The sequence below is a fragment of the Mesoplodon bidens genome (assembly GCF_964165515.1).
Source record: "Mesoplodon bidens genome assembly, chromosome: 20".
NCBI lineage: Eukaryota > Metazoa > Chordata > Mammalia > Artiodactyla > Ziphiidae > Mesoplodon > Mesoplodon bidens.
The window spans coordinates 9,495,693-9,639,871 of record NC_138181.1 but is presented as its reverse complement, the minus strand read 5'-3'; the positions used below and the strand labels follow the sequence as shown (position 1 = coordinate 9,639,871).

The following is a 144,179-nucleotide window of genomic DNA, read 5'->3' as shown; positions in this document are numbered from 1 at the left end:
ATTTTCTGTTCCTTGAAAGTTTGCAAGAACTCACCCTTCTGAAGCATTAACAGATTTATACTTCTACCAGCCCGTCTCCATGCACTGCCCCAACTCTGAATATTGTGATTTTTAATCATTATCAACTAGGGGGCAAAAATAATGGTAATCACAATTTTATTTCTTATTTTATCCGACAACATTCATTCAACAAATATAGAAAGCTACAGAGGCATTATGCTACATTTGGGGGGATAAAATGATCATCAGAATTGGTCTGGTACCTGCTTTTATGGATCATGCTGTCTGATGGCCTTTGTATGATTTTAAAAGTTATGACATTTTCTTCATAAGTTTCTAGGCTCTTCATTGCATTTTGTTTCTTGGAGAAGCATTTCCATTTTTTTTTTACATACATACACATAGGAAATTCATGCATATAAGAACCGTGTTCTCACTTCGATATGTTGCCATGGAACCTTAGATGATTTTACAAAATTAGGAAAATAATACACGCTAGTTTTCCTTGACCGTTCCCTGGCTCCCTCCCCCAACTTCTCAGCATCTTGTATCCCATTCTCTGTATGCCCCAGATAAGCCAAGTACAAAAACTTACGGGTATTCTTCCATATTTCTCTCTATAATCAAATAATCCTACACACACACACACACACACACACACACACACACACACACTCCCACAAGCACATACATACATGCAGGACTTTTAACTGGTATCATTTGTTTATATGCACTTTTCTCCATCTTGCATTACTCACTCAGAAATTTCCTCAGGGAAATCACTCCAAGTCATCTGGTGTGGCTCTCTCTCTCTCTTTTTTTTTAATGGTTGCACAATATTTCATGGTGTGGGTATATCATTGTTTACTCAACCATTTTCCTATTGACAAGGAATTCACATTTTTTTCCAATTCTTGGCCACTACAAACAATGCTGCAATAAACATGTATGTGCTCATAAATTGTGTCCATTTGTTTTCATGCAATAAATTCCTGGAAGCATAATGCTGATTCTCAAAGGGTATAAGATATTTTAAATTTTAATAGTTGTTCCCAGTTGCTTTCCAAAAAAGATGTAACACTTCGAATTTTATAAGCATGAGTGTCTTTCACACACACCCCTGAGAACAGGAAGTTTGAGTTCGTTTTAATTTTGCTAGTCTAATAGGTGTTAACTGATACTTTATTGTTGCTTTACTTTGCATTTCCCTGATTAGTAATGAATCAAAGCATCTTTTCATACAGGCTTTTACTGTTTGTTTTGTAAATTGTCTATTCAAATATACTGCCTGGTTTTCTCTTGTTTGGTATGTCTTTCATCAATTTGTCAGAGTTCTTTGTATGTTATAGAAACTAACTCTTTGACATCTGCATTACAAATATTATTAACCTATGGACTTTGTATAGGGAAGTGTGTTCTATATAAAAACTTTAAATTATTATGTAGCCAAATAAGTCTTATTTTATTACTTCTGGGTTTCCAATCTTGGTTGTAGAATCTCCCTAAATCCTGTAGTCTATGTTTTTTTTTGCAAAATTTAAATTTGTTCTTTTACATTTGTCTTACATTTGTTTTTAATCCATCTGGAATTATTTTTGTGTTTGATACAAGAACGGGGTCCATTTTTTTCTTCCAAATGGATATCCAGTTGTGCCAGCACCATCTATTAAAGAGCCCATTATTTTCCCTCTGAATTGAACCAGCACCAAACTTATCTTATGTTAAATTGTCATTTATTCTGACGTCTAATTCTGAATTGTTAATTCTGTTCCAATGACCCACTTGTCTATCCCTATATATACACCATATTGGTTTATTACAGAGGTTTTATTGTGTATGTTGCACATGAAGCAAGTTCTCATTGGTCTCCTTTCTCATAATATTCTTAGTTATTCTTGAACATTCTACCACGTGAAATTTAAAATTTTTTCATCCAGTTCTAAAAAAAATCAAAAATTGAAATTGCAATAATTAACATATCAATTTGGGAGAATTATCATTTTCATTATAGTATCCTCATATCCAAGAACATAATGTGCTTATTCAGATCTAATGTCTTTTAGTAAGAAATTTTTACATAGACTCTGGGTTTTACTGTTAAATAAATTTGTCACTATTTTAAAGTATATAATCTTTCTACTTTCATTACTGTGTGCTTATTGTTAAGTAATGAAAAATCTAGTTCTTCATAAAGTTACTTTTCACCCAAATTCACTTATTAAATCCAGTAGGTTTTTACCCAATATTCCTTGGATTTTCACAGTATAAAATTTTATTAGTAGCAAGAAGAGATGGTTTTATCTATTCTTTTCTAATACTTGTGCCTGTTATTTAATTTTCTTGCCTTATTACATTTGCTAAAATCTCCAAAATAACATTAAATAATAATACTGATTGAAGACATCCTTCTCTCTAGTTTTTTATTGTTCTTGAAATTGTCTTAGTGTCTTCACTTTAGGGTAATATTTACTGTTGGATTTTAGTAGTCTTAAGATTTAAGAGTTTCCTCTTAAATAGGAATACTATTTTTATTAATAATGATGGATAAATTTAATCCAATACCTTTTTGGCATTTAGTGATATATTCAGATGGTTTTTGGCTTTTAATTTGATATGAGTTAATTTGCTGTTCTGCCTTTTTTGTTGTTAGTTTTCTGTTTTAGTATTTCTCCTTTTCTTTGTTTCTAGATAGTAATTTCTTTTTAAATTTTCTCTTTGATCCTGGTGTTATCTAGGACTGTTTCTTATTTCCAAATAGTTAACATTCGTTAGTCTCCTTTAACTTGTTTATTTCTAATTTTATGGGCTTGTGACTAGAAAATAAAAGTGTCCTATAGGGGAGCACCGTTCTACTTTCTAGTTGGGATGCTACCCTACTCATGAATTGTTAATAAAGCCAATTAGATCTTCAAAAGTTCTACTGTTTTTATTTTGGTGAATTTTTATGTAGGTTTTTTTTTTTTTTTTTTTTTTTTTTTTTTTTCTTTTTGTGGTATGCGGGCCTCTCACTGTTGTGGCCTCTCCCGTTGCGGAGCACAGGCTCCGGACGCGCAGGCCCAGCGGCCACGGCTCACGGGCCCAGCCGCTCCGCGGCATATGGGATCCTCCCAGACCGGGGCACGAACCCGTATCCCCTGCATCGGCAGGCGGACTCTCAACCACTGCGCCACCAGGGAGGCCCTATGTAGGTTTTATGACATGTAAAAAGTAATGTATGGGAAACAACATGTGTCCATTGATGGATGTATAGATAAAGAATAAATATATATGTATAATAGAATATTATTCAGCCATAGAAATGGAAATCCTGCCATGTACCACAACATGAATGGACCTGGAAGGCATTATGGTAAGTGGAATAAGCCAGATGGATAAAGATAAATACTATATGATCTCACTTATAGAATCTAAAAAAGAAAAATCAAACTCATAAAGAACAGATTGGTGGTTGCCAGGTATGAGTGGTGAGGAATGCCCAAAATGGGTGAAGGAAGTCAAAAGATACAAACATCCAGTTATAAAAGAAATAAGTCTTGAGCTTCCCTGGTGGCGCAGTGGTTGAGAGTCCGCCTGCCGATGCAGGGGACACGGGTTCGTGCCCCAGTCTGGGAGGATCCCACATGCCATGGAACAGCTGGGCCCATGAGCCATGGCCGCTGAGCCTGCGCGTCCGGAGCCTGGTCTCCACAATGGGAGAGGCCACAACAGTGAGAGGCCCACATACTGCAAAAAAAAAAAAAAAAAAAAAAAAAGAAATACGTCCTGGGAATATAATGTACAGCATACTTTCTATAGTTAATACTGTATTGTATATTTGAAACTTACTAAGAGAGTAAATCTTAAAGTTCTCATCACAGGAAAAAAATTGTAACTATGTGTGTTGATGGATACTAACTAGACTTACTGTCGTGATCATTTCACTGTATATATGTATATCAGATCATTACGTGTACACCTGAAACTGTTGTATGTCATTATATCTGAGTAAAAAATATTGCAGCAACATGATGGACCAAGAGATTATTATATTAAGTGAAGTAAGTCATACAGAGAAAGATAAATATCATATAATATCACATATGTGGAATCTAAAAAAAAATGATACAAATGAAATTATTTACAAAATAGAGACAGACTCACAGACATAGAAAACAAACTTAGGTTACCAAAGTGAAAAAGAGGGGGGAGGGATAAATCAGGAGTTAAGGATTAACAGATACACACTACTATGTATAAAATAGGTAAGCAACAAGGACCTACTGTATAGCACAGGGAACTATATTCAATATTGTAATAACCTATAATGGAAAAGAATCTGAAAAAGGATATGTATCTATATATGAATTACTTTTCTGTACACCTGAAACTAACACAACATTGTAAATCTACTCCACTTCAATTTAAAAAAATATATATATATATATAATGTATGTTCTTTATTTTAAAAATTCAAGGTTCTGTGTTGATCGTATCAAGGTGATTGACGTTATTATTCAGTTTCTCTATGTTCTTTTAAAATCTACTACTTAGATTTGAATTCATGAGAGACAAATATGGATGCCCTGCAGGCTCATTTTCTTCTCCCTCAAAAGGGCTGCCTCAACTGGGCTGAGCCAGTCTGCTGAGAGACAGGTGGCTGTCATCATTCCTGGCAGGAGAGACTGTGACCAGAGCCCTCCCTGTGTAGATCCCTAACACTGATCTCCGTCCCAGAAGATCCCTAGATGCAGTTCTAGTTACTTGGAAAAACCAGGTTCCCTAGCCTCTCTTCAACCAACCCATAAATATATAATGTGGTATGAAGGTGTGCTTGTTCTTTCCTGGAGTGCTCTGGGATGGCCCACTGATGAAGCTGCACCAGATATCTGGACCCAGCCTATGCTGTGGAATAATGAGAATTCAGGGCAGCCCTCTCTCTGCTACTTTCCAGCTTGTGAGTTTTTTCCCAGTTAACACTACGTTATCTGCAGCATGTGGCACTGGTGATGTGGGCTCACGTCTTGAGCTGGTCCAGCTGCATTGTTGCAATGGCTCTCTAAAGCATAGACCTGAGTATGGTCAAGGGGACAGAAATGCTGGGACTGCCTTGGCAGAATATTGAGGATAGAGCCAGAAGGTCCGTGGAGATGGCATGTTAGGATGGATTTCTTACGTGACACCAAAGAACTTACCTCTTGACTGCATTCCCTGGGAAGACCCAGAGGATACTCTCTTTCTAAGAAAATGTTCAATTAAATAACATTTCTTCAGTTAAAAAAAAATCACTGGTGAGGGCTTCCCTGGTGGTGCAGTGGTTAAGAATCTGCCTGCCAATGCAGGGGACATGGGTTCAAGCCCTGGTCCAGGAAGATCCCACATGCCGCAGAGCAACTAAGTCCGTGTGCCACAACTACAGAGCATGTGCTCTAGAGCCCACAAGCCACAACTACTGAGCCCACGCACCACATCACTGAAGCCCCTGTGCTCTAGAGCCTGTGTCCCGCAGCAAGAGAAGCCACCACAGTGAGAAGCCCATGCACCACAATGAAGACCTAACACAGCTAAAAATAATAAATAAATAAAAATTAAATTAAATTAAAAAAAACATCACTGGTGAAAGAACAATGGCCTCTTTTGTAGACCTAGATCCACTGTAGATAATGTCACCATGGAACTAGGGTCCTTGGTCAAAATAGAGATGGTGGGATCCTGGAATGACAGAGGCCAGATGGTGGACATGATGGTCAACAAGGCTGGAGTGGCAGCCAGGTGGCTTGACCCAAAGGAATCTATGGCAAAAGCAAAGAGACCGTGGTATTCCTGGGGCAAGAAATATGAGTAGTCAACTTGAGTGTTGCTTGACTTCTATAAGCAAGCAAACAAACAAACAGACAGACAAACAAAAACCAAGGAGTTGACACCAGCTGCCACAGTGTAAAAATTCAATCCCATACCAGTTCTCATATCCAAGCCAGTTAATTGACACAGAGACCACTGAGTCAAGGAAGTACCTGCTGTGGCATCCCAAGCATATATGCTATGCATTTCCCCAATATCTACTCCCAAGGACCTGTGGCCACTTATGAGAGTATCTGGATATTGAGGAAAAGAGGATAACCAAATCTTTAGAGGGCAAGTAAACAGCATCTGAGCCAACTCTGACACCAGGGACCAAAAATACCGTCATGGCCTCCCATTTAGAATGTGAGCTTCTGAAGGTCGGATGATAAAGGGAACCCTAACCTGGGGTCATATCACAGGGACTCATGGTTATTTCCTCAGCCGCTGAGGGCATAAATGGGAAGAGTTTATTCAATGCTGCCAAGGCCCTCGCGCTCCTTATGTCTCCAGTGGTATAAGAGCCATTTTGATAAGAAGGGCCAAGGAGAAGTTCCTGAAACTGCTCCCATTCCCACCAGGAATGTAAATCAGAGGCAGAAGTTGCAGAGACTGGCATCACCACCAAAGACTTCTGCAGAAAGGTGGTTGTCATCCTGCTCTGTTTCATTTACTCATATGGCCTCTAAGGAAATCAGATGGGGACTTCCCTGGTGGCACAGTGGTTAAGAATCCACCTGCCAATGCCGGGGACACAGGTTCGATCCCTGGTCTGGGAAGATCCCACATGCCGCAGAGCAACTAAGCCCGTGAGCCACAACTACTGAGCTCGTGTGCCACAAGTACTGAAGCCCATGCTCCTAGAGCCCATGCTCTGCAACAAGAGAAGCCACCACAATGAGAAGCCCGCACACCGCAACGAAGAGTAGCCCCTGCTCGATGCAACTAGAGAAAGCCCGCGCGCAGCAACGAAGACACGGTGTAGCCAAAAAAAGAAAGAAACAGAGAAATCAGATGGATTAAGGCAGATGACAAAGCACTGCTGTAAACTTAATCAAGTAATAGACTCAACTAAACCTTCCGGTGTGGTATCTTTATTGGAACGGATTAATACAACCTCTGGCACTTGACTTAGCAAATGCAATCTTTTAAACCCTAGCGGTAAAACAGATCAAAAGCGATTTGCTTGCACATCCAGACAGTGGCAACATCGTTGCTATCATTGCCCAAAGCATCACAAACTCTGTGGCTTTTGGTCATAGTAATGTTCCAGAGCAAGCCAGAATGAGCTTCCATAGGAGACAACGTTTTGTCCTAAAGCATCCCTCAGGAAAGAGGAGGTTGCCTTGCATTCAGCTCCTTATAAATTCCCAAATATTACCTGGTGTGTCTCAGTGACTTTATTTTGAATAACAAAATACTGCTTAGGGACGGCACGTGAGCCAGAAGAGACCCATTAATGCTGGGTTTGGATGTCTAGAGGTCAACTGATAGGATCAGTTAGAAAGAAAGAAACAAAAAAAAATTAGCACCCTTTTAGTAATTATAATTACATTATAATAATTATATACACGTGTGTGTTTGTTCTGTCATTCTTCACTCAAATATAAGCTCCAAGAAGACAGGACATTTGATCACCTGCATATCCCTGCACTTAGAACAGTGCCTGGCACATAGAAAATTAAAAGTATTTATGGGATAAATAAATAAATTCCGGGGACTTCCCTGGTGGTGCAGTGGTTGAGAATCTGCCTGCTAATGCAGGGGACACGGGTTCGTGCCCCGGTCTGGGAAGATCCCACATGCCGCGGAGCAGCTGGGCCCGTAAGCCATGGCCGCTGAGCCTGTGCGTCCAGAGCCTGTGCTCCGCAACAAGAGAGGCCGCAATAGTGAGAGGTCCGCGCACCACGATGAAGAGTGGCCCCCACTTGCCACAACTAGAGATAGCCCTCGCACAGAAACGAAGAGCCAACACAGCCATAAATAAATAAATAAATAAATTCCTGGGACATGAACTCACAGTTGTAAATTTTGGAAGTTGATGAGCTTCTAAAGATCAGGTTTAAACCGAGAGAAATAGAAACTTTTTTTAGACAAAAACTGTTCATGGATGTTCATAGGAGATTTATTTATAAAAGCTAAAAATGAGAAACCCAGATGTCCTACAATGTGTGAATGGCTAAATGAACTGTGATTAATCCATACTACAGAATACAGCTCAACAGTAAAAAGGCATAAACTACGGATACAGATAATAACTTGAATGAATTGAAAAGGAATTATGCTGAGTGAAAAAAATGCCAATCCCAAAAGCTTACATACTGTATGATTCCATTTGTATAACGTTCTGGGAATGACCAAATTATAGAAATAGAGACCAGGTGAATGGTTGCCAAAGCTAGGGACAGACGATGGTGGGATGAGTGGTGGATGTGGCTCTGAAGGGGCGACAGAAGAGACACGTGTGTGATTCAACTGTTCTGTAGCTTGACTGTGATGATGGACACACAAACCTACATATGAAATAAAATTGCACAGAGCTAAACACACACATACACGTATGAGTACATGAAAAACTGTGGAGGTCAGAATAATATCAGTAGATGTATCAGTGTCGATTTTCTGATTGTAATACTGTTGTACTTTTGCAAAATGCTACCCTTGGAGGAAACTGGGTAAAGGGACATAGGATCCCTATCACTTTTTTTTTTTTTTTTTTGCATTACACGGGCCTCTCACTGTTGTGGCCTTTCCTGTTGCGGAGCACAGGCTCCAGACGCGCAGGCTCAGCGGCCATGGCTCACAGGCCCAGCCGCTCCACGGCATGTGGGATCCTCCCGGACCGGGGCACGAACCCGTGTCCCCCGCATTGGCAGGCGGACTCGCAACCACTGCGCCACCAGGGAAGCCACCCTATCACTTCTTAAAACTTCATGTGACTGTACAATTATCTCAAATTTTTAAAATTTAATACAAAAAAATATAACGAATAGTTAGGCGGTGGTGATCACAAATATATGTGTCAGGACATCTGCTATACAATTTTTTAAACATCTTTATTGGAGTATAATTGCTTTATAATGGTGTATTAGTTTCCGCTTTATAACAAAGTGAATCAACTATACATATTCATATGTCCCCATATTCCCTCCCTCTTGCGTCTCCCTCTCACCCTCCGTATCCCACCCCTCTAGGTGGTCACAAAGCACCGAGCTGATCTCCCTGTGCTGTGTGGCTGCTTCCCACTAGCTATCTATTTTACATTTGGTAGTGTATATATGTCAATGCCACTCTCTCACTTCATCCCAGCTTACCCTTCCCCCTCCCTGTGTTCCTCAAGTCCATTTTCTACATCTGCATCTTTATTCCCATCCTGCCCCAAGGTTCTTCAGAACCTTTTTTTTTTTTAGATTCCATATATATGTGTTAGCATACAGTATTTGTTTTTCTCTTTCTGACTTATTTCACTCTGTGTGACAGTCTCTGGGTCCATCCACCTCACTACAAATAACTCAATTTCATTTCTTTTTATGGCTGAGTAATATTCCACTGTTTATATGTGCCACATCTTCTTTATCCATTCATCTGTCAATGGACACTTAGGTTGCTTCCATGTCCTAGCTATTGTAAACAGAGTTTCAGTGAACATTGTGGTACACATCTGCTATACTATTATGTGAATGGAAAAACTGTAGCCTGGATAAAATTTCCAGGAACAGCTTCAAACAAAGGTACACTATCTCAAACAACATAATGAAAGTAAGGTGACATACTCCTAAAAACTGTGTTATATAACACAGAAAATCACTCTGGTTGATGACAATGCCATTAAATTAAATATACTTGTTAAACTTTATAAAATTATTTCTTACAATGTGAAAATTGAGTAAGGTACTACTTTTGAATTAATATGTTATATAATATGTAAGATTGCAAATGTGTAAAACTAAATAAACTGTTACAGGTAGACATGTGACTATTTCATTTACTCCTAACATATTCAAGTGTTTCGAGATCTTTTTATTGGTCAAATGAGAATATTGCCTTCTGTTCCAGATAGCCTATATATTTAAATATATAGAATCTTGTTGCTGTGAAAAATTAGGTTCAGAGGAATTGTGTTTAATACCACAAGGTATTATAGTGGCAAAGCCAGGACTGGAACCCAGATCAGCTTGACTCTAGACATGGAAGGATTCTTATGGGCCTTTAAGTTCTAAACCTCCAAAACCTGATCATGACACTCCCTCAGTGACATCATCCCTCAGTGACATCATCCCTCAATGACATCATCCCTCAGTGACATCATCCTTCAGTGACATCATCCCTCAAGAACATCATCCCTCAGACCTCATCCCTCAGTGACAACCCAGACTCACTACCTCCTCTTCATTTATTGACCAACAATACAGTCAGATTTCAATTTTCTTAGTGTATTATGTGGGATTGTGAGCTGCTTTTCTGTAGTGTCAAACGTAACTCTTTCATGTTTCCATGCATACTTCATAGTAGGCTACAAGACCTTTGAATATAGGTAGAAGTTTTGAAATATATGTGAATTGTATATATATCAACCACATATAAGAATCTGAACAGTCATTAGTGTCTGGCTGGACTCAAAGCCAAACCAAACCCTAACTGAAGACCCTCCCCAGAGTCTCCCCCTAGAGTCACAATGAAGAATTTGAAGTTTTGGTTTCTCTGAGCAAAGATAAGGTGTGACATAGGAAAAGAGTCCACAACTTCTCTGTACCTGGTCAGATAATAAATATCTTAGGATCTTTGGGCCATACAATCTCTGTCATGATTACTCAGCTCTGCCACGGCAGCACAAAAGCAGCTGTAGACAACACATAAGTGAACAAGTGTAGCTGTGTCCCAATAAGACTTTATTTATGGATGCTGAAATTTAAATTCCATATACTTTTGACATGCCATGAAATATTACTCTGATTCTGATTTTTTTCTCATCACTTAAAAATGTAAAAACCATTTTTAGCTCACAGGCCATACAAAGACAAGTGGCAAAGCAAATTGGCCTCTGACCATAGTTTATTGACCCTTAATATAGGAAAAAGAGCACTGGGTTTAGAGTCAGAAGCCCTGAGCTGGGGAACTGCTGTTTTCACTTGCATGGTGTGAGACATCAGGCAAATCAAATGAGTTCAGATAAACTCTCAGAAGCTTGACTGACTAATCTATAAAATAAAAGCACTGGATTAGATTAAACTCAAAAGTCTTTTCAACTCTAAAAACCCTATAGTGCCTTCTGTTTCTGCTGTATGGTAGACTAGATGAACTAACAATGCCTCCTAATGCAAAAATACATAAAAATACTGGATAAAATAAAATATTTTTTTAAATTATGGTTGGGCTAGCAAGAGCATAACAGAATTCCTTAGAGGTCAAAAATGACCCAAAGGAGCAAAAATCCAAAGAGACTTCAAAAAATGCTCAAACTCAATGTTTTCCTAGGGACACCTGTCAATCTCTGCATCCCTAGAAGTTCGAATGTAATAGGTCTTACATGGAGGCAGGAATCAGGGTCTGTACCAAATGGCAAGTTAAACATGAGACCTTCATACAAAGCAAGAAGCCTAAAGTTCAGCTTTGAGCACCAATGAGCAGGGAAAAGAACCCAACCATTAGAAAACTGGGTGGGAATGGAAGGGAACTTCCTCAAACCTATAAAGGACACACGTGAAAAACCTACAGCTAACATTATGCCTAATGAGAGAACACTAAATGTTTTGTCCCTAAGATCATATATAAGATGAGGACACTCATTCTTGCCACCTTTATTTGACATTGTACCTGAGACCCTGGCCAGTGCAGTAAGCCAAGAAAAAGGAGGTGGTGACATTAGCTAGATGGTGGAGGAATAGGAAGTCCCAGCCCTTGTCCCCCCACAGAAACACTGATATAACAACACATAAGAAATAAAAAGACCTTTATAAGAAGTCCAGAATCCAGTAAAGAAGTTGAGGCAGGGCTTCCCTGGTGGCGCAGTGGTTGAGAGTCCGCCTGCCGATGCAGGGGACATGGGTTCGTGCCCCGGTCCGGGAAGATCCCACATGCCGTGGAGCAGCTGGGTCCGTGAGCCATGGTCGCTGCGCCTGCGCATCCGGAGCCTGTGCTCCGCAATGGGAGAGGCCACAACAGTGAGAGGCCCGCATACCACCAAAAAAAAAAAAAAAAAAAAAGTAGAGGCACCCAGATGTGCAAAAATCGAAATTAGCCATGCCGACGCTGGTAAGCAGAGCAATTTCACCCCAGGTTAGCCCCTCTCCCAAGCCAGTACAGCTTGGCACCAAGAGAGAACACACTCCTTCCTTGGAAGGGCTAAGAGAGAGTAGGGTGAACGTCCAAGGACCCCAGCCTTCCAATGTACTCCCTGACTTTCAGTGCACTCCCCAAGAGCCAGTTTCTATCTCACCTCACATGAGAGCTGAAAGAACTGTCATAGTGCAGACACCTGGGGCTGCTAGGACCAGATGGCTTCACTGGTGAATTCTATCAAACACTTAAAGAAGGGTTAATGCTAATATTTCTTCAACTCTTCCAAAATTTGAAGATTAATTTTACAAGGTCAGCATCACCCTGACATGAAAGTCAGACAGCCGCTCCAAGAAAAGAAAACTATAGGCCAATATCTCTGATAAATATAGATGCAAAAATCTTCAACAAAATAGTAGCATACCAAAATCAGCTTATTAAAAGGATCATACACCATGACCAAGTTAGATTTATCTCTGGCCTGCAAGAATAGTTGAACATACAAAACTCAGTTACATTTCTATACAATAACAATGAACTATCTAAAAAGGAAATTAAGGAAACAATGTGATTTTCAGTAGTGTCAAAAAGAATAAAATATTTAGGAATAAACTTAACCAAAGAAGTGAAAGACTTGTACACTAAAACTATAAGATTTTAATGAAAGGAATTAAAGAGACACAAATGAAAAGACATCTCATGTTTGAGGTTTAGAAGACTTTATACTGAAGGCGATCTACAGATTTAATACTATCCCCATCAAAATCCCAGTGATATTTTCTACAGAAGTAGGAAAAGCAATCCTAAAATTCATATGGACGTACAAATGGTAGAGAATAGCCAAAGTGATCTTGAGAAAGAAGAACAAATCTGGAGACTTCCTGATCTCAAAATATATTACAAAGCTACAGTATTTAAAATAGTATGGTACTCTTATAAAGATGGACACATAGACTGATGGCACAGAACAGAGAGCCCAGATAAACCCACACATATACAGTCGACTGATCTTCAACAAGGGAGCAAAGAATACTCAGTGGAGAAAAGATAGTCCTTTCAACAAATGGTTTTGGGAAAACTGAATATCTACAGGCAAAGAAAATGAAATTGGACCCCTATCTTATAGCATACACAAAAAAACCTTAAAATGGATTAAAGGCTTAAATGTAAAAGCCTATACTGTAAAACTCCTAGAAGAAAACAGGGAAAAATCTTCCTAACATTGTTCTTGGCAGTGATTTATTGGATACAACACCAAAAACACAAAAGTAGACAAAAGCAAAAATAAACAAGTAGGACTACATCAAATGCAAAGGAAGCCCTCAACAGAATGAAAAGGCAAACTATGGAACAGGAGAAAACATTTTCAAACCATATATCTGATAAAGGGTTAAAATACAAAATATATAAAGAACTCCTACAACTCAATAGCAAAAAAACAAATAACCTGATTTTAAAATACACAAAGGATTTGAATAGGCATTTCTCCAAAGATGGCGCACAGAAGGCCAACCTTATATGAAAAGATGCTGGACAGCACTAATCATCAGGGAAATTCAAATCAAAACTGGTGCAAGATATCACCTCACACCAGGTAGGAAGGCTACTATCAAAAAACTGAAAGAGGCGCTTCCCTGGCGGCGCAGTGGTTGAGAGTCCGTCTGCCGATGCAGGGGACATGGGTTTGTGCCCCGGTCCGGGAAGATCCCACATGCCGCGGAGTGGCTGGGCCCGTGAGCCATGGCCGCTGAGCCTGCCCGTCCGGAGCCTGTGCTCCGCAAGGGGAGAGGCCACAACAGTGAGAGGCCCATGTACCACACACACACAAAAAAACAAAAACCCGAAAGATAACAAATGTTAGCCAGGATGTGGAGAAATTGGGACACTTCTAACTGTTGGTGAGAATGTAAAACTATGCAGCCACTATGGAAAACAGCATGGAGGTTCCTCAAGAAATTAAAAATGGAGTTACCATATAATCCAGCAAGTTCACTTCTGGGTATATACATACACACACATGTATACACCAGACACAAGGAAACCTTTGGAAGTGATGGAGCTCTATTACCTTGATTATGGTGATGGGTGTATGCATATGTCCAAACTCATCCAGCTGTATACATTAAATATGTACAGATTTTTGTACATCAATTCTACCTCAATAAAGCTGTTTAACAAAAACATACGGATTAGAAAGGAAGAAGTAAGATTGTCTTTATTTGCAGATGAAATGATTGTTTATGTAGAAAATCCTAAGAATCTATAAAAGAAAAGCTACTAGAACTAATAAGTGAATTTAGTAATATCATAGTGTGCCTATTATCAATTTATTGCCTCTGAGCTCCAAATGTATCCTTTTAGCCTGCTCTGTGAAAATAGATCTGGGCCTGCTAAAATATTTTTTTCTAGCAACAATTGGTACTGAAGTTTTGTCAGTAGAGGGCGCTAGAGAGACATTACAAGAGAAACTTTTGCTTCCTGCTTCCAGCAGGCTTGCTCCTCGGGCTCTTGGCTGGAGGGCAGCTTCTCCAGAGCCAGGCTTCTGATGCACTCACACCTTGTCTCGTGCCTTCCCCCTGCAGTGCACAGCAGCCAGCAGCTTCCTCTGCAACTCCATTCCCACCCCCTTTTGACAGATTGTAGCAAAATGCCTCTAGCTCCTGCAGTGCTCACAGCTTCTCCAGAGCCCCTGGTGGCTTCTCATGTTTTGCATGGTTTCTGGTGTTTTGCGGACAGCTTTCCTGGCTCCCTAGACAGTGGATTTCCAGCAAGTCTTTCCAGCACTACACCTCAGCAACTTCTCTGCCCTCCAGTGAGCTGCAGCTGTGCCCTATCTCGCAAGTTCTGTACCTCTGCCTGGAGTGGGAGGGTCTCTTCTATGGGTGTTTTGTATCCAACTGAGGATCAGTGACTGCATCTTATAACTTCTTTTTTTTTAATTAATTAATTAATTTATTTATTTATTTTTGGCTGCATTGGGTCTTCGTTGCTGCATGTGGGCTTTTCTCTAGTTGTGGCGAGCCGGGGCTACTCTACTCTTCATGGCGGTGTGCGGGCTTCTCATTGCAGTGGCTTCTCTTGTTGCGGAGCACGGGCTCTAGGCGCACGGGCTCAGTAGTTGTGGCGAGCAGGCTCAGTAGTTGTGGCACATGGGCTTAGTTGCTCCGCCGCATGTGGGATCTTCCCGGACCAGGGCTCGAACCCATGTCCCCTGCATTGGCAGGCAGATTCCCAACCACTGGGCCACCAGGGAAACTCCATCTTATAACTCTTATTTCTATATTCTTCAGAATTCTTTTCACTTCTTACTAGCCAATCCCTCATCATTCAAACCCCTTGTTAATGATCCTTAATATTAAACTTTCCTTATTCAAATTAGTGTGTGGTTACTTTCTCCTGTTTGGACCCAGACTTATATACTCTGGATATACTTTTATATTATGCTGACTAACAATTATATTATTTTACTAGCATCAGTCAGTGGGAAACTTTTTAAATTTTAAATTCCATTTACACCCACACCAAGAAACATAAAATATTCAGGAATAAATTTAACAAAAGATGAGCAAGACCTCTTCATTGAAAACTATACATTGCTGAGAGAAATTAAAGACTTAAATAAATGAAGAAATATGCTGCATTTATAGATTAGAAAATCCAATACTTTGAGATGTCAATTTTCTCCAAATGTATCCATATATTTAATGCAAGTCTAATCATAATTCCAGCAAGAGTTTTTTTTAGAAGTTAACAAGATAAAACATAAATTTATATGGAAATACAGATGTCTAGAATAGCCAGAGCAATCTTTAAAAAAAAAAAAAAAAAAGGTCTTACACAGCCTGACTTCAAGACTTTAATTATAGAGTTACAATAATCAAGACAGGGTAGGGACTTCCCTGGTGGCACAGTGGTTAAGAATCCACCTGCCAATGCGGGTTCAGCCTGTTCCACCCCTGCCACGTGCCCGAGAAGCCACCTCTTTCCCCCCCTGCCCCAAGGTCTGCCCAGCGAGCTCCTGTCTGTCCACCCCAGCAAGGTAGCATTCCCTTCCCCAGGAGCATTATTTTCATGAGACCCTGGAGGGACCCAGCAGTCTCTGCAACCCAGGGAATCTCCAGGGACTCTCTCTCCCCCATCCAGGCATCTCTCTGAGTTCTCTCCTCTGTGACGGGAGCCAGCTGGTCCCTGCTTTCTCTCCCTCACGGCCTCTGCCACTCACACCATCGCTGGACGCTGCCTCCCCACCACTGCTTCTGGGTGGGACACAGTCTCTCACCTTCCTCGCCATCTGTGAATGTGAGCACTTATGGACCATATGCTGGTCATCGCTGGGGAACAGAGAATAGCAAAAGTCACGACGGGGAGATGGGATCCTAAACATTTCAGAGCTGTACCGCTGTTCTCACACCTGTAGCCCCGATCTTCATTTTTCCATCACAGAGTGAAGACAGATGAGCTGTTCCTAGCCTGAAGCTTGATTTGCTTTGTTTCACTCATCTATAAGTTTCTTTAAGTAGTTGCAGGATCTAGAAAGTGAGAGATTGCACATTAAAAAAATCTGAATTTCAATCTTCTCTTGAGAAACGGTAAACTCTGGCCAGGCTAGGCCCTCATTTCCACGCAGCAGTGATTAGCAGGGGAAGCAGCTCTCCCCTTTGGAAATGGAAGTGTCACTCTGAGACAGGTTGGGATCTGGGACCTGGGACCCTTTGCTGCAGGGCTTGCACCTGGACAAACCTCTCCTTGAGCAACAAAAGACAAAGAAACTCTAAGGGAGTAAAAATAACTGTGTACATGCAGCTGGGACAAATTATGGACAACAAGATGCAAAAAGATCAAAAACCCAGCTGCCACTTCTGAGGAAGCAGGAGCAAAAGCAGGGTCCTGCGCATGCCCCCTGCTCTCAACACCACCTAAGGGGTGGGCAGACCACCTAAGCCCCCCTTCTGGCCTGACCCCTGGACCCGTCCCTACCCTCACCCCATGTAAAAAACAAGCTCTCGGGGCTTCCCTGGTGGCGCAGTGGTTAAGAATCCGCCTGCCAATGCAGGGGACACGGGTTCGAGCCCTGGTCCGGGAAGATCCCATATGCCATGGAGCAACTAAGCCCATGTGCCACAACTACTGAGCCCACGTGCTGCAACTACTGAAGCCCGTGCGCCTAGAGCCCATGCTCTGCAACAAGAGAAGCCACCGCAACGAGAAGCCCGCGCACCGCAACGAAGAGTAGCCCCCGCGCGCCACAGCCAGAGAAAGCCTGCACGCAGCAACAAAGACCCAACGCAGCCAAAATAAATAAATAAATAAATTTATTTAAAAAAAAAAAGAACAAGCTCTCCCCAGCTTGAGGAGTGAAAAAGGGAAACTGTTATTTGTTCTTGCTCCCCTTTGCTGCATCGGGGGCCCCAGTAAAGCCTTGCCTGAATTTCTTGTCTGGCCTCTGATCAATTCCTATTGATTAAGGAGGCCAAGAACCCTGGTTGGTGACTGAGTGACAGATTACTGAGGTTCTCCAGCCGTCAGGGCAGAGCCCAGAGCCTGGGAGCAGGACAGACCTCAACCCCACCCTAGAAAGAGGATTTGGATGACCACGGAGGCCTGCAGGAAAGTGAATTCTTTTCTCAGCAGAGATTTCCAGGCTCAGGGCGGGTGTTACTAAGTCCCTTCTGACTTCGAAGTGTCCATTGCCATCAGACAAATGCTCCAGGAGACAGAGACATCACCGAGGGCTGGAAGACCCCACAGAGTGGGGAGGACCCCTTCCGGGTCTACAGTAGCCGGTGATAGTTTCTATTTGATTGTGGAATCGACTAAGGAAGGGTTTGGTTTAACTGAATTTTCGCAGCCAGCGTGCTCCCCTAACTCACTCTGCTAATGCCAAGTCAGTGCTGCCCAGGGAGGGGGGACCCAGCTCTCTCAGTACCCCCAACAACCCCCATCCTCCTCGGAGCAGTAAATCTAGAGTTAACTCCCTTCCTCCCCCACCCCCCTACAACCGAAGAGCTGGAGGTGCCCTTTGCAAACAGCAGAATCAAAGTGGAAAAAATTACAAGGCAACTTTCCTGGTTTCAACTCGTCCCCTACAGAAAGGAAATAGATTTTAATATAAGATCTGAGAGGCAACATGTTTAATAAACGGCAAAAAAATGTACTCTTGGCTGGATGCTAGCATGATGAGCTTTGGGATAAAAGGAGATTTTTTTTCTTTAAAAAAAAAAGTTAGACATCGATCCAAAAGGGGGCTGGAATCCACCTCCCACTGTCCCACCAAAATGCTCTCTCAGCAGTTGGGATCAGTGACCCCAGCCCCATCCCAGATACCATGTAAAAGGGAAGATTAAAGGCTTTTCCTGCTCCCTTTTCAACCAAATGGAAAAGTTTATTGCAAAAACCCTTTGTGCAAGCCAAGCTGTCTCTAGTCTTCTTGTGATGGGCCATCACTGAGACACTGACAAATCCCATTTCCCCATGTTGTGGGACCTCTAGCTGACTGAGAGGGAGCCGGCCCCAGAGGTCAGGAACAGGGATATTTCATCATGCCCACCCCACCCCCAAGTGAAGAAATATTTCATTCTCATTTGCCTCAGCCCACCAGTTGGAATCTACAGTCTAGACAGTTTTCAGATAACAACCATTAGAGACAGCAGAGGGGAGTGCATATGATAAGGGATTCTGGGCTTCTCCCATAAGTTTTCTGGAAAGCTCTGCCTGATGAGCCAGGGAGGGAAGCGTGTCTGGTAATACATTCTCAGATGCTGGGACACATTTTACTCATCCCTGGAACCCTCACCCGGTTCCCAGAGACATGGAAGAAAGAGGTCATCCTCTCCCCAAAGCTTGTTCAGAAATGACTGCAAAGGCAGGGGACCTGTGTCCACTTCAGTCTCTCTCCAATTCCTTCTCGGAGCAAATATTTATCAAGGGTCTGCCGCTCCTCAGGCATTTCACTGGACACAAAAGACATACCTGCGAATAAGCCCAATAAAGACCCTCTTCTCCTGAAGCTGAAATTCCTGCTAGAAAGTCTGACAAACCTTCGTTCAGAGATGGGACCATGTCTAGGGTGTGCCAACTTAGAATAAAACTTAGAATATTGTGGATCTCACTTTACTGCTTGTGTTACCGTACACAAGTCATGTGCCCAGCACACAGCGAGGCCAAACAAACCAAAACATCAGAGTTGCAGCAGAGAAAGGTTTATTGCAGGGCCATGCAAGGAGATGGGTGGCTTGTGCCCCCAAACTCCCTGAAGGGCTTCAGCAAAGCATTTTTAAAGGCAAAGTGAGGGAGGAGTGTGGTTAGTTGAATCCTTTGTTCTCAGCTGCCCTCCACCTAGGTCAGGTCACAGTGTTCCTGTAAACCTCCAACAAGACAAATATTTTTCTCTGTTCTGCAACTTTTTATCTCTATATGAATGGAAAAGTGTTACACCCTTAAAGGTCAGAGCCTTGGGAATGGGCTGTTCTGTATATTTCAGGCTATAGGCAACATTCTTAACTTGTAGCAAAAGCAATAGAATACAAAGGTTAAAATAAAAGGAACAGATCTACTATGGAGTCAGATTTGTTCTTCCCTTATACACTGGTACCCTCAAGCAATCAAACCCCCTCCCTTCTCTCCCACATCCACAGTGGTCTGGGGTTCACAGTCTCTCAGTGTCTCCTTCCAGACAGCAGAGACGTTCTACTCCACTAAACCATGGGACCTCTGACAGCAGAGGCCACATCCCGCATCTGTCTCCAGTCTTCCTTTGTACTAAGCATGGTCCCAGGCACAAAACGGGTGCCCAGTAACTGCGTGTACAGTTATTGATTGAGCAAAGGGGCTTACACACGATGAAAGGGGTACCCGTGCCTGTCAAGAGCTGTTGTAATGCAGACTGTATCTCTCTGCCTTTGGGGAGGGAAGCATTCATGCTGGTCTAGCTCTCTTCCCTTTACCACGGACCACTTTGGGCTGAGGCACTCACCGTCTTTGTGTCACATCAACTCCTGGAAAAGCCACAGCAGGGCCCCCAGTCTAGGTCAGACTCTGAGGCAGCTTTTTTTTTGGTGGTTTTTTTTTTTTAATTGAAGTGTAGTTGATTTACAATATTGTGTTCGTTTCAGGGGTACAGCAAGTGATTCAATGATACATATATATTCTTTTTTTATTCTTTTCCATTATAGTTTATTACAAAATATTGAATAGAGCTCTCTGTGCAGTAAATCCTTGTTAGTTACCTGTTTTATGTACGGTAGTGCGCATCTGTTAATCCCATAGTCCCAATGTATCCCTCCCCCCGTTCCCCTTTGGTAACCATAAATTTGTTTTCTATGTCTGTGAGTCTGTTTCTGTTTTATAAATAAGTTCACTCGTACTATTTTTTAGATTCCACATATGAGCCATATCATATGGTATTTGTCTGTCTCTGTCTGACTTCACTTAGTAGGATCATTTCTAGATCCATCCGTGTTGCTCTCCCACAGCTTTTAAGATGGTTGCATCGATGCCACTTTTCTCACAGGAGGAGCTGGAAGCTCTATCAAGCCTCTGATCTGATACCAGAGTCTAGTTCTACAGCTTCCCTGGGCACACATGAGCCCTGGGAAGAGGAAAGAATAGCTATTGCTGCCTCATCCTTCCCCGAAGCTGGAAAGAATTATATGCCTTGACCCCAGGGCTTCTGTGCCTCTGATGAAAAGACTCGACCCCAAATCCTAGAGCACAAGCTCCAGTAGGATTTCACCTCTCCTCATGCCAGGGTGTGGCTTCTAGAGCCTGGGCTGCTGACAAAATGTCAACAATGTTGACATGAAGAGGGGTAGGCTCGCTCCACCTGCCCAGAGCCTCGACATTCTGACACAACATTGGTGGTCACTGGGCAGAGAAAGGACACTCTTCCCTTCCCCGACCTAGAGGTCCGGTGCGGTGACTAAGTGTGCCTGCTCTGAGGGCTGCCTGAGGAGCGGAAGTGGAGGCCTGTGTGCCCTCCGCCTCCTACAGGGGTCCTTACAGGGGGCAGCTGGTCTCCATCCCATGTTCCAACAGCTGGTCTCTGCTCCATGTTCCAAGTCTCTCCTGCAGCAACGGACACTTGGGATCCAGGTTTGGAATCTGACCCCCTTCCAAGATATCCACAAGCACTTGCAAATGGACCTTGGCTCCAAAGGGCAACAACTGGACCAATCCCAGATGCCAAAGATCCAAATGATGGCAGAATTCACTAGAGGGAGGTTCACATCCCTGTGGGTCTAGCTCACTCTAAGCCCAAGACTCACACATTAAAATATGAAAGAATGATTTGGAGCTAAAGGACCTGGTTGCCAGGTCTTGATTAAGAATGAGCTCACAAGACTGGGTTACAGAAGGTGATGGAATAGCCGAGGGAGGACAGGACTTGTTTGTCTAAGGTGTCCACTTTCTTATAAACATTGCTACCAGAGGCGGAAAAAAAGTGTTAAAAAGTGTCAGTGATGCAATAACCGGCTTTGCGGTGACTCCAAAAAAGGAGCAGACGTTTGTTACTGACTTAGCTGTTCTTCCACAGAATTGTAGAATTCTCCAGCTGAGGGGTTTCCAAACCATTGTGAGGAAGAGAAAGAATTCCTGAGAACTCTCCAGCTCCACCTACCAGCCCTGCTTTACTGATGTAGCCCCTCATGAATACCATTCAGTTCTGAGTAAGATTTTGTTTGACGAAGTGGTTTTGCTGTTTCTGTTGATATGACTCTTTTAATTGAAAAGATAGAGACCCTGATTTATAGAAAAATAGGTATAGGCCAGAATAGTGATGCACGTAACCAAAAAGTTAAGGGCTATGGGTTTCAGGCACAGCGATACAGTGGTTTAGACAGTGTCAGCAGGACCCTGCATTCTGTTGCTTACCCTGCTTTCTTCTATGTTGGCTTCACTCAAGCAACCCTTCCCATGCAGTGGCAAGTTTCTATCATCTCACAAGTCCAGTGTTCTTTTCCCTGATAGCTCTCTGTCATTTAGGATCAGGTTAGTCTGCCAAGTAAAAGAAAAATCAAAATGACAATGGTTTGAACAAGAAGTTCATTCTCTCTTTTATAAAGAAAGTCCAGAGCTAAGCAGTCCAGGAATGAAGAGTTACTCCACAATCATCAGGAATCCAGGCTTCTTTTTTGTTGCTTTGCTGTCACAGGTGGCTTCCAATTCATAGCCCAGTATGGCTGCATGGGTTCCAGCCATCTTGTCTGTATTCCAACCAGCATGAAAGAGGAAGGGAAGAAAAAGGGTTTGCCCCGCTTCCTTTAAGGAAACTTTGGAAGAGTAATATATAATACTTCCTCTTATATCCCATCAGCCAAATTTAATCATATGCCCACAACTGACTCTAAGAAAGGCTGGAGGGCTTCCCTGGTGGCGCAGTGGTTGAGAGTCCGCCTGCCGATGCAGGGGACACGGGTTCATGCCCCGGTCCGGGAAGATCCCACATGCCACGGAGCGGTTGGGCCCGTGAACTATGGCCGCTGGGCCTGCGCGTCTGGAGCCTGTGCTCCGCAACGGGAGAGGCCACAGCAGTGAGAGGCCCGCGTATCGCAAAAAAAAAAAAAAAAAAAAGAAAGGCTGGGAATGTCATCTTTATTCCTTGCACTTATAAGCCCAGCTAAAAATTAGGAATTCTACCCCTAAAGAAGATGGAAAAAATGAATATTGGCTGAAAACGAACAATATCTGCCTGGTTGGGACTAATAGTTCCAACAAAATGAGTCTTACAGGTTGGGCTTTAGTCCTGTGTCCATACCTGAATCAATCTCTTTGGCCAGATAGAGGGAATACACTGATGGACCAGGACTCATTCTCATGGCCATGCCTGATCCTAGAGACAAAGGAAGCAGGAGAAGATGCTGGGCTGACAAAGATGACAGTACACATCACGCTGCCAAAATGAATGCTGACAACAGCAGAACCCCAGCACTCTAGCACAATCTCTCAATCTTTTTATTCCTCAGGTGCGGAAACTGAGGTCCTGAGCGGTGAGATGACTTGCAACGGTGTATAGATATTATTACTCAAGTGCAAGTGAGGACTCTCGGTCCTGTGCTCTTCCTACTTCTGTTTGATTGCTCTCTGCTATCAGTCAGATATATTTCAGAGAAATGTGAAGTTTGAAATGAAGGGTCCATATTTGTCAGAACACAATGAGTTTCAATAAATTACCCCTCAATTTTCTCAACCTTTGTGACCAAGATTGGAGGATTAGTGACCCCATGGACATAATGACATAAATTCAGAAGAACTTTTTTTTTTTTTTTTTTTTTTGCGGTACATGGGCTTCTCACTGTTGTGGCCTCTCCCGTTGGCGGAGCACAGGCTCCGGATGCACAGGCTCAGTGGCCGTGGCTCACGGGCGCAGCCGCTCTGCGGCATGTGGGATCTTCCTGGACCGGGGCACGAACCCACGTCCCCTGCATCGGCAGGCGGACTCTCAACCACTGCACCACCAGGGAAGCCCCAGAAGAACTTTTTTTGGCTTTCCCCTCTGATGCCTTCTAGGAGCATATACTTAGTGGTTTTCTACCACCACGAGCAATCTGTCTTCTCATCATTTGAGAATGCTGTCTCCCTCCTTCATCTATCTATCTATCCATCTATCCATCCATCCATCCATCCATCCATCCTCTCTTGAAGCTGCTTGCCAAGCACAAGTAAGCAAAGATGCAAAAGGGTCCTTTCCCCCAAGTCTTATGGGGAAAACAAACAGGTAGATGGATAAATGAGATAAAATGGGAGAAATAGGTTTGTATGCTTAGGGTGTCAAGGGAAACAGAAAGAAAAGGGTCTCACGGTCCAACTTCACAGGGACAAGCCAGCCAGGCAGGAAAGTGCTCAGGTGCACAGAGCAGGATGTGCAAATAGACATTTGCCTAACAGGACACACCACAGATTTCCGCAGGGTTGGAGCCCCATTGTGAAGGGCCTGGAGGAAGACAAGGCAAGACAGGTGACAGTGTCAGATCTCATCTCAAAGGTCCTCCTTTGCCTTGTAAGTAGGCAGCTGGACGGCATCATCATCGCTTACCTAGACCCGAGGCCAGAGAATGGTTTAAATCATTCATCGATTCAGAATTATAATTAAACTTGAGGCAGGGACTTCCCTGGTGGCACAGTGGTCAAGAATCTTCCTGCCAATGCAGGAGACACGGGTTCAGTCCCTGGTGCTGGAAGATCCCACATGCTGCAGAGCAACTAAGCCTATGCACCACAACTACTGAGCCCGTGTGCCTAGAGCCCATGCTCCGCAACAAGAGAAGCCACCGCAATGAGAAGCCCACACACCGCAAGGAAGAGTAGCCCCCGCTCCCCGCAACTAGAGAAAGCCCACGCGCAACAACGAAGACCCAACGCAGCCAAAAATTAATTAATTAATTAAAAAAAAAAAAACTTGAGGCAAATAAGTGCTAAGTCACCAACCAAGTTCCAAAGTGAAAGAATCCTATTTAGTGATTATCTTTCATAAGGCCAGGGCTCTGCGAGAAGCACTGGGAGGTGTCAAGGAGACGTAAGGTGGAAGGAGGAAAGTGCAGTTGATCCTCATTATTCGGATTCCACGTTTGCAAATTTGCTTACTTACTAAAATTTATTCATAACCCCCAAATCAGTAGTGCCGTGCTTTCATGATCATTAGAGAACACACGCGCAGGGGTGAAAAATCTGAGCACAAGTGCCCAGGTGATGTCGAATAAGACGACACCCTGCCTTCCTGCTACATATTGTAAACAAATGTCCTTTGTGTGGTCTTTCTGGTGCCACGTTTCTGTGCCTTTTGTTGGTGATTTCACCATGGCCCCCATGTTCCTAAGTGCAAGACGGCTGTGATGTGACTTATGCAAGAAAGGATGTGTGTGAGATATGCTTCTTTCAAGTGTGAGTTACAGCTCTGTGGATTGTGAGTTCAGTGCTACTGAATCAACAGTGTAGAATAAGTAAGGTGTCTTTGAACAGAAACACAGAGAAAAATTTAAAATAGATAGCCAACAAGGACCCACTCTATAGCACAGGGAACTGCTCAGTAGCCTGTAATAACCTAAATGGGAAAAGCATTTGAAAAAGAATAGACGTATGTATATGTATAACTGAATGACTTTGCTGTACACCTGAAACTAACACAACATTGTCAATCAACTATAGTCCAATATAAAATAAAAATGAAAAAAAAAGAAAATTCATTGGATGCACTGAGAAAAGGTTATCTAATCTTTAATGCAGATAAAAGACAAAAGCTTATTTTAAGAAATCTTTTCTTAAAATAAATCTCCTTTTTTTTGTTTAAAAAAAAAAAAAGAAGCACGCATGCTACAAGGTGCTGTAATGACTGGTTGATGTAAATGCGTTTACCAGAGGCTTGAATGAACCTAGCCCTGTATTTCCCCACCACCATCACACTGACCTCCACCACCCCACCCCACCCGACCCGGGCAATGTGGATCCCACTCACAGAGAGACACGCTGAGTACCTGCCACTTCCCTGTTCTCAGCTGGCGTGAGGCCGGCTTGTCTGACGAGCCCCCCTCCGTGTCCCTACGCCATAGGACACTACGGGCGTCCCTTCACTGTGCTTCAGAGCGACACACAGCAGCAGAGATTGTGCTGTCACCTGCGCCCACCTGGTCCTCCGTCACAGCCTCTGCAACTCCCTCGCCCAGGGGCCCACGTCTGGCCCTGTAGACAAGAGAAACAAGCAGAAATTCTGTCTTGGCAGCCTGGCCAATGGTCACCCCCATTTCAGGGACAGCCACCAGGCAGTACTGAACTGCAGGAGCAGACCGCAGGCAGGAAGGAGACATGAAGCAGGACGGAAGAACAGCCTTTGCGTGATGCCAGGGCCCTCAGTGTATCAGATGTCACGTAATCCCTACCTGGGGATAATCCCTGCCGTACAGAGCAGGACATTGAGATGTAGAAGAGTTAACAATTTACCCAAGGTCACGGCTATTCAATCTAGAAGGAAGACTCAAACCCATGTCCGTTTCATGTCAATCCCTGGGCTATTTCCGCCTCTTCATGCGTGTTGCCTCTGCTTTGTTCCCACAGAAAAGTCAAGGGATAAGGACTGTGAAGGTGCTCTGTGAATTCAGTTCTGCACAAACATAGAAGGACTTTACTGTGAGAAACCCCAAGGGATGGTCCATATTTTCTCAGCGTTCTGGCATCTGGTTGTAGCAAATGCTGCTTGCTGCCTGCTGGCTTGACCTTGCTCTTGGTGCTCCAAGGATCCAACTCCTAGGTGTAACTTCATTTGGAGGCAGAATGTGTGAAAAGCCCTGGAGACCAGCTCCTTCCTTCCCATCTGTGCTTAGTACAGGTTCACAGGACTTGCAAAAAGGAGGCTCAACCCCCAGTCACCAACTGCATTCTAACCAAGACCTCAGTGGGCTCCCAGCCACCAAGGACCAGGCCTGGTGCCTGGTCCTGGTGTGAGTGCTGGGCACCTGTGCTCCTCTGGAAGAAGGGCCTTTTCCTAACCCCCAGTGTGCATCCGGAGACTGCAACAAAGTTCTAGCCTGGCTTTCCTGCTTTGGCTCCCAGCTCCCCTCACCCAAACAAAATTCCTGCTTTAATTCCTTCAGTCAGGAAGCTTAGGAGTTAGCCCAGTATACAGAACAGATTCATAGATTCATGGATCCACAGATCCCAGCAAGAGCAACTTTCCCAAAGCTAAAAGGAGGAGCCTTGTTTGGAATGAAATGTAATCATCAGAGTGACCGCAGGCTGTGTGAAAACCAGGACCACAGTCCTCAAGCTTTAGAAGGCGATCTTGGGTTAGGATTCTGAGCTTCACTGTTCAATAGCTGTGTGACCCTGTAGCACTTTGTCAGTTCCGCATCTCCATCCTTTATCGCGTCCTGGTCTGTACTTGTGTTATCTATACAATTACTTGATAATGAAGCGCTCCCTCGTTGTACCCCTATATCACACACACATACACTACTTTTTATTTCCTAATAGCTAGTTGAAGACACAGATCAGAGAAGTTAAGGGGTAAGTTAAGTTGCCCTAAGACACAAAGCTCGTAAGTGGGCGCTTGACTGAGACTCAAGTGTTCTGACTCCAAAGCTCGTGGTTTTTCATTAACTGTGCTGTGTGGTCCCTTTAATTTGCTTTATTTATTTATTTATTTATTTATCTATCTATCTATTTATTTATTTATTTCCTTATTTATTAAACATCTTTATTGGAGTATAATTGCTTTAAAATGGTGTGTTAGTTTCTGCTTTATAACAAAGTGAATCAGTTATACATATACATACATCCCCATATCTTTTCCCTGTTGCATCTCCCTCCCTCCCACCCTCCCTATCCCACCCCTCTAGGTGGTCACAAAGCACCGAGCTGATCTCCCTGTGCTATGTGGCTGCTTTTAGAACACGAATTCCTTAAGGACAGGGTACTTGATCTTGGTTTTGCACCCAAAGCCAGTGTAAGCTTTTGAGGGAGGAGAGAAAGGAGGGAGGGAAGCCTCACTAGGAAGACCGCACTTCCTGGGTACACCATGGCTCCACTGGCCCTTCTTACTAAGGGCCCCCAAGCAGAAGATGCACCCAGACGAGGTCTGGCAGTTGGGAGACGTGGGAAAGGAACCGCAGGTTCCCTCCTTCCAGCAACCTCCACCGGCCTCCTTCTATTCCTCCCCACATCCTTCTTTCATCCCCCAACGCCTGGTATCTCTGTTGTATATATTTAATGAGCTTGCTGCGAACTTTGATGTTCAGAGCTGTGGGAACAGCTCTAGAGCTAAAGCAGGTTTTCTATAAGAGTTTTGACTGATGTGCCAGGGGGTCTTAAACCCCTTCACTCCTTCTCTGCTGCTGCCTACGTACCCAGGTCTTCCCTTAGAGACTAGCACCCAGCTGACTCTTACCAGGTGGCACTGGGGAAACAGGGCTCCAATTAGTCTGGGTCTTTGCGGGGAAGGTGAGATGAATCTCCTCACTCAGATGTCTGGGTAGGAAAAGCACCCCTGAAGGAGATGGGTGAGCCCACCAAGGAATGTGTCCAGAGCCCTGGATGCAGTCCAGGTACTTGGGGAGATAAGCCATTAGTCTCACTGTCTGATCTCTGTCTCTCTGCCTGGTCCTGGTGTCGGGAGAGATTGATTGAGCCCGTGCCCCGAGGATGGGGCAGGGGCATGGGAGCAGGGAGGGAAGGATGAGTCAGACAGATGGGGCATCTTGGGACTGGCCGACTTGCCTGCACCGAGAGGGAATATGGAGGGGGAGGGAGCCAAGGAGAAGGGAGCTGCTCTGCTGACTGCTCCCACAGCAATCACCAGAGGGGGCATGATGCCTCTGATCCCCATGCAGTTAAACAGATGCTACTGTGGCCGGCACACTGGACCACTCGCTTCTGCCAGTGATCTCATGGCCCTAATTGGATCCCAGCTTTTCAGCTGCCAAAGGGAGGCATCCGTCAGTATCTCAGGCTGTCCCAAGACAAAGAGAGGAGAATGAAAAATGGGGATATTTTGGAGCGATCTCCACGCTTCTGAAGCTAACCAGAAAGAAAAAGGCAAAGTTCATAACCAAAAAGCTATCAAAGAAAGTTTTGGAGGCACACACGGTGCAAAAGAACATAAGCACACAGGCTCACATGCTGGCAATCAATTAATTAACAGCCCCCCTACTGAGTACTTCCTTTGGGCCCAGAGAAGAGCTAGATTCGTAGTTCTCAGCCAAGAGAGGGATTTTTTTTTTTTTTTTTAAATTCTGGAAAGTAGGAGGTAGCTTGAAAACATTCCTGCTCATCCTCCCAAACTCAACTGCAATCAAAAACTACTGTTAGGGACTTCCCTGGTGGTCCAGTGGTTAAGACTCCCCGCTTCCACTGTAGGTGTCCCGGGTTTGATCCCTGGTCCAGGAACTAAGATCCCGCAAGCCGCGTGACTCGGCCAAAAAAAAAAAAAGAAAGAAAGGAAAACTACTGTTAGATTTTGTAGAAGGGGAAATTCTTAAATAATTTAGTATCTCTAACCTTGAAGGAGCTTACACTCTTAAGAGACCAGACTGTCTCGTCCTAAATCACGACCATGGAGGGTAGAAAAAACCCCAGAGGTCTCCACTCCCTTGTTTTAAAGGCAAGACACTTAAGTCCAGAGAAGGGAAGAGACTTGATGGTGAGCCCAAGTCCGTCTTTGCTTATAAGAAAAAATACAGGTTTATGATAAAACAGAAGAGAAGCTAGCCCCGAACTGGTGGCCTCTACAGGGTGTGCACATGTGTGTGTGCTCTATGCAGCACAGTGGTTCCAGGTCAGTAGTCTATGACATGGCGGTGTGTGGCCAACTTTCGGGCCATTTTGGTTCAACACGGAAACGTATTTTTGCAGCACTGCTCCCCACTGGATGGGACGTGGAGCTGAGAAGGTGGTGAAACATGGCCAGGAGCCAGGGACAGCCTGCTGTTGAGAAGAGTCTGCTGACTGGACCTTCCCAGAGCTTCATCTCATCCAAGGACACAATCCAGGCAGGAAACAGTTCTGTTCAAACAGCAACATGGTACCAAAGGCTGTCCGAAAGGATACGGCAATAAGAGTGAATGCAATTTAATCCCTCCAAGAGGGCTGCAAAAATTCTAGAATTCACAAGTGAGCCAAAGACATGAAAAACTTACTGACCAACGAGGGATGCTCAAGACAGACTGAGGCACTGGACTTCATTCCAAAGGCCATGAGACCTGGCCAGAGCAGAGGCTGAGAGTGGAAATTACCCTGAGGGCCGACCCTAGCTAAGTTTTGGGGCCTGTCTGGCCTCCTTTGTCAGCCACCCTTCCACCCAGCTCTCTGGCACACCCCCGGCTGTCATCTGCCCTGGCAGGCTCCCTCCCAGCTGTCTTCTCCTTCCCTGTCCAAACACGCGCTTCCCAGCTGTCAATCAGAAAGAGCTCACATTCGGATTTACACTAAGATGTTTATTAGACTACTTACATTTCGTGTTTACAATCTAAAGAAAAAACTCCTGATACTGGCATGTAATAACGGAATTTCAGACCTAAGTTCTAGGTCTTCCCAAGTGCCCCTCAAATCATGACTTTGGAGGTCACTTTCTCCAACCCGTGTGTGGACACGGGTCCCCAGCTGTAGAGTGGTTGTGATGTCATGTGATTTTGTTACCACTCCCACCCTCCCGACATCATTCATTTAATTTGTGGACTGAGTTTATGCCCTTAGTGTCTGCCTAAATTGGAACCATATTCCAAGACCTGGCTTTCTGTCTTCCTTTTTAAAAAATAACAGCTTGGGGAGGGATAAATTAGGAGTATGAGATTAACAGATACACACTACTATGCATAAAACAGATAAGCAACAAGGATTTACCATAGAACACAGGGAAAACTATTCAATATCTTGAATAACCTATCATAGAAAATAATCCGAAAATATATATATGTATATGTATTTATATAACTGAATCACTTTGCTGTACAGCTGAAACTAACACAGTATTCTAAATCAGTTATACTTAAATTAAAAATATAAAATAACAGCTTTATTGAGATATAATTCTCATATTATAAAAATCACTCATTTAAGGTACAAAATTCAATAGATTTTAGTGTATTCACAGAGTTGTGCAAACATCACCACAATCACTTTTAGAACATTTTCTTTACCATGAAAAAGAATCCTATAACCATGAGCAGACATCACCCATTTCTCTCCAACATCCTCAACCATCAATTTATTTTCTGTCTCCAAGAATTTGCCTCTTCTGGACATTTCATTGAATGGAATCATATGATACATGATCCTTCATGATTGGCTTCTTTCACTTAGCCCAGTGTTTGCAAGGTTCATGCATGTTGTAGCGCATGTCAGTATTTAATTTCTTTTTACTGTCCAATAATGTTCCATTGTATGGCTGTGACACATTTTATTTGCTCATTCATCAGTTAATGGGCATTTGGATTATTTCTACTTTTTGGCTATTATGAACAATGCTGCTATGAACATTCTCATACAAGGTTTTGTGTGGACATCTGTTTTCATTTCTCTTGGGTTTACACCTAGGAGTGGAATCGCTGGGTCATGTGGTAACCCTATGGTTAACTTTTAAAGGAACTGCCAGATTGTTTTCCAAAGTAACGGCACCATTTTACACTCCCGCCAGCAGTGTGATTCCAACTTCACTACACCCTCTCCAACACTTGTTATTATCTGTCTTTTTGACTCCTACCTGTCCTAATGGATGTGAACTGGTATCTCACTGTGGATTTGATGTGCATTTCCCTGATGGCTAGTGATGGTGAGCATCTTCCCATGTTCTTATTGGTCATTTGTGTATCTCCTTTGGATAAATGTCTTTTCAGATCCTTTGCGTCTGACTTTCTTTTTAGAAAATATTTAGAAGTAGCAGGACATATGTTTCTGGATTGAATCCATTTCACATGGCATGAAAATCAAGAGATTCCTCTGGAGATGGATAACAAACTTACTGGCTTATTCAGTTCCATTCCACAAACACTTGTTGAACTTCCACGATGTATGGTCTTTTCGACCCTGTGGCAAAAAAGAAGGAACAGTCACAGATTCTGCAAAGAAGAAGCCTAGGCTTTCATGAGACAACCATTGGTTTTCCTGGTTTGAAGTAAAGTTTAACTACTTTCAGTATCTATATATCAGACTTTTCATTAGTGCAGATGCGCTACCTCTTAATTAATGCAGGTAGTGGGGGGGGTCCTACTGAATATTGTTTTAATTTCTTCAAAGCCCTTCTCTTTCCCCTACACTCAGTGTTTTAATTTTCTTTCCTAAATTATAATTTAGGTAGCTGATGACTCATGTAAAAAAAAATACGTTTCTCATAGAGACTTCTCTAACATAGTAAAGAATATCTATATCAAGCCAAGACTGATGACATAACAGCAAAACACTAGAAACATTCTAATTTAATTAGGATCAAACGTCACTCCCTTCAGTACAGGCTGGACTTAGTGACTTGCTTCCCAAGAAAAAGCAACGAAAGGGAATAAAAGTAACTTTGCAAGATAGAAATCCAGCAAACACAACCTTGGCCAGGGGTCACGTTTCTCATTGCCAGTGATGTCCTGTTGATAACATGTACCCACCCCCAACATGATGTGATGAGAAGGAAATGCACCCTCTATAGTCTTCTTCCCCAAAAGCAATCATCACAGCCTAATATGAGAAAACATCAGACAGATCCAAACTGAGGAACATTCAAGACAACACTTGATTAATACACCACCAAAAACAGGAAAGACTAAGAAATTGTCACAGATCACGTTGAGACTAATGAGACATGACAACTAAATGCAACGTGCTATCCTGGACTGGATGCTGAAATAGAAAAGGGATATTAGTGGAAAACAGAGTGAAATTCAAATAAAGTCTAGAGTTCAGTTAATGTTCGTGTGCCAGTGTTGGTTTCTTGGTTTTGGCGGTTGTGTGAGACGTTAACAACAGAGGAGACTGGGTGTAGGCTATACAGGAACGCTCTGTACTATCTTTGCCGCTTCTGTACAGTGAACATTATTCCAAACTAAAAAGTTCTTTTTTTTTCCAGAAAATGCAGCTTTATGGAACAATCCAGTGTTTTTCATGTCCCCAACTGGGAAAAGAAATAGAATCAAAACAAATATGCCCATTTAGCCACTGTTATTTCAGATTGTTCCAGAGTTTTAATCTTTGTAATAAGAAAAGGAAAAGAAATAAAACCTTGCTATTTCTGTGTAGGAGGTACTTTACTATTTGTTATAACTTGTATTTTCCACATAAAAATAATATCAATATAGCTATCAGAAAGAAAAACAATCATTTACACAGATCATATAATTTTATAAAACACAAGAGAAATAGCTAAAATTTTTATAATTACAAATAGAATTGAGTAATGTGGCTAACCATGAAATAAATATACAAAAAAGTAGTGGTTTACCTATTTGCCAAAGATAACTAGTTAGAAAATATAACAGGAAATAATACCATTCTAAAATCTAATAAAAGATGAAATAAAACCCCAAGGAATAAATTTAACAAAATTGTGAAAGCTCTATTTGAAAAGACTTATAAAATTTTACTGAGGTACATAAAAAATATTCACATAAATGGAAGGATGTGGTTTGTTCTTGGATGGACAGATTCAAAAATAATACAGATGGCAATCCTATAAATTATTTTATAAATTTAATGCAATTCCAATTTTTTAAATAGGATAAATGATCTAAAGTTCAGCAGGAAATAAATGAATAATTATTTGTGCAAATAAAAAACTGAAAGTGATCTAAATAGCCTTCAAACAAGGACTAGCCAAACTAATTATATTGTATCCACTCGATGGATTGTCATAAAGCAGTTAAAATGAATGATTTAGAACTTTGTGTACTGATATGGAAAGATGTTCAGATGTGTTTTTCAGTGAAAAAGCTCTGCATAACATGAGTCCACATATGTAAATATCCATATACACATGTAATTTTTAATACATACTTTCAAAAGACACAATAAACTATTAACAGTTTTTGCCTGTTGGGAGTGGAACTGGAGAGCTGAAAAGAAAGGGAAAGAGGGCTTTTACTTTTCATTTTATACACTTCATTATTGAAGCTATTGAACACAAGCATGTATGGCTTTTTTTTATTATGAAATATTTATGTATTGGCTTTTAGATTAAAACTACTTAAGATATACAAAATTAAGAAAAATTAAAACAATATTGGCATATCAGTTATTAAAATATGTCATGAAATGAAAATCATCAAAAAGTTATAATAATTAGCACATTAATGTGATATACTATGTATACACTCTATATAACAGATCAATGTTACAGACTAGAGAGACCCGAACAAATCCAAATACATGTAAGTGTTTGGTATAAGATAAAGGTAGCATCTGGGAAAGTAATAGATGACCAATAATAACAGGATGGATGAATAAATCATGATGGAAAAAAATAAAGTTAGAGCTCTGCCCCATAACTTATCCAAAATTCCAAGTATATTAAAAAGTTAAATGTAAAAGTGACTGAAAGGAAATAGACTTAGGTAATCTATTATAAGATAGATTTACATGATCTTAAGATAAAGGGAGATTTTCTAAGCTTAACACCAAAAGCAAAAAGCACAAAGAAGACCCATAGATTTGAGTAAATAAAATGTTTACACTTCTGTTTTTAAAAAGCCAAGAAATAAAATTGAAAGGTAAACAAATAAATGCAAATAACATTTGCAACGTGTATAACAATAAAGAGCACTTAGAAATCAACATCAAAATATTAACGTTCCAACACAAAAATGAGCAAAGGAGGTAAGCTGTCAATTCACAAAACACTTTCAAGGGTCCACAAATATATTATTAGATTTTCAACTTCCTTAGTACTTAATAAAATGCAAATGAGAACTACAAGAGAGTAGTATTTTATATCTATCCTACTGTAGAAAAAAATTTAAAGATAACAAACACCCAGTGTTGGCAAGAACACAAGAAAGAGGCACTCATACATTTCAGGTGGCCAGTGTGACAACTTGTAGGAAAATCCTTTAAAATATGCTTAGTCATTTTTTAAAACTTTTTATTTTATTTTATTTTTTTTGTGGTACGCAGGCCTCTCACCGTTGTGGCCTCTCCCGTTGCGGAGCACAGGCTCGGGACACGCAGGCTCAGCGGCCATGGCTCATGGGCCCAGCTGCTCTGTGGCATGTGGGATCCTCCCGGACCGGGGCACGAACCCGTGTCCCCTGCATCGGCAGGCGGACTCTCAACCACTGCGCCACCAGGGAAGTCCTAAATTTTATATTTAAATTTCGGTAGCATTTTAAGCATAAAACAATTTGAAATATTCAATTAAAACGTCAGTGACTATAACACCAAAACAACTCAAGTTTTAAAGTTTTAGAAAATTACAGTCAAGCTTGAAAACAAAGCTTGTAAACAGAAACTTTGAAAGTTATCCCTATAAATGCTGGAGGATCTTTAAAAATCAATTGAGAGTTTTAACTGATATTTTCTAACTGTGAGAAGAATTTTTTTTTAATCGTGGTAAAATACAAGTAACATAATATTTACCATCTTAACCATTTTAAAATATACAGTTCAATAATGCTAAGTATATTCACATTGTTTTGAAAAGAATCCTCAGAATTTTTTATCTTGCAAAACTGAAACTCTATATCCATAAACAATTGCCCACTTTCTCCCTACACCTAACCCCTGGAAAATATGCTTAATCAGGGACTCAGCAAGCCATTTCTTAGCATTTTATACTAAGAAAGAAAATAAGAATGTGCCTAAATATTTTTGTACAAAATATTATCAAAGCATGATTCACAATAGTGAAATATTGAGGAAAATGTCCAAAAATGGAGGTTAGCTTTACAAGTCATAGGACAACTTTATTCTATAATTTATATGAAAATGAAAGTGCCTAGAATAGTCAAGACAGTCAAGAACAGCAGTCATATTTAGAACTCCTTATTTCTCTTTTTAAAGAGATTTCTAGAATAAATACAACATTAACATTTGGTAAATACACATGGTAGGACATGGGTGTCACATTTTTTTCTGCATTTTAGTACGTTTGAAATAGTTCACAATTTTTCAAATCTCTGAGGAAAGTAGACTTTTGCTCTCAGAGTAACCACTTGAAGGACCAGAAATGGCACCAGCCACCTCATCAGGTGATGGACATCCAGCCGTTCGACCATCACCAGCTGGTTGCTGCAGAAGGAATGAGGGCCTGATGACAAGCAAGGTCCCTTTCAACACTAACAATCCTGATTTCTGTGCCTGTAAAACTGGAATTCCTGAAGTTGGAAAAAGATTTAAGGTAACAAATCTAAGGGACTCCCATCCGAGTGCTAACCAGGCCTCACACTGGGTAGCTTCCAAGATGAGACAACATCAGATGTGTTCAGGGTGGTATGACCATAGACAATAGTGAACCTCTGTTCGTGCGTCTTACAAACACTTCAAGTGATACCCGAGCTCCATCTAGAAGGACAAGAAGGATTGAGGAGGGGGAGGGCAAGGGGGAGACTAGAGCCGGAAAAACATGAGCAAAGCCACCCTGGACTCTCCGAATCCAAAGCAGATATGGGGAAGAAGTGAGCATTAAAAGGGATAGGTCCAGGCTATGAGGAGCTCCAGTGTAAAACACGTTGTTTCCCTTGTTGTTTTGCTTTGATCGAAATATTCTCAGCAACCAAAGTTCTACAGATCAATTGGCCTTGCTTAACTGAAGTGTCCCCAAGACAACCTCACACACTGCTGATGGGAAGTTAAATCTGTTTGATCCGTCCGGAAGGCAATGTAGCAATATGTGTAAGAAACTTCTAAATTGTACACAGCCTTTGACCCAGTTATTCCGTCGACAAATTTTCTTACTGAAGAAATGATCAAAAATGTCCTCAAAGGCTTATGTATCAGGATGTTCATTGCCGAGAACAATGACCATTTAGAAAAATCAGAGAAAACAAATACCCAGTAATAGATTGACTGATTGGATTAGGATATAGCCAAATAACAGACTACTAAGCAGTCATTTAAAAAAATCAGGGCTTCCCTGGTGGTGCAGCGGTTGAGAATCTGCCTGCTAATGCAGGGGACACGAGTTTGAGCCCTGGTCTGGGAGGGCTTTCTCTAGTTGTGGCTTTCTCTAGTTTATTGCGGCCTCTCTTGTTGAGGAGCACAGGCTCCAGACGTGCAGGCTCAGTAGTTGTGGCTCACGGGCCCAGCCGCTCCGCAGCATGTGGGATCTTCCCGGACCGGGGCATGAACCTGCATCCCCTGCATTGGCAGGCGGACTCTCAACCACTGCGCCACCAGCGAAGTCCTAAAAAATTCACCTTCTTGAAGAATATTTAAGAATGTGAATAAAACAATGAGACATTGTGTCACATGAATAAGGCAGGTTATTAAACAGTACATACACTCATATTCAACTTTGTAAAAAAGAAAGACAAGCAAGAGAAAGGAAGTAAGGAAAGAAAGAAGGGAGGGAGGGAGAAAAAGAACCCCCACTCACCCCATAACCTTGGGCAAGTGGATTCACTTCTCTAAATCTAATAAAAATTAAATGAAGACTGTGTAGGTGAGGGCTCCTAGTAAATTTCAGTGATAGGGTAAAGGTGGCCCGCGATGGTAAAGAAAGAAAAATGGTTAGAAACAATTAGAAGGTACATGTCCTCTGCCTGGAGGAGTCTTCTTGGGAAAGAGTGAGTGTAAACACTTCGAAAGACATCGAGGCAATTACAAACGAGCGGACACCAAATACCCCACGTGGCCCTGGCCCATTGCCTGTTCCTCGAGTCCACGTGCTCCTCCCTTTTCCAGACTCCAGCACAGATCCCACATGCTGTGGAGCAACTAAGCCCATGTGCCACAACTACTGAGCCTGTTGCACTCTAGCGCCCACGAGCCACAACTTCTGAGCCCACGCACGGCGACTACTGAAGACCGCGTGCTCTAGAGCCCGTGCTCTGCAAGAGAAGCCACCGCAATGAGAAGCCCGTGCACCGCAATGAAGAGTAGCCCCTGCTCGCCGCAACTAGAGAAAGCCCGCGAGCAGTAACAAAGACCCAACGCAGCCAAAAATAAATATAAAAAATAATAATAATAAAATTTTTAAAATAAAGTTTAAAAATCTGATGGAGACTCTTTACAGCCTTTCCGCTGCTGCTCTGGCATGTTGTTTGCTGACGGGGCGCTATCCCTTTCAGAGGTCTCCAGGAGGCCACAGTAATGCTTGTTACACTACACAGAAGCATTTCAGGACCCAGGAGCACACACAGGGCTGGCTGCTCACTTGCATTTAGCTAAACTGTTTCTAAATAATGTCATTTGAGTCAGAGTCCATTTATCTGCAGCAGATGGATTTTCCCAATACGTAAACCACCTCCAAACTGAACCATCTCTCAGAGAAAGCTGTTTCCTGTTCCAGAGGTAGTGTCCACCTCGCTCCAAACAGAGTGGAAACCCTCCGCAGCAGGAAGGTGACTGGATTGTGTAAGAGCCTGGGAGGGTGCTGTGAGGTCACGCAGTGTGGTCCTCGCACAGGCAGGAGCAGCATCGCCTGGGAACTAGTTAGAAATGCAGAGTCTCAGGCCTGCCGACCTACTGAATGGAATCTGCATTTTCACAACATCCTCCTCCCATGCCCCAAGGTTTTCCCCCAACCCCCAGCCCCATGATCCATATGCATGTTTAAAGGTGAGAAGCACTGGTCTCAAACTCACTGTGTTTCGGAATCACAGAAGAATTTGTTTGTTTGCTTATTGAGTTGATTTACAATATTATATTAGTTTCAGGGGTACAAAAAATTATAGATTGCATATAGATTGTATAGATTTTTAGCTATTGTAAAATATTGGCTATATTCCCTGTACTTGTGTTTTATTAATATGAATGACTAAGCCCCACCCCAAGAGATTCTGGCTTAATTGATATGAGAGGCAGCCTGGGCAATGAGATTTTTAAGTTCTAATGTGAACCAAAACGTGAGAATCTAGATCAAGCATCTGTTTCTGCTGGACAAACTGAAGAGACAAATGACTCATCCAAGGCCTCACAGTCAAGACTCAGATTAGGTATGAGTCCATGGCAGCAAGAGGTCCCTGGTAGAGATACAAGCACTAAATTGTGCGGTATTTTTTTAGTGCTTAGAGTGGTTAAATAGCGTCCCCCCAAAACATATGCCCAAGATATGCCCAATCTATGCAAATGTGATCTTATTTGGAGGTAAGGTCTTTGCGGATCCTGAAATGAGGTCATCCTGGGTTTAAAGTGGGCCCTAAATCCACTGACAAATGTCCTTATAAGAAGAGGAGAAGACAGAGACATAGTCCCTGTGGAGATGGAGGCCGACATGGAGTAATACATCTACAAGCCAAGGACCGCCTAGGATGGCCGGCGCCCACCAGCCGCTCCGGAGAGAGGCGTGGGACGGTTTCTCCCTCAGTGCCCCCAGCGGGTACCAATCTTGAGACAGCTTGATTTCAGGGTCCTGGCCTCCTGAACTGTGAGAATAAAGCTCTATCGCTTTAAAGCCCCTCCGTTTATGGTGATTTTTTCCAACAGCCCCCCTCAAGCTTGCCAACACACCTGCTACCAATCTGGGCGCTCCAAAACATTGTGTCTGCATCCAGCCCCCAACCAAACAGCTCTAGCTAGACAGGCATGGCAACCCGAGAAGCCCCACTGCTCAAAAACATCCCAGGGCCCCATGCACAGCGAGGCGAATGAAGGCTGAGCTTCCTGGTCTGTCATTGGCACAGACGCCTGCAAGGAGCCCCAGCAAGTTTGTTTTCATAATTGTGGATTCTTTTCCTTCGACGGAGACCTCCAAATTTCATACACTTCGAAACACACAAAACCTGACTCTCCCCCTGCCTTTAGGGTAAAATGGAAAGTTCTTAGCCGGGCAATCAAAGCATTCTGCTCCATCCCCTCTCCGCCTCCGCCTCAAGCCCTCTCTCCAAACTCATCTCCCACCAGTCACCCACCCAAGCCCTCCCCTCAGCTCCGCCAGACCGACTCTGTGATGCTTGCCTTCCATCACCAATTGGCAGCTCAGACTAGCCCTCTGCTTCTCGGCTTATGTTAATTAGATATGTGTGCTTTCCACAAGACCTGGTTCAGCCCAGGTCTGCTTGGCTAGCATTTCCTGACTCCCTAGCCGATGGATATTGGCTTTCTCCTGCAAAACTCTCTGCTAGGTATTGCTCTTACCTTTTTCGGTATTCATCTCCCCACAGATGGGCCGGTTTGCTTCTCTGAATCTCCAAGCATCTGGGAAAAGAAAGGGCCTCGTAAGCCCATCCCTCTCCACACCTCCCTCTGCTTCTCTTTTCTGCCTTGCCCAAATCTGTGTGATTCCAAAATCTCATCCCAAACACAATCCTCAGCCCCCCACACAAGTCAGGCCAGTCAATTTCTTATTCTCTCCACCATTGCTTTCTCGGTAAAGTTTCCATTCTGGGCTGCGAGGAAACCTCCCTATCCATCTGTGTACCCCAGGGCTACCTAGGACCTCCCCAAAGCATGGGGTCTAGGCGTCCGAAATGGGAGCTTCCATGGAGTCTGTGCCTCTCCCTCCTATGAGGCAAGAGATTGGGCTCCACCACGGCCAGCTCTGTGTCTCCAAACCAGACGGGGGACATCTGGACCCTGTAAAGGACATGCCATCTCCGCATACTTTCAAAAGGAAAGTTACCCTGGATAGCTTCCCAAAAGACATTTGCTTAAGTAGCACGCTTGTTCTGTAGGAACCTAAAAAGTTCTTGTTGGCCACATCACTTTATTTGGATAGTAAAGGAAAAGATGACCCTAGGATGACCTAGGCAGAGATTCATTTGTGGTCACCTGTGAGCTAGAGTATAAAGGCAGAGAAAATAGGATAGAGATAGCTGGCTTACATTTTGTATTTCTTGTGGTTACTCCCTTAATGATTTGGATTACAAGGCCTTCTTTAGCCCATATTTATCAAGATGGCAGTTCGCTTTTTTCCCCCATGTCAAACTCTTCACAGATATTCATATCGGGTTTTTGCTAATTCTCCTCTTCTCTGTTGGAGTGATCTTGAAATGTTACAGTTCTCCTCAGTGGATAAGTATGAATGCCCCCTCAGGGATAAGTGGGAGGGATTACCATCCTTCATTTGTGCCCCCAGACTGTGAGCAGACGGAGGCATTGGGAGAGAACACAGGCCAAAAAAAAAGGATATGAATTGAAACAGCGTTGGACTGTAATTCCTGTGTGCAGTCCAACCCCAAAGACAATTTTAACAAAAAGTACGAAGTACTAGGCTACAAATGATTGTGCTGGAGAGTGTGAGTCTTTATGTAGAGTTTAACATTAAAAATTCTTTGTTCAGTTATGATGTTCACTAACAATTATCCAAAATCCTCTCTCGTATATTTCGTAGTACATTTTTCTTTAATTTTGACACACAAACCACTTGAAGAGGAAACAAACAGATACTAGCTAAAGAGTGGCAAAAGGCTTGAAGAAGGGAAGTTGAGGCTTCTAGGAATCTACCCTGAAGATACAGCTCAGCCAACACCTGTATGACATATGAACACACTCACTCATGAAATTATTTGCACCAGCCAAAGACTAGAAAAATACAAATGTCAATCAAGCAGAGACTGGTTAAATAAACTATGGTATACCTACCTGATGTAGTTTTATGCAACCTTAAAGAAATGAAGTTCTCTAGTGAATGGATATGGAATTATTTCCAAGATCTTTATTAAGGAAAAAGTCAACAATAATGTAAATGTTACCTAAAGTATACTTCTTTTTGTGAAGAAAAAAGTGGGAGGAAGTAAAACATACTTTTTTGTGTGAAATAAAGCAAGAGGAAAAATACGCATTGTTGTTGTTATTGTTGCTTCAAAAAGAAACATAGGAAATATAAACCATCAACAAATGAAAATGGCAGTCTCTGAGGTCAGCAGGTGGGATGTAGAATGAGCAGGTGGAGATGGGACCAAGAATTTTCCAAGTAGAATAATTTTTATATTATTTTGACCTTTAAACTTTATAAATATTTAACATATTCAAAACCTAAAATTAAATCAAAAAAGAAAAAAAACCCTAAAACCTTAAACAGATCAGAAACAGAAACAAATCAGCCTAACTGGCTATCAAAGTAACAACACGACAGTATTATTTTGAGTAACTTTTGAATACCACACTCTGTACGTCCCCAACGGCTCTGTTCTCTCTGTACAACCGTATTCTAAGGACAAAAAGCCCTGCAAGGAAATATTAAACTTCATTTGGTAAAGGTATTGTTAATAGCAATATTGTGATTATAAACATGAAATTATTTTATGTATACGACAAGATAAAGAAAATAAGTTAAATAAATTATTCTGCATACCAAGATTTCAGAATGAGAGCAGAGATACTTGTATAAAATAAAAGAAGGGAAGAAAATAAACCCTCCAATTTTAGATTAGATTTGGAAATATCAACATAAACTCCTTTTTTAAAGTATTCTTTCCTAGCTCTGTCCACTGAAAGGACCTGGAAACTGACAGCAGCAATGATCTTGGTTGTTTTTTTTTTTTTAATTGTGATGAAATACACATAACATTTATCATCTTAACCATTTTTAAGTGTACAGTTTAGTATTGTTAAGTCAGATCTTGGTTTTTCATGCTTTTCCCGTTAAAAGAAATCAGGGCTTTCTGACGATGGCTGACTTCAGGTCTGGGGAGAGAGAAGAAGAGGCACAGAGACATCATGGGCCAGAAAGCAAGGAAAGCACGTGAGGAGCATCGGGGTCAGACCAGAAGGACACAGGGTCCAACTCGAAGGCACAGTCGCTGTCTAAGTTTGGGGAAATTTAAGCATCACAAGTGACTGTAACATTGTAACATATTAAATCCATAAAATGCATGAGTCCGCACTGATCCTTAAAGAAGGAGAGAGAAGGCGGTTGGCGGTGGCCGCAGAGGAAAGCTCTTGTTCACAGAAGGCCAGGTAATGTGAAAAAGATGATGCACTGAGAAAAATAGCACTTTGCAACCCACAGAGTAGTCAGTGAATCAGCTAAGGGTCCTCCAAAGATGCTAAAACCATTTGGTGAGATGTTGTTGGAAGCAGGAGAGTTACCGGGTGTCAAGGTGTCACCCCTCAGATGGCCAGTGTGCAAGTGTGCCTTACAACTGCAAGATGCATCGGTCGCCACTGTAACCAGCCATCACGCACAACACCAGGGTCTCCTGATGAGGCGCCAGGTGAGGGGAGCAGCATCACCTGTGATTTATTCTCGCAAAAACGTTTGACCTAAATCTAACCAAGCCTTGGTCCTAATTTTCATTTTCCAAAAAAGCAGGGGAGAGGAGAGCAGGCTCAAAACACCATGAAAGGACAGACAAATCCAGAAGGTAGGATAGTCTATAAAACTCCTGACGTGGACTCTGAAAATGTCAATGTTGTGGAAAAAAGAGTACGTGATAGGACTCTTCTAGGTTAACCCGGATTGAAGAGACATAAAAACCAAAAGCAATGTGAATGTCTCCATCAAACCCCAGTTCAAAATGATCAAGAAAAGACATTGTTGGGGAAAATATATGTTTGTATAAAATTTGTATTTATGTATGTATGTGTGCATATCTACACACACACACACACATACACGAAAAACAGAGAGAAGGAAAGAAAAAACTAAAACAGAAAAACTGACTATTCAATCCATCTCTCTGACTGATTTCAAGCCACCTGAGAGATGAGTAAGGGGCTCTCTGATATGCCAGGGAGTCATGAGTTTGTGCAGTCTGAGCTGAAATAATCAGTTTTCTAGAATCCGGCCTCCTTACTAAAAAGAGCCTGGAGGAAGTCCCACCATTTCTCAATTGCTCTGTTCGTAAAATTGAAATTAGAATCACCAGCCTCACAGAGGGATTCTCTGAGGGTTTACTAGTTAACATCTGTAAACTGTGAGGCTGAAAATCAGATGTGCAGATATCCACACATCTCCCACAAATCAGGTCATGGGTAGTAAAGAGACTTGATAAAAGATGGCTATGGTGGCTCTTGTGAGGTCCTCTTGGGAAGTTGCCCTTCCAAGGGTGGGACTGGGGAGTGAGACCCCTGCCAGGAGCATGACATTTATACTCAGAGAATCACGATGGGACAGGGAAGGAGTATCCAATCCTGGGGTCAGAAGACCCGGATGTACATATATTCTAACCCTGTCAATGTGTTTGGCCTGGAGCCTCGGAACCAGTATCTGGCATAGTAACCCATTTTCCCTGTGTTGGATTCACAGTCATTTCATCGTATGACAAGTCGTGGCTCGGCATTAACCAAAGCTGCACAGCTCAATTAGACATATGTCAGAAAATGTGGTTAAAGCTAAGGGGCTCGTCGTTCTAGCTTTCGAAGGACCTGTGCTTGAGCCCCGTCAACCCTAACTCATTACTATCACCATATCCTCACGATAGAACCCGAGATCAGTGAAAAGGATTTCTATTTTTCAAGGCACTTTGATAAGCATCATCTCAGTGGATTGTCCCATGAGACAGGCAGAGCAGAAAATAAATGAATTTTGCAAGTGAGTAAACTGAAGTTCCGACTAAGCTGTCCAAGGCCACATAATTAGAACATTACAAAGCTGGGAACAGAATTCAGTCCAGCAATCTACGTGCCATCACAGCCCGGAGCCTCCCTTCCAGCATCGGGCCCAGTCTCTGACCCCTTTACTTAAACCTCAAACCAGCCCCATGCTGTGCGCCATCAACAGCCTGCCACCAGGGACCAGCCCGTCTCCCATCAGCCCCCCTCATAACCCAGACTGTCCTGTGATGCTTCAGAACATCTGGAGACGGGCAGAGAAATGTGCAAGCCATAAAATGGGGCCATAATTAGTGTGTGATGGAGACAACAAGATCCCATCAACCATTTGCTTCCAGCTTCCCACCCCTTTGGTGGAGGTCGGGAATCAAAATCTTTTGCACAGAAGCGCAGAATGCTGGCTCAGGCACAAAGCTTGCAGATAACCCAATCCAGCGGTTCCCAACCCTGCCTTCCCACTGGAATCTGCTGGGAAGTTTGTTAAAAAATAGAGATTCCTGAGCATCACTTGCAAGGATTTTTGGATCAGAATATCTGCAGGTGGGCCTAGGAATCTGTATTTTTACCCAGCTCCCTGGGGGCCCAGCTGGAGGGGGTGCACTGAGCAGCAGTGTGGAGCCACCATCAGAATGTTGAGGGACCCCCCCACCAGGACAGGAGGCTGATGAGAAGAGTCGAAGGACACTTGCCCAAGGTCGCATGGCCAGACAGTGATTCACGGTTTCTAATCAAATTCACACGCATTATCACACTGCAGCCTCTCACCAGCCCTGTAATGTAAACGAGGAGCCCCCTGTCCCACTCTTTCTGGGAGAGAAAGAAGGGCCTTTCTCTCCAAGAACCCCCTTCCTATTAGTTTGCTAGGGCTGCCATACCACAGACCCGGCGGCTTAAACAAAGAAATGTATTTTCTCACATTCCTGGAGGCTAGAAGTCTCAGACCAAGGTGTTGGCAGGGCTGGTTTCTCCTGAGGCCTCCCTCCTGGGCTTGTAGATGGTGATCTCCTCCCCATGTCCTCACATGGTCCCTCCTCTGTGTGTGACCGTGTCCTACTCTCTTCTTATAAGAACACCAGTCACCTTGGATTAGGGGCCACCCATATGACCCATTTTAACTTAATTACCTTTAAAGATCCTGTCTCCGAAGACAGTCACACCTAAGGTACTGGCGGTTAAGACTTCAACATAGGAATTTGGGGTGGAACACAATTCCGCCCATAATGTAATGGGGAAGAACAAATCTGACTCCGTATTAGATCTGTTCCATTTGCTTTAACCTTAGTGCCCCGTGGCCTGTGCTTAGTCATGCTGGCTCCGCACCTTTTGTAGAAGACTGTTGCCTGTAGCCTGAAATATACAGGATAGCCCATTCTCAAGGCTCTGACCTTTAAGGGTGTAACGCTTTTCCATTCATATAGAGATAAAAAGTTGCAGAAGAGAGAATAACATTTGCCTTGTTGGAGGTTTACAGCAACATCCTCACCTGCCCTGTGTGGACAGCTGCAAGAACAAAGGATTCTGACGCCAAGAAGTTTGTAACAACCAACCACTCCCCTCCCCTTTTAGCACAAAAGGGGCCTGAATTCTACCTTGGGTAAGATGGTTCTTTGGGACACTAGTCCGCCGTCTTCTCGGTCTGCTGGCTTTCTGAATAAAGTCATATTCCCTGCCCCAACACCTTATCTCCTGATTTATTGGCCTGTCATGTAGTGAGCACAAGGAGCTTGGACTTGGTAACAATAACATTCTCCCTACTCTGAAGTGCTGAAATTGCCACTTGATTTAGACTAAAATCAAGGTAATTGGGAAATAAAAACTAAGCTTTGAAGTTTAATACCAATTAAGCATTTTTAATGCTTTTTAAAATTGAAAATATCTTTGGTGTTATTAATGCAGAGAAGTTTCTAAGAAATGTTATTTTTAAGCCTAAGGCCTTAAAATCTGTGTTCAAATTTATTATCAGAGAATGCTAGAATTCATGAATAATTAATATCGCCTCTCTATAAAAATCTGAAGGGTTTTGATTTTAAAAAGGAAACCTCTGAAAATAGATATAAGAAGAGGAATAAAACATCACATTTTGGAGCATCTGAGTTGGTGGAATGACAACCATCCTCATGTTTCATTGAACAAAATAACCTTTGACCTTGCTTGTGTCCAGAAGGCAGGATTCTGGAGGTCAAAAGTTAATTGGTCTGGAAATGATAATATGTTTATCAGCAAAACAAACTGAGAAATAATGTGAGTAAAGGCCAATCTGTTTCCACTCTCTCAAATTCCTAGGAAAACACAATTAAATTAACAATCCTTGTGGTTCTTTGCACCAAAAAGAGGACATTTTTCCTTTTTTGTAGACTGAAGGAGACTGTGCCAGTACAAACTTCTGCTTTTCATCTTCTGAGCAGTTCAGGGCAACAGTGGTATCTCTGATCCAGGGACATGTTTTTAGAAGTATTGGATCCCCTTCACACGAAATTAATTAATGGTGCATTTTCAAATCCTTCCTAAGGGGCCCCCTCAGTGATGCTCCCAGCCCTACGTCACCCGCAGCTTGCTAAACAAAGCTGTTCTGCAGATCAGGCTGTGTTAGGAGGCTGTGGTGGGCACTTTCCACTAGAAGTCTGCAGAGTGGACTCCTAATCTCAGATTTACCATTTCTCTGTGGTGGAGCAACTTAACTCAAGTTAATTCAACCCTCTGGGCCTCAGTTTTCTCATCTGTAAAGTGACAGGGCAAGACTCAGTGACCTCTGGAGTCTTTGCAATAATCTTTTTTTTTTTTAAGTATAGTTGATTTACAGTGTTTTGTTAGTTTCAGGTGTACAGAAAAGTGATTCCGTTTTACATATATAGGTAGATGTGCATATATATTATATACATGCTTTTTCAGATTCTTTTCCATTTTAGGTTATTACAAGATATTGAATATAGTTCCCTGTGTCATACAGTAGTTCCTTGTTGTTTATCTATTTTATACACAGTAATGTCTATCTGTTAATCCCAAACTCCTAATTTATCCCTCTCCCCATCTTTTTCCCTTTGGTAACCATAACTTTTTTTTCTATGTCTGTGAGTCTGTTTCTGTATCATAAGTAAGTTCATTTGTCTCATGAATCATCTTTTAATTTTTTAAATTTTTTTAAGGAAAAGGTGTGAGATCGTGAAAAATGTATTTCCGTTTTATCTGACAGAAGAAGGAGGAAGAGGTGAAGGAGGAGGAAGAAAGAGGAGAAAACCAGCAGGAATGAATGAACTTTCCTCCATGCAGTGGCTGGAGCATTTGACCACGGGCACCCCACAAACACACGTCACCAGTGGGGAGCAGTCTAAGCTGAATGAAACCGAACTGGACTAGAACTCAAGTCTTCCAGCTCAAAGCACAGTATTGTCACTCCCTAGCTGTGTGACCTTTGGAAAGTTACATCTCTGGCCCCCAGTTTCTTCATCTATGAAAGGAAAGAGTTAGATTAGATGGTTTCTCTCTTCTCCAGGGTTGCATTAGTGAGACAGCTGGTATTGTTAATTGATAAGGAAGCGGTTCAAAGAGGATCCATCTGTTTTTAATTAAATTCCATTTGCGACATCTTTATAAATGCTCTGGATCTAGGAGATAACATATTAAGAGATACTGAAAGCATACATATTGAAGCCATATGGCGATGTATAGAGGACAGATCCAATTAAGTAGAATTAAACCAGTGACTGGTGAGAACTGGGAAGCCTGTGCTTTGAGAGATTTGGGGAGGGAGGTAAAATTTATTGGGCATCAGAAAAATAAGAGAGTATTTTAGATGGAAATTGGATGTTAGCGGAAACATCGTTATAGGAAACTGACATTCTGTGGACTCTGACAGAGTAAAAGGAAGGAAGCAAAATAAGAAAACAGGAGCCAGAGGTGAAATCGGAGAAATGGTTGGGAATGTCACCCATGGGGATGTGGAGTGGGAGAAAGAGGCACAAAACTGGAGAGATGACAACTCCTACCCACAACTCTAATTGACCCATGGGTTTTGGTTTCTGGTTTTTAAATGCAATAAATTTTATTTTTAGAGCAATTTTAAGTCCACAGCAAAACTGAGTGGAAAATACAGAGTTCCCATATGCCCACTGTCCCCACACATGTACCCTCCCCCTTACCAACAATCCCGCACCACAGTCGTGCATTTGTTACAATGGCTGAACCTCCACTGACACATCATCATCACCCAGAGTCCAGAGTTTACATTACGGCTCACTCTTGGTACTGTACATTCTATGCATTTTTGACAAATGTATAGTGACATGTATCCACCATTGTAGTATCATACAGAACAGTTTCACTGCCCTAAAAATCCTCTGTGCCCTGTCAGTTCATCCCTCCCTACCCCCTCACCCCTAGCAACCACTGGTCTTTGTATTGTCACCATATTTTTGTCTTTTCCAGAATGTCATATAGTTGGAATCATACAGTGTGTGCATTTACAGATGCGCTTCTTTCACTTAGTAACATGCATTTAAGTTTCTTCCATGTCTTTTCATGGCTCAATAGCTCATTTCTTTTTAGTGCTAATATTCCATTGTCCGGATGTAGCACAGTTTATTATCCATTCACCTACTGAAGGACATCTTCGTTGCTTCCAAATTTTGGCAGTTTTGCTATAAATACCCATACGCAGGTTTTTATATGGACACAGGGTCTGAATGCACTTGGGTAAATATCAAGAAGTATGATTGCTGGATCATATGATAAAAGTTTTTAGTTTGGGGGCTTCCCTGGTGGCGCAGTTGTTGTGAGTCCGCCTGCCAATGCAGGGGACACAGGTTCGTGCCCCGGTCCGGGAGGATCCCACATGCCACGGAGCGGCTGGGCCCGTGAGCCATGGCCGCTGAGCCTGCGCGTCTGGAGCCTGTGCTCCGCAACGGGAGAGGCCACAGCAGTGAGAGGCCCGCGTACAGCAAAAAAAAGTTTTTAGTTTTGTAAGAAACTTCCAAACTGTCTTCCAAAGTGGCTGTACCATTTTGCATTCCCACCAGCCATGAATGAGAGTTCATGTTGATCCACATCTTCATCAGCATTTGGTGTTGTCAGTGCTCTGGATTTTGGTCACTCTAATAAGGTGAATAGCAGAACTCATTGTTTTCATTTGCATGCCCCTGATGACATGTGACATGCTTACCTTTAATAAGCTTATTGCCACCTTTATATCTTCTTTGGCAAGGTGTCTGTTCAGGTCTTTTGCTCGTTTCTAAATCAAGTTGTTCATTTTCTTATTATTGATTTTTAAAAGTTCTTGCTATATTTTGGATAACATTCCTTTAATCAGACATGTCTTTTGCATATATTTTCTCCCAGTCTGTAGCTTGTCTTCTCATTCTCTTTACCATGTTTTAAAAATAGTCTGTATCTGGTTAAAATGAACAAGGTCAAGTTTGAAGGGGAAAAGAAACCACAAAGCATACCGCTGAAGGGAACGTAATGGAAGAGTGGCCAGCAGGGGGAGAAGGGGAGGGTAGTTTGTCTCCACAAGAGCACAAGTTCCATGAGGCAGGAGCCACCTGCCTTACTTCCAGCTCTATCCCAAGAACTAGCACAGTCCCTGGAAATGGTCAGCTCTCAGCCAATATTGGCTGCATGAATAAATGAAGTAAACCCTGGAAGTTGAGAGGGACTCTCACTCTATTAGTTTGCTTGGGGTGCCATAACAAAGCATCACAAGCTGGGTGGCTCAAACAACAGGAATGTATTGTCTCAGATTCTGGAGGCTGGAAGTTCAAGATCAAGGTGGCAGTGGGACCGTGCTTCCTCTGAAGGTGCTATTAGGGGAGGATTCATCCCAAGGCCAGTCTCCTAGCTGTTGCTGGTGCCTTGGCTCATGGCAGCATTAGCATTCACATGACATTCTCCCTCTGTGCCTGTCTGTCTCTGTATCCAGTTTCCCCTTTTATAAGGACACCAGCCATAGTGGATTAGGACCTACCCTAATGACCTCATTTTAACTTGATCCCCCGTTAAGGGGACCCTATCTCCAAATGATGTACGATCTGAGTTACTAGAGGTTAGAACTCCAACATATGTTTTTTGGGGGCTGGGATGCAGTTTAACCCATCTAGGGACTTTGAAATTTATCATGTAGGCAGATGGGACCTCTAAACAGGAGTATGACACGGTCAAATTTTCATTTTCGAGAGATCTTCCTGGTAGAGGTGTGAAAGGTGGTGTAGAAGATTGCAAGACTGATCAGGAATGAGCCCCAGACAAAGGCAAGAGCAGTGGGGCTGGAGAGAGAACAGTTTCAGAGATAGTTGTGTGTAGACAGGCAAAGACGCAATGACTAATTGATGGTGACTAATTAGGAAGGGGACGCCAGTTACACATTAAGAGAATTACCGAAAGGGGAGCAGGTATAAAAGAGAATTCGCTCAATTTTGGAATTGCAGAGTTTGAGGGGTCTTTCACCATAATATCTGTCTCCCTGAATCTCTACCCAGTCAATGAAACCCAGGATAATATACAATGCTCTCATCAAGCCTCACCTAATGACAAAGAGATAAACACATATGGATTGCTACTTAACAGAGAGACCCAATACTTCTTACAATTTTTAAACTTTTTGTTTTGAAATAATTACATAAAAAGTTGTGTAAAAAAAGTCTTACATATCTTTCACCTAGCTTCCACAAATGCTACCCTCTTATAAAACCATAGTCTAGGGCTTCCCTGGTGGTGCAGTGGTTGAGAGTCTGCCTGCCCATGCAGGGGACACGGGTTTGTGCCCCAGTCTGGGAAGATCCCACATGCCACGGAGCGGCTAGGCCCATGAGCCATGGCCACTGAGCCTGTGTGTCCAGAGCCTGTGCTCCGCAACGGGAGAGGCCACAACAGTGAGAGGCCCACATACCACACACACACACAAAAAAAACATAGTCTAATAACCCATCATACTATTAATTGTATGATGATCAATCATACTAATTAATATGATTAGTAATTGTATTATTAGTTGGCTGTATGATTAACATTGACATGTAACATTAACTAATCTACAGGCAAGCCAGTACTTTAGTTTTTTTCAAAGCAATCATTATTTTCAAAAATTCAAAACAGTACCTGACACATAGTAGACATTCAATAAATACCTATGGAAGAATGAATAAATGAATGAAGGAAAAGTAATCTTAGAAGGGAACGAAAACCAACATCCAGGGAGTTACCAGAAGCTGAGTTAGGAACCTAACTGAGTTATCTCATTTCACCTTTGTTACAACCTGTGGGACCAGCAATCAATTACCTCTGATTTCATACAAAGAAATCAAGAGTATAGAGTTTTTGCCCATTAAAATACACTGGATGGATTGAAAAATAAAAGAAAGACAATGTCACGGAATAAGTATGGCCCGGAGACAGACCACAGGAAGGACCCTCCCCATCCTCAGAAGCATGAGATCAAGGGCGCGTTTTCCACAGGGACACACCTCACCTGGCAGGATATACAACTTACCAGAGGACACCTGGTTTGGACACCTGTTTTTAACACCTGCAAACCTGGCCACCCCTCCTCAGCGGCACTAAATCCTGAAGCAGCCGGTTCTAAAGGTTAGCTCATTTTTGAAATGGTCTTATCGGTCGAAGCAGGACCAGGCCAGTACAACTGCTAAGTAGGAGAAGCTCGTCTTCCCCTATTTTCCCCTCCCAGTCCTTCCCCCACCTGCCCCTTAGAGATCATCACACTAGAGCCTGCCCTGCTTCAGACCTTGTGCTTCTTCCTCTGCTTGGTCCAGGCTCACCCGGCCTTTGTCCTGTTCTCTGTGGCCCTGTCTGGTGACTGACTAATCTGACAGCTACTAAGGGGCAGTGGAGAAAGGAAACTTCTCTGCAGATTGGACATAATAGAGGGCTAACGTCTTGTCCTGGACCAGCTCTTAGCAAAATTGTAAATGTCGATGACATCCAAGGTAAACACCTGTTACCATCTAGCTATGCCCTTTCCCAGGCACCCTATGCCTTTGGGCAGCCCCCAGACTCTCGGGGAACCCTCTGGGGGCTGGCTCACTTGGGCTGTTCCCTGTGCCCCAACTACTTCTTTCCACACTTCTCCATGGAAATAAAACTCCTTTACATCCTCCAAGGCCCTCCAGGCTTCTAGGAAAAAGAGAAATCGGTCTAGGCTAACACATTCGTGAATATCAACATGACTCCAGTAAGAAAGTGCCACTTCGGTGCCTGTAGCCAGGAGCTAGGAAAGGTTCCCACCACGGCCGGATCTCTCGCGCATGAGGCCACCAGCCTTCCTGCGTGTCTCGTCACTGACAGGGCCAGATCTCTAGCTGCCGCCAAATGCCCAGTGCATCTGTCATCGCCAGGGCTCCCGAGACCCCAGCAGCTGTGCCACCTCCACGCCCTGTCCTCACTGGGGCAGACCCAATGCTCCAGGGAAGCCTTGGGAGCAGACCCCTGTGGGTGGCCCACACACAGAGGTGGGGCTGAAACCTCAGCTGAGCCCCAGGGGCTGTGCAACTAAGGAAGAAAAGTGGAAATCTCTCCTTGCAGCTGAGCAAACTGCGAATTGACACCTCCACAAGTGGCTTGGTAAAAACTCAGCGCCTACAGAACATCTGAACAGACAAGTGCCCCCGCAGCCAAGACGGGTCTAGCTTTAGCAGCTGTAGGCTTTGTGGACACATACACATGGGGGTTGGGCCAGGCTAGAGTCTGAGGGGACCTCATAGCACCCACAACAGCTCCAGATCCATGATTACTGCAGTCCTGGGGCCTGACTTCAGTGGATCTACGCTGGTGGCCTGGTGAAAACAACGTCTAAGAGACACCAGGGCCAACTGCCGGCACACCCACAGTTAAGGTGTGGCCAAGAGCAGTGCCAACAACAGTGTAACTTGTGAGCTCACACAACGGGTGAAAGGCGACACAACAGATCACAGGTGAACAGCTCCAGAGGAGGAATACTCAGTGGCTGACCTCCCAGCGGGAGTGCTCCAAACCTGCCTACCTCACATCATGGATCAGAAACACAGCTAAGAAGCAGACCTGGGGGTCTCTACTCCAACAGCTAGGGATCAGACCCTGCCCCTGACAGGGCAGTGACAACCACAGAGCAAAGGGGAAGCCCTGCTCAATATCCATGGCAAGCTCTGGTCACCACAACGCCAGTCACACCTCCTATCACAGGTCTGGCTTTAGTAGCTGGGGCTCTGTGGGCACGTACATGTTGGGGTAGGGCCAGACAAGAGTTCAAGCTGCCTACATAGCTCCCGTGTTGGGTCCAGGTGCATGACTACTGCAGTACTGGCACCTAACCTCAGTGGACCTGTGCACGTGGCCAGGTGAAAAAAAACACCTGAGAGTCACCAGGGCCAGTTGCCAGCATACTCACAGTTAAGGTGGGACCGAGAGCAGTTCCAACAACAGTATACTTTGTGAGCCCACACAATGGGAGAAAGGGGACACAATGGAGCACAATTACAGGTGAACAACTCCAGAGGAGGAAAACTCAGTGGCTGTTCTCCCACTGGGAGCACTCTAATCCCACCTACCTCACACTGCAGATCAGAATCACAGCTAAGAAACAGATCTGAGGACCTCTACCCCAACACACAGGGAGCAAAGCCCAACCCTGACAGGGCAGTGACAACCACAGAGCAAAGGGGAGGTCCCGCTCAATGTCTAGGGCAGGCTCTGATCCACATAACACCAGTCAAACCCCCTATCAGGGGGAGAACAGCACAAGCCTCTGGACCAACTTCCCCCACCAGGGGGCAGAAGCAAGAGGGACTACGATCCTGCAGCCCGTGGAAAGGAGACCACAAACGCAGCAAGTCTGACAAGATGAGGTGACAAAGAAATATGTTGCCGACAAAGGAGCAACGTAAAAACCTACAGGAACAACTAAATGAAGAGGAGATAAGCAACGTATCTGAAAAAGAATTCAGAGTAATAATAGTAAAGATGATCCAAGATCTCGGAAAAAAATGGGGGCACAGATTGAGAAGATAAAAGAAAAGTTTAACAAAGACCTAGAAGAACGAAAGAACAAACAAACAGAGATGAACAAGACAATAACTGAAATGAACAATACACTAGAAGGAATCAATAGGAGAATAACTGAGGCAGATGGACAGATAAATGACCTGGAAGACAGAACGGTGGAAATATCTGCTGCAGAACAGAATAAAGAGAAAAGAATGAAAAAGAATGAGGACAGTCTCAGAGACCTCTGGGACAATATTAAATGCACAAACATTCAAATTATAAGGCTCCCAGAAGAAGAAGAAAAAGGGAAAGGGCCTGAGAAAATAGTTGAAGAAAGCATAGTCAAAAACTTCCCTAACATTGAAAGGGAAATAGTCACCCAAATCCAGGAAGAACAGAGAGTTCCATACCAGATAAACCCAAGGAGGAACAGGCCGAGACACATATTCATCAAACTAATGAAAATTAAATACAAAGAAAAAAATATTAAAAGCAACAAGGGAAAAGCAACAAATAACATACAAGGGAAACCCCATAAGGTTATCAGCTGTTTTTTCAGCAGAAACTCTGCAGGCCAGAAGGGAGTGACAGGATATATTTAAAGTGATGAAAGGGAAAAACCTACAACCAAGATTACTCTACCCAGCAAGGCTCTCATTCAAATTCGATGGAGAAATCAAAAGCTTTACAGTCAAGCAAAAGCTAAGAGAATTCAGCACCACCAAACCAGCGTACAACAATTGCTAAAGGAACTTCTCTAGGCAAAAGACAAAAGAAAAGAGAACAAAAGAGGAAGGGAAGAAAAAAAAAAAAAAACCCAAAACAATTAAGAAAATGGCAATAGGAACATATATATCAATAATTACCTTAAAATGTAAATAGACTAAATGCTCCAACCAAAAGACACAGACTGGCTGAATGGATACAAAAACAAGACCCATATATATGCTGTCTACAAGAGACCCACTTCAGACCTAGGGACACATACAGACTGAAAATGAGGGGATGGAAACAGGTATTCCATGCAAATGGAAATCAAAAGAAAGCTGGAGTAGCAATTCTCATATCAGACAAAATAGACTTTAAAATAAAGATTGTTATAAGAGACAAAGAAGGACACTACATAATGATTAAGGGATCAATCCAAGAAGATATAACAATAGTAAATATTTATGCACCAACATAGGAGGACCTCAATACATAAGGCAAATGTTAACAGCTATAAAAGGGGAAATTGACAGTAACACAATAACAGTGAGGGACTTTAACACCCCACTTACACCAATGGACAGATCTTCCAGACAGAAAATTAATAAGTATATACAAGCTTTAAGTGACACATTAGACAGCAGAATACACTTTCTTCTCAAGTGCACACGGAACATTCTTCAGGATAGATCACATTTTGAGTCACCAATCAAGCCTCGGTAAATTTAAGAAAATTGAAATCATATCAAGCACCTTTTCCAACCACAAGGTTATGAGATTAGAAATCAATTACAGGAAAAAAACTGTAAAAAACACAAACACATGGAGGCTAAACAATATGCTACTAAATAACCAATGGATCACTGAAGAAATCAAAGAGAAAATCAAAAACTACCTAGAAACAGATGACAACAAAAACACAATGACCCAAAACCTATGGATGCAGCAAAAGCAGTTCTAAGCGAGAAATTTATAGCAATACAATCTCACCTCAAGAAACAAGAAAAATCTCAAATAAACAACTTAACCTTACACCTAAAGCAACTAGAGAAAGGAGAACAAACAAAACCCACAGTTAGTGGAAGAGAAGAAATCATAAAGATCAGAGCAGAAATAAATGAAATAGAAATGAAGAAAACAATAGCAGAGATCAATGAAACTAAAGGCTGGTTCTTTGAGCAGATAAACAAAATTGATAAACCACTAGCCAGACTCATCAAGAAAAAAGGCGGAGGACTCAAATTAATAAAATTAGAAATGAAAAAGGAGAAGTTACAACTGACACCTCAGAAATACAAAGGATCATAAGAGACTACTACAAGCAAGTATATGCCAATAAAATGGACAACCTGAAAGAAATGGACAAATTCTTAGAAAGGTACAACCTTCCAAGACTGAACCACGAAGAAATAGAAAATATGAAAGACCAATCACAAGTAATGAAATTGAAACTGTGATTAAAAATCTTCCAACAAATAAAAGCCCAGGACCAGATGGCTTCACAGGTGAATTCTATCAAACATTTAGAGAAGAGCTAACACCTATCCTTCTCAAACTCTTCCAAAAAATTGCAGAGGGAGGAACACTCCCAAACTTGTTCTACAAGGCCACCATCACCCTGATACCAAAACCAGACAAGGATATCACAAAAAAGAAAATTACAGGCCAATATCACTGATGTACATAGATGCAAAAGTCCTCAACAAAATACTAGCAAGTAGAATCCAACAACACATTAAAAGGGTCATGCACCATGATCAAGTGGGGTTTATCCCAGGGATGCAAGGATTCTTCAATATACACAGATCAATCAATGTGATACACCATATAACAAACTGAAGAAAAAAAACCATATGATCATCTCAATAGATGCAGAAAAGATTTCTGACTAAATTCAACACCGATTTACAACAAAAACTCTCTCAAAAATGGGCATAGGGCTTCCCTGGTGGCGCAGTGGTTGAGAGTCCGCCTGCCGATGCAGGGGACACGGGTTCGTGCCCCGGTCTGGGAAGATCCCACATGCCGCAGAGCGGCTAGGCCCGTGAGCCATGGCTGCTGAGCCTGCGCATCCGGAGCCTGTGCTCTGCAAGGGGAGAGGCCACAACAGTGAGAGGCCCGCCTACCGCAAAAAAAAAAAAAAAAAAAAAAAATGGGCATAAAGGGAACCTACCTCAACATACTACAGGCCATATATGACAAATCCATAGCAAACATCACTCCCAATGGTGAAAGACTGAAAACATTTCCTCTAAGATCAGGAACAAGAAAAGGATGTCCACTCTTGCCACTATTATTCAACATAGTTTTGGCAATCAGAGAAGAAAAAGAAATAAAAGGAATCCAAACTGGAAAAGAAGAAGTAAAACTGTCACTCTTTGCAGATGACATGATACTATACATAGAAAATCCTAAAGAAGCCACCAAGAAATTACTAGAGCTAATCAATGAATTTGGTAAAGTTGCAGGATACAAAATTAATACACAGAAATCTCTTGTATTTCTATATACTAACAATGAAAAATAAGAAAGAGAAATTAAGGAAACAATCCCATTTACCATCACAACAAAAAGAAGAAAATACCTAGGAATAAACCTTCCTAAGAAGACAAAAGATCTGTACTCAGAAAACTATAAAACACTGATGAAAGAAATCAAAGATGACACAAACGGATAGAGAGATATACCATGTTCTTGGATTGAAAGAATCAATATTGTGAAAATGACTATACTACCCAAAGCAATCTACAGATTCAGTGCAATTCCCTATCAAATTACCAATGGCATTTTTCACAGAATAAGAACAAAAATTTTTACAATTTGTATGGAAACACAAAAGACCCTGAATAGCCAAAGCAATCTTGAGAAAGAAAAACGGAGCCGGTTAAATGCAGGAGATTCACTAAACCAGGAAAGGCATGAATAAGACTGATTTTCAAGGGCAAGATGGAGTTTACTAGGGACATTATACAAGTCTTACATGAAAGAACTAAAAACATATCCAAACAATATGGAGACCACGTGGTTCAGCATTACCCAGCAGGACAGGTGTGAGGGGTTCAGGGATGCACAGAGTGTGCCATGCTTTATACAGGGCAGGGTTTAATAACATCTATGGACGCATGGTTTAGAAAGTGGAGAGGATTCTAGAACATACCGAATCCATGGCCAGTAATGTAGCCATCCCAAACAACGTCCTCCTCAAGGCCTCCATCTTCTCTTCCTTTTGCCGGCAGCGGAGGGGGGGGGTCCTTCATTCATTCATTCCTCTCGATTATCTTCTAGCCCTGAGTGCTCCAACTCCTCCCCTTTGTAAAGGAGTCTCCATGGCCAAATGTCAAGAGGGGAGTAATTTTACTACCCCTCTTCCAAAGCAAAGATCTAAGTATGCATCCTTCTTCAACAATGCTAGTTCTCAGGGGGAAAAAAATTCTTAAATTTACTGACAACCTCAATTCTTATTTTTCCAATGCCCTGGAATGCATATTACTGTGAAGATACTATAGGCATTAATTCTTCATGTCTGACGGGTATCTGTCCTTTATGAGAAAATTAGGTATAGCCTGCAGTGGACTTGAAAGGACCTCTTGGGGAGATGTGAAGTCTTCATCCCTACAAGTCACAAAGGTGGTTTAACAGTGCTGCACTCTAAGAAGGATACCTGGAGCAGAACTTACCAGGCCCTTCTAACTCTAGGAAGATTCAATTCTAAGAGAGATTCTTTTTCTTTTCCACTTTTGTCAAAATTCACATTGAATCAGGTTCCATGGAGAGACGGCAGGTTAATCATCTGTGGACAAAAAAAAAATCACCAGCCATTCTGATAAACAACGCCATCAAGCCACCAGCCACGGTAGCCACCCCTGACGTTGCGCCTTGAGGGGAATTCAGGTGGAGAAAAGCAGGATACTGGCCCTAGATAGTTAAGGAATAGTTTCAACAGGTCCAGGCTCTTGCGTCTTCCCATATATATAAAAGCACTAAAATCATTAACTTGCGGTGTCTGTTTTTGTGATTAGCGATAATGTTTTGATGTTCTACTACATGGTTTTTCTGAACAAAAACTCCTATGTAGGGGTTGCCCTGGTGGTGCAGTGGTTGAGAGTCTGCCTGCCGATGCAGGGGACACAAGTTCGTGCCCCAGTCCGGGAAGATCCCACATGCCGTGGAGCGGCTGGGCCCGTGAGCCATGGCCCCTGAGCCTGCGCGTCCGGAGCCTGTGCTCCGCAATGGGAGAGGCCACAGCAGTGAGAGGCCCACGTACCGCAAAACTCCTATTATCCCGGCTCCTCCCTTTCTTCTTCAGAACAATTGCTCAGTGCTATCTGAGAGGCTGTCTCCTGGGCTATAGTCCTCAGTAAGGTCCTCGAATAAAACATAACTTGCAACTTGTAGGTTATACGTTTTTCTTCAGTCGACACATCTACCCAAGATAGTGATGGTGTGATGCTCTCTTATTCTTCCCAGCCATGACTAGATGAAAATTTGGACCCCCCCCCCGACCATGTGCAAAAATGAAGAATGTCAAGATGCCACAGCATCCTGGGGTCCATGCAAGCGCTGAGCCAGGTGCAACCACACAGGCTGCACGTCCATGAAGCCGCATTGCATCCAGCTCTGTGAATCTGCGCTGTGCTGGCGAAGAGAGTCTGAAATCTCCAAACCTGCGCCCACCACACCCTTCAGAGATGAGAGGTCTGCGTGATTAGCCCAAACAATAAAGGCAGAGGACCCCTGTTAATGACATAGTTGAATCCACTCTTCTCCTTCACAGTGAAAGAAACAAAAGTGCAGGCGAGAACAGCTCTTTCGTGGGGCAAGTGTTCAGGACGACTGTTAGGCATCTGTTCAGCCTGCTTTCTGAAACTGGGGAATGTGTGGCTTTGGATGGGATTTAATTGGGAAGGGACAGATGCTGTCCACGCAGATATGCTAATCATGCAATCTCAAAATGCAATAAAGACATGCCAGCCTCTGAAACAGAAGCTAACTTGAAAATGCAATAAAGACAGGCAAGCTTCCGAAACAGGAGCTAAGTTGTCTTCAAATGCATGAACACAAAGAGACGATGATCTTGCAGCTCCGTCCATCATATGAGTGCACTCTGGAAACAAGAAGTGAAAACTCAGAAAATGGGTCTGGGGACTTCCCTGGTGGGACGGTGGTTAAGAATCCGCCTGCCAATGCAGGGAACACGGGTTCAAGCCCTGGTCCGGGAAGATCCCACATGGCGTGGAGCAACGAAGCCCGTGCGCCACAACTACTTAGCCTGCGCTCTAGAGCCCGCGAGCCACAAATACTGAGCCCGTGCACCACAACTACTGAAGCCCACGTGCCTAGAGCCCAGGCTCCACAACAAGAGAAGCCACCAAATGAAAAGCCCGTGCACTGCAACGAAGAGTAGCCCCCGTTTGCTGCAACTAGGGAAAGCCCGTGCACAGCAACAAAGACCCAGTGCAGCCAAAAATTAATTAATTAATTAATTTGAAAAAAACGGGTGTGATCTTCCCGTCTAGTTCTGCCTCGACGCTTCAGAAGGAAATAACCAAAAAACAATGCTGGATGAAATGGCGGGCTTGGTTAGCAACACGAGCATGGCCAGGGAGCACAGTCTCAGATTTCTTTAGTATAAGTACATCTTTCAGGGGCTTCCCTGGTGGCGCAGTGGTTGAGAATCTGCCTGCCAATGCAGGGGGCACGGGTTCGAGCCCTGGTCTGGGAAGATCCCGCATGCCACGGAGCAGCTGGGCCCGTGAGCCACAACTACTGAGCCTGCGCGTCTGGAGCCTGTGCTCCGCAACAGGAGAGGCCACGACAGTGAGAGGCCCGCGCACCATGATGAAGAGTGGCCCCCACTTGCCACAACTAGAGAAAGTCCTTGCACAGAAACGAAGACCCAACACAGCCAAAAATAAAAATAAATAAATTTAAAAAAAAAAAAAAAAAAGTACATCTTTCAGTTCAAATCTTGGTGAAGGACCTCAGAGAAAGTGGTCAGGCCCAAACAGAACAAAACCCAGGAGGGATGGTAGCTGAAGAGGGAAATAATCTGCAGCACAGAAAGCTGTTTGTAAGCAGGGCTGAAAATGATCTCTGGGTCAAAAGTTGAACGTGAGTCAGTGATACAGAATAGGGTACCATATTGAAAAGCTTGCTTTGTTCTGATGAGAAAAAAATAGAGTTTACAATGAAAGGACTAAAGGCCATTCTCTGATCATCTTCAGCACAGATGAATGCTCTTACTGGAGTCCTGCCTCTAGTTCTGAACACCAAAAGGGTCCGAGAGTCATACAAAAAGACTGAAGCTTTGGAAAAGAGATCCTACCTTTCAAGACAAAGGGAACTGGTTCATTTATCTTGAAGAAGAATAGACAATAGAGGGACATGTAAAAGGATGTAAGATTTTTACCACTATCTCTCTTCTCTGTTGAAGGTCTTTTACCCCGACTCCCACCTTGCCCTCACCCAGGCAGACATCAAAGTCTATCACTCCAGGTGTATTAGCCAGGGTTCTCCAGAGAAGCGAAGCATGCATACATATATATAGACAGAGACAGACACAGAGAGAGAGAGACAGAGAGAGAAGGAGAGAGACAGAAAGACAGACAGACTGACCGGTTTATGTATAAAGAGACTCATGCAATTATGGAGGCTGAGAAGTTCCACAATCTGCCCTCTGCACACTGGAGACCCAGGAAAACTGCTGATGCAGTTTGAAGACCCAAGAGCTGGGAAGCTGATGTTGTAGATTCCAGTCTGGGTCTGAGGTCCTGAGAACAACCAGTGCTGAGAGCAGGACAAGATCAACGTCCCAGCTCAGTCAGTCAGGTGGAGAGCAAATTCAACCTTCCTCCACCTTTTTGTTCCATTCAGGCCCTTGGTGGATTGGGTGACGCCCACCCACACTGAGGAGGGCCACCTGCTGTGCTCTGTCCACCAGTTCAAATGCTAGTCTCTTCTGCAAACACCGTCACAGACACACCCAGCTATCTGGGCAGCCCTTGGCCAAGTCAAGGTGAGATGTAAAATTTATACCACGCCCCGGGCTTCCCTGGTGGCGCAGTGGTTGGGAGTCTGCCTGCCGATGCAGGGGATGCAGGGGACGCAGGTTCGTGCCCCGGTCTGGGAGGATCCCACATGCCGCAGACCGGCTGGGCCTGTGGGCCATGGCCGCTGAGCCTGCACATCCGGAGCCTGTGCTCCGCAATGGGAGAGGTCACAACAGTGAGAGGCCCGTGTACAGCAAAAAAAAAAAGAAAAAAGAAAAAAAAAAAAGAAAAGCAGCTCATGTGAAAAATTAAGAGGGGTTTTACAGAAATGAAACCGAGTAAGAATCAACCATGTGATGCCCGGCATTCGTGAGCGTCTGGTGTCCAGGCCCCAGGAAACAATAGCGCTGGTGCACATGGTATATTTAGAGGGATGTTGATAAACTAGAGTATAACAATGTCAAACAAAACTCCTATTACCTGAGAAAGTAAGGATATTTAATGTGACTGGGGTGGGGAGTGGCACGTGTCCATGAGCTCTTAAAATACCTGAAGGTTTGTCAAAATGTTGGAGAGGAAGTAGACTGACCCTGTGATACTTTAGAGAGAAGATGGAGCTCGGTGGTTGGAAGGGTAACAGTTTTATTGGGTGCTAGCAGGGGTACTTTTACTCTCTCCCCCACTGCACCTCCCAGTCTGCTCCCTGAACTAGCTCTTTCCCATCCTTGGATGAAATCCCCAGCAGATCCCATAGCTTTTCTGGGCCCTTTGAATCAGTTGGACAATTTCATTTCAGTAAGTAAAATATCCCTCTTGTGTAACATCAACACTCCAAACTCATTTAAACTTGAGGCTTCCCTCCTCTCCCAGCTTGGAGGCCAATAGAGGGGAGGTTTGGGGAAGGAGGGTTGGTTGACTCAGTCTCTCTTCCTATCTCTACCTCCTTCCCCAGACTGTCAGCCACCTCGATTGATGCCTTTAGGGTCAAATCCTAAAGGGGAGGGGAGATTAGGGGAAAAGGGCAAAGAGGGAGGTATGGTGGTAATTTGATGGTTTCACCCTCTTGTGGGCAGAAGGAAAAGTATGTTCCTTTTGTAAGCGCTTGGGGATTCCTCCAGAGTCAGGCTGTGTTCCCCTGACTGAGGCAATGCCTCTCCTCCCAAAAGCAGCCTACAGCTTTCCCCCAGCCACTTACCCATCTGTTGGGATCTCTTTGCCTCTCCAGAAGTTCCTGGGAGCCCTTCTGAGAAGACCCAGACCGGCTGCCTTCTGCATGATCATCTGATCCCTGGAAAACATGCACCTTCGCTGCACCATCAGAGGAGGTGCAGCTCCCTTCCCAGGCAGCCTCTTCGCTACATCCCTGGATGGAAGCAGCTACAGGCACAGCCTCCAGCCTTTAAACATTTCAGGCAAGAGTTCTTCAGACTCTGGGAGACATACTGGAAACTCCCAGAACAGTCTTTCTTGAATCCCTTCTAACTTGGTTTGACGGGAAATGCCAAGAACTCCAATAATCCTTCAAAAAAAGAAGGTTCTCAAGGCCAGCAGAGAGAGATGGGTGGTGCCCTGATGCTGATAGGGCAAGGGTTACAATCTCCCTAATCTGTCCACATAGGTAGTCAAGCACCAGCTTCACCTACTATTCTCAGCATGTACAGACTTTGTGGAGATCCATTCTAAGACAGCATTATAGAAGTTACAGGGAGACAGATTTCCAGCCAGTAAAAGGTTACCTGTCTAACAAAGAAAATGGATCCAGATGCTAAAGTGATAGTCTACCAACCTCTAAAATTAGTGTTCAAGGAAGAATGTAGAAAGGAATTTCTGCAGAGTGGGAGGTGGGCAGGTAACATATACCATCTTTCTCACTCTAGAATTCTAGATTCTGTGTTATTTCTATAAAAGTGTCAATCCCTACACTTGAGAAATGTATATATTTTAAGAGAAAGTACAGACATAGACAGTCCCTGACTTAACAATAATTCGATTTACGATTTTTCGACTTTATGATGGTGCCAAATCTTTACGCGTTCATCCATCCTTAGAAATGTACTTAGGATTTTGAATTTTGATCTTTTCCCAAGATAGCAATATGTGGTCCAATACTCTCTTGTGATGCTGGGCAGGGCAGCCACAGCTCCCAGTCAGCCATGCGATCATGAGGGTAAAAAACCGATACACTTATAATGATTCTGCACCCAGACAACCATTCTGTTTTTCACTTTCAGAAGAGTATTCAATAAATTATATGAGATATTCCACACTTTATTATCAAATAGACTTTGTGTTAGATGATTTTTCCCAACTGTAGGCTAATGTATTAGATGATTTTTCCCAACTGTAGGCTAATGTACATGTTCTGAGCACATGTAAGATAGGCTAGGCTAAGCTATATTTGATGTTAACTGTACTAAGGGCATTTTCAACTTAAAATATTTTCAACGTACGTTGGGTTTATCAAGATGTAACCCCATCATAAATTGAGGAAGATCTGTAATCCCAAGGGGTCATGAAAGTGAGTGCATGATTACGTAGCACACATGGCATTCAGAAGAACTCAGGGGGATTAATAGGAAGGGAAGGGCCTCCCTGGTGGCGCAGTGGTTGAGAGTCCGCCTGCCGATGCAGGGGACACGGGTTCGTGCCCCGGTCCGCGAAGAGCCCACATGCCGCGGAGCGGCTGGGCCCGTGAGCCATGGCCGCTGAGCCTGCGCGTCCGGAGCCTGTGCTCCGCAACGGGAGAGGCCACGACAGTGAGACGCCCGCGTACCGCAAAAAAAAAAAAAAATAGGAAGGGAAGCTCTTGATAGGGTAGGAGCCTTTCTCTGTTATTGTATTGCTTATCCCGTACTTAATTTTTTTTTTTTTTTTTTTTTTTTTTTTTGCGGTACGCGGGCCTCTCACTGTCGTGGCCTCTCCCGTTGCGGAGCACAGGCTCCGGACGCACAGGCTCAGCGGCCATGGCTCACGGGCCCAGCCGCTCCGCGGCATGTGGGCTCCTCCCGGACCGGGGCACGAACCCGTGTGCCCTGCATCGGCAGGCGGACTCTCAACCACTGCGCCACCAGGGAGGCCCCTATCCCGTACTTTAAAAGAAATTTGTTTCTGGCGCCCACTGCTAGGCTGCAAGTGGCTCAAGAGTGTGTCTTATCCATAACTTTACCCCAAGGCTTGACGCAGCACCCAATATGGCATAGGTGTCCAAAAGATCTGGTGAGTGAGGCTGGCTGAAACCTTAAAGTGGAGGCTGCAATTGTCCAGTCCTGCACCAGGACTAGCAACCAAGGGCACAGGCAGTGACAGCTAGGACATGAGATGGTGACTGCAAGATACTGTGGAGTATAAGAGGTACTGCGGTTCCAGAGATGACACAACAATTTCCAGCTGGAGACGATCTTAGACTAGAAAGGAGACTCTAATAAATCCTTATTCCCTCCACAGTTCCATTTTTCTGACCAGAGGGCACATTCCATCAGAACACGATTGCTTGGCAGGAATTCCCTGGAGGTCCAGTGGTTAGGACTCCAAGCTTTCACTGTTGGGGGCCAGGGTTCGATCCCTGGTCAGGGAACTAAGATCCCGCAAGCCTCGCAGCACTGCCAAAAACAAACGAACAAACAAAAAAGCGATTGCTTCTCATTGGAAGTATTGCCAAGCCTTCAGTGTTATATAAGCATTTGGGTGGCTCCAGGCATGTGCTATGGTTGTCCAGGAGGATGGTGCTGCAGACACTCATCTAACTAGAGCCCAGCTCTCAAGAAGTGCACAGACCTACTGTAACATTTTAAGTTTAAAGACTACAGGGCCCAGGCAATAACCACAGCTGGGTCTTAAATGGCTTCATAGGCTGAATTTTGAGTCGCTCTAAAATACCTATGGGAGAGAAGTGATGTCAGAAAAATAGAGGAATAAGAGTTTTCTACCAGATGTCTTTCCTATGAAGAACACCAGTTTTGACAATTTCCCATGGACAAGAGGGTTTGGGGGAAGTCCAGGAGTTCAGCAGAGAAGTTCCAGCACACTGCTGGAGTGAAAACATCCAATATTGGATGTATTGAAAAGGACAGGAGAACATCTTCCTTCATCCACGTCACCCTCCCCCAAGGTGGTTCAAAAAAGTGCCAAGAGAAACCTTCTTGGCCTGTGATTTCTCACACAGGAAAAAGTGAAACCGCGTAAGCACCTGGCTTCCCCAGCTGTGTGGAAGGAACCCCAAACAGAAGACTGACCTGTGCCACACGATGGGAGGATGGGGGCAGCCAGGGCCCTCAGAGGGCATTAAAAGGGTGCAGACCCCACCAGGAAGCCTGTTTATGAGCCAATGTGGGTTCCCCCAACTGGCCATGGGCACGCCCAGGGCTCCACACACCTCACCGATTCAAGCCCCACACGTGGCTCCGTGCGTACCTCGGAGGGCACAGCATGCAAGCCCTTGCATATGGCTGTTGAGAAGGCACAGAAAGCCAGCCTGAATCAGCAGGATTCGATGTTAAAAGGTGACTATGTGAAAGTTTGTGAAATACTTCCTAGAGTCCTTAGAAATCTACCACTGGGGTTTGTGCTACAAGGCAAGGGCATTGTTTAGATGCATTTTTTCTTTTCTTTCTTTCTTTCTTTCCTGGCGGCACCACGCAGCTTGCGGGATCTTAGTTCCCAGACCAGGGGTGGATCCCGGGCCCATGGCAGTGAAAGCGCCTAGTCCTAATCACTGGACCGCCAGGGAAGACCCTAGATAATTTTTCAAGAGCATTTCCATGCCATGCTGATGGTTTCTTTGATAACTAAAACTGAATACGTATTAATAGTACAGAATTCCAAAATATGCTGAATGCATAGACTAGGGTGGGATCTTTCTAAACCACTCATTACCAAGAACAGTAAAACTACCGAAGAAGGAGGAAGAGAGGGAGGGAAAAAAGGAGGAGGAGGAGGAGAGGGCTTCCCTGGTGGCACAGTGGTTGAGAGTCCGCCTGCCGATGCAGGGGACACGGGTTCGTGCCCCGGTCCGGGAGGATCCCACATGCCGCGGAGCGGCTGGGCCCGTGAGCCATGGCTGCTGAGCCTGCGCGTCCGGAGCCTGTGCCCTGCAACGGGAGGGGCCACAACAGAGAGGCCCGTGTACTGCAAAAAAAAAAATAAAAAGGAGGAGAAGAGGAGGAGGAAAAGTAGGGGAAGGAAGAGGAGAATGAAGACTGATGCAAATGGAAATGTTTTCTCTGGACCATAGTCCTTGATCTAGGCACGTCTATGTAAGTATTTCCTCAATGCAATTGTTGTCTATCTGGTGTATCGAGGCAGAAAAACAGCTTGGGAGCCACTAAGGTTAAAAGTATATTTCTGATCCTTAACGAGTCTCGCTGGGAGAAAAGCAATTCCATAGTCACACTTTTATCTCCCTCAGTAGAGTGGGCTCTCTGTATCCTCGGATTCAACAAACCTGCGGTACCCGTGGACATGGAGAGCCAACCATGCTGCACCATTTTATATAAAGGGCTTGAGCATCCACAGATTTTGGTATCCATGAGGGTCCCAGGACCAATCCCCCATGGATACCAAGGAACAAACGTAATTAGGTAGAAGCTCAACCCTAATCACTGGTACCAAAACAAACTCAAGTGCAGGAGAGAGCCCACCTCTCCCATTTAACTCCTTCCTATTCATATGGACGATCAGATTTCACATCTTTGGGGATAACTTTCCAGGTGCTGGCTGCGAGAGGTGAAATTTAGTGGCTGTGATCGTTGGGCTAAAGAAATATAACTTTATTTTCTCTTTATTCTCTTTATTGCTCCTTTAGCTGGGGAGGGGGGCACTTAAAGTTGTCTATTCAAAACAACTTCGCTTCCGAGTATTTTTGTTTAACCTGGGTTAGGTTTTAAGTGCAGTGAGCTCTGAGTCCCTCCTTCTCCTGGAGGAAATCCAAGCTGTAGAGGAGCTTGCCTAGCACTATGATGTGTGCGAAGGAGAGCTGGGTTCTTGTTCTGGCGTCCTCCCGAGTCTAGCTTGCCCTGCTTAATCTCTGGGCATCTTGTGCTGTTCTTCACTGAGGTGTAGTAGGCCACACATGATTCTTTTGAGCATCACGCTGGCAGCAACGTAGAAGACTGCATGCCCAGCCGAAGGCCCTTGCATTCTGCAGCCTCCTCATCCCCACCCCAGGCTCCTTCCGTGTCCCCGGATCTCTGGGCATTTCCACAGAGGGTTTTCTGGTTCCCCCAGTCACAGGCACAGACCCAAAAGAGGAGATTTGGAGCACCAACTCTGGCCCACCGGTCTTGTCCGTCTCTCATCCGCCCCGCCATCTGTGTGGCACCTGGGCTCCTCTGGTTGCCGGTTCCATGCTGGAAGAGGGACTTTCTGTTCTAAACCTTGAGAAGCAGTGAGCAAGATGTCCTGGCATCCTGGACTTCTCCCTTAGTCCTCCTTCCCCCACCTGCCGCCAGCAGTTTCCTCCCGAAAGAATACAGACATATGACTGTGTGAAGGGGGGTAGGCAAGGATATTTACTATGACTTATTGTCCCTTAATCCCTCTTTCAACCAGGTCCCTCTTCCCAAGCATCAAGAGTTGGGCTGTACTTTCCCTAGGGTAAGTACATTGAGAAATATTTCCAAAAATATTACCCTTGTACACATTGTATGAAAACTGTTTTCTTTGTTTACTCCACTAAACTGACAGTTTGAGGGTGGAAACTGTTTTACCTGTTTCAGGGTGTTCCCAACTGCAAATATTAAGTGTGTAGGAAAACAACTCCCAAGAGATCTTACTGAGGCAGTGAGGAAGCATCAATTTCATAGACAAACACTAGTAGACATTTAATGCAAAACACGATTAGACGATGGAACAGAACGGAAAATCCAGTAACACACACACACACAAACACACAAACTGATTTTCAACGCAGGTACAAAGGCAATGCAGTGGAGAAAGGAGAGTCTTTCCAACAAATGGTGCTAGAACAATTGGATAATCGTATGGAGGGGAAAAATGAACTTCATACCTGTGGTAGGCAGAATAATGCCTTCCTCAAGATGTCCACATCTTAATCCCCCCAAACCCAGGAATGTGTTAAGAGACTAAAAAGACAAGCCACAGAATAGGGAAAAATGATTGCAAACCATATGTCTGATATAGGACTTTGCTCTAGAATATACAAATAACTCTCAAAACTCAAAATAGGAAAATAACCACAAATAAAAAATGGCAAAAGATTTGAACAGATACTTCATCAAAGAAGATATACGGATGGCAAATAAATACATGAAAAGATGTTCAGAATCATAAGAAAAACTAAAGTTATAACCACAAGGGGACACCACAATACAACCATTGGCAAAGATGTGGAGCAACTGGAACTCTCATTTGCTGCTGGTGGGAACGTAAAATGGTACAACCACTTTGGAAAACAGTTTGGCAGCTTCCTAAAAAGTTAAACATATACTTATCCGATGATCCAGACATTCTACTCCTAGGTATTTACCCAAGAGAAAGGAAAACATATATCTATACAAAGACTTGCAGATGAATGTGCAATAGCAGCTTTACTTGTAATAGCCAAAAACTGCAAGCAACTCTGGTGTCTATCAACAGATGAATGAATAAACAAACTGTGGGGTGTCCCTACAATGGAATACTATCCAGCAACAAAAATAAATGAATTCTTGACAGCACAACAGATGAATCTCAAAAGAATTAGTCTATGTGAAAGAAGCCAGACAAGAAGAATACATACTGTGTGATTCATTTCATATAAAATTCAGGGAAATGCAAACTAATGTATAGGGACAGAAAGCAGATCAGTGCCTGGGGAAAGGGACTGAAGAAAGGAAGGAGGGATTACAGAGGAACACAAGGAACATTTTGAAAGTGATGAATGTTCACTATCTTGATTGAGGTGATGGTTTCACGGTTGTATACATGTTAGAACTTACCAATTTGTCTGCTTTAAATACATTCAGTTTATTGTATGCTATTTATACTCCCATAAAGCTGTTTTTAAAATACAATAAGAGAAAAAAATTTTAAATATATAGTTGGCAGTATCATAGAGTGGTGCTAACAGGTTATACATTGGTCCCCCTTACCCAAGGCGGGGGGTACATTCCAAGACCCCCAGTGGATGCCTGAAACTAGTACCAAAGTACTAGTTTGATGCCTGAAGATAGTACCAAAACCTATATATACTGTTTTTTCCTACATATACATACCTATGATAAAATTTAGTTTATAAATTAGGCTCAGTAAGAGACTAACAACAATAACTAATAACAAGATAGAACAATTATAACAATATATTGTAATGAAAGTTATGTGAATGTGGTCTCTCTCAGAATCTTATTGTACTGTACTCACCCTTCGTCTTGTGATAAGGTGAGATGATAAGACGCCTACGCGATGAGATGAAGTGAGGTGAATGACAGCGTTAGGATGCTATTGACCTAATAATAGGTCAGAGAGGAGCATCTGCTTTGGGGGATCCTGGATCATGATGATGTCAATGATGGGACGTCAGGAGTGGACATGGATGATTGGGGATACCAAAGGGATGGAGCCAAAAGCAAGACATTCCATCACGCTACTCAGAATAGGCACACAACTTAAAACATGAATTGTTTATTTCTGGAATTTTCCATTTAATATTTTCAGACTGAGGTTGACTGGGTGGGGGCGGAGGTAACTGAAAACTGGGAAAGCCAAACAAAGGTGGAATACTGTATCAGCCAGGCACACCAGATAAAGGGTTTCCGTGGCTGCCTTGCAAAGGTACGCCGAGCTGGGGGTGGGGGTGGGGGGTGGGTAAGGGCCCTTGGCAAGCCTCTCAGGAGGGGTGGAGGCTGGACTGCTGGATGAAAATCTTTGGGGTAGAAGGAAAGACAACACCTCCAGGAAAGTTGAAAGAGAGATGCTTGACGATGAAGCCCATGCAGCTTCTCCCTCCTCCCTTCCTCCCCCGGCCCCTTGCCAAACCGATCGTCCCCCGCCAAGCCTGCTTTCCATTTGTAAATCTGTGTGAGCAGTTGTTTTGTAGAGTTGGGTGGTGTCCCACGTGTAAACTGAGACTTCCAATCAAGAGTGAAAATAAACCCTTACAATCGGTGATCAGAAACTATGTCGCCATGTTGAACGAGGAAATGACACACCGGGGAAATCCCGAGTCTCGAACCCTTTGCACCCTCAGATGAACTCGGTCTCCACCGTTCTCCCCGTCGCCCCGCCCCGCAACCCCGCCCCCCCGGGTCCTGCAGCCCCGCCCTCCGGCCCCGCCCTACAGCCGCCCCGCCCTACAGCCGCCCCGCCCGGCCTTTTCCTTCCGGATGGACTCCTCCGGGCTAGGTCGGGGACTGAGTCGGCCCTAGCCCCGCCCACGGCGCCCGCCCCCGCACCGCAGCGCGCAGCCTCGGCAGGATCGCTTTACGGCTGGAGGAGTGGGTGGGTCCTAGACTCGAGGTAGGAGGCCGAGTTGAGGGGCGAGGAAAGAGGCCTTTTGCGGCAGGACGTAAGTGACGGCGTGGGCGGTGCGACAGTCGCTGGAGGGCAGCGGAGGCGGGTTCGTGTTTCCCGGGCCGAACCGGGCTCTGGGGGGCGCGGGGCCTGGCCCGGGAGGTAGTTGAAGGCCCGCGGTGAAAGCATGGGTGCAGGGGAGTGGGGCGGGGAGGCCTTGGGCTGCTTTGGCGGTGGGTGGGTTTGCGGGGCTGGCGGGCTGGAGTCCTGGGTCCAGGCCGGAGATCTGACCGTGGTTGGTGTCCCCCGAACCCGCAGCGCGGCCCGTCCTGTCCTCGCCATGAGGGCGCAGCAGGCGCCAGTGTCCGGGAAGGTTTTCATTCAGCGAGACTACAGCAGTGGCACCCGCTGCCAGTTCCAGACCAAGTTCCCCGCGGAGCTGGAGAACCGGGTATGCAGCCGGGCTCCCCGCACCTGCTCTGGGGCGAGGCCGGGAGCCTCCCCCGGGGCGGCAGGGAGTGCGGGTCTGGGAGGAGCAGGCACAGAAGGGGCCTGGGCCGGGGATATGCGAAGAGGGCCGCTAAGCAAGACCTGGTGTTTGGAGGACAAGGAATAAGGCCAAGCCCCCGGGTCTGACGACCTGGTGGAGCTCCGTGGTGCCCAGGGCCCTGATGTGTGCGCCGCCGTCTTCCCCTGCCGTCCCCACCCCACCCCGGGTCATTGACCACAGTGAGGAGGAACTAATTCCTGGCGCTCCAGGCCACCTATCTCAGCGTGTTGTAAGCTGCATCCTCCAACCTCACCACGCAAGGGAGATAAATATCATTTTCGTGACTGGCGTCTGTGGCCACAGTGCTGGCCGCAGTGCTCGGTAGGAAGGGTTTATTATTAAGGGCTGTGCTAGGCAGTGCAGACAGGCCTTGAACCTGGAAAACGCAGAGCATTGGATGGGCCTGGGCAGGGAAATATCTCAGAACGAGGCCCACAACTTGTCCCTCGCAGGTCTGATAGCTGGGAGCCACCTGTACTGTGTTGGCTTACAGGGCAGAATTGTCATCAGGATGTGGGTCTTTTGGGCAGCCTTGCATGCAAAAAGGGATGAGCTTCCCCTTTCTTCAGACTTAGGAAAAATCATGGTAATGATCATTGTATCTTACTTTAAAGGTACAGCGACGTGAGCATATGTGAGTATGTGTGTTTTCTTGTGCCCACATGTGTTCACACACCCAAAGACAGACTGTTTGGTCTTGAGCTTTGTAATATAAACCTGACTCTGTGTTTCCTGTTCAGAGGTCAATTTCTGGTTAGATGGAAGCAGGTTTTGTGGCTCTTTCCTCTTTGACAAGGGGTGGGTGCGGGGCTGAGAGGTCATTGGGCATGGGTGTGGAGCTAAGGGGTGCTGGCTGTGGAGTAAGTAGGTGTTGATGAGCCTACTGGAGCGCTGTGTAGCAGTCATTTAAAATTGGCTTGTGAGGAGGTGCGTTGTCCTACCTGATTGCCACTGAGCGTGTTGCCTCTTGGTTAGAGCTACTGAATGTTGTTTTTTAAAAATAATTTAACATCACAGTTAACATGGTTTACATTTTAGGACTTACATGAAATGGATCAAATGTTTTACTTTTAAGCCTCTTACACCGAAACTCTGACTTAATACTATTTATGTACTTTCAAATCAGAGTGTAAACAACTCTTTTGCACCACACTTATTTGGATGTCACATGATGCCTTTGTTTAAAAGTTTTAAAAGTCAAACTTCCAACTCATAATTGAGCCAAATATATGTATGTAGAATCAGACATGAGCCTTCCACTCTGTGTGTGGTGGAGCCTTTATGTTATAGTCTGAATACAGAAACAATGTAGTCACAGAACTTCACTGACTGTTACAGTAAATTGCTGTCTCTAAATTCTGGACTCCTTTTACTTCTTTGACTTCATGTAGCCCAGAACTGCTTGTGATTCTGAGTACTATATGGAATGTTATTTGGTGCTGTTCAATTGTGCCCTTGAATTTTCTTTTTTTTTTTTTTAATGTTTGGGTTAAAACACTAGCTTATACTTTAAATTGCTTGGGAAAGCTTTGATTTTTTTTTAAATGTGTTGAGATTAAATTTAAATTACAGGTTTAAATTTTCCTTGCTTTGTTTGATGGAAAATTGAAAGTTTCTTTCTTTGTTTTTTTACTACTTACTCTAGAAATTGTACTGATTGCTCCGCCTCTGGGGCTGACTTTCCCTTTGTGAGAACATTGCTCTTCGCAACTTAATAGAGGGAGAAATAAACATGCAAATGTTTTGTATGACTTTAAAGCATTAAACACACACATTTGTACCCTTTAATTTGTGAGTGAGGACAAGTTCTGTCTGTTAACAAGTTTACTTGCTCACTGCCTGTGAGAACTTAATACTTTGGTGTATAAAAGTGCTTTGTTGCCAGGACAATTCTTTAAAGAAAGCTCGATTCTCACTTTAGCGAAAATACAGACATCTTAGGCACCCTTGGCCTGGGCAGCAGAGCAGTGAGTGAACTATAATTGAGGCATTTGTTCCCCTGCATCCCTTTAAAAATATGCCTCTACATCCGGTCAGTAGAAGTTACCTTTGACTTGCAGTCTCTTTAAGCTTCAGCCCCATTCTCTGACAGGTAGTTCAACAAGAAACAGAAATTCTGGGAAGACGAGCCTGATTCCTATTTCTATTCTGGCTTCCGGTGTTTATTGGTCCAAATTTGCATTTAGCTCCAGCTTCACAAATCTCCAAATGTCGATGTAGCTGCTGTATTAGTGTGCAGGTACCAAGGGGTGAACATTGACAGCCATGCTTCATGGTGCCTAAAGGGCATGAGAACAAGGCCCACACCTCTGTAGAGCCCTTCGTAGTAAGTGTATCCTTGCCCTTACTTACTGCTGCCCGTCATGCTTTTTCCCTTTTCTTTCTTTCTTTTTTTTTTTTTTGGCCAAGGTGCGAGGTTTGCAGGATCTTCAGGGACTGAACCTGCGCCCTCGGCAGTGAAAGCGTGGAGTCCTAACCGCTGGACCACCAGGGAATTCTCCCCCCCCCCGCTTTTTTTTTTTTTAATTAAACTTTAAAAAAAAATTCTTCACCTTGGATTTTTTTTTTTTTTATGATCTATGATTTGCCTCCAACCTATAAAGCATTGCAATCTTGGAATAACTTTTAAGAATTAGTGTTTCTGGTAGGATCAGTCATTCTGATCTGAAAGAAATAAAATGTTTCTGGGTTGATTCCCTAGTTTTGAATCATTCTGTCCAAAGAAACATAAATAATTCAAAGAACTTTCTTTCTCAGATCATAACATCGTAGTAAATCAAATGCGAATGTTTGAAATTATTTGGACCTTTGTGCTTTTACTGATGGACAAACTGAAGGCATTAACTTAGGCAAAACCAGGTGGAGATAACAATTGACCGTTAATACTTGTTCACTGAGTTGTTCTCCTAAGTCTGTTTTCTGGGAATGGTGACAGGTTGCCTGGGTGACGGTTCGTAACACAGCACATCTTCAAGTGGAGGCTCCGCGAAGGGACGCTGCCCTGGCTCTCAGCACCCTCTCCACCCACCCAGCCCTGGTCAGAAACACTCATGTTCTGGAAAGTTCAAAGTAGCTCCTTTTAAAGAACAGGTCAAGCCACCACCACTTTAAAGTTTTCATGCCTTTGGCTCATTGAGTCCTCACAGTTTTCCACATGAAGGACAACACAACTGCCTCTCACCTAAAGTGTTTCAATAGCTTAAGGCTGATGGTCATAAATCCTCAGATGTATTCTGTATGTTAACAGAGAATTATGTTCTTGGGAACGTTTTGTCTCACGCTGTATACTGAGGTTCTTTGAGTTTCTTTCTGAGTCTATTTCTATGTAAAGTCTTCATGAAAGAGAGAATTCATATGTAAGTTGTTATTCGTTCTAGGAATAAGGGAGATATTGTGTGAGAGAAAGCGGAGAATAAGGACGGATAAATTGTGCTTTGTTACCTACCAAGAATGCTACAATTGGGTGAAATACTCAACTGATGGGACTTGAAATTCCTAGGGCAAAGTACTGAGATTTGAAATCGGCGAACTGTTAAAAGAAGAAAGTAATGTGCTATTGGAAGAAGAAAGTGAAAGCAGATGATGAAAGTGAAAGGATACAACAGTAGAATTAGTGTAGGTGGTGTCACTGACTAGAAGAGGGTAATAGGAGCCCTTGGTATGAAGAGTTGTGTAGTAGGTTGAGATTTTGCCTGGTTCGGTGTCAGCTTTTAGTAACCAAATAGTTACTTTAAAAGAGATGGGAAATGAGGAAATAATACAGTTTGCACCTTCTGATCTGTGGAAAATGTCCTGACTTCCCTTTTTTGCCGATGTAGATTCCAGCATTTAGGGACTTGATTTAAGATTACCTGCTCTTTGCAGATAAAGAGAATGCACCCCTCCGTTTGTTCGCCCACCATACTTTATACGTGCCTCAATTACAGTATTCTGTTGACTTAACTGTGTTTTTATTGTTACATACCTGGTATGCTCACGACTGTAAATGCCTTGAGGACTAGAAAGTCTCAGTCATCTTTCTTTAAGGCCTGTCATGATATCTGATGGTAGGTGCTCCATAAATGTGAATATGAGAGAATGGAAAGATTGTATAATTGAATTAAGCTGCCTGTGACTCAGTATAGAGGATAAAGAGACACCATTTTGAGCCTTGATGATATCCAGTGTCCATAAGAAGGATAAGATTAAACAAACACTAACCAGTTTCAGTAACTTACGTCCAGATTTAATCACCTAAAAATTTGTTTGCGGACAGCTAGGTAAGAATGTTGACAAAACAGTGACCTAAATTAGTGAGAGCAAGCAGGAGTGAGGTGCTCGATTTTTTTTCCAAAACTTATTTTTAAATTCTTTTTTCCGTACAGATTGATAGGCAACAATTTGAAGAAACAGTTCGAACTCTGAATAACCTTTATGCCGAAGCAGAGAAGCTCGGGGGCCAGTCCTATCTTGAAGGCTGCCTGGCTTGTCTCACAGCGTACACCATCTTCTTGTGCATGGAAACTCACTACGAGAAGGTAGGCCTACCTCTGTTTTCACACAGTCTCTTAAAACCATAAAGAAGGTGGGTTTATTACAGGTTTACGTTTACAGGGCGACAGCTGCAGTAAACCTCAAAGGGGCATTCCTAATAATAATAGTTGAGATTTTATTGTTGCTTCTACGACCAGACACACAGAAAAGAATCCTGAGTCTTTCAGAAACAGGTTGCCCTGTTGATGTTCAAATCGGCTGACACTTGAGGAGAATGTAGAAAATCCCTGTTCTCGTGCTGCCTGGCCTTCTGAGAAGCCTTTTCTTTATTTCCCCAAATTTCTATCCTCCATCTTATCCTCCCCCCTGAGTTCTTGGCTTCTCTTTCAACTGTCTGCTGGGCCCAGAGTTGCTGGCTTCTCAACCTAGATGTCCAGAAGTCAAGCCTCACACCTCCCCATTTCGTTCAGCAGCATCCTGTCTTCTTCAGGACCATCTTTAGGTAGAGGGCTAGCGGGGGAGAATTTATCAGTTGTCAGACTGAAATAGCTTCCATTTTCCCGTTCACTCACTTTATGACTTCTGCCGCCGCCCTGATTCATGCCCTTATGACCTTCCTCCTAGACCAGTGCCACAGTCTCCGGAGCCTCACTCCTTCCCTTCTTTTCCATTTGCAAACAGCTGCTGTGCCGTAAAACACAGCCGTGCCTCCCCTGCCGCTCCCGCAAAGTGAGAGGCCTTCCCGGGTTCCGTTTCAGGCCCTTCTCGAGCCCACCTCCAGCTCTCCTTTCCAGCTCTGTCCCGCGCCCCTTCCTCACTTTGTCTTTCAGCCAACCGCGCAGAAACTCCGAGGTTTCCCTCCACCTGAAGTGCCGTGCTTCCGTGTCCGAATCTCACCAGTCCCTCAGTCCCACTTTCAGCTAACGCTTTATCTACCCCTGTAATCGGAATTCGTTCTCTCCTCTGTATCCCCACAGTGCTTTACTCGTATCTGTTTTCTGGCACTTAGCACTCTCTACTTAGGAACGTAGCCGTTGATATTCTTGTCTTACCTGCCCTTCAGGTATGTCTTTTTCTTGAGGTCAAGGACAGTGTATCCCTCTTCAGGCCTAGCACCATACCTCGGGTAGATGAGGCACTCATTTACTATGTGTTAAGTGAATGAATTTACGTTAATCACAGTAAACCCCAAATAGATCATTAAATTCTGTCCATGATTAGAAAAGAAAGGCTGTAAGGAGATCTGTATTATACCCACCTGATAGAAGTTTCCCTGTGACTGTCTTGCATTCCATGTGGTGGAGAGCAGATACAGTCGCAGCTAAAATATTTTGAGCTGTCGGCTGAAAATGGTGCTGTAGTCTTCCTTAGCACCCTGACACGAATTCCCCTGGTGTTACTAAAAGGGACCCTGAAGAAGAGTAGTTTATATCCTTCTCCGTGTCGCACACACTCATTCCTACAGAGGATCAGCATCAGCTTTCAGTCTGTTCTGTCTTACCAGCTTCTCTGTAATAATACATTTGGTGAGTGAAGGGCCAGGGGATTCATTCATTCGATAAGTATTTATTGAACACCTACCATGTGCTAAGTACTGTGCAGGGGATATCACTGAATAGGGCAGAAATGGTTGCTGACGTCATGGAGTTTATAACTCAGTGGTAAAAACTGATAGTAAGGAAACAAAACCCACAGAACTGTAAGTCGTGATAAATGCCTTGAAAAAAACGAACTTCCCTAGGATAGAAAATACAGGAAAGACCTAATTTAGATCGTGTGGTCAGAAGGGGCCTCTGAGATGGTAACATTAAGCTGTTGCGTGAAGGATGGGAAGCCCAGGGCCCTTCAGGCGGAGGGATGAGTGTATGCGGAGCATCTGGCGTCCCCCGTGCGGAGCGGGGCATGGGGCGAGGAGGGCGGAGGCGACTCGAGAGGTGAGGGGACCTGCATCCACGGAGTGTGTGCTCCGTGGAAAGAGGCTTAGATTTTATTTCCCTGCAGGGAGGAACCACTCATAAAGGTTTTAAGCAGGAGTAATAATAGGACTAGATTTTCATTTTAAAGAGATTCCTTGGGTCTGGGGGGAAAAAGTATAAAAGTGGAAGTAAGACGCTCTGTTGAAGTCCAGGCAAGAGAGGATGATAGCTTGGATGGGTAGCAGAGCAGCAGGGATGGAAAGAGGTGAACAAATTCAGGGGACGCACTGGTGGTCGAGCCTGGACACCCTGAGGAGCCACTGACCATGGCGGGTAAAAACAGTCATCCCGGGTGGCCATTAAAGACGTGTGTAATATTGTCAATCTAAGGTAGAAATAGATCCTCCCGAGTATTTTATTCATGCTTAGTGGAGTATTAGATGCTTGAATTCTCATTTCACTATAGCTTTTAAATTTGTTGATGAGATTTTAATTAATTTATTTATTTGTGTGCAGTTGCTAAAATAGATACAGATACCTGCTTCTGACCTCAGTTGTAAAAAGAAGTTGGTAATTGGGTGCCAACCAAGTCATTTACTAATGATGTGATCATGGACAAGTTAATCTCTCCAAGTCTGAGTTCTCTCAACCATAAAATGGGTCTTACACTGGTGGTTGCCAAGGAGGAGGGGCTGGGGGAGGGATGGAGTGGGAGGCTGGGATTAGCAGATGCAAACTATTATATAGAGAATGGATAAACAACAAGGTCCTACTGTACAGCACAGGGAACAATATTCAATATCCTGTGATAAACCATAGTGGAAAAGAATATGAAAAAGAATGTATATACATGTGTAACTGAATCAATTTGCTGTACAGCAGTAATTAATACAACATTGTAAATCAGCTATACTTCAATTTTTAAAAAAGATAAATCTAAAAAAAGTAAATAAAATGGGTCTTAGAATTAATAAATTGCCTTATATGTGGTAGATGCTTAATAAAGTTTCTTAAGATTTAAAAATTAAATTAGTGTATATATATATATATGTTTTAATCAGATATTTGTGAACTTACATGTACAGTTTTTTAATTTCAAGTGTATAAGTAATCTTTTTTAGCAGCTGCTAGTTTAGTTATCTACTAAAACATTTAGCAACCCTTAGTTAAAATCTTTTTGATTATTAATCTTGGAAGGAAGTTCTCAGTGTCAGAAATATAATGGACTTGAGTTCATAGGTAACCTATAAGGTACTACTTTATAAGTCTAGTTAAGGTCTCTTTCTTTTTACAGAGTAAGTATTAATAGCACAAGTAAAAACCAAGTAAAATTAGTAAAGAAACCAAAATTTAAGGCATAGTCACTTTTTATAAATACATGATTTTATTTTAGAAACTGGCCGTGATAACTAGATCATGCAAAGTAAATAACTGGAATGGTCATAATTAAGGTATAATGTACCTGTACTTTTAAAAGAAAACATTTTAAACGTGTATTTGTATTTTTGATACCCAGCCACTCCCGCTCTCCAGTTTGTCCCTTAGGAATTTCTGTGCTATTATTTTCTACTTGATGAAAGGACAGGATTGAGTCATTTAGTAGTCTTTATTGTTTTAAACACTAAAACTTCTAGTCTGCAAACAGTAAGCCAAGTATAATTGTGCTTACACTAGTCACGTGGGTTAAACTTTTGAAAATTGTAAATAGGCCTTTTAAAACCCGCTAGAACAATCATGCATTTTTTTCCCTATAATGTGCTACTTACTGATTTAAAATGAAGATCAAGGCTTCAGTGTTATTCCTCTCTGTTGCTGCCCATTATAATCAGGGAACAAATGGGCTTGTAGAAGGTTCTCCTCTCAGGAGCTGTCTGCTGTGCTCATCAACCAGAAGACATCCCTCCTGCCTGTGGGCTGTGCTCTGAAAGGAGCACAGTCAGAGGAGCTTAGATCTTCTGAAAATACCAACACCCTGGTGCTCTCACTCAGCCTCACTTAGGATATCTTTCCTTGAGGGTCTGGTAGGGTTTCTCCGGTTTAATATTCTCAAGGAGGATAATAGTCTTTCCTGAGGTTTGAGTGTTTAGCTTTGTAAATATTATATAAATTGAGGTTTTATTGAGTGTTTGAAGACAACAGATAATTTTGTTCAATATTATAGTTTGTTTTAACATTGATTTACCAAAAATAATAAAGTATGAGTAATATGTCAACATAAGGTTTCTTGCGGGTGAGAATGGTGCTTTGTCCTGTCTGGGGTGAGGTATGAGTTGACTCATGTTAATGCTTTCCTATTGCTAATGACACTAAGAGTTTAAAAGCATCTTGGTTAGGACAGTGCTGCCTTCACCATAATACCGTAAGAGGATTTGGAACTTACACAAAAAGAAAACTAATTGTTTTCCTTCTGAACTGATACCCAAGTGCCCATGAATGTTATTAAAGTTTAAATAAAAACCTTGCATGACAAAGTTCTGCATGAATCGCATAAAGGAATGCTGTTTCTTTGCTAGTAACCTGTACCCAAGGAGACAGGGAGGAAAGCTGTTCTGAAGGAATTCTTTCTTTGAAACCAGCCATGCAGGCATTTTTCTGAGTGTCCCCCCCCACCCCGAGTATGAATGGACTGGGGTGAGGGGAGACTAGCTCTCCAGTTTCCAGCTCTGGCAGGTGAGCTGAGAAGGAAATTGGAGAGAAGATGGAGGGTCCTGAGTTGGGCACCTTCATGGGCTACTTCCTTCCCCATGTCGTTTTAGCATGATTGACAAACGCTGATAGAAAGATAGCGCCCATAGAGACCGAGCACCGCTCACATTCTTTGAGAGTTGAGAATAGGAGAATGACATGTACTTCAGATAATTAGGTGAAAAGCTCTTTTCTTTAGAAATAGCATTCCTAAATTACTTCATAACCCTGCAGATTGCTCTTTTAATAATATCATGCTCTTTTTAAAAAAGCGTAAAACGTTAGATTGTATTATTCCCCAAAGATGTAACCTGAATAAACTGTTTATCTTCCTTCAGTGAGAAAATTCATTATACAAACCACATAGAGTTTTAAATTCTAAATCAACTTATACCAAAGCGCCTAAATTTTAACATCCTAATTTGTTAGTTTAGCCTGGTACATTATAGACCCACACATAAATCATTTCTTAATTTCCAACTTCATTTTCATACAGTTCTTTTTTCCCTTTATGTTGTGATCACATTTATCTGTGACTTTATCATATTCTGGTAGTGTGAATTTAAGAAAGCATATAGTAATTAAAGAATTGGATCAAAGCCTCTTTGAAGATTAGAGCCAGCAAAGGATTATAATGACTTTGAATCTGAAATAAAACATGTAACTCTTTGATTTTGTATATAGCTATTAAAATTTATTTTCTTCTAGGTTATCTGTTTCAGAATTGCCCTTATTAAAGCTGGAGATTTGGCAATTTCCAGAAGTTCCTTTGTATCCTATCTGGCTTTTGTCTACATTTGCTTTGACTTTTACAAGCTTAATACTAAACTTATAAGGTTTAGTGAGGTTGAGGTTCCCATCTAGGACACAAGAGCAAACTACAGAGCAGCGCTCCCTGCAGGCCTGGAAATGATATAAGACATTTGCCATCAGAACTTCCATGGCAGCCAGTACGTGCATGCTTGATAAAGGGAATAAACTTTTCAGTTTAAAACTCACTGGGCTCCCTTTGTTGTAGGCCTACCTTGTATCATTACTTAAAGTTGATGAAAATGTACAAAGGAGAGAAGAAGTTCTTTCTTTTTTTCTTTTTTTTTGGTTGCGCCGCACAGCTTGCGGTGTCTAAGCTCCCCAACCAGGCGTTGAACCTGGGCCCTCAGCAGTGAAAGCGCCGAGTCCTAACCACTGGACCACTAGGGAAGTCCCGAGAAGCAGTTAAGTATTAAGGAGAAGGCCAAGAGCTGTCCTTGATATCAGAAGAGGTCACATGATGCGCACTTCATGAGTAGGGAAGGGGAAAGCATAATAACCCTCGTGTGTATATAGTCACCTTGTATTTCTCCGCAACCAGGATGAAGGTGACTGGGAGGGGAGGGCGTGGCTCTCGTGCCGCTGTGAGGCCGCATCTGCGGTGGCACTTGCACTGCGTGGACGGTGCTCGGGACTCGGGGGTGGCGGTGTCGGGAGCCCCATGGCCTTAGCCACGTAGTCAGAGCCATCCCTCCACGTGAACAGCCATTCTTGCTTTGAAAACTAATCCCACTGCCTGAATATTTTGAGGTCCAGCTGAGGCTTCACAGGGAAATCTGATGACGTTTATAAAAAGCTGTGGTGTTTCTTTTTGTCAGGTTCTGAAGAAAGTCTCCAAATACATTCAAGAGCAGAATGAGAAGATCTATGCTCCCCAAGGCCTCCTCCTGACAGATCCCATCGAGAGAGGACTTCGAGTTGTATCTTTTCAGCCTAGATCACAAGGTCTCAATATCTGTAAACAGAACCTTTTGATTGGTCCTGTCGAGCAGCGGCCGGAGAGAATTTAACTCCCTTCTGCCGTACTTGCCCTAGGACTCTGCTGTGAGGAGGCACACCCGCCATGAGCCCCCCAGCTCCAGCACTCTCCCTTGACGCACGCCTCTCCTTCCTCTGTATCATGCTGGTCTCTGTGCATTGTGTAGTGCTCGGGTTGCCGTCATCCTGGTGACTCTGTGGCATCTTGTAGTAATAATGGGAGTGGTGTGAGTCATGCATTTCAGCTGCAGAGGCTGGACCCAGAGCCCCTTTGAAATGCATGAACTAACGTGCAGCAAGGTTGTCCAGATGAATCACAGATCCGTGGGTTCATCTGGCTCATTGAAATCAGCCACAGCTGCCAGATGTATCATTTCATTACCTTTGACATACTGCGCGTATTTTTAGAGGCAGCAAGCTTTGAAAATCACGAAGTGAATTTCATAAATTGCAAAAAAACTAATTTAGCTTGATAATGGGAGTAAAATAAATAACTGGGTAAAATAAATTTTTTTTAAAACCTAGGTCAGATAACCCCAGGCCTTCCGGCAACAGTTTTATTATACTCAGCAGCAGTGGTTCTTAAACTTTTAGATGTTGTGAGCCCTCTCCCAAGAAAAAGTTTGCATGTAATGTCAGGGCATTTTGAACCCCTGACTTCATTACCTCCATGGATGCTCAGTTAAGAGCCGCTCCCTTAGTTCTACAATAAAGCATCCTTTTTCAGATTTTTTTTTTTCAAAAAATGAATAATCAGTGTTTGGGGAGGAGCTACATGTGGTGTACTACAGGCAATTACAGTTCTTAAGTTTTTAGCAAGGTGTAGAAAACATCGTGTTTAACTCAAGCAGGAGAAAATTTTAATAATTCAAAATAAGTAAAGCAAATAATTTAATTTTAAATTATTTAAATAATTTAATTATTTAAATAAGAATTTTAAATTAAGTAATAATTTTAAATGAATAAAGACAAGTCCGCACAGATCATACCTATCATCTCGCCGTGGTCCCTTTTTCTATGTTCTGTTCTCTAGTGTGTTTTCTTAACAGCCATGCTGTTTAGATTGAAATTACTATTTATGAAGACAGAGGCATGAGCAGTGGAAGATAAACCGTAGGATTAAAGGTAAATATGAAATTATGTGATTTATGTGCAATTTTTGTAATTTTGTAGGATGCATGAATTTTCTTCCCTGCATCATAAGTAGTGGCTTATTCTCTGTACTGGCTTGACATTTAAAATGTGTATTTAAACCAAATTCTATAACCCAAGTGATAGAGAATTTAATCCTGATTTTTTTTTCTTCCCCCTGTATTGTTTTCAGACTGGTTTAGTTGTTACTTTGTTTTGGAGGTTTTGAGAGGTTTTTTTTTGGGGGGGAGGCATCTTATTTTAATATTTCAAAACTATCGTAGACATTTTAATAGATGGGTCTTGCATATAAGAATCAGTTCAGAGATTTCCCTGCCTAACTGACAAATGGCTTTAATAACCAAAGAAACGTTTCAGAGTGGGGTAGGGAGATTCTAAATACTTCATTTATTTAAGTGACTTCATAGCCCTTTAGAAGAACACTTACCTCTAGTGGGTAGAACCATAAATTTTCATTTCTTTTTAGAATGTTTATGTTCTTATATATCCATATAATGACCTTGAACAAGTGAGAAACAAATTGGTGAATGCTGGTGGGAATCTGTGGGAAGAAGCACGTGGAAGCCACAGTACCCTAGCCCAGCCTTCTAAGTGACAAAAACATCGTATTTCACTGTTTCTGCCAAGTCCAGTCATGTGCTCCGCCTCCCAATCGTGTTCTGCTGCTGTGCTTGCCTGATCGACTTTGTCTGCAGGCATCCATCACTAATTCACAGGCCGCACAGAAACAGACTGTACCAGAGCAGACCAGTTCCTTCCCAGGGCAACAGTCATAATAGTAGCTACCGTTTTGAGGGTACCTGCTATGTGCCCGCTCTTGTACAAACGGTGTTTTCCGATCCTCACAGGATTCTGCAGAGCATTTCCCCCACTTTACAGATAAGCAGACCAAGGTACAAATATATTAAATGACGTTCTCCAAGTCACACAGCTAATGGGTATTGAGATAGGAACTCAAATCTGATGGACCATAAAACCCCTATTTTTTACACCATACTTCCTGTAAGTACGTGCAGCAGCAGAGACGTGGAGAAAGGAGAGTTGATCCACTTATTCTAAGTATTTATCCCCTTCTCTTCTTTTTCACTACCTTTTAAAAATACATTTTGTCTGCTCCTGTGCCATTTGTTGAATCCTACAAAGCTGCCGCCTTTTAGCTCTAGGGAATGTGTCACACAGATTCTTACAAGCCACAGACCTAAATAATGACGCCCTCTGCTCGGTGTTTTATTCTTTACTGAGGCTTTGTTTTGGAACACTTAGTGTTACCTATTCATGCACTTTCTCACATGCAGTTTCCAAACTGGTAATTCTGAAACAAGCAACCAGGAGCCCTACATGTGGTATTTGTGACGTGCGGTTGGAATAAGTTTGTTTGATCAGTTGTAGCCACACTGACTCGGCCCAATCCATTTGTCATCGTGGCTCACTTGGCAGCTATTATTGTTCAATACACTGATTTTCTGAGGTGGTGCGGGGTTTGGAGCAATTACACACCAGAGACCAGTCTATCAACATTCAACAACAGTGAAATTTTGAAATGAGATTTACAGTAGGAACTTGTGGTAATTTCGTGAATGCAGATATTTTTGTTCAGTGCAGTTTAGTTTTCCGAGCTATGTGTTCCTCAGACCCAGGATCCTGTGTGGGCTGAGGTCTTGGAGGAGGGGGAAAACTATAAGAATAATGAATTCAGTTCTATAATTTTTCTTAAGTCTACGTGGTGTCTGCAGGTTGAAGCTTTATATGGGAAATTAATGATTTAACAGAAGAGTATACAAATCCTGGAGGTGGCCTTTAAATAGACTGATGGTGTTTTCTCTCTTTGGATTAAGATTGTCTTCTTTACTCAAAAAACAGAATATGTCATTATTCTGTCACAATAAATAAGTGATAATAAAAATAACCGTTTGTCGGCACTTCCTGTGTGCCTGTACTTTTTTAAATGCTTCATTTTAATTATCACAACATCCCTGTGAGGTAGATGATGTTATCCCTGTTTTTCAGATGAGGAAACTCAGGCACAGGGAACCTAAGTTACTTGTGCGCGGCCAAAAATGGGCAGGCGGTCCTGGAGGTGGGCAGGCGGTCCTGGAGGTGGGCAGGCGGTCCTGGAGGTGGGCAGGCCCCGGATTGGCCTCCTGCCCCGTGCTGTGCTACCTCTCCTGACAGGATTGGTCAGAGATGGAGATACACAGCCTTGGATCTCTAGACCGTCGAGCTGTGTACTCACTCCGGCAGGTAGTACAGATCCAGGGATTTTATTAGCTAGCACCTGGCTTCATAGAGTGTAGCCCACATACTAGGAGCTCCCATCAGTCGATGTTTGGAGGTTAGTTATCATCCCTTTCTAAAACCTTTTCTTCTCCCCTCTGACTCTAGGCCCACCTCCAGCTGGGACCCTCATCTGTCCACCGGCTGACCGCAGAGTGTCCCCCACCTCCTCTCCAGAGCATCATTCCTTCGTATCTGCTGCCAGAGCCACGGTGCCATTCACTCCAAGGACTGACTTTGTAAAATTCCACACCTGGAGTGACCTCTAGTCGCTCAGCATCCACTTTGTGTCTCCAAATTGTGTAGGACTCTGTAATCTTTTGATTAGTTTTTGAGAAAACGCAATGAAGCATTTCACTTTTTTTATTCAAAGCCATTAATAAAATATGCAGTTGGTCAGCCCAACACAGTTGATTTCTTACCTGCCACCAGTGCCAGTGGTTCTCGTCATTCCTTGGGCCTCAGCAAGTCGTAAACCTAGCCAGTGCTCAGTCTTACTCCCCCAAATTCATAAAACGCTTTTCTCCAGGATTTTGGTGAAGGGTGGGCTGTGTCTGGTTTTGCTAAGGCATCTCCCAGATTTCAGAGAATTACCAGTTTTGCCATGACTCAAAGCTTAAAGATCCAGTTCTGCTGTTCAGTTTCTCAAACTGAAGCTCATTGGAAAAATAATGTATAATGTTACTTGTTCTATTACAGCAATTCCTGATTAAAGCAGTATTTAATGCAATTTCCAGGTTTTTGTTTTTTGGGTTGTTTTTTTTTTTTTTGAGAATTCTGTTATTACTGCATTACCTTGAACATTGGGAAAATGTGGTATGTGTTGCTTGTTCCTTATAAAAATAAGTAAGCACAATAAAGTGGATGCTAAACCATCAAACACAAATGTCCCTGCTGTGTCCCTGAGTGAGCAAGTGTTAATAAATATTTTAATTAATAGTTTTGTTATAAATATAACTTAAGAGAAAAAAATTTGATAGGAATAATACTATATATTGCTAATTTTTAACTATCCCTACTGGCAAACCTTATGATTCCTAGACTTTCCTCATATACAGTATTCAGTGCACAGAAATATTATGATTGGTTCAAGTTCAGTAAGTTAAGTGATTTCCAACAAAAACTCTCAAGTCTGGGTCACTGTTTCTAGTTCTTTTTGGCTGTGTGTTCTTAGCATTGGGACTTCCCCTCCCTTCATCTTTGGGGTTTGAGAGCACTGTATTTGTGAGAAAGTTAGGACATATACTAGGAGAGAATGAAAGGGTTAAAAGTTTTACTTTCAGAGATATTGTAGGTGCTAATACTGGATTTAACCTTTCAGATTTAATTTCTTTTATGGGTCTGTTAGTTATTCAGTAAATCCCATAGGTCTATGTAATACTTTAATTGTATGAAACTTGTTACTTTATAGCCTATAATAGTGTGTCTGTCTGCCTTTTAAACCCATTGCAATAACTTTGCTGAAATATTAACACATTAGTAAAACTTTTCTTAAACAAATTGTCTCTGTGTCATATTTGGTGTGATTTGGTAAAGTGATACATGATATGGTATTAAATTTGGCAGATAGACAATACTACAAGAATCCCTGGTTCAGTGTAGCTTAGTATTTTTAAACAAACGTCTGACATTTATACAGTTTGTCACACTTTGCAATTTTTTACATGCTTTTTCTCAAGTGCAGACGTTAGCTAAACAGGTAAAAACCAAGAAATAGCCCCTAATAGTCAAAATGTATTCAGTTACAGAAATAAGAGATTGGAATGTCTCATTAGCAAAAAAGTATCCGAGTGCTGTGACAATCTTGGATCATCTGATGACTCCAGTGTTTCTAAATGAAATGCCTTTGCAGAGAGTAACTGCTTATAAAATAGAGACTATATTCCGACTTAAATTCCTTCCATATCCCACTTAGCCCTAGCTCCTGGATCCGTGTCATGGCTTCTCAAGAGTGACAGGCTTTGTTCCTTGTTTTGTTGTTTGTTTCAGTCTCCTATAAAGGAAGTCAGAGTATTCATGCCGCCTTTGATTTCCAAACTTCCCTCCCCTCCCCCTTGCCGCCCCACCTAGCCCCTCGAATGCCCTGAGAGCAGGGATGATTCCTCTTTCTCCTTGTATCCATCCCCAACTCCCAGCATCCCTCACAGTGCTACATACACTTGGCACTCAGCTATTTGTAAAGTGTGTAAATGCACGAGATATAAGTTGACAGGTCATTAACAGAGTTACTTTACTACATCTTCATTAGTAAGGTGTTTGTCTGGCTTGATAAGATAGTGGCTGGTAAACTCCCCTTATAAAGTCTTGTTCTAAGAGGCAGTATCTGTGGCTTAAACTCCATTAGAGTGGACTTGCCTAGAGGTAACTATTGAGGATTTCAGTGACCTTTTTCCTCTGGATCAGGAATTCCCAGGGAAAGGAAAGGAATTGCATTCAAAACTTCTGAAGTAGGGCTTCCCTGGTGGCGCAGTGGTTGAGAGTCTGCCTGCTGATGCAGGGGACACGGGTTCGTGCCCCGGTCCAGGAAGATCCCACATGCCGCGGAGCGGCTGGGCCTGTGAGCCATGGCTGCTGAGCCTGCGCGTCCGGAGCCCGTGCTCCGCAACGGGAGAGGCCACAACAGTGAGAGAAAAAAAAAAAAAAAACTTCTGAAGTAGATAGGTAATGAAAAAAACCGAATAAGCCTCCTACGCATACTTTGTCCTTTTGTTATTCTGTATGTCATTGGCCTTGCCAGTGTGTTATGTTAAATCTAGCTGTGGTTAAAACTAGAAAACATTTTAAAGTATTTTTCTCCTGAATTCTTTAAACTTCTTGAACCTTCTGATAAACGTTCACTTTGAGAAAGTTTCCACTTTTCAAAGTTTTCTAGGACCTCATAAAGCGTGACTGACACTTTGTATTCATGTGAGTCCTTACTAACTAGACTTCTCTGTACAAAGTTACAAGAGACTGTATGAAGGACGTGCTTGTCACTCATTTAGCAGCTAGAATGAATCAGTCTCGCAAATATCGCCACTCAATGGTATAAATACTAATTCAAATAGGTCAAAGTGCTCCTCATCATTTGTGCCTGGCTGGAGGACAAACATCAATAAATACAACCATTACACAATGACCAACTTTAATCTGCAGATGTGTAAAATGTGAAGGATTTTATTCCTCCCACAAGAGCTGAAGTAAATGGTTATATAGTAGTACTCTGCAGTACTGGAAACATGGAAATGTGTAGAGGATAGCAAATGTCTGATTAACATCGTATTTGCCATGAATGGTGAATGCCAAACTGTAGGTTCTGGACCACCCAAGTTCTAGGATAGGACACTGGTACATGTGTTTGCTCCAAAATGAGTCAACAGAATTACGTGATCAAATAAAGGTTATGGCCCTTCCGTACTGTATCCTAAGTTCTTCCCATAAACCTTAAATGGTGCAGATGTGAAGTTGCGAGAAATTCTCCCTAAAACTAGGAAACTAGGAAATTAATGCCTACTTGAAAATTTTTTAAGCCTCCAACTTGCAAAAAGAAATAATTTTATAAATTGGACAAAACCAAAGATCTTCAGTTAAGTATCATCGTCAAGTTAAAACAAATTTATGCCAGCAGAATTTTCAGACGTTTAGAATAGTATCTGAGTAATAAGTGTTTATGGACCTTGTTAAGAATTTATTTAACTTTGAGCTATCACCTTACCTTGAGAGTGAAATCTTTAATCTTCAGATTAATAAATCACTTTGAAGAATTTCTTTTCGTTTCTCATACAAAGAGTTTTTTTTTTTAAAGGCAGTTGGGGTGGGGATGGCAGCTAAAAATCAGTCCATTGGCTGTTGTTCTTTTTTATTTATTTTTATTTAATTATTATTATTTTTTTGGCTGCATTGGGTCTTCGTTGCTGTGCGCGGGCTTTCTCTAGTTGTGGTGAGCGGGGTCTACTCTTCCTTGCGGTGCACAGGCTTCTCATTGCAGTGGCCTCTCCTGTGTGGAGCACGGGCTCTAGGCGCGTGGGCTCAGTAGTTGCGGCTCACGGGCTCTAGAGCACAGGCTCAGTAGTTGTGGCGCTCGGGCTTAGCTGCTCCGCGGCATGTGGGATCTTCCCGGACCAGGGCTCGATCCCAAGTCCCCTGCACTGGCAGGCGGATTCTTAACCACTACGCCACCAGGGAAGTCCAGATCTGTTGTTCTTAATGTTTCTGTTCATGTATATATTCTGTTACTTCATATTTTCACAGACCACTTTATTTGCCAGGAAATGAACATCATAACTTGTATTCACAATGTTTTAGCAATTAGTCTTCTTTGAACAACCAAATAAATGCCAAACAGCGTAACTGTAGGAGTTCAGATTCTGTGATTCGCAAGGACTCAGAAACCTAGAAGTATTGTGGCCTTTTCTTTCCAATTAAAGGATTTGTGTGCACAACTCTTGCACATCTTTGTGCACCTCATATAATTTACAAATGTTTTGTTTAGTCCAATTCCTAGTTTCTTAGATAGTTGAAGGATTATGAAAAAGCAACATGATTGTAGATGTTACTGTGTAATTTTAAAATGAGGAGTGCTTCAGTTAAACAAGAAAGGAAAGGCCTAACAGGATGTTTGGGGCATTTTTAATACTGCAGAGAAAACTCCTCACTTCATATCTAATGATATGGAGGGGCTACTTGAGGATAGGAAACATCATCTTTTTAAATAACCAGAATTATCAACAGCAATCATATTGACAATAGAAACTTTACCAACCCCTGCCAGCAAGAGCTATACTTTAAAAATAATCAGATCCCTGACAGAAACTGAGAAAATTCTGAGGGAAAGAAAAAGTTGCTTGTGTACATTGTTTTCTATTCCCAAGTTCTACGTGGATTTTGAAGTGCATACAATTTTTCTATCTATCAAGGAAATGTGTGGTGTCAGAATAAAACGCAGCTGTAGAGGCAGAAAATAAAAATGCCTCTGAAACTGGGGGCATTTAAAAGGCTCACAGGGTAAAACTTAATCTAGTCAGTTCACTTAACAGACAAAGCTTATTAGGAACTTAAGAACTTATTGGCCTGACCATCAAAGTGTCAATAAGGGTTTTTTGTTTTTTGTCTTAATGGAACTTGACATGCTGATTCTAGGGACAGTGAAGGGACGTGCCCTGCAACTAGCAAGGCATGCCGAGTCCTAGAGCTGATATGCGTGGCTTTGGAGCAAGAATAGACTCGCGTTAGATGGGACAGAATGCAGAGCTGGACGCAGGCTCACGTGCGGTGGGCGGGACAGTCTCTTTGCCCCTCGGACCCCCTCGGATCCTTTCTCCTTCGGTGTCTTCTCTACATTCTGGAAAACTGACCTGTGCACAGCGTCAACCTGGCTCCCTGGTCCAGGCTTCCGGGAGTTTCGGCCGGTGGGAGGGATGCGCGGGGCCTGATCTGAGTGTGCGCACTGATTCAGGGCGTGGCCAGCGGGTCAGCCCGCAGCCCCGGAGGATCAGAGGAGCCTGGTGAGGACCTCTCGGAGCAGGTCCAGAGTGTGAAGACATCCACGCCACATGAGTGCCCATCGGAGAGCATCCTCCGCAAAGGTTCTTTCTCACTGCGGAAGTGGAAAACCCTTTGCTGTTTGCCAGCCTCTTCCCATCCCCGTGGTGCTTGCTCTGTGGGGCCGCCTGAAATGGTCCTGGCAGCGGGGTCGGGGGAGCATGTGGCTCAACCACGTGCACTTCTCCACCGCCGATCTGTCCACGGCCACGGCTGAGGGCCCAGGCGGCCATCGGAGGCCCATGCGAAGCCCCAATATGGCACCCTTCTCCGGGGGGGTTCTGATGATAACAAAACATTTTAATTACTGAATTGAGACTGTGATCATAGGACTTCTTTTTTCCAACAGTGACAAGAGCAATCATGGGCCTTCCTCAGTTTTCATCCATCGACAGGGAAGAACTATACCCAACAAATAAATGTAAAGGGACAAAAACAAAGTTGCTTTATGGCTACATTCCATGAGTTATCCTAACTGATACACGTACACACACACCACACAATTTTTATATTATCATATTATTTTTGATAAACTATGTAAACATGCCTGGGAGTGAGAAACACCAGTTGTTCCCTCTGGAGCGGGAGACGGGATGGAGTCAGAAAAAGGAGTGCAGGGCCTAGACTGAACCTGTGATGTTAAATGGCTTACTGTTTTCCATACTTCATCAAATGCCTAAAAAACGTTTATTACTAAAACAGTTACGTGTTGTAAATCAACTATACTTCAGTCAAAAAGAGTAAGACTCAGGGCTTCCCTTCCCTTCCCTGGTGGCACAGTGGTTGAGAGTCTGCCTGCCGATGCAGGGGACACGGGTTCGTGCCCCGGTCCGGGAAGATCCCACATGCCACGGAGCAGCTGGGCCCGTGAGCCATGGCCGCTGAGCCTGCGCGTCTGGAGCCTGTGCTCCACAATGGGAGAGGCCACAACAGTGAGAGGCCCACGTACCGCAAAAAAAAAAAAAAAAAAAGAGTAATACTCAATACTCTGTAATAACCTATGTGGGAAAAGAATCTGAAAAAGAATAGATATATGTACATGTATAACTAAATCACTTTGCTGTACACCTGAAATTCACACAACATTGTAAATCAACTAGACTCCAATATAAAATAAAAAATAATAAAAAAAGAAATTAAAAAAAGAAAAAAATCAAAAAATTTTTAAAAACTACATATATTTGTCAACATAAATGACCATATCCTAAATATTATGCATACCAGTTAACATCTCCAGTATCAGGTTGGTCTTTGATCATTTTACACAATACTTCTCACACTCACACACACAACCCCACTCCCCAGGACTTCACCCAGGTCTCTATTTGTAATTCCTCCACGTGTTCAGGTCTGTTAGTCTCATTGGTCTCATTGTCAAGAGACACTAGCCTCTGAATCATGCTAGTTCTACTTATACCAAAAAGAAAAAGTGAAAAATATGGACAAATAGCTTATTCTTGCTCATAGGTATGTGAGTAGGCCTCTAAAAGAAATGAATTAAACTTGTAGCCTAGAAGCAGCCTCTAGCTAAGGGTAAAGTTCAGGATCAAGCTGAATTTCTCTCTTAAAGTAAACATGTCTAAAACGAAACAAAGAGGGTGACTGGGAAATGTATGATCTCACTTCCCCACCAACAGGGAAAAGTCCAAAGTAATTTCATCCCTCACAGAGCTCCATGGGTCACATCCAAATCTTATTGATTCTACTGAGTTAGCAGCTCACAGGATGACAGCTGCTCACAGCAAGATCAGCTCTGACAGATCAACTGACCCAAGGTTTCTGGTTCTTGTTTCCAAAGATACCAACAATCAACACAATTTCATGACCAAATTTCAGTATTTTCAGCTGAAAATATTTTTATAACTGACTGAACATAGCATAAACTGAAAATATAATTTTTAAAATCACTTTTGGATACCCTAAAGGCGGAATTATTATCAATACATTATCTGTTCTAGCTAATTTAATAGTAAAATTATGGAACATAATTAATCATGCCATTCTTTAGCCGTCTGATAGAGGGTGAATACGGAACTCAATTAAAGTGTTTAGTTTTGGGCTTCCCTGGTGGCGCAGCGGTTGTGAATTCGCCTGCCGATGTAGGGGACACGGGTTCGTGCCCCGGTCCAGGAAGATCGGAGCGGCTGGGCCCGTGAGCCATGGCCGCTGAGCCTGCGCGTCAGGAGCCTGTGCTCCGCAACGGGAGAGGCCACTCTTTTACCAGTGAGAAACCTGTAATTGTTTAAATGAAGAAATTTAGATACAATGCCAAAAGTTTTTAAGATGTCACCAATTTTTAAATTTCACAGTCTTTTATTAACCCAAGCCTCTTATTCCTTATTATTTCACATACTGACACCTCAAGAGATGTATAATTTATAGATCCTCCGTGTAGAAATGAAAACGAAATGGTAACAATTATAATACAATTCCATCTCTGTAACTCTAATTAGAAAGTTTGGAACTTAAGAAAATTTTAAAATAAATCTTACTGTATATTGTCAGCTCAGGGAAACCACTGTCTATATGCAGACAAACTTGATTGTATTCTAACAGTTGCCTCTATACAGAAAAAATTATTTTAATAAACTTTAGTCTGAAGTGGAATGACTCATTTCGTTCGTCAGGTGAAGTTCTCAGAATGGTGCCATGCCTACAATCCATTAACACAAAGAAAGGTGTGGCATTGAAATGAAGAAAAATGAATGGAATTTTGATACAGGGTACATTATTTTTTTCAGTTTATTATATTGGAGTATAGTTGATTTATGATGTGTTAATTTCTGCTGTACAGCAAAGTGATTCAGTTTTACATTCTTTTTCATATTCTTTTCCATTACGGTTTATCCCAGGATATTGCATATAGTTCCTTGTGCTATAGAAGTAGGACCTTATTGTCTATCCATTCTATATATAATAGTTTGCATCTGCTAACCCCAAACTCCCACTCCATCCCCCCACCCCCTCCCCCTTGGCAACCACAGGTCTGTTCTCTATGTCTGTGAATCTGTTTCTGCTTCACAGATAGGTTCATTTGTGTCATATTTTAGATTCCACATATAAGTGATATCATATGGTACTTGTCTTTCTCTGACTTACTTCACTTAGTATGAGAATCTCTAGTTGCATCCACGTTGCTGCAAATGGCATTATTTCATTCTTTTTTATGGCTGAGTAGTATTCCTTTGCATATGCACCACATCTTCTTTATCCATTCATCTGGACCCTTAGGTTGCTTCCATGTCTCGGCTATTGTGAATAGTGCTGCTATGAACATAGGGGTGCATGTATCTTTTTGAATTTGAGTTTTGTCCAGATATATGCCCAAGAGTGGGATTGCTAGATCATATGGCAACTCTATTTTTAGTTTTTTGAGGAACCTCCATACTGTTTTCCATAGTGGCTGCACCAGTTTACATTCCCACCAACAGTGTAGGAGGGTTCCCTTTTTCTCCACACCATCTCCAGCATTTGTTATTTGTAGACTCTTTGGTGATGGCCATTCTGACCAGTGAGAGGTAGTATCTCATTGTAGTTTTGATTTGCATTTCTCTAGTAATTAGCAATGTTGAGCATCTTTTCATGTGCCAATACAGGGTACATTCTTGAGTAATGCTACCCTTTAGCTTTTTCCTATGGCTATATATATATATTTTTTTTAAAAAAAAGAGCATTGCCCTAAGCTGTAAGCATTTAGAAATACTGAGTTTGCCTGGTTTTCATTTAGACCTAGAGACAATTCCCTAGAGTAATTATGTGGACCCTAAATAAACATGAGGACCTGCACAGCACGTAGACATAGAAGCTTTTCATCAGAGGTTCATGACACAAAGGCATACATATTTCTTGATGGAAAGGTCACATTTCTCTTTGCTTGACTCTTATCCAGAAAACCATTAAGAAAATCATTTTACTTAGCCTGATAAATGCTATTTGGCCATAGTTTCTCAGAAGATATATTTAATTTTTTTAAAAAAAGGAAAATTCATGGTCATTTTATATTCTGCAATGAGCAAGTAACTGCACAGCCTTTGGATCTCCTCACAGGGCTGCACATTCATCTCCTTGGAAGTGACTCATTCTTCCTGCAAGCTGTGCTCACATGCCACTTCCTTAGGGAGTCTGCTATAGGCTGGATGTTTGTGTTCCCCCAAAATTCACATGTTGAGACCCTAACCCCCGAGGTGATGGTACTAGAAGGTGGGACTTTTGGGAGGTGATTAAATCATGAGGGTGGGGCTGTCATGAATGAGATTAGTGCCCATATAAAAGCAGCCCAGAAAGCTCCACTGTCCCTCCCACCATGTAAGGTCACAGTGAAAAGACAGCCATTTGGAAGCCCTCACCAGACACTGACTTTGTTGGCACCATGACGTTGGACATCCCAGCCTCCAGACCGTGAGAAACAAATTCCTGTTCTTTATAAGACACCTACTCTATGGTATTTTGTTACAGCAGCCTGAATGGACAACCATCTAAAATGTCCTTCCTCTTAATGTTCTATATGTGTTACCCAGCTTTATTTTATCACCACCTGACAAACAATTGATATTTGTTTATTGTCTGTCTCCCATCAGATGGTTTGTGTTTCCTATTCACTGCTTTACCTCTAGCACCTACACAGGGCCTAGCAGTAGATACTCAAGTATCACTAGATGCTCAGAAATATTTGTTGAATGAAGAAATGAATGCACGTGGGAATGAGGGGTGCCGTGCTAGATTTGGGGATACCTTCAGGGAATTCACAACCTAACAGGAGAAACGGACATTTTAACACTGCCATATAGTGTGATAAATGCTATATCAGAATAGTGTAAGGTATAGTGTAAGGTATATACACTGACCTAATTGCTAGGGATGGTTTCACAGAGGAAGAGGTACCTCGGCTGAGTCCTGAAGGATGCGTACAAGTTCGTTAGGTGGTTACAGGGAAAGAGAGAAGCCTAGAAAGAGGGAACAGGAGGTGCAAAGAGAGGAGACAAAATCCCTCATGTCCCTGAGCAGTTCCACATGAAGGGAGCAAAGAGGGTATAAGGGGGAAACACCGAATAACCAGAAGATCAACAGTGCTGCTTTCAGAGCATGACTAAAATCACACAACCTCCCGACTCCTCTCAGGGGACTCCCTCCAGCCTCCAACAACCCGCTTCCCTGCAGTGTCTAAGCCTGAGGTGTTCTGTCCACGCTCCTCCAAGGAAAGCTTCAAGAGTGGACGAGAGGGCTTCCCTGGTGGCGCAGCGGTTGAGAGTCCGCCTGCCGATGCAGGGGACACAGGTTCGTGCCCCGGTCCGGGAGGATCCCACGTGCCGCGGAGCGGCTGGGCCCGTGGGCCATGGCCGCTGAGCCTGCGCGTCCGGAGCCTGTGCTCCGCAACGGGAGAGGCCACAGCAGTGAGAGGCCCGCGTACCACAAAAAAAACAAAACAAAACAAAAAGTAATCTTACACTCTGCCCGAGGAGGTGCCAGCTTTGGCAGGTGTCGGCCTCTGCTTCCTCGTTAACAAAGCTCAGGCAAAGTGACAAGACGGCATCTACAGCTTTGCCCAGGGCGGGGAGCCTTCGTAAGAGCTGAAGTCAAAGCCAGATGCTCCATTTCCTGGGTCAGCTTTCTTTTCAGAAGACGGGTTCCCCTCCACAGCAAACTGACTCTCTTTGTTATTCCTAAGGCTCATTCTGGGCTGGGGAGGAAAAAAAGCATCCTCCCATCAACCATAAGGCAACAAGACACAAAGGTGGAGGTCACGTCTGTGCTAGAAACTAGAAACACATTAAGACCGAACTAAGGAAAGAGGGTCTCACCATGCTCCTACAAGGGCGCAGGTAGGAGAATAGAGCATTAAAGCTTTGTACCTGCTTTTTTTTTTTTTTTTTTTTTTTTGGCTAAACAATAGTACAAAGCCACATTATTCTGGAAACTGTGATCACAAAGCTTAGAAGAGATTTGAAAAGTTTATATCTTTATTAGAAACATATATAGGTTAATTCAATGTGCTTTAAAGATGGAATTTGAGTAAGGGATGAGGAGCTATAAAGTCTGAGGGGTTAAAGAGGAATTAGAAATATCATGCACGGCCCAGATTTTACATTTTTCAGGGCTCTGACCCCCTGAGTTTTCCAGCATCTCAGCCATACAACTGCGTATGGGGTTTTACCATCGGCCAGAAAAACACTTACAATTCACCAATCGACAGCTTTCCTTGTGAGGCTAAAAGGAAATATTCTAAGAGTACTTTTCTGCTTTCCTTAAAAATGCAAACCGCCCTCTTCCTTTCCTACCCTTAGGCCAAGTCTTCATTCATTCAGAACAACTGGGGCTTAAACTCTGCTTAACAAATACACTCCCCAAGACTCAGTGCTTTGCTTCTGAGGGTATCAAGACCAAGAATGTGATGGAATTTAGAGGAAGGAAACATTGAGAAACAGCTGTTGACCAAATGAGCAAGGGCAGTGATGATACATGAACAGTAATGATGGTATTACTTTGTATTTAGAAAGCATCATCTTCAAAAAGGCTCACGGTACTGTATAGATACGTATCTGTTGTCTTTTATCCTTAGTGACTGAAACAAATGAGGACCATTCTTACTAATGCATACTTCCATACCTAACCGCATATATTTTGGCTGCTTCCATTTGCCTTGTCTTTAAGTTCAATCAACTCCTTCACTGAGCAGTATCTGGAAATTGCATTGACTTTCTTCAATTGTACAGGGTCCTATTTTCTGTATCCTCTTCACCGTTGGGCACTAGCTTCTTCCTTCTTTTGCTATGTTGGTAGCTTCATGTTTTACTCATCTGAATTCATGCTGGCGTGTTCACTTGCTCTTTTCATCATCAGAACTTGCCTATAAATTCTGTCCTGCAATTCCATACATCACCATCAAACTTTACCCTCCTGCTATCATAACTTACGTAATTCTCTTTTTCACGTGGTCATTTTCATGAAAGGCGTTCCATTTGCACGGCTATGTAATTATTTTTTAAAACTTCTTGACAATGGGGCTACGTCCACCAGATGTTCCTGATTCTTCTCTCCATTCAACGTAATGTAACTTAAGTCGGGTCATTTCTCCCACCTTCTTGAACTTCACAGGCCAACCGTCCCACCAGAAGTTTGTGCTGCTCGCCCACAGGCAGCTCTGTAGATCCTCTTTGGATGTCTCCTTCAATGCTCCTTCTTTACATAGCAGAAATCGTTCTCTGCCAACTCATTTTTTTTTCCAACTCATTTGACTCTAGAGTGATTTTATCTGATGAATATTAGTTGGAACCAAAGATCTTAGAAGCAAAAGCGGGGGGGGGGGCCCAATTATGTATCTATCCCTCTGCCTTCAGGAAGGAGACATCTTGTTCTCACTGGACAGGCAGTACAACCGATCGAAGCCCAAAGAAGTGATGTGTCCCAGGTCACGGCCCTGTTTAGTAAGGAAGCAGGAGCTGGACGCCAGCTCCCCAGCTGGGGCATAACAGGAGACCAGGGTGGCAGTTGGCACCACGGAAGGGAAGACTCTGAGTGAGCAAACTTAGCAATGGGTACTCATACAGGGAAGTCCTCGGTGAGTGGACTCCAATCTAGAACACTTAAGGAATATTTGGAAAGACCATTGCAAAGCTATGTAGGAATAAGAATTATGGAAGAATGGGATTGTGCTCAGAGACTAATGTTCACGTCCTCTAAGGCTGATTAAAAACCACCCAAAATGGACTTCCCTGGTGGCGCAGTGGTTAAGAATCCGCCTGCCAATGTGGGGACACGGGTTCGATCCCTGGTCTGGGAAGATCCTACATGCCGCGGAGCAACTAAGCCCGCGAGCCACAACTACTGAGCCTGCGCTCTAGAGCCCATGTGCCACAACTACCGAGCCTGCGTGCCACAACTACTGAAGCCCGAGCACCTAGAGCCCATGTTCCTCAACAAGAGAACACTGCAATGAGAAGCCCATGCACTGCAACTAGAGAAAGCCTGTGATAGCAACGAACACCCAATGCAGCCAAAAAAATTTTTTTAATAAATAAAAAAAAAACACCCAAAACGTAGGGCCTTAAAACAACTATATTTTGCTCACAAATCTGCAATCTGGGCAGTGCTCTGCTGGGATGGCTTGTTTCTGCTCCCTTAGGGTCAGCTGGGGTCGCTCAAAGTCTAAGAGCTAGAACTGTCTGAAGGCTCCTTCGACTCAGACATCTGAAGGACAGAACAGCTGGGGTTCCTTGGACATGGCTCTCCATCTCTAAGTGACCTTTCCACGTGGACCTTCCATGGCAGCTGCAGGACAGCCAGACATCTTACCTGTCAGCTCATGGCTCCCAAGGGATGCAGCTCAAGAAAGACAGTGGGTGGAAGCTGCACCACCTTTCACGACTCAGCTCCGGAAGCCGTTCAGCATCACTTCTGCCACGTTCTCTTGGTCCAGGCAGTTACAAAGATCTTCCCAGATTAAAGAGGGGAGATCACAACCAGCAATCCCATTCCTGGGCATATATCCAGACAAAACTCTAATTCAAAAAGATATACCCCTGTGTTCATATCAGCACTATTTACAATAGCCAGGACATGGAAACAACCCAAGTGCCCACCGACAAACGAATGGATAAAGAAGATGTGGTATATATATACAATGGAATACTACTCAGCCATATAAAAGAATGAAATAATGCCATTTGAAGCAACATGGATGGACCTAGAGATGATCATACTGAGTGAAGTGAGTCAGACAGAGAAAAACAAAACCATATGATATCACTTATGTGGAATCTAAAATATGACACAAATGAACTTCTCTATGAAACAGAAACAGACTCAGACAGGATTCAGAGTTTGGGATTAGCAGATACAAACTATTACAGAGAGAACGGATAAACAACAGGTCCTACCAGATAGCACAGAAAACTATATTCAGTATCCTGGGATAAATCATAATGGAAAAGAATACGAAAAAGAATCTGTATGTATATATGTATATATATATATATAACTTAATCACTTTGCTGTACAGCAGAAATGAACACAATTGTAAATCAACTATACTTCAACAAAATAAGATTTTTAAAAAAAGGGGAGATCACAAACTCCACCTCTTGACGGAGAGGTGGGAGCAGAAGGTTCAGGATAAGACTGATGTCAGAGCAGCTCTCTTGGGAAAACACAACTTGCCACAACTAAAAACCACTGGGTCACCAACCACTGCAACACAGAATTGAAATGGACCTGGAAAAGGCCATCATCTGTCATTAACAAAACTCGTTCTGCAAGCACAGCTCAAAGGGCCCTTCCCTTGGAATACCTCTTTGCTGTCCCCAGCTTCCTCAGCCCTTTGTAAATATGTCCACTCTCTCACTCAGTATATTCTATTGTAATTATTTTTATAACACTATTGTAATCAGGCAGGTACTACCCAATCGGTCAATTAGCCGGACTTTTTTCTAATCACATCACAAAGCATCTTCAGATTGGTGGGGAAGAGACACTTCTAGGGGGGCCAGAAGCGACACTTTGCACACAAAACAAAGGAGAGCGGAAAGAAAAGCATCAGCAATTCAGAGATGAAAAACTATAATCACACAAAGGAAAAAAAAAATATATATATATATATCTTTGCCCTACAGTAAAGGCAGAAGGCATAAACTGTAAATGTCAAAATAACCTAGAGGGGCCTCCCTGGTGGCGCAGTGGTTGGGAGTCCGCCTGCCGATGCAGGGGATACGGGTTCGTGCCCCGGTCTGGGAGGATCCCATATGCCGCGGAGCGGCTGGGCCCGTGAGCCATGGCCGCTGGGCCTGCGCGTCCGGAGCCTGTGCTCCGCAACGGGAGAGGCCACAACAGTGAGAGGCCCGCATACCGCAAAAAGAAAAAAAAAAAAAAAAAACCTAGAGAGCAGCTGGGATGGAAGCATTGCCTAAAGCTATGGTTCTCCAAGCTCACCTGCCTCAGAATCGCCTGATGAAACTGTTGAACGTCTCCCCCCTCCTCCCCCCCCCCGCTAGTTCCCGATTCCGCAGGTCTTGGATTGGCCTGAGAACTTGCATTTTTCTCGGGTCCCAGCCGATTTGTTGCTGGTGGTCTGGAACCGCGTTTTAAGAACCACTCGCCTAAAGTCTTTTAGAGCTGGGAGTAGTGGCCACAGGTGCAGCCCCTGCAGATATGCGGTAACCAGAAGGGCCACCAGAGAAGTGGGTGGAGAAGACGACCCAAGAGGTGGAAGCGGCCTGATTTATCACAGCCCACCTCTCTGTAGGCCCGGCTACCGGCCAGAGCACACGCGGACGGCTGCAACCGGTGGCGGGAAGGCCCACGCCGCCGGAGCCCCCAGCCGCGGTGACCAGGCGCCTCCTGCCGACGGTCCTTGGGAGGTGTCATCCTGCACCGCACACCCTAGCCGGGACGAGGTGGGCGGGGCCCAACTCGGGCCCGCCTCCATTCCGGAAGTGCCCCATCGGGGACGCAATTCCCGCCCCCAGGGTGGGCGGTGCCGTCTGGCCGTGATTGGTCAGCCCCGTCCGTGCGCAGTGACGTTGAGTCCGGACGGGAAGTGTCCAAGAGGAGCGCGGGAGCTGAGAAGTGGAGGGTAGCTGCGTCCCGGAAAGGCCTTTCGCGGACCGTTCTGCGGCCGGTGCTCCTCGGGCTGCTTCCCGCGAGCGTCCGGCCCTCGCCACCCGCCAACCCGGGGTGCCTTCGCAGCCTGCCCAGGCCCGGGTGAGCGTCCGAGTGGGACCGCTGGGAGTGCGCGCGCGTCTTGCGCGCGCGCGTGCGCCTGGAGGGAGGTGGTGACCCTGTGTTCGTGGCCCCGGGAGGCGAGCGGGAGCATTGTGCTCTCGGTGTCCCTAAGGCTCCGGGGACGCGCCCTCGTCCCCACCACCCGCCTTCCTAAGCCCTTTGGGTCACCGACCGGACAGATGTTGCTGGGCCTTGTGGCTCCAGGAAACGGGCATGGATTGGTTCTCCCAGCAATTTTATTTGCCTGCTCTTAGTGAAGAGCCGTGCTGAGCGCAGGGGCTGCACAGGTCACTGTGTCCCCAGTCCTTAGAGGTGCAAGGATTCATATTAGAGCTGAAGTGAACGCAGACCCCGAGGAGAGGACCTCCTCCTGGAAGGCAAACAGATAATTACTGCAGGGTGTGGTAGGTGCTCAATTCAGGGTGCACGTGGAAACAGATAATTACTGCAGGGTGTGGTAGGTGCTCAATTCAGGGTGCACGTGGAAGCCCTTGTAAGGAGTGATCGCTTTGAGAAATTGATCCCTGACCTAAGATTTGAAGAAAGGGATGAAGAATTACAAAACCAAAACCTGTGAATTCCCTAGCCACTGCCAGTGAGCCTCTACAACCGCAGTAAACCTTTCCCTTTTCCAGGTTCTTGAAAAGAAGTGGAACACACAGCATAGTATGGGTTCTTTTATTTATTAGGTTCCTGGTTTCAGAGAAGATGACAGAGGAACTGGATCTCTCGGGACAGGACTCTGATGCGGGGAGTGAGGAGGTGGTCCTGACCCCTGCAGAACTCATTGACAGGCTGGAACAGGTAAGCAGCCCAAACAGAATCCCCCTGCTCCAAGCTCAGCCTTTTTATTTAGTCCAGCTGTGCAAATGTCAGGAATCAGGAAATGAGATGGAACTCTAGGCTTATTTCAAGAGAAGAGAGACCGCATCTTACCGTCTACACAGAAATAGGAAGCAGGGGGACAGCCGGATAGAAACCTCATAATGTCAGACCCAAAATTCTCAAGTGGGGCCAGAGAGGGTCAGCTTTGGGGACATTTACGAGAACAGCTCACAGAGCAAAGGATCTGCTTGGTATTTGTGGGTACCGCAGAAGTGCTTGGTAGAGACTTGTAAGGTCTAGAAAGTGCTGAAACACCTTCTTTAGGAGAAAACTGGTCTTATTCTTCCTTTTCCTCCAAATACTTCCTTTTGTCCACCGTTCTGTATGTTTCCACTGCTTACCTCAAACCACTTCTGGGCCGTTTCTCCTTTTAGTCATAATCGCTGTGGCTTATTGAGTATTTCCTGCGTGCCAGGGCTTTTCACAATTGTTGTCTCAGGAGGCCTTGGTAGTTTCGGAGTTCAGACTACCTGTGTTTAAATCCCTGCATGCCACTCGTTTTTTTTTTTTTTTAATTTTATAATTAAAAAAATTTTTTTTGTCTGCGTCGGGTCTTCATTGCTGCACGCGGGCTTTCTCCAGTTGCGGCAAGCGGGGGCTACTCTTCGTTGTGGTGCACGGGCTTCTCATTGAGGTGGCTTCTCTTATCGCGGAGCACAGGCTCTAGGCGCGCGGGCTTCAGTAGTTGCAGCATGCAGGCTCAGTAGCTGTGGCGCGTGGGCTTCAGTAGTTGTGGCACACGGGCTTAGTTGCTCTGCGGCATGTGGGGTCTTCCCGGACCAGGGCTTGACCCCGTGTCCCCTGCATTGGCAGGCAGATTCTTAACCACTGTGCCACCAGGGAAGTCCCCACTCGTCTGTTTTACAACTTCGGCGGGTTGTATAGCTTGTCTCTAGCACTTCCTTGACTGTCAGTGGAGGTAGTAATAGCGGCCGCCTCACAGAGCTGTTGTGAGGATGAAATGGGGTATTATGTGTGAAGAGCTCAGAGTGTTGTCTGCCGTGTGTTAGGTGCGAGTGGTCATAATCAGTACAGCACCGCCCTGAGGCAAGCACTATTGTCATCTCCATTTTACAGATGAGGAAACTGAGGCTTAGAGATGAGAGGTCTAAAGTAACTTGCCGAGGTCACACAACAGAGCCAGGATGTGAACCAGGTCTCTTTGATGTACTACACCTGCTGCCTTATTCTTCTCCCGCTCACCGCCCCTTTCCAGAGCTCTCTCATGTTTTTACTTTAGGATTCTTCATTCTTTCCTACCATTACATGCCATCGTGAGTGATAAAACGCAAGGGAGGTCATTTAAAAATGATGTCTCAGACCTTTTTAAGAATCTGGTGAAACCTCTGGCCCTCCCTCCCAGAATAATGCACATATACACCCGTGCAGAACTTTGCATGTAATTTCAGGAGATTCACAGGCACCCTGAAAATTTAAAACCCAATGAGATATCACTTATACCCATCCGAGTGGCAGAAATGAAACAGGTGAACAGTATAAAGTGTTGTCAAGGATGTAGAGAATTTAGCACACTTGTATACCACGGTGTGCATGTAAATTGGTACAGTCACTTAAAAAAAATAATGTTATTTTCTGGTCAGGTTAAAGAAGGCACACGTGTCTTGTGGCCGAATTATTCTGGGTGCATACCTAGAGTACGGCATATACACATAACGAGGGAGAAAAACGGCAGTAAAATGAGTAAAAGCTCCTGCCACAGCATGGACAGCTGTCAGGAGCATCACATGGAAGAACAAAAGATAAGTTGCTGAAGAAACCGTCTGTGTACCGTTCAAACCCTTGCAAAGCTGTCGTCCAGGGCAGAGCTTGCCAGCTTGGTGGTGCTGCACACGCTGAGGCTCTGCAAAGGCTCAGATGCTGACCCTCGCCCTCCAGGTCAGCCAGGCCCAGACTGCTGGCCTCTTCTGGGTGTCCTCAGGGCTCCCTGGGAGGGAGCCCAAGGAGGGTGGGGTCTGGCGGCCTTGGGAGTGGGTGAGCACGCGTCACACCTGTGACCTGATGCTCTCCTGCCCGGAGGGCAGCCACCGCCTGGACAGCTGCTGTGTAGCATGGCCTCGGGGCCGGCCTGAAAGGCCACTGATGAGCACAGCTCCGGGAGCATACGTAGGATACTCTTGAATGCTGGTAAAAATACGATTTAAAACTTGGTACCTAAAATGCAAAATTCCTCATTGTAATGGTCGTATTCGTTTGCTAAGGCTGCCTAACAAAGTGCCACAGACTGGGTGGCTTTGCTGACAGAAATTTATCTCCTCAGTTCTGGAGGCTCTTCTGTCTGAGACGAGATCAAGGTGCTGACACAGTTGGTCTCCTCTGAGGCCTCTCTCCTGGACTTGGAGACGGCCGTCTTCTGTGTCCTCATGTGCTCTGTCTTCTCTGTAGACAATTTCCCATAGAGAGTGAATGTACATAAAGAAAAGAAGGTACCAGGGACTGAGCCTTGGGAAACTCCGTGTCTGTGTTCTCTTCTCCTCCTACAAGGACACCCACCTCATGACCGCCTTTTAACCTAACTACCTCGTTAAAAGACCGCATCTCCAAATCCAGTCACATTCTGAGGTGCTGGGAGTTAGGGCTCTAACGTACAAATCGGCAGGTGGAGGCGGCACAGTTTCGCCCGTAACAGTGATAAACAGGTTGTCGTTAAAATTTTTTCAATGCAGTCATTTCAAACAGAGAACTTGATTATTTTTAAAAAGACTGTGAACTTAAATACAAGTTTCTCCCTAAAAATTTTGAAAAGATTTTATTTGAGCATTTTGTACTAATATAAACTTTGCCCTACTGTTATATGTTTTATTACCGTGATTTCATACTGCAAATGAGAAATCTCCCCCAAGTCTACTCCACTTTACCCAGTATACCATACAGTGCCATTATTTCTTTGAGTGCCCTGTCATGGAAAGGTTGGTAAGCACCATGTAGAGATAAAAACAGAAGTAATGAAACTACAGGAAATTAATCACTAAATTCAGGCTAATGATCACCTCTGAGGAGGGAGGGGACACAAGGGGACTTGTAAAATGATGATGATATTCTTTAATGAAGCTATGTGCCCATAGGTGTTTATCAGTATTATGTATTTCATAAATATTTTTGTACCTATTCAGTATTTAATAAAGTCAGGTAAAAAGAAAACCTGGGCTTCCCTGGTGGCACAGTGGTTAAGAATCTGCCTGCCAATGCAGGGGACGTGGGTTCGAGCCCTGGTCTGGGAACTAAGATCCCAGATGCCGCAGAGCAACTAAGCCCGTGCGCCACAACTACTGAGCCTGCGCTCTAGAGCCCGTGAGCCACAACTACTGAACCCACGTGCCACAACTACTGAAGCCAGCACGCCTAGAGCCTGTGCTCCGCAACAAGAGAAGCCACCGCAATGAGAAGCCCGTGCACTGCAACAAAGAGTAGCCCCCGCTTGCTGCAACTAGAGAAAGCCCATGTGCAGCAACGAAGACCCAATGCAGCCAAAAATAAATAAAATAAAATAAATAAATTTATTAAAAAAAAAAGAAAATCTCCTGCTTTATAAGTTCTCTATGACAGTTTGATCTTTTCTCATTCATTATGCTACTTGAAAAGACAGATTGTCTTTCTGGTTAATTTTTATATATCTGCAACACTATTCCAGAAGCTTGAGCACCTGAAAAAAAATTTTATGATAGTAGCAATACCGGTATTTAATAATGCGTCTGAATGGTGATAATTGGAGAAGCAGAGACTTAAGTGTGTCAGAATGAATAACTGGAGTGTGCTTGGCCTGTAACTCTGAGCTATGCTAGAACTCAATTTCCTGTGATTGAAAGATAAGTACAGCTTCCTCAGTCACCAGTGGATACTTCAGTTCCCTAAGCCTTGGTAATTTCTGAAACATACCAAGCATCCGGGCCTAAGTCATAAATTAGGGATTTAACGTCTTAGTCCAAAAACTGCTTAATAGATAAATCTCCATTTCCTTTGTGATCGTTTGTACTCTTGGGCAGTTAGTAAATAACGTGATCTGTGTTTTCTCATCAACAAGGTAAGGATAACTGTATCCATTTCATCTCAGTTATGATAGTGATGAATGAAAAAATTATAAAGTGCTCTGAGCTGTATGGGCGGGCACTGGTGCCCCCTGGTGGGCAATAGCAGATACAGACACTGGTGCCCGGTGACAGGTACCGAGTGGACACCAGGTAGGGTTACTCTCAACCATAGGTGTACTGACAACACAGCCTTTCCACTAAAGGAAATAAAAAAGCCATCATTAAACATAGCTTGTCTTCAAAGCATTTCCAGTATTTCCAACCGGTAGACAGTTTCTTTGCTGAGGCAGCTGTGATTTTAGGGGTGAGTACTGACTCACAGGCTTATTTTGCTCCATTGTGAGTAATGCCCCTTTGTGCGTTTTTCGGGCATTGTTTTTTTAGGCCTGGATGAATGAAAAGTTTGCCCCTGAGCTGCTGGAAAACAAGTCGGAAATCGTGGAGTGTGTCATGGAGCAGCTGCAACACATGGTAAGAGGTGCCTCCCTCAGCGTTCAGAGGAGGGCAGCTTAGAAGGTGTGTCGGCATGGTGAGAGGCCGTAGGCTGATAACAAATCTGTTTCATTGGGCCCAGCCTAGTTTGGGGTTTTTTTTTCTTTTTTAATGTTGAATTATCTACATTTACAAAGCCTGGGAACTCCTATGAACATCTGGCTGTCAGCTTCTAAAAACCTGTCCTCAGCATTCCTGCATTTGTACGCGAGAACAGCTGACCAGAGCAGGGTAGGGACCGCCCCTTCCAATGTGCTCCCCAGGCCCCCAGCTCCTGGCTGCCGACCTTTCTCAGGTACCTTACCTGCCTGGCCCCGAAGCCTCTGAGTGTGTGGCCCTTGCCTTAGATGAGCCGGGCTTCGGTCACTGACAGCCTCAGGGTAGCTTTGAAACGTTGGTCTTTTACAGTTTCTGAACTGGTGTTTTAACTACTTTCAAGACCCTTTAGACATTTCTTCTGTCTGCTGCCGTCCTTTACACTAGGGTTGGGGTTCTTCTGGGCCCTTCTGACCAGCCAGATTCAGATTCTATTCAAGTGGTCATTTTCTAAAAGTAAATGAGTGCTGTCTGCACTTTATGTCGTGAGACTGTGGTCATGTATTGCTTGTGTAGTTAATAAATTAGAAGGAAATGAGAGCCCTTAAACGATGAGTTTTTTGTTCTCCTCTGACCTAAATGTAGCCTCTGAGTCCTTAACGTTGCCAATGATGATGGGCCGCGCGCTGATTGAACAAAAAAAGTCATTAGTCTTTGACTCTCAGGTTTCTTACAAACTTCTTTTTCTGTGTTAACAGGAAGAAAATCTCAGGAGGGCCAAGAAGGGGGACCTGAAGGTCGGCATCCATCAGATGGAGATGGAGAGGATCCGCTTCGTCCTGAGCAGCTACCTGCGGTGTCGGCTCACAAAGGTTGGGGGGCAGCTGTCGTGCGGACTGAGGGTCTTGGGAGGAGCCGGGAGGGTCCAGGGCCCGCAGGTGCTGCTGAGGCCCCACGTCAGGGGAGCCAGAGTCGGGAGGAGAAGCATCGATGGCACGGTTGTCTCCCACCTCCAGGGACACTGTTAGTCTGTCTGCTGTGCGAACGGCCCCCCCCGGAGGGACCGTTGGGCGGTGCCGAGCGTGGAGGTATTGGCAGTGGGTGAACAGGGAATACTGACCAGAGGGGACCTGGTTTTAAGAACTGTTTTGCATCTGTCGTTAAGTCAGTGTCAAGTGGACCGTGCTAATGACATTCAGCTATATCTCTGTGGCCGTCTAACTTATAAAAATGAAACGGCAAAACATGCTTATTTTCAATGACGTCTGTTTTAAACCTGGAAGTTCTTACCTCCTTGAAGTTTCTTTTAATTTGGCTCCAATTGTCCTCTTAGTTATTACAAAGCAAATACGCTTGATTCTTGAACACCATGGGTGTGAACTGCGTGGGTCCACTGATACACAGAATTTTTTCAGTAAATATTTGCTGTAAAGTGATGCGAGGTTGGTTGAATCCAGATGCAGAACCAGGGATACGGAGGGCCGACTGTAAGGCGGGGGGAGGGGAGCACCGCTGGCACACTCAAGCCCCGAGTTGTTCAAGGGCCAGCCGTACCCTCTACCATGTGAATGCGCTTCAGAGACTGAAGACAGCTCGGAAGGCTCTTGAGAGCCCTCTCAGCTAAACATTGCAACCGTTTATTTCCATTTACTCTCCTGGTCTCTTCCCTTAAAAGGTTTATCAGTATCCTTCTTAAATTATCCCACCTACAGTGGAACAGAGTTCCCGTTGTAGTTTGGTCACTTTTGTGAAAAGCAGGATGATCACTTCCCTTGTGGATATCAGACCGGTAGAAACGCCACCCAGTATCTTGTAGTGTCTGACGGACACGTCACCCGGGGTTCATTCCGCACTCACCACGAGCACCACCTCTTTTGAAGTTTTTAAGCTGTTGTGATTATTATTACGCCATCCCGTCACTATCCTGTATTTCCATGGCTTGATTTTTGACCCTTCAGTGTAGGGCTCAATACTTGTCCCTCTTCAGCTTCTTTTTTGGGGCCATTTCCCTGGTCTCTGGATCTCAATCTTGTCACCTAGCGTATTAGTTATTTCAGCAAGTTGGATGAGTGTGTCATCAAAGGTCTTATCTGGTTCGTTAGTAGGACCGGGCCAGTGACCGCTGTCCTGCCAGAGCCTTCCCCGCTGATTGGCGTCTGTCAGTTGAGTCCGTGTTCTTCTTTCACTGGTTTATGTGTCTCCTAGTCTGTGCTGTCACCCAGCACCCCCGCTACAGCTTGTCCACAAGGACGTTAAAGACATCATCACGCATTTTGAAAAACTTGAGACGCACTACGCCTCTCCCCACCCTCAGCTGCCAGGCCGCTCAGCTTTTTGGGGTGTGTGGTGAGGTGAACGCTCCTCATGCGCACCGCTACTTTCCTTTTGAGTTCACAAACCGTCTGTCTGTAAGGCCGTGTACAGCGTGAAGGACGCTGATGTGTGTTGGAAGAGTCCCCTCCTTTGTATTGTTGAAAATCAAGAAATGTGTCTGCCTCTAATCTTTCCCACCTCTTCTGAACTCGGTGACTCTGAGATTCTGAAGTGGCGTGTAGTTGTAGTGCATAAAGTGATACGGTAGCCGCGGTGATCCGCATAGGACAGGAGAAGGTGCTTCACACACTCAAACTCCGTACAGACGAGAATTTAGTTCATCCCAGAGCACAGTCCGTCCGAGCCGGGAGACCTCACCGCTGTAAGGATAAGTGCTGCCTTACCTGGGCCTTCAGCTCCTCCTCGCCGTCATCGTGGTCCTGCTCGCAGAGAGCGTTTCCCTGGCGGAGGTGATCGTGAGAGCTTTGACTCCAGACGAGGCTGCCTTTCCTGTTTCCTGACCACACACCTTTCTGTAGCTTTTAGCTTTGTTGTCGTTTTCTGGTAGTTCTTAGCATGCTTCCCAAGCCTCACCTCATTGTGGGTTTTATCCTTGCTGGTTATGTTGTTTCTTTTGTTGTTGTTAATAAATTTATAAATTTATGAATTTATTTATTTTTGGCTGCATTGGGTCTTCGTTGCTGGGCACGAGCTTTCTCTAGTTGCAGTGAGCGGGGGCTACTCTTCATTGCGGTGCACAGGCTTCTCGTTGCAGTGGCTTCTCTTGTTGCGGAGCACAGGCTCTAGGCACGTGGGCTCAGTAGTTGTGGCATGTGGGCCCAGTAGTTGTGGCTTGCAGGCTCAGTAGTTGTGGCGCATGGGCTCAGTAGTTGTGGCTCGCAGGCTCAGTAGTTGTGGTGCATGGGCTTAGTTGCTCCATGGCATGTGAGATCTTCCTGGACCAGGGCTCAAACCCGTGTCCCCTGCATTGGCAGGTGGATTCTTAACCACTGCGCCACCAGGGAAGTCCCTGGTTATAGTTTTATAATCAAGCGTCACTCTCTGTCTGCTTAAATGTTCTGTGTGTGTCTCTCCAGCCTCTGTATCTGTTTCACTTCACAGGTTGTACAGTTGTGTCTGTACAATGACACAGAAGTGCTGGGTAACAGCCCCTTCCTTTCTCTTAACTTCCATTTCCAATTGTCTAACCAGAGTTTCTTTCATGAAAGCCTCTCATCCTTTTTAAACTGTCTTCTTTTTTTGAGCCCTGGCCTCTGCTCCAAATTCTCTGAAACCCGCCTTTGTGAAGTCCAGTGTGTAAGTCTTATGATTAGAAAGAGTCTCAACCATGAAAACGTGTCATTTTAAGAGTCACTTTCTAGATTAACCTCGACCTGTTTCAGAAAACTAGCATGTGTGCCACTGGAATCAGGCGAGACCTTCGATGACACACTTGATCAAACTTGCTGATGGCAAAAAGCGTTGACAGGTGTCTCCTGTCCCCACAGATAGAGAAGTTTTTCCCTCACGTCCTTGAAAAGGAGAAGACACGCCGTGAGGGGGAGCCTTCCAGCCTTTCTCCGGAAGAGTTTGCCTTTGCCAGAGAGTGAGTAAGCAGCGAGCGTGGGGCCCGCCTTTATTTCCCTGGCTTGCCAGTGTGAGTTTGGTGGTGTGTCCCTGAGGCCAGTCGCAGGGCCACTGCTGTTGGCCTTATAGCGCTGGTGGCTCCGGGGCGTGTCGTCACTGCGATGTGGCTTTGTGTGTTTCAGGTACATGGCTAACACAGAGACCTACCTGAAGAACGTTGCCTTAAAGCACATGCCTCCTAATTTACAGAAGGTGGACCTCTTGAGGGCAGGTGGGCAGAGCATTCTCCTTTCGGACGTCCCGAGGGGCCGTAGTTTACACCCCGCGTGTCTCCAGGTGCCTTAGCATAGCATCTTCATCTCCACTCCCTTCTCTCGAACATGGGCAAATAGGTGCATAGATAAGTCAACAGAAAAGAGACAGAGGGGAAGGGTTCTGGGATAAAAACCAAGAATCGTGAAAAGCAGGCGCCGGGGTACCGATTGCAGCATCACTTTTGTGTTCTTCCGGTTCGGAGGAAATTCTCGTAGCTGCCACCGTAAGTGCAGACTCACCCGCGTACGCAGTCACCTCCTGAGGGTCCGTGCTGTGCTCAGCTCCTCTGGGTGAGGAAGATGCCGGGGTCTCTGGTCTCCGGGGGCAGCAGCGTCCCCCTCACAGGTTCCAGGCCATGCAGGGCCTGTCTCCTCCCAGGGGAACGTTAGCTGGGAGGCTGGGACACCTCCGGGGATCCCTCAGGGCTCCTGATCTTCGGTTGTGAGCAGCCTCCCGTCTGTGGGAAGGAGAGCAGGACAGACGGCAGGGAGGCGCCAGGGAGGGAAGCACGGCCATCTCCTCTGCCTCTCGCCCCCTTGCTTGGTTCCCCGAAAGTCTGCCAAGCCAAGGGGGGGCCCTGGTGGTAACCCCTAACCTTGGATCAGCCAGCAGGGCCCCTGGCATGTGGCCTCCAGTCCACCTCCCTGGTCTTTCCCAGCTCGCCATGTCCACACAGGACCTCACGGGGGCCTGGAGTCCACGGGTTCCCAAGCTGAGTCCAGGACAGCCGAGCCCTGAGCGTCCCTCGCCAACCCAGCCTGGGGGCCGCGCTCTGAGCCCTGCCGCTGGCGGGGGACTTAGCCCCGGCTGCCACAGCTAAGTACCACTGACAGGACGGGGGCGCCTGACCAGCCGGCCTGGATCTTCTCATAGATCTGGAGGCCAGAGTCCATGGTCAGGGTGCTGACAGTGTTGGCTTCCCTGAGTCTCTCTCCTTGGCTTGCAGGCAGCTGCCCCCTGCACATGCACCCTGCTGTCTGTCCCTCTCCTCATCAGGTTGCATCAGGACCCCACCCTGATGTCTTCATTTTGCCTCTTTAGAGGCCCGGTTTCCAAATCCATTCCCGTCCTGAAGTACTGGGGTTCGGGGCTTCAGCGTGTCATTGTGGAGGGGACACCAGGAGCAAGCCCACCGCGTGCCGGGCTTGTGGAACTCTGAACTGGTCGTTTTGGTGAACCTGCCTGAGGGACACAGGAGGCCCAGTCCGTGTCTAGTTCGGCCACTTTCGTCTGCACTTACGAGTGGAGCAAGGACCACGTCCCTAATCATTGCCCAGCACCACCTGTCGTATCCAGTTGAGCCGGGTCCAGGCCGTTGCCCCAGAGCTGCTTCTACTTGATGCTGGCCAACAACTCCTAACGCTCATGTGTCGCTTGTCCTGGGTCCCTTCCAAGGACCAGAGCTGGGCGCCTAGGGCTGGAGCTGTACGGGAGCCAGCCTACCCAAGTGCGATCAGAGCCTTGCTCAGCCCAGATGCCCCCTGGAGCACGGAGACCACAATGGCAGGGTCGTGGAAGGGTGTTGTAGCCTATCCTTCGAGGGTTTCCTCAAATCAGCAGCTGCCCACTGGGCCCAGCTGACCCTGCTGAAGTTGGTGTCTCTGGCAGGCCCAGAACCCCCGAGCAGCCCAGGGGACCCTCCCCGGACCTTTGCGGTCAGTTATCCTGACCCCCCTCCCGTAGACAGGGAACCGATGGCAGCCCCACACCTGAGCTGGGCTCTGAACACTGAGTTGTCCAGTGGGTTCTCCGGACCCTGCAGGTGATGGGGTCCTCGGCACAAACGGAGCCGCAGGCAGGGAAGGTCTATTCGTCTCCCTGACATTCAAGGCCGTCGCCGTGTGACCCCGTCCCCCTAACATCCTGTCCTCCCACCCTTTATACAGACATACTTTCTGGCCCGATCCACACACTCGATCCTCCTAAGACGCCCTGCGTGTCTCTCCAATAGCCCTCACCCTTCCTCCCAGGCACCCTGCAGATCTTACGGCCTCATCACTTGTCAGATGAGCGGGTGCCGTGTGCAACCTTGAGGGAAGTATGCTGTTTCTAGAAGGAGCCAGATCTCTCCTCAGATCCCTGCCCCCAACATGCTTTTACATCAGGGGTCCCTTTGTGCCTGAGGCAGTTAATCCCAGCAGCTTCTCCATCCCGATCTTGTCAGCTGAGCATTTTCTGATCACACTATCTGTCCTCCTGGCAGTTCCCAAGCCAGATCTGGATTCGTATGTGTTTCTGAGGGTGAAAGAGCGACAAGAAAACATACTGGTAGAACCGGAAATAGATGAGCAGAGGTGAGTGGCGTTCGCGCTGTGGACGGTGGGAAACGCCCCTCCCCGTGGGGCTGCAGCCGAGCTCCGCGGGCACGTTGTTCCTTTTCCAGGGACTATGTGATCGACCTGGAGGAGGGCTCACAGCACTTGATGCGATACAAAACCATCGCACCCCTGGTCGCTTCTGGAGCCGTACAGCTGATTTAAAACCGGAAGCAACTAACCAAGTGTGAGGACGTGGAACGTTGGAGAGCGTATTTGGAAACCCCACGTGTCAGCCGGTGCCCGAGGACGGGAACTTTTCCCGGCAGTGCCGTGGGTCACGGGGGCATCGAGATCCGCTCGGGGCAGATCCCTCCCTGGCTGCCCCAGCCAGGATCAGCAGGTGGGGTCACCGCTCCGCCGACCCCGCGGCTGGGCAGGGACACGGAAGCGCCCTTCGTGGTGGTGTTTGAACTGAGGAAAGTGAGGCCGAGGGGGTGCGTAGAAAGGCCTCGCCGCCTGTGACGAGGGGACTGGTGGGCCCCAACCTGACAGCGGCAGGAGCGCTCCCTCAGCCCTCCTGGTAGGAAGAGTGTAAATAGGTGAAACCGTGTGGCCGCCCTGTATAGTATGTCACTGACTCGTGTAAACTCATCTCGCGCTTCAAGCCAATGCTTTAAGTGCCTCACTGAGCATCACAGCCAGTAAACTAGTAACTAGGTCTCGGTTTCATGGCAGAAGGAGCCCATGGGCCGTTCCCAGCATGTCGTCTAGTGAGGTGCGTCCTCCCCGCGGCGAACTGCAGCATCGGGCGGTCTCCCAGAGCAGCCTGCAGGCCATCTGCCGGCCCTGGCCGGGGCCCCGGGGGCAGAGAAGCAGCAGCAGCTGTTCCTCTTTAGGCTCTTCACTTTCTCAAGGGGAATGGATGAAATTAAACTTGGTGAGTGGACAGTGTCTCGGTGACACCCGAGGAGGGATGTACACGGACGAAGCGTCTTCCCTTGAAACGTGATACAGAGCAACTGCCTTCCATTCTTTCTTGCTCGATGCAAAGGCAGGTTTTCATCTCCATGATGTTGGCTCTTGGAGTCATCAGTGTGATATCGCTGTCGTTTCCAAGAGAAATCACTAAGTGAAAGCAAGGAAGGTCTTATTCATTAATAAAAACGTTGTCTATCTCACGCAGTGCTTTGTTTTCTCCAGAGCGTTTTCACCCTCTTCAGCCATTCGTTAAATAAATGTGCAGTGAGCATACAGTGTGCTGGGCACAGTCCACCACACGGGGGCTCCAAGCCAGAATGAGATGGTCACTGACCCTGCTCAGGTGGGAGAAGTGCCTTGAAGAGAATTAGAACGGGGGTCTCACCAGCATGACTGACTGGGTGCTCTGAGAGGCTCTCACTGAATTAGGCTGAGGTCTGAATAACAAGAAGGGGCCAGACACAGAACTCGAAAGGCTTTCCAGGCAGAAAAGGCAGCTTGTGCAAAGGCCCTGAGGCAGAAACGAATTCTACCTGCAGTCGGTGTGGCTAGAAGGCAGTGGGCACAATGCAGAAGGGTGCAGGATTAAGGTCTGAGAGGCAGGCTGGCCCCAGATCACGTACGGCTTTGTTAGCAAGGACCCCATGGGTCCTCACAGCATTCTGAGAAGCTGCGCAGGGCTGGTAGTAGGTAAATAGGTGGGAAACAAGGCGGGCGTTTAGCAGTAAGTCTGAACCCAAGTCTCCTTCCTCGGGGCCACCTTGTGGTCCCGTGTCACCGTTGCCTCTGCTGTGGAAAGGAGAGGACCGGGCTGCATCGTGTCACCCGCTCCCGCCCTGTGCATGCCGGGCAGCATGGAGGAGTAAGGTCGTCACTGAAGCCACAGAGCTCATTGCTCCATTTCCTAGGTCGCCTCTGCAAAGGAAGACTGGTTTAGATAAGCCATTTCGAAATAAAGGGGAAGTTGAATTTCAAAACCAAGTGAAGGGAAATGATGTGGTTTAGTGTGACATCTTTGACATTTTCAATTTGTGGGAAGTATTTTGCTTTATGGTTAAAAACTCATCACTGGGGCTTCCCTGGTGGCGCAGTGATTGCGAGTCCACCTGCCGATGCAGGGGACACGGGTTCGTGACCCGGTCCGGGAGGATCCCACGTGCCGTGGAGCGGCTGGGCCCGTGAGCCATGGCCCCTGAGCCTGTGCGTCCAGAGCCTGTGCTCCACAACGGGAGAGGCCGCAACAGTGAGAGGCCCGCGTACCGCAAAAAAAAAAAAAAAAAAAAAAAAAAAAAAATCACTGGAAGCAGGATGGGACATTTACTTAAAACAATGGCATCATACCTTATTATAAGCTTGTTGCCAGCGAGATTCCTGAGAAATGCTTGCAGGTCCATATCTGCAGGCACAGCAAAAACATGTACCAGCTGTGACCTTGCAGCAAGACCCGCTGTGTTTACTCTGTGCCCAAACATTGAGGCTTCAGTGCCCCCAACCCCGTGCACATCCACCTTCCTTCTGTGATGGACTTGAGCTAACCATGAAACTCTCAGAGGGATCGTGAAGTGAGCACACCATACACCAGGACTTCAGATAAACGTTATATGATATCGCTTCTATGTAGAATAAAAAAAAAATACAAATAACCCTATTTCCAAAACAGAAATAAATCCACAGATAATAGAAAACAAACATAGTTACCAAAGGGGAAAGGGGGAGAGAGGGATAAATTAGGAGTTTGGGATTATTTATTACTATACTATATATTAAATAGATCATCAACAAGGACCTACTGTGTAGCACAGGGAACTCTACTCAATATTTTGTAATAACCGTAAGGGAAGAGAATCTGAAGAGAGTGTACATGTACATATATATATAACTGAATCGCTGTGCTGTATACCTGGAACTAACACGATATTGTAAATCAGCTACTGTATACTTCAGTTTAAAAAATACTTCCCATAGGGCTTCCCTGGTGGCACAGTGGTTGAGAGTCCGCCTGCCAATGCAGGGGACACGGGTTCGTGCCGCGGTCCAGGAAGATCCCACATGCCGCGGAGCGGCTGGGCCCGTGAGCCATGGCCGCTGAGCCTGCGCGTCCGGAACCTGTGCTCCGCAACGGGAGAGGCCACAACAGTGAGAGGCCCGCATACCGCAAAAAAACAAAAAACTTCATAAAATGTTAAGTAATTTATCATGGGAGGCTAAACATTCCAAATACTTGGAATTGTTCAAAATTGATTTTTTTGTATTATAGTAAAATACACATAATGTAATTGCCATCTTAACCATTTGTAAGTGCACATTCAGTGGTATTAAATATATTCACCTTGTTGTGCATCCATCACCACCATCCGTCCCCACGACTCTTCATCTTGTGAAACTGAAACTCTATACCGGTTAAACAATAACTCCCTCCCACCGTCCCTGCAAACCACCATTCTACTTTGTCTTTACGGTTTTGGCAACTCTAAGTACCGCATTAAGTGGAATCATAGTTTGTGTGGCTGGCTTATTTCCCTTAGCATAAGGGACACCTTGGGAAACCCCAAGGTTTATCCGTGTTGTAGCATGTGTCGGAAATTCTTTTTAAGGCTAAATAATATTCCCTTGTACATATAGACCACATTTTGCTTATCCATACATCTGTCAGTGGACACCTGGGTTGCTTCCACATTTCAGCTGTTGTGAATAATGCTGCTGTGAACATGGGTGTGCAGATATCTTCGAGATCCTGCTTTTAATTTTTTTGGCTATACACCCACAAGTGGAATTCCTGGATCATAATGTAACTCTGTTTTTAATTTTTTGAGGAAACGCCACACTCCTCCACAGCAGCTGTACCATTTTACAAGGGCTTCAATTTCTCTACATCCTTGCCTATACCTGTTTTCTATTTTTTTATAGTAACCGTACTAATGAGTGTGAGGTTATATCTCATAGTTTTGATTTGCATTTCCCTAATGATTCAGCATCTTTTCCTGTGCTTATTGGCTATTCCTACATCTTCTTTGGAGAAATGTATATTCAAGTGCTTTGTGCTTTTCTAATCGGGTTGTTTTTGTTGTTGATGAGTTTTAAGAGTTCTCTATCCATTCTGGATATTAATCCCTTATCAGATATATGATTTGCCAATGCTTTCTCTCATTTTGTGGGTTGCCTTTTTACTCTGTGGATAGTATCTTTTATGAAAAAATTAAAAAATTTTTTTCATAAAGTCCAATTTGTTGATGTTTTCTTTTGTCACCTGCACCTTTGGTGTCATATCCAAGAAATCATTACAAAATCCAGTGTCATGAAGTTTTTATCATATGCTTTCTTCCAAGAGTTTTATTTGCTTAGGTCTTCAATAAATTTAAAGACCTAAAGGTCCTTGATTAATTTTGAGTTAATTTTTGTATATAGTGTTAAGTAAGGGTTCAAATTCATTTCTTTGCATGTGGATATCCAGTCTTCCCAGCACCATTTGTTCAAAAGACTGTCCTTCCCCCATTGAATGGTCTTAGTACCCTTGTCAAAAATAATGTTACCATATATGTGAGGGTTTATTTCTGGGCTTTCTATCCTGTTCCATTGGTCTGTATGTCTGTCTTTATGCCAATACCACACTTTTGATTACTGTAGCTTTGTAGTAAGTTTTGAAATCAGGAAGTGTGCATGCTCCAGTTTTGTTCCTCTTTTTTCAAGATTGTTTTGGTTATTTGGGGTCTTTTGAGATTCCATATGAATTTTAGGATTTTTTTTTCTGTTTTTGCAAAAAAAGTCACTGGGATTTTTATAGAGATTGCATTGAATCTGTAGGTCTCTTTGGGTAGTATTGACATTTTAGCAATATTAAGTCTTCTGGCCCATGAACATGCAATGTGTTTTCATTGATTTATGTCTTCTTTAATTTCTTTCAGCAGTGTCTTACAGTTTTCATTGTATAAGTGTTTTACCTCCTCGGTTAAGTTATTTCCTAAGTATTTTGTCCTTTCTGATGCTATTTTAAGTGGAACTGTTTTTGTAATTTCCTTTTCAGATTGTTCATATATAGAAATGCAATTGGATTTTGTGTGTTGACTTTCTATCCTGCTACTTTGCTGAATTCATTTATTCTAACAACTTTTTTGTGGAGTCTTTAGGGTTTTCTACATATAAGATCACATCATCTGCAAACAGATAATTTTACTTAGTCCTTTCCAATTTGGATACTTTTTATTTATTTTTCTTGCCTAAGTGCTCTGGCTAGAACTTCCAGTACTATGTTGAATAGAAGTGGTAACGCCGGGCATTCTGATCTTAGAGGAAAAGCTTTCAGTCTTTCACCATCAAATGTGGTGTTTGCCGTGGGTTTTTAAATATGGTTTTATCATGTAGAGGTAGTTTCCTTCTCTTCCCATTTTGTTGAGTGGTTTTGTTGTGAAAGTGTTGAATTTTGACAAATGCTTTTTCTGCATCAGTTGAAAAGATTATGTGTTTTTTCCTTCATTTGCTGATATGACCTATTACATTGATACTTTTCATATGTTGAGCCATCCTTGCATTCTAAGAATAAATCTCAGTCATGTGTATAATCCTTTTAATATGCTGCTGAATTCTATTTGCTAGTATTTTTTTGAGGATTTTTGCATCACTGTTCATAAGGGATATTGGTCTGTAGTTTTTTTTTATTGACGTATAGTTGATTTACAATGTTGTGTTCATTTCTGCTGTACAGCAAAGTGACTCAGTTATACACGTATGTACACTCTTTTTAATATATTTTTCCATTATGGCTTATCCCAGTGTATTGAATATAGTCCCCTGTGCTAAGATCACATTCTTGTTACAATGATAGTAGCTTACGTAATTGCCCATGTGTTTGCCTTTATTGAGATCTTCACTTCTCCATATAGCTTCAAGGCACTGTCTAGTGTCCTTTCAGCTTACCCCACGGGACTCCCTTGAGCATTTCTGCCACTGCAGTTGTTGTCTGGGTGGAGAGACAGCTTCCTGGCTTCCTGCTCTGCCAACTCCCAGAATCCTCTGAGAATTGATTTTTTTTAAATGTATCTAATCAACTAGCTCTGAAAGTACTCTCACCTTGTCCAAAAAAACCCTTCATTTTTTTAAAAAGCAAAATCAGTATTCTTAATATTTAACAGACTTGATTTCAAATAACTTAGTCGTTTCCAAAACATTGAATATCCCTTCCACAGCAGAAAAACAACTACTGGGGGTGTTCAAAGGCAATACAGATTATCAAAATAGACTATCAAAGGCACTGTAGATTCTGAAGGCAATAGTACTATCTAATGTTTATGATTTATTTACTATGAATCAGACGCTCATATGCTTTAAGTAGATAAACCTGTAAATCTTTACAACCACACTATGCAAGGAAAAACATAAGATTTTTGGAATGAACAAAAGAGATGACTGGATATCCTTTCAATGGGTTGCTTGATCCTTGTAGGGTGTGTGCCCACGTCTTTGAATAGGCTATTTTACAACTCTCTAGAGGTAGAAGTTAATTCATAGAAAACTGATAGTAATGTGAATATTCCCTAACTGTTGCTATGCAAGTGATTCCCATCCATGGCAATGCAAATGCATTTTGTCCTGTAGAGAATAAAGCTAAATCCTCATTTGAACTGGTTTTAACATTTTCCTGATTCTGTCATTAAAAAAAATAAGTTAATTCACTTCACCATACAGTAGAAACTAACAAGACATTGTGAAACAACTATACCCCAATTAAAAAAAATTTTTAAATAAGTTAAATAAAATCATTGGCACATGTTCATTTTACATCTGTCCGAGAGTCAACAGTTCCTACTGTTAAATACATGTTTTAAATGTTTCATATATTTGTAAGGTAGGTAATACTGATATCCCCATTTTATAGATGAAAAAAACAGACTGATCCACTGAAGGCCACACCCAGCTACTAGGTAGAGAAGGTGGGTTCAAGCCCCGGTGAGCTCAGAGCTCCAGATTCCACCCTCTTCATTACCTTGTAATACTCTCTCCACAAAAGGAAAGAAGATCCAAAAGTATTTTGAGCAATGAGAGCTTCACTGGAGTAAATTCAAGTCTTCCAAAAAGACTCCTTGGGGGAATAACCACTACCATTCACATTACTTGAAAGGAGATGGCATTTTTCTTAACGTGGGAGTATTTTCTGCTTTAAGTAGGTCATGTTGTATATACCAAGATGCTTACAAATTCTCCTGGCTAAGACAAGGAAAAACAATATCAATTCAGTGCGCAATTACCTAAGCCTGGCTTCTTGTCCAATTCTGTTAGGTTCTATGAGAACGAGGACAAAAGTAAATGACTATTTCTGCCCCATTTTTTACAAGGAATTTACAAGGACTCCTAAGAAGACTTCCTAAGTAAATCTGAAAATATGAGATTGTTTGACTCAGAAGAAAAATTGTCCTAACAGCCGGGACTAAAAAGTTTGAAAGGAAATGATTTTCTTGGGTTCAGAGCTTTGTATATGAGAGAATGTTTTCAGGGAATGTTTAAGTGGGGTACTGCTTGGGACCCAAAGTTGTTCCCAGCTCAAATGTAAACTTTTTTAAACTTCTACTAACTGCTTCTTCATCTCTGAACCTGCAATTTTCCTCAAGTATAATTCTAACCATGTCATTGTTTCTCTTAAAAAACTTCCATGGTTACTTATTGCCTACAGAAAAGGAAGGGGTGAAGGAGATTAATATTTTGTGAACATCTGTGTCCTGGACAGTGGACTGATTGCCCTCCACAAATTACCTAGTTTAATCCTCATAACAACCCTGTAAGATAAGCACGAGTCTCACCATCGTATCCCAGCTTCCTGGTTAAATTGTATTTTCTCTTCCCCTAAATGGTTTCTAACCTCCTTTTCATAACTTACATTTTTACTACTTTATCTTTCTTAAAATCCCACCAAGATTCTTTGGGGAATTAAGTAAGGTATAAATAATTTCACATTAGTAACACTGGTGCCAACAAGATGGTTTGGGCATGGCTGCAATCTAATTTCCAGAACAGGTCATGAAAATAACCTAAATGAAAAATCGCATACGCTTCATCTGACTTCATCTGTTAACAAATGGCAATAGCTTAGCTCTGTTTGCAGGCATGGCTGCCTTCAACCTCTGGGCAAGTCGGGTGGTCTTCAGTCTGAATGAGACTGTAGCCCGCCTCCTTCATTTTTATGAAAGATCATCAACTTTGCCATCTTCTGGTATCTAAAGCTTCCTGGTCTCCAATCAACAACATCGCATGTCTGCACTCTGTGGGCTCAGTGATGAGCAGGCTGCTAACCAAGGCATGGCCACAGTTTAATAAGGGCAACGAGAGAGATACTAAGGACAGTATCATCTGTCTGTTTCTCTTGGTTCCCCCAAGTTTTATTTCCATATCAAACTTGATGCCAGAAAGCAATATCCCTGGGCTAAGGTATAAGTTCCTTGCTTTTAGCAAAGAAATAGCCCTGTGAGCAACATCTTCTGTCTTCCAAAAATTATAATTGAAGACATGGTCAATTACATGACCTATTCTTTTCTTTATAAGGATCCATGTAATAGATTTTTCTTAGAATTTGGTGCAAGTAAAAGTTTGCCTCTTCAAATGTCTATGATTTATTTTTATCAGACAGATGAGTCCTATCACTTCCCCTTGTTAGCCTTCCTAGCAAGGGGCACAGAGGCAATTCCTGTTTCAGTGTCTCACTGCAGCTTCCTGTAATATTGCCCTGGATCTTTCCTTAAACACTCTCTGATCTCCTTTTTATACCTCCAATTTTTCTATTTTATTTTGTCAATTTAAAAAGAGAGCCCAATTTGGGGGAGGATCAAGTAAAAGATAAATAAGTATGGAGTAGTCACTTGGGCATATATGAGTAACTTTGCGTTCCCAATTTTTAAAAATACCTATGAGGGGACTTCCCTGGTGGTCCAGTGGTTAAGACTCCATGCTCCCAATGCAGGGGGCCTGGGTTTGATCCCTGGTCAGGGAACTAGATCCTACGTGTCACAAGTAAAGATCCCGCATGCTGCAACTAAAGATCCCGCACGCCGCAACTAAGACCCAGTGCAGCCAAATAAATAAATATATAAAATTTTAAAATAAAATAAAATATATATGAGAATGAGCCATTTCACAAAACACAAATTCCTAAGTGAGGCACATCAGCAAAAGTGGTGATAAAGGCAAGAGTCGTAGAGTCCTGTCACTCTAGAACTCTAAAAAGAGGGAATAGGTCACGTCAACGATGCAATAAAAATAGTAGTTGCCAACTGTAACTCCATTCAATTGGTACCTGAACACACAGGGTCAGACACTGTGTGTGTAACCTGCTTGTACCCTGTGCATTCAGAGGAAGAAGGCTCCTGACCTGAAACAGCACGTGGTCTAGTGAGAGAGACCAACCAGAGCACAAATCCCAGAAGAACATGCTTTTATAAAAGTAGGACTGGGGGCTTCCCTGGTGGCGCAGTGGTTGAGAGTCCGCCTGCCGATGCAGGGGACACGGGTTCGTGCCCCGGTCCGGGAAGATCCCACATGCCGCGGAGCGGCTGGGCCCGTGAGCCATGGCCGCTGAGCCTGCGCATCCGGAGCCTGTGCTCTGCAACGGGAGAGGCCGCAACAGTGAGAGGCCCGCGTACCGCAAAAAAAAGAGAAGGAGCATAGGAAGGCCTCCAAAGACGAAGAAATCGCCAAAGCTTCCCAGAAGGCGTGATGCCTGAGCCAGGACTTGAACACTCAAGGAGTTAGCCAGGCCAAGGAGGGAAGAGGCAATGGCTGTTTTGGGTGGAAATGCCATGTTTAAAGGCACAGAAGCCATGGGCACATAGAGCATTCTGGGCCCTCCGAGGAGCTGGCTTGGCAAGAGCATAGGATGAGAGCGGGGGGGTGTAGCCAGAGAGCAGCTTCCCATTTCATAGGGTCTCATAGGAGGCTTATAAGACATACATGATGTGTAAGTTTTACAGGAGTCTGATTTTCCATGCTAAAAAATTTGGATTTTTGCACTAAAACATTTGGAAGCCTCTGAAGGACTTTGATTGGATCAGGTTTGCATTCTAGAAATCTGATTTACATTTAGAAAAATCCCTCTGCTGACTCCGGAGAATGGAGGCCAGACCACAGAGTTAGAAACAGGTGGCCGTGCTGGCAATCCAGGAGAGGAGAAATGAGGACCCGGCAGCACGTAAAGGTGGAGACACGAGGCGATGGGCCGGCATCTCCGTGGTCAACTCTCATGCTGAAGACAATTTATACGCTGGATAAAATAGAAAAAGCGTTTTTCTGAAAACATCAGATGGCTAATGAGCTAGTGAGAAATTGTTGCACAAGTTCTAGAGGAAAACAAGTCAGGACAGGCGAGTGAGTCTAGCGTTGCCAAGGCAACATGGTAGCCGTGAAACAGCAGTGCTTCCTACAGCAAACGCAGGGACCCTAAATGGGGGGTTCACAGACAGGTCAACTCAGGGGTCCGTGAACTTGGTTAAGAAAAAAATTACATCTTTCTTTTCACTAACCTCTAAATGAAGCTTAGATTTTCCTTCTGAGTCTAGGCCACAAGCCTCAGTGATGTGTGCATTCCTGTGACTTTGTCAGCAACAGAAATCAGCTATTTTCACACCACATTTACAGCTGTATGTATCTCAAAATGTTGAGGGACTTCCCTGGCAGTCCAGTGGTTAAGACTGCGCTTCCACCGCAGGGTGCACAGATTTGATCCCTGCTTGGGGAACTAAGATCCTGCATGTTGCATGGCACAGCCAAAAAAAAAAAATGTCATTTACATTCATCACTATTTCTAAATTGCAGTCACTTTTAGACCTGCTGCTTGAACTTGCTATTTAATGCTTTAATAAAGAAGCACACATATGACTCTATCACAAGATTTTTTAAAATGTTTTGTTAACTGTATTTCAATTTAACGGGCTTCCTTTGTAACTCTGTATATTTTTTCCCCCTTTAATTTTCTTCTATTTTCTTCTTTTATATTATTTTTTGTTCTCTACATATTTTATGTTTTTAAAACCATCGTTCTGAGAAGGCGTCCACAGCTTCATCAGATTGCCAAAGGGATAGAAGAGGCTAGGCACCCCTGGCCTGGTGGAACTGAAACGGAGCAGTTTGGTCCTTCCCTGCTCCCCACCCCATGTCCTCAGCCTACCTTTTGTCTGTGGAAAAACTTTAGCCGAAGAATAAGTTTAATCAGAGAAGTGAGAAAATGCAGAAACAGAGGAAAACAGTGAAAGGAGACCAAATAATAACAGTTTAGTCATTAAGCATTGTTAAAGATCTGTAGTTCCTCCTTAAGGGCTATAGATAATATTCTGAGCCATGTCCTGTGAGCTGTCTTGTAGATACTGAAACCCCCACCAGGTGGAAGAAGTTAACTCCGTGATGACCAGGCTGTAGCCATGACATAAGCTGCCACAATTCCAAGAATTGACCTCAAAGAAACGGAAACAAACCGACCCTGGAACTGAAGATTAACTGCACCTAAAACAATCGAGATGACACTGGTCAGGCCACCACATGACCAATTTCATGATGACTGTCAGAGCTGACTGTGCTGTTTCTGCATGTAGCCCCCTCCCTCTGTCTATAAGAGCTCTGGCCCCCTGGGCTTCCCTGGTGGCGCAGCGGTTGACAATCTGCCTGCTAATGCAGGGGACACGGGTTTGAGCCCTGGTCTGGGAAGATCCCACATGCCGCGGAGCAATTAGGCCCGTGAACCACAACTACTGAGCCTGCACGTCTGGAGCCTGCGCTCCGCGACAAGAGAGGCCCGCGCACCGCGATGAAGAGTGGCCCCCGCTTGCCACAACTAAAGAAAGCCCTCGCACAGAAACGAAGACCCAACACAGCAAAAATAAATAATTAATTTAATAAACTCCAACCCCCAACATCTTCTAAAAAAAAAAAAGCTCTGGCTCCCTGATTGTCGGGGGGTGGGGAGCCGGCCTTTGGACAGGTGTCCACCCTCCCCCCTGGTTGCCCACCTCCGAAATAAAGCAAGCTTTCCTTTCCTACCAACACTTGTCTCTCTCGAGAACTGGCTTTCGAGCGGCAAGCAGCTGGACCTCGGTTCGGTAACAGAAGAAGTCAGAGTCCAGGGCCTGTGAAGGTTGAGAGTTGTGGTAAACCACCCTTCATTCAGTATCAGGACTCTACAAGTGCAGGTGAATTAGAAGCACACCAACCCCTCACACAGAGATTTTAGGCCAGCTTTTTTTTTTTTTTTTCCAGTATGCGGGCCTCTCACTGTTGTGGCCTCTCCCGTTGCGGAACACAGGCTCCGGACGCGCAGGCTCAGTGGCCATGGCTCACGGGCCCAGCCGCTCCGCGGCATGTGGGATCTTCCCGGACCGGGGCACAAACCCCTGTCCCCTGCATCGGCAGGCGGGCTCTCAACCACTGCGCCACCAGGGAAGCCCTAGGCCAGCTTTGAATCCAGTGGATGGTCCTGAAAATTTCAAACTCATAAACTGGATTAAAGCAGTCCAGGCACCTGATAGGACTAAAATCACCTCTGAGGAAAGAGAACATCCTAGGCCTTAAATGATTTCTATACATAATTTTTCAAATACAATATCTAGCATAGGGATAACTGGCCATGAAAGGGAAAAAAAACAAAAACAAAGGGGGAACAGATAACAGAGATGCAGGTCCTCCAGATGGTGGAACTAATAGACACAGGCTAGAAACCGACCATCCTCATGGAGATAAAACACGAATGCCAACATTTCAGGGAGGAACTAGAAGGAATACAGAGTAACGCTGCAGGTTTGAAAAAGAATGTTAGCAAAGAGCAAGCCTGAGGGAGGGGGATGAGCACTGAGACTGGAGGTGGGCGGGAACTGGAGTAAAAGAGAGAGGAGGCTGGGACTCCCTGGTGGTCCAGTGGTTAGCTCCCAATGCAGGGGGCCTGGGTTCAATCCCTGGTCAGGGAACTAGGTCCCACGTGCATGCCACAACTAAGACCCAGCGCAGCTAAAAGAAATAAGTAAGTAAATATTTTTTTAAAAAAGAGAGAGAGAGGAGGCTGGTTACCCATCTGATCTGGGTAACTGTGAAAACAACAATGCCATTCATTGGTACAGGATAATGTAGAACAACTTTGTAAGGTGGAAGTGGAGTAAAGAAAGTGATGGGGGCTTCCCTGGTGGCGCAGTGGTTAAGAATCCGCCTGCCAATGCAGGAGACACGAGTTTGAGCCCTGGTCCAGGAAGATCCCACATGCCATGGAGCAACTAAGCCTGTGCACCACAACTACTGAGCCTGTGCTCTAGAGCCCGTGAGCCACAACTACTGAGCCTACGTGCCACAACTACTGAAGCCCGCGTGCCTAGAGCCCATGCTCTGCAACAAGAGAAGCCACCGCAATGAGAAGCCTGTGCACCGGAAGGAAGAATAGCCCCCGCTCGCCACAACTAGAGGAATCCTGCGTGCAGCAACGAAAACCCAATGCAGCCAAAAATAAATAAATAAAATAAATAAATTTTTTAAATTAAAAAAAAAGTTACTCAATCCCTCTGTTAAAAAAAATGAAGAATTTTTAGAGTAATGCTAAATAGTTTATTCTTTAAAAGGACTAAACAGTAATATAATTACTTTCACAGCAAAAGAGGTGTTCTCTGAACATGAGGAAGTCTCTAGACTACAAGGAAGATAAAATCGTAGACTGGGCAATGTTACAGACTGAATGTTTGTGTCCCCACCACTGCACCACCAAAACTCATGTGTTGAAGCTCCAGTACTTCCAGGTGTTGGTATTTGGAGGTGGAGTCTTTGGGAGGTCATTAGGTGTAGATGAGGTCATGAGGGTGGGGCCCCTATGATGGGATTAGTGCCCTTACAGGAAGATGAAGAGCCCAAAGTCCTCTTTCTCTCCACCATGTGAGGACACAGCAAGAAGGCCACCATATACAAGCCAGGAAGAGGGCTCTCATCAGAACCCATCTGCACTGACACCGCGACCCAAGTCTTCCAGCCTCCAGAACTATGAGAAATAAATGTTGTTTAAGCCACTCAGTCTATGGTATTTTGTTTTACCACCCCAAGCTGACAGCAAACAAGAGACCCATGGAATTTCCATCCCTGGGAGCCTCTAAGAAATGCATAGCCCTGTCCTCTCTCAGATGGGAACCTGGGCTTTCCTCACTGCTTGTGATTCACAGCCAACCACTGATGGCTTAGACTCCAGTGACCTTTAAAATGAACCTGCTCCATTTAATGAATTAACCAGAACAGCTGGGGGTCTGGACATGGTGATGAATGATGAGACCATCAATTTGCATGTGGTAATTCAAGGCATATACTAGATCTGATGACCCAATTTGATCCTGATTTTTAAGGGTCAAATTAGTTTTGTGGGATTAAAAAATCCAGGAGGAAATGGTTGTGGAATTACTCAACTGAAAAGAAAAAGGAAGGAATTAAGCAAGTTTTATTTTATTTATTTATTTATGTATTTATTTATTTTTGGCTGCGTTGGGTCTTCATTGCTGCTCGCGGACTTTCTCTAGTTGCAGCGAGCTGGGGCTACTCTTTGTTGCAGTGCACGGGCTTCTCATTTGGTGGCTTCTCTTGTTGCAGAGCTCGGGCTCTAGGTGCATGGGCTTCAGTAGTTGTGGCACGTGGGCTCAGTAGTTGTGGCTCACGGGCTTAGTTGCTCTGTGGCATGTGCGATCTTCCCAGACCGGGGCTCGGACCGTGTCCCCTGCATTGGCAGGTGGATTCTTAACCACTGCACCACCAGGGAAGCCTGCAAGTTTTTTTTAGTGAATGTTAAAAGACCAAAATTTTCTAATATTATGACTAGTGGGGGGAAAGCAATGGAGTCTTATAAAAATCAAGCTGCTTTGGGGCTTCCGTGGTGGCACAGTGGTTAAGGATCCACCTGCCAATGCAGGGGACATGGGTTCGAGCCCTGGTCCAGGAAGATCCCACATGCCGCGGAACAACTAAGCACGTGTGCCGCAACGACTGAGCCAGTGCTCTAGAGCCCACGCACCACAACTACTGAAGTCCCTGCGCCTAGAGCCCGTGCTCTGCAACAAGAGAAGCCACTGCAATGAGGAGCCCGTGCACCGCATTGAAGAGTGGCCCCAGCTCGCTGCAACTAGAGAAAGCCCATGCTCAGCAACAAAGACACAACTCAGCCAAAAATAAATTAATTAATTTTTAAAAATTGCCTGTGAAACTGCTCTTGCCATCTACATTAGCTTTGATAGCAGTGCCAGGATCATGCTGAGCTTGGCATCAGCCAATGCAAGCAGAGAAAAACAAACTTACACAACGTAGGTCATGAAAACACTTACTGAAAGTACAAGAAAAGAAGAAGCCAAATCTAGAAAAGCACAGTCCAACTATATTCTGTTCCCCTACAGTAACCTGACACTTAAAATAGTGGAAAAGTGGATAATAGAGAAATAAGCAAAGCTGTAACAGACTGATATTGACAAAGCAAAATAGAGGTATCTATAGAATTATCAACATAGACTCCAAGGTGAAAAAGACTAGATAGGATAAAGAATTTTATCATCCATTGATATGGGATGAAATCACTTAGAAGATATAATAGTGATGAGTCTTCACACACCAAATAAGATAGTGTTACAATAATATGAACCCTAAACTGTTGGAGAATATATGGATTTGAGAAAAATGCAAACCTCATAGGAGACTTGAGCTCTCCTTTCTCAGAATCTGAAGATCAAATTGGGGAACCTCATTTGAACAAACTGAGAAAACACTTGCTTTTTTTAAGAAAATTTGTTCACATACTAGCCAACAAAGAAAAGCTCAATAAATTCCACATTTTCTGAATGCTAGGAATTAAACCCCAAGATGATCAGCAACCTTGCCAGTTTTGTTCACCTTTGTACCTGAGCACCTGACACAATATTTAGCACACAGTAGGGATCCAAAAGTATTAGTTTCATAAGGAAGGAAGGATGACCCACAATACAACGCAAAAGCAACTTGAAGAATACATTCTCCCCCCAATTAGAAATTTCCATTACACTCTTCAAAATAATTCTTCTGTCAAAGAGAAATCTGAAATGGAAATTAGAACCTATTTAAAAGTAAATGGCAATAAAAGTACTGTGTATAAAAATGTACAGTTTAAAAAAATGTACAGGTTGTCTTTGTGGAAAATTTACACTTTTAAATGCATTTCTTGGAAAACATAAAAGATTGAAAATAAATGAAATAAGGTATTCTGCTGAAGAAAGTAGAAACAAAGTATTATAGAAAAAGAAAAGGGGAAATCATAAAATGAAAACAAAAGATAACGAGCTAGACAAAAAGAAAATCACTGCCTAAAAAATTAAAGAAAACCTAGTCTGATCATGAAAAAAATAGAAAACACAAATAAAGTATATTAAGTATAATAAAAGGACTGCAGATAACACAGAGCTTTTTAAAAAATTAATAAAACACTATGCCCAACTTCACATCATTAAATTTAAGTTTAAAGTTTAGAAGAATGGCTGATTTTCTAAGAAAATACAAAGGATCAAAACTGACTCAGGGGGCCTCCCTGGTGGCGCAGTGGTTGAGAGTCCGCCTGCCGATGCAGGGGATACGGGTTCGTGCCCCGGTCTGGGAGGATCCCATATGCCGCGGAGCGGCTGGGCCCGTGAGCCATGGCCTCTGGGCCTGCACGTCTGGAGCCTGTGCTCCGCAACGGGAGAGGCCACAACAGTGAGAGGCCCGCATACCGCAAAAAGAAAAAAAAAAAAAAAAAAAAACTGACTCAGGAAGAAGAAGTAACATCACCTTGGTTGGTCAAATATTTCCAAATACATTTTCCTAGTCTTTTGTTTGTTGATTTTTTTTATGGTGTCATTAGCCATACAGAATTTCTCCCACCCCAAAACTGTACAAATATTCTCTGATAATCCTTTCTTATGACTGATATTTTTTAAAATTAAATTCTTCAGTTATTTTTGGTGTGAGGTAGCGGTCTACCTTTATTTTCTTTCAGCTAGATAGCCCACTTGCCAATGTCATTTGTTAACCTAAGAGCTACTACTACTTAATTTTAAAATATACAAATGGCTTACTGTAAAAATTGGCCAGGGCTTCCCTGGTGGCTCAGTGGTTGAGAGTCCGCCTGCCGATGCAGGCGACACGGGTTCGTGCCCCGGTCCGGGAAGATCCCACATGCCGCAGAGCGGCTGGGCCTGTGAGCCATGACTGCTGAGCCTGCGCGTCCGGAGCCTGTGCTCCGCAACGGAAGAGGCCACAACAGTGAGAGGCCCGCATACCGCAAAAAAAAAAAAAAAAAAAAAAAAAAAATTGGCCCAAGGTTGGAATATGCATTTGATTGAGAAGGAAATGGAAATGACCAATAAGTACATGAAAAAATAATACATACCATTTTTGTTTAAAAATATAATCAAAACAATCATGAGATACTGTTTTTCACCTATTATATTGGCAAATATTTAAAGTTTGATCATTTTTAGTGATGGTGAAGGTATGGAAAAAGGGTAATTCTTCAAGGTTATTGGTGAAATTATAAATTTATTCAGCCTCTCTGGAGGCAGTTTGGCCATACTTAACAGAATTTTTAATGTGTACCTTTGAACTAACAGTCCTCATTCTAAATATCTGTCAAGGAGAAATTCTCACACATGTACAAAAATGTATGTATACAAGAATGTTGGTTGGACTAGTTTATTAGCCAAAAACATTGAGAATCCCTTAAATGTCAATAGTAGAGTATGGTGGACCCATATGATGGACTCCCATGCACCAGGGTGAAAAATAGGCTACATCTATAATATACTAATATGAAAAATGCACATTGCCTATATGTACGCTGAGGCCATTTTTGTAAGAATAAAATCTCCAAACCACTTTATAACTAACAACTTTACTTTCTTGCTGTTTTTTTTGAAATAAACTTTTGATTGATTGAAGTAGAACATACATACGGAAAGTTACACAAAGAACATACCTGACTTACCACCACCCAGATCAAGAAGTGCATTATTATCTAGGAGTCTGGAGCACAAGGGAAAGGTCCAGGCTAAAGACAGAGACTTGGGAGTTAGCACAGGAAAATAATTGACTATTGTCAAAATCGGATAAGGACATCCAAGAAAAAGGTATAAAGTGAAAAATGTGAGGGCTGAGGACTTGGGGTACATTAAAGCCTAAGGGGTAGGGAGAGCATACTGGGTCTGCAAAGAAGACTGAGAATGATGCCCAAGGTAAGAACCCCAGGAAAGAGACAAGATGTTGGAGTAGAAGGACGTGAGCTCCTATTCTTACAAAAACACCAAAATCACAACGAACTGCTGAACAACCATCAACAACAACAACAAAAAACCACACTGGAACCTACCAAAAAAAGATAACCTACATCCAAAGACAAAGAAGAAGCCACAACAAGATGGTAGGGGGGATGCAATGGAGATAAAATCAAATCCCATACCCTCCTGATGGGTGACCCACGAACTAGAACCCCAGGAAACTGGTCCACCACCTGAGACAATCTGATCCAGCAGAGGCTCAAAGCCCGCGAGTGCCCTCCAGGTACACAGGTGGGATGCGTTATGGATGTACTTTGTATACTATGACCCTGTAACTCCAGCCACAAGTGACTGAACCAGAAATCATTGCCCAGGGCTCTGTGCCAGCTCTCAGTATTGGTCAATGAGTGCCACACCCAATGATCCCCCAGTCTCTTTGGATCACACATGTATCGAGAAGTACCTCAACACAGAATCCAAAATGGAGAGAGAAGGCAGTAACAGAAGTGGGATTGGGAGGAAACCATGGTGGAGAAAAGCGGCCAGAAAGTGGGTAGCTTGTAGTAGCATAAGGAAAAGCAGCAAGGCTGACTGTCACAGAAGCAGAGGAGAGAGAGGGCCGTGGGAACCCTGGGGAAACTTCTCACTCCTGGAAGCCTGTCTTTCACGGCTGAAAGGGGTTCAGTCTCATCACCGGCCTTCCTTTCCGTATCACAGGTGACCCTAAACCTGCCTGGTCAGGGACGGAGTGCCACCGCCTGCGCAGAGTGTCTGAGTCACGCTTCTTGTCACCTCCTTTTCATTTCCCCAACCAAGTGTTTAAGACATGAAAGGCCTGATTGGCTGCGTCCCGGGGCCGGTGCCTCAGTGCGGCTGGCCCTCGGGGGGTCAGGAGCATATAAATTGTTCCTGCTGGGGAACCTGGTCTCAGACAAGAGGAGAGACATCTCTGCCACCGCTGCTGCCCAGACCCGAGTGGGGTAAGCGCTCCCGCGTCCAGGAATTGGGAGCTCCCTGGGCGCGCAAGGCTGTGCCACTTCCGGCCTGCGCCTCTTTGTATCCACTTCCATCCGACACGTGTGGGCCGGCGACCCAGGGGAGGAGAAGTGCAGTGATGGGGCGAGGGGAAGGGGGTAGGCGGGCTGGCCCTTCTGCCCTGTCATCAGAAGGCCCTTCCTTCTTTGTTCAAAGGTCCCGGTGCTGCCGGGTCACCCGCGCGCCGCCCCATGCACCTATGCCTCCGCCGCAGCGCATCCCCGCAGCAGCGCACCCACGGACCGTCCCAGAGGAGCTGCGTCCCCGGCCATCCTTCCGCTCCTGCCTGGCATCGCCTCCTGAAGCCCGGAGACCCAGAAAGCGGGTGGTGTTCACAGACACCAAGGGGCCCTCGCTGACGTCAGGGCACAGATTTGAAGATGCTGTGGGCGGAGACTCAGAGGAGGACTGCTGCCGCGGGTCCAGCTGCGCGCGCCCTGCACAGCCCAGCTCGCCAGAGCTAAGCCTTTAGGCTCCGGGCTGCCCCGCCACGGGCAGGACTCCGGGATCCCGGGAGGCGTCTTCAGACCCCTCGGGCGCCGGGAGCAGTGTGCGGGGCCGGGGGCCTCCTGCGAGGCGCGGTGCGGGCGCGCGGGCTGGGATTCCAGAAAGTGTTGCAGATGCGCATAGCCTTGGATGCCTGGGGTCTGTCCTTGAAGCGCCGCGTGTCACACGGCCGGTGCTGGCGGAACGGACAACACGTCCGCGCGGTGTTGCCGCGAGGTCCCCGGAGGCGGGGGGCACCATCCAGTCTTGCTCCTCTTTAGAGTGTGTTCAGAGCTTTCGAGGGACGATGATCAAGGTCAAAATTATTGTTTGGAGCCTAGTTCACAGTCCTGCTCATCGGAATGAAACTGAACTCGGCGAGGGCCCACAGACGGGAGCCCTCGGGGATACTTTTTATGCGCAAAGCTTGAATCTCTTGCCCAGGACGTGTGCCTTTCCTCTCTCCCCTGGAGCCCGTCTCAGACCCTTACAGCTCCTGCACCACAGTGGGCAGACAGGAATGATGCAACTCCTAATCGTCCAATAAGCCTTGAATGCCTTGCATTCTTATCTCACAAGGTCAGGAATTAGACCAAAGAGATGAGATTCCCTTTAGGAAGATGCCACCAATGGCACCCTTCACCCTCTGCAGGAAAGCTTTTGGAGTGTGGAAACAGAAGAAATGTAAACAAAGCTTTTTTATATAATTTGTTCAAAGGCCTGGCAGAGAGTGTCTGTAAAGATGGTGTGGGAGGGTAGGAGGGGTGAGGGAGGGGTTCTTTACATTGAAGGCAGGAGGATGCAGCGCAGAAAGAGGCTCTTTTTTTTTTTTTTTACTTCCCTCCCCGTTTGGAAAGGCCTCGTTTTCTGGTAACTCGAAATCGTCTTGCTTCTTCAACTTTGGCCAAGAGAAATATTTGTTAAAGCATTTTCAAGTTGTAAACACTTGACCTTTCCCCTCTTCAGCAGATAAGAGACAGGGACACGTTTGTCTACCTTAAAGTAGGTAGACTTTAAAAAATTAATGGTTTAGTACCGTTTTTGTCAAGCCATAATTTACTGAGGCCCAGAAGGCTGACCTTTGCTCCCATGGCCACCCACACTTGCCCTGTTGTATTTACTACCCCGTATTGAAACTGCTGACTGAACTGTGCCTCCCTAAGGTAAAGAATGTTGCCCACCCTCCAGCTCTACAAGAATCAAGTCATTAGCCAATGCAGTCTCTGGCCTACAACACACTCTGAAAGGAACTCAGGGCGGAGATCAGGATGGAGCACTTTGTGCTCTGCGAAAACAGGCCAAATGAGCCCTTAGATAGTTAGAAATATTGCAGGAGAAATTTTTTATGAACCTGGATTCGTGCATCTTCCTCTCCTTAGAAAAGCACTAAAATCATTAACTGAGATTCCTGCTCTTTGTAACTGGCAGTAACCTTCTGCTGAGATGTATGCTTGAGTGCATATACCTTTTTGCCAAAATCACGTGTATACTGAACTTATCTCTTCGGAGCAGGTGCCTCGGAGCTATCTGAGAGGCTATCTCCCTGGCCATAGTCCTTAATAAGTTCCCCAATAAAGCTGAAACAGCTCTCACGTCGTGGGGTTTTATTTCAGTCAACAACTCCCTCAGGTCTGGGGAGGCTGAGACGGGCCTGCCATGTACACTGCAGTCCCCCAGCCTGGCCACCGCTGAGACGCCCAGAATGTATGGGTTGGTATAATACATGAGTATGTGTGCCAAGTATGCTTCAGTTTACAATATTCTGAGATCTTTAGGCTTTGGAAGATTTTAATCTCTTTTCAGAGTTTGTTCATTTCTTCAGATTATTGTTCATGGATGACAAATTTTAAATAACCATGCTTTTTTTTTTTTTTTGGCAGTACGTGGGCCTCTCACTGTTTTGGCCTCTCCCGTTGCGGAGCACAGGCTCCAGACGCACAGGCTCAGCAGCCATGGCTCACGGGCCCAGCCGCTCTGCGGCATGTGGGATCTTCGCAGACCGGGGCACAAACCCGTGTCCCCTGCATCGGCAGGTGGACTCTCAACCACTGCGCCACCAGGGAAGCCCTAACCGTGCTTTTTAAAAAATCTTTATCTGTTCTGATCCTTGACTTGTTGGGCTATAATTGTTTGTGCCAGTGGCTGGTTGTATAAATGCAGTCATAGTGGTCGAGCAAGCAACCTTCTCTTTATTTTTCTACCTAAAGGGCCTGCCCTGGCCAATTCACTCTGTAAAACAGCCAGGTGGTTAACATCGTAAAGAGAGAGGCACCTAAACACACAGACTTCCAGGGACAGTGTGAACACAGCTGCAACTTCCTCATCTGAAAAGGGATGCTACTGTGATCGTCCCCCTTTCCTCCCCATCCCTATATCCTGCTTCTAGTCCTGACTCCATTAAGGGATGGTCGGGAATAGGGTAGGTGGTCCCCACAGGGTATGTTGTCAGGATTGGGGAACGAACGCTCTCTGAAATTAAAGCTGGTAAGACTTGTCCATGAAAAAGTTAATCAACAGTCAATCTAAGAAAGAAATGGAAAATTTTATTCACGCCAACCTGAGGATTATAACCCAGGAGACAGTCTTTTAGAAGGCTCTGAGGACTCTTTCGAAGAGGTAAAGGGGGAAGCCAGTATATGTGTGATTTTGGCAAATGGTTTGTGCAATCAAGCAATCATCTTGGTAGAAGGTTACTGCTATTCAAGGTGAACAGATATCTTAGTTAATGGTTTTAGTGCTTTTCTAAGTATGGGAAGATGCAAGAAACTGAATTCATAAAATTTTCTCCTGAAAATATCTAACTGCCTCAGGGCCAGTTTGGCCAGTTTTCCCAGAGCACAAAGTGCCTCCTACTGATCTTCCCCCAGAATTCCTTTCAGGGTGTCCTGTAGGTCAGCGACTGCCGTGGCTAATGACCTGATTCTTGTAGCACTGGATGGTGGGCAACATTCTTTATCTTACAGTCCCCTCCCTTGCGGTCTTAATTTCGACCAAGGTTTGGGAAGCATTTCATGACCAGTTTGTCTCACGTCGCTAGGAATGCTCATTCCCAGGTCAGGCGAGGATTTTCTTGATAGGCCTCTCAATGTGCTATTACTGCATTTGGTCCTGTTAATAGTAGCTCAAAGCCTCTGGATCGCCAGTCTTACTAGTCTCTTATGGTCCAGGAAGTGGTTCCCTCTTCTTGCTTCTTCCCTTATCTAGAGTTACAATATATTACAGTCATTGATCTTATAGAACTATATAGTTCATCAATCATTTCAAGTCACCTAATAATCATTAACTTTATTTGAGACTCAGTCACACATTTGCAAGAAACAATAATCTTGTAAAATCGGCAGAATACAAGTATCAATAATATAGCTAGTAGCATTAATAAGGTCATAAGTAAGTATTTAAGCTAAGAACTTCCATTAGGTGTGGCCCAGTGTCTCTCCAGGTCATCTGACCAGTCTGTTCTACACCAATCACTGTCTTTAAGGGAAACAATATATTGGCATTGTACAGAAAACTCACCAAAGGTGTCGGCACATACAAGGTGAGTGGTGGGTCATTATGACCCCCTACAAGATTGAGGAAGGAATGTTATCTTCTAAGGAGTTACATGGCTGGCACCAGAAGAAGAAAAATGGATCTATATGGCAAGTATTTCTACCATTGGAGAGGTCTGGTTAACTTATAATACAGATGCACAGTGCACACTGGAAGGGAGAGAAGAGGCCTCAAAGGACAGATTTTATGCTTAAATTTTGTGTGTGTGGGGTTGTTTATATTTATTTTATATTTAATTTTTTGTTTATTTTCTATTTTATTTTTGTTTTATTTTATTTCAATTTTATGTCTTGCCTTAAAATGGGAATTTTTATTTCATCAGTGTCAACAGAAAAAGTAAGTAGCCAGCTATAAAGGTGACTTACCCCTAGAAATGTGTTGTAATATATTTGTAATGAAATTAAGGTTTCTAAAAGCTCATCGATGAGCCTTTGAAAAAATACAACTCATGTCAGAACTCACCACTGCGGAGGGGAAGTCTGGAAGACCATGTGGGTCTGGTCTCACAATTACGGGGACCTAGAATCTAGGCTTTTGATATTATCTCCAATGACGTTATGCATGCCACCATAGCCATAGCTAACAGGATTGAAAAAAAGTGCTACTCATCATCATCTGTGAATTTTGCAAGCCTGTAATGCACTTTGAATTAATATTCGGTATTTTATAAAGCCTTATCTTGTAAATTGCACAACTGTGTTTATTGCCCCCTTTTCTGTTAGAATTGTTGATTTTGGAAATATGCACATGTACTATATGTCACAGTATTAATCCTGTAATTCTTTTTTTATAGTAATAATCTCAAAAAAAAATGAAAGTGGCTCAGGACCCTCTTGACCTCTGAAGACTCCAGACTAAGATAAACTGGTCTAATTTATAACACCCTTTCTTATCTGGGTAATATTTCCATTCACTGAGCTCTAATCTTTTTGCTGTTAAGAACCCCTTTTACTATTTTTCCCACACACAATGTGTGTTGTCTACCAAATTTCATGCATTCAGTACTAGTTCATTTCATGATTTCATTAACTGCATAAATAATTTGTCAAGTTTCTGATGGTTACATTGTGTAGTTTTTACTCATTCAACAAGCATTGATTGAGCAAGTGCTATGTGCCAGATACTAACTACTAGGGATGGAAAGATGAGTTTAAAAAATTCACAGTCCAGTGAGGGAGGCCAGCAATATAAATAGATAATAAAAATGAATAGGGAATTCCCTGGCCGTCCAGTGGTTAGAACTCGGTGATTTCACTGCCAAGGGAGGGAGGGTGTGTGTTCAATCCCTGGTCAGGGAACTAAGAGTGTTAGGGACATGAGGGAGAAATCAGAGACCACTTCCTGTTGGAGTTGACCGCTATCATGAGTCCCTACAAGCTGAGCAGATGTTGTCAGAAATTGCATTTTAGTTAGCTTAAGTGGCCTTATTTACATATGTAATTTCCACTAGACTTTTTGAATTAAAGCAACTGAAGCTCCCTTTTCTTTTCTTGAGACTCTCTGGAAGGCAGCTGTTATCTTAATGGAGGTGATAATGGCTGATGGGTGTGAATTTTAGAAAATGGAGAGCCTGGCGAAGAGGAGTATTTTCCCATATTCATCCAAGAGGATGCTTTGCTCAACCAAGGTTTTTTCAGCTACGTGCCAGGTAGAATGCTGTACAAGTAGAATTTCGGGGGTGTATCACATTGCCAGAGCCTTTACAGTCACACATTTCCTTTTTTCTTTTTTTAAATGTTATAGTCAACAACAACCTACTGGTATTGATTTGGTTTCCCAAGTAGATTTCCTACCGCTAAGGGTATGAACTGACCTATGGATTCTATTATCCCAGTTATATTATTCTATTATTCTAGTTAATTAAGCATTTTCAATTATCCACCTAAATTAATAAATAAGCCTTACCTTATTATCAGTGTCTCCTGTTGGTTTGATTACTACAGATCAATCCCCAGAGCCAGATCATCCTGCTGTGAATTGGCAAAACTGAGTCTGTGTATTTTCAAACTGAGGACCACAGTGTGGATACAAACTGAAAAACTTGTCTTCATTTTGCTCTTAACTGCAAAGTCCTACTTAAGACCGAGTATTCTTGTATTAATCTGATCCAACATGTATATCATCCATATTCTGATGATTCTTAAATTTATATTACTAGCCTGGATCTCTCCTCCCAACTCCAGACTCATATATCAAAGAATAGCATCTCAAATAGTGGTTCCCCCAAAGTTAAAAAGAGAACTACCACACAATTCAGCAATCCCATTTTGGGGTATATCACCAAATGAACTGAAAGCAGGAACTCAGATATTTGTACATTCATGTCACAGCAGCATTATTCACAGTAGCCAAAAGGTGGGAGCAACTCAAATGCCCACCAATGGATGACCAGGTAAAGAAAATGTGGTCTACACATACAATGGAATATTACTCAGCCTTGAAAAGGAAGGAAATTCTGGATGAAGCTGGAGGGCATTATGCTAATTGAAATAAGCCAGTCACAAAAAGACTAATATTGTATAATTCCACTTATATGCGATATGAGTACTCAAAGTCATAGAAATTGAGGGTAGAATGGTGGTTGCCTGGAGCTGGGGGAAAATGATTAGGGAGTATTTGTTTAATGGATACAGAGTTTTCTTTTTTCAAACTGACAAATTTCTAGAGATTGGGTGCACAATAATGTGAATATACTGAACACTACTGAGCTGTACACTTAGAAGTGCTTAGCATGGTCAATTTTATGTGTATTTCACCACAATGAAAACATTTTTCAAAAAGAACCCAACTTTTGCTTAATTTGGCCTTTTCTCTAGGGGCTTGGAAATGAGCATCGCTGTTGCTGGTTGTGGATTCACCTCTCAATAAATTTCAAAGGCTTTGCACACATAAAGGGTGACTTGGATGGGAGAGAAGTTATACAGCACACGAACGGGATTATTCTGCTGGGGGAAGGAGTATCTTCTTTTTTTTTTTTTTTTTTTTGGCTGTGTTGGGTCTTCGTTGCTGCATGTGGGCTTTCTCTAGTTGCGGCAAGTGGGGGCTACTCTTTGTTGCGGTGCGCGGGCTTCTCATTGCAGTGGCTTCTCTTGTTGCAGAGCACGGGCTCTAGGCGCGCAGGCTTCAGTAGTTGTGGCACGCAGGCTCAGTAGTTGTGGCTCGCGGGCTCTAGCGCGCATGCTCAGTAGTTGTGGCGCATAGGCTTAGTTGCTCCGCGGCATGTGGGATCTTCCCGGACCAGGGCTTGAACCTGTGTCCCCTGCATTGGCAGGCGGATTCTTAACCACTGTGCCACCAGGGAAGTCCAGGAGTATCTTTTAAAAGGAGTATCTTCCCAGTTCATAGCACCATGTGACACACACACACAGCAAACACAGTGGTCGCAGAGGCGCATTTTGGGAAATGAGCTCAAAGTTAGGACGGCGTGGGAGGTTATTAAACTTCTCACTGAGCTCTTAAACACTGTGATCCCCTACTCTTAATGGACTATCCTTCATCAGGTTTTTAAAATTACTCAGGTAATTTTTGTAGTATGAGAGTATATTCATTCTAGAATGTGAAAATACCTTTAACAATAATCTCAAAGTCCCAGTTCACCGTGACAGGGAGTTTACTGTTGGATATAAGCTGATCATGCTATAGGCAAGAGGCCTCCTCGGTAGGTAAGCCTACTTTGTGTCTAACTTTTCAAGCTGCTTGCTCATTTTCTCTCTCCCATTTGTATTCCTCATGCCTAGAAATGACCATGACAGAGATGTGACCAGATCACTGACCTTTGCAAACAAAAGTTTGGAGCCTAAGGGAATTATATTAACCCGGTTCTTATTGGCTTCCTCTTCGGAGAGAAGTTTGATTGCCTTCCTGCACTCAAGAAGTTTAGAGATGGTCTCAGGGAACGTGTGCATATTCTCTCTCTCTCTCTCTCTCTCTCTCTCTCTCTCTCTCTCTCTCTCTCTCTCGCGCGCGCGCGCGCGCGCGTGTGTGTGTGTGTGTGTGTGTGTGCTGATACCCAACAACTGAGTCTACTATTTGGTTGGGCAAAGCATCAGTCAACACCATTTGTGTTCAGTCTCTAGTATGTGTAAAACATTTTTAAATTTCAAAATTATTACGTACAAAGAAATGTAGTGTATGGTAAGAATTGTGAGGAAATTTAAACATGAATGTATATGAGCAAAGCAGGTGAATGGACGACTTCTACATTTTGACTGATTCTGGATCAAGAAAGGAGAGCAGACGTAAGAACCCAAAGAACATTTATGATGGTGGTGGCCACTTTAAAGCCCTATGCCTCGCATTGATGATGTCCAGTTTCTCCTTTTATGGAACTTAATCTATTTGAAGATTAGACATAGCCATGCATTGTTCGGCTTTGCATCATGGGGACCAAAATTTGTTAAATGAATGGATAAATGATTGAGTTAATGAATATGGGATAAGTCCCACAGGTGTGGTAGCATTTAGCATGGGGACGAGCGGTCCAGGGTTTGCGAGCAGAGCCATCATTCTTATACGATGATTTTTTTTTTTTTTTTTTTTTTTAGAGGAAGAGCGCAAGGGCCGCGAGCGCCCGTGAACCTCCCTGGCCAGCCCCCGCGCCGAGGGTGGCGGAGGACACGGACGCGCATTCGGCGGCACGCGCGTGCCGCCGGCCCCCCCGGCCCCGCACGGCCCCCCCGGGAAAGGGGCCTAACGACGGGGCCGGCCCTGCGACGTCCCCCAGGACCCTCGGTGCGCACCCGCCCCCCCTTAACCCCGTCCCAGCCCGTGGGCGAGGCCCACGGCGGGGTGGGGAGGGGCGCGGCGCGCCGAGGCTCGGGGTTGTGGCGCCGCGAGGGGCACCCCCTTCCCCCTCGTCCCCCTCGGTCCTCCGGCGGGACGGGCGCCTTCCCCACGACCGACCGACCGGCGCGGGCCGGTCCGGGGACGTGCGCACCGAGACCCGCCGCCGCCGGTCAGCCACCGAGGGTGTCCTCCCCCACCGAGGAGGCCCCCCCCCAGGGGTGCGGGGTGGTGTGGGAGAGTCCGGAGAGCGAGGGAGGGAAGGAAGGAAGGAAACGGACAACGCCGAGCCCGCCCCCGGGGCCCCGCCGCCACCCGCCGCCACCCACCGCCACCGCCGCCGCCGCGGCGGAGGCGGCGGCGGCGGGCGGCGGGCGGCGTGAGCGACAGACAAACCCTTGTGTCGAGGGCTGACTTTCAATAGATCGCAGCGAGGGAGCTGCTCTGCTACGTACGAAACCCCGACCCAGAAGCAGGTCGTCTACGAATGGTTTAGCAGCAGGTTCCCCACGAACGTGCGGTGCGTGACGGGCGAGGGGGCGGCCGCCTTTCCGGCCGCACCCCGTGTCCCAGGACGAAGGGCTCTCCGCACCGGACCCCGGTCCCGCCGCGCCCCGGGGGGGACGCGGGCGTCGGCCCGCCGGCGGGGACGGCGGGGGACCGGCTATCCGAGGCCAACCGAGGCTCCCGCGGCGCTGCCGTATCGTTCCGCCTGGGCGGGATTCTGACTTAGAGGCGTTCAGTCATATACGATGATTTTGAGGGTCTAAGAATATGCACTTTACCCTCAAGCCTTACTATCAGATAATTTACCAGGGATGGGCAATCGGACAGCAGTGTGCAGAATAAACTAGGAGGGGGGGCTTGATCGTTTTTCTTTCCTTTTTTTTTTTGCGGTACGCGGGCCTCTCACTGTTGCGGCCTCTCCCGTGACACGCAGGCTCAGCGGCCATGGCTCACAGGCCCAGCCGCTCCGCAGCATGTGGGATCTTCCCGGACCGGGGCACGAACCCGTGCCCCCTGCATCGGCAGGCGGACTCTCAACCACTGCGCCACCAGGGAAGCCCCATCTTTTAAGAACAGGAAGGAAAAGGGCTAATTTTTTCTTTAAGGAGAACCAATTTTAGGACAGATGATACAGGCTTGGGTTAGGCATTTGGAGTTTAAAGAGATGGTGAGCAATACACATGCAAACTCCAGCAGGCAGCAACTAGACTTTAGCAGAGAGGTAAGTTACCAGTTGAGGTAGACGTTGGAAAGTTGCAGCTGCGAGGGAACGGAGATGCCTACACCAACCCTTGAACTCCTTGGCTTCGCTAGTTGGCAAATGAGACTCGGATGATGATGGTGGTGGTGATGATAGCTAATATTTCTGGAGCGTGCCGGCCGCAAGCTAAGTTCTTTCCATACCGATCTGTATCTCACTGTATACTCACATGAGCCCCAAGATGACAAGGCCATTTGGTGACTCAAGCCTCTTCTCGCTAATCAGGGCTGATTTCACTCTCTCCGGAACCTATAAGAGTGTTCTTTGCGGAAGCAGCCAGCATTCGGGCCCTGGCGCAGCTCAGAAGCGTGGAGACCTCTCTTTAGGAAGTGCTCTCCTTATCACAGCAGGAGTCTCGGGGGCACGCGCCAGGCGAGGAGCAGGCGACCAGGGCCTGGCGCGCACAGTACCGGTCTCTTCAGCAGCGGGCCCAGCCCGGGCAGCGGTCCTCGCCCGCCAGGTGGCAGCTTGGAGGGTCCCAGGCGCGCCCACTTGGGGCTCCTGACGCGGAGCCCCGCCTCCCCGCCTCCTCCGCCCTCCATTCGGCTCTCCGTCTGCCCGTCTCCCCGGAGCCCCGCCCTTCG

At 44.4% G+C, this 144,179-nt stretch overlaps 2 protein-coding genes across 9 annotated transcripts; both read left to right on the top strand.

Moving 5' to 3' along the window:
- Positions 1-71,276: 71,276 nt before the first annotated feature.
- On the top strand, positions 71,277-87,584 carry GOLGA7 (golgin A7). Of its 6 annotated transcripts, none has more exons than XM_081220702.1 (6): positions 71,291-71,408; positions 71,565-71,697; positions 76,161-76,313; positions 82,499-82,600; positions 83,721-83,783; positions 86,193-87,584. In XM_081220702.1, the coding sequence occupies exons 2-5, from the start codon at positions 71,587-71,589 to the stop codon at positions 83,766-83,768; spliced, it is 414 nt and encodes a 137-aa protein (XP_081076828.1). In that variant the 5' UTR covers positions 71,291-71,408; positions 71,565-71,586; the 3' UTR covers positions 83,769-83,783; positions 86,193-87,584. The 6 variants fall into 6 exon arrangements, with proteins under 6 accessions (XP_081076826.1, XP_081076827.1, XP_081076828.1 ...); XM_081220703.1 differs by having other exon boundaries at positions 83,716-83,783; XM_081220700.1 differs by lacking the exons at positions 83,721-83,783; positions 86,193-87,584 and adding an exon at positions 82,716-83,688 and having other exon boundaries at positions 71,277-71,352; positions 82,499-82,625.
- Positions 87,585-102,132: 14,548 nt separating this feature from the next.
- On the top strand, positions 102,133-115,388 carry GINS4 (GINS complex subunit 4). Of its 3 annotated transcripts, none has more exons than XM_081220698.1 (8): positions 102,133-102,296; positions 103,007-103,121; positions 107,633-107,719; positions 108,535-108,648; positions 111,598-111,695; positions 111,859-111,947; positions 114,195-114,285; positions 115,146-115,388. In XM_081220698.1, the coding sequence occupies exons 2-8, from the start codon at positions 103,026-103,028 to the stop codon at positions 115,207-115,209; spliced, it is 639 nt and encodes a 212-aa protein (XP_081076824.1). In that variant the 5' UTR covers positions 102,133-102,296; positions 103,007-103,025; the 3' UTR covers positions 115,210-115,388. The 3 variants fall into 3 exon arrangements, with proteins under 3 accessions (XP_081076824.1, XP_081076822.1, XP_081076823.1); XM_081220696.1 differs by having other exon boundaries at positions 114,375-115,388; XM_081220697.1 differs by having other exon boundaries at positions 102,953-103,121; positions 114,375-115,388.
- The last annotated feature ends 28,791 nt before the right edge of the window (positions 115,389-144,179 follow it).

Coding starts and splice junctions, on each gene's coding strand:
- GINS4 (XM_081220696.1), top strand. CDS start 103,026: ATGACAGAGGAACTGGATCTCTCGGGACAGGACTCTGATGCGGGGAGT. Junction 103,122..107,632: donor TCATTGACAGGCTGGAACAG/GTAAGCAGCCCA, acceptor TTGTTTTTTTAG/GCCTGGATGAATGAAAAGTT. Junction 111,948..114,194: donor GGTGGACCTCTTGAGGGCAG/GTGGGCAGAGCA, acceptor TCCTCCTGGCAG/TTCCCAAGCCAGATCTGGAT.
- GOLGA7 (XM_081220700.1), top strand. CDS start 71,587: ATGAGGGCGCAGCAGGCGCCAGTGTCCGGGAAGGTTTTCATTCAGCGA. Junction 71,698..76,160: donor CCGCGGAGCTGGAGAACCGG/GTATGCAGCCGG, acceptor TTTTCCGTACAG/ATTGATAGGCAACAATTTGA. Junction 82,626..82,715: donor TTTTCAGCCTAGATCACAAG/GTCTCAATATCT, acceptor TACTTGCCCTAG/GACTCTGCTGTGAGGAGGCA.